General features: G+C 46.4%; 1 protein-coding gene and 1 pseudogene across 2 annotated transcripts; both read left to right on the top strand.

The window, feature by feature from the left end:
- LOC144167922 (uncharacterized) overlaps positions 1 to 7299 on the top strand; it is an 11350-nt pseudogene extending 4051 nt beyond the window's left edge.
- Positions 7300 to 47006: 39707 nt separating this feature from the next.
- LOC144167071 (uncharacterized) lies at positions 47007 to 104471 on the top strand. Of its 2 annotated transcripts, XM_077696462.1 has the most exons (5): positions 47007 to 47439; positions 51703 to 51794; positions 67722 to 67832; positions 69803 to 69856; positions 104167 to 104471. In XM_077696462.1, the coding sequence occupies exons 1-5, from the start codon at positions 47313 to 47315 to the stop codon at positions 104464 to 104466; spliced, it is 684 nt and encodes a 227-aa protein (XP_077552588.1). In that variant the 5' UTR covers positions 47007 to 47312; the 3' UTR covers positions 104467 to 104471. The 2 variants fall into 2 exon arrangements, with proteins under 2 accessions (XP_077552588.1, XP_077552589.1); XM_077696463.1 differs by lacking the exon at positions 67722 to 67832.
- The last annotated feature ends 39708 nt before the right edge of the window (positions 104472 to 144179 follow it).

The following is a 144179-nucleotide window of genomic DNA, read 5'->3' as shown; positions in this document are numbered from 1 at the left end:
GACTGCGTGACCAAGGGGTCACAGCAGTCCGGCGCATCACAATACGACGAGATAGCAAAGAGATTAAAACAAAGCACGTAATTTTGACCTTTGACAGAACCCCACTACCAGAATTCGTGACGGCAGGTTACTTGCGATGTCCCACGCGCCCGTATGTGCCAAACCCACGCCGCTGCTACAAATGCCAGCGGTATGGGCACGGTACAAACTCTTGGCGGGGGAGACCAAAATGTGCAAAGTGTGGTCAACCTGACCATCTCACAGACAACTGCGACGCAAGCAACTTCACCTGCCCTAACTGCCATGGACCTCACGCAGCATATTCACGATCGTGTGAAACATTCAAACAAGAAAAACAAATCATCTTATTGAAGGTCAATGAAAACATCAGCTTTCCGGAGGCCCGGAAGAGGTTTGCACTCTTCAGCTCTGGAAGGTACGCCGACGCTGCTCGCCGGGGGGCGGAGCGGCGCCTGGTTTCGGCGGCGACGCAATACAGCTCAGCTGACTTGCTCCCGCCTCCGCCCCCCACGAGGCTGCCTGTGGCAGCCGCCCCGGTCACCACGCCACTTGCTGGACCGGCAGTGGTTGAGGTGGCCACTCAAGCTGATGGGAGCGTAGTCGCTCCTGTTCCTGCCTCACAGGTCTCGAGCACACCCGAGAGCCCTGTGGAAATGGACACGGAGGAAACCACACCCTCTCCAAATCTCGCCCCACCACCTGTCCCGCGCGTGGCGCCCACTACGCCCTCGGCAGTGGTGGTGGAAGAGAAAACCGCCCTAAAGGGTGCTACATCCAGGTCCAGGGAGCCCAGTCTGTCGGGCACACCCAGGACATCTGGAGATGAGATGGACGTCGGGCCGTATCTGCCTGCATCGCAGCGCAAAGAACGGCCTTCGACGTCCAAGCCAACAGACAGGCCCAAAAAGCCCCTCCCAAGAGTACAAGCCCCGAGAGATAACACATGAATACACACTCATACACAACTCCAGTTGCTCTTAAATGGCTATAATGGGAAGACAAAATATCATCCAATGGAACTGTAGAGGCCTTCTTAAAAATCTTGATAATGTATACGAGTTACTGCATGCTAACCAAACAAGTGTCATGTGCATACAAGAAACACATTTAAACAGAAAACATGCCAACTTCCTCAACAATTATCTGGTTTTCAGAAAGGACAGAGTTGGGTGCCCAACCTCTTCTGGTGGTGTGGCTATAATCGCACAAAAATCCTTAGCATTTTATCCGGTCATTCTGAGCACTAACCTCGAGGCTGTTGCCATCCGAACAATAATCTTTCACAGGCTAGTAACAATATGCTCCATATACATCCCTCCTGATCATCGGCTAACAAGTTCTGATTTCGAAACTCTGATAGATCAGTTACCTGAACCTTATCTACTATTAGGTGACCTGAATGCACACAACTCACTCTGGGGCTCTTCTCGAACAGATGCGCGGGGGCGCCTCATTGAAAGGTTTTTAACATCATCAGGAGCATGCCTATTTAACAAGAAACATCCCACATGCCATAACATAGCACACAACACTTATTCACACCTAGACTTAGCTATCGGCTCAGCAGTTCTCTTCCCTTCCCTAGAATGGGAGGTGGACACCAACCCGTATGGTAGTGACCACTTCCCTACCTCCCTGTCATATATAGGCCGAAACAGTTCCGCTTCCCACAAGAAGTTCAATGAAGTGAGAGCTAATTGGAACACATTCACAGAAACATCTAAACTACACCACACATCCATAACACACCTACACATAGACGAAGCAACCCAACTGGTCACGGCGCACATTCTTTACGCCGCTGAAAAGTTCATTCCCCAGGTCTCCAGTGCCCCACGCAACCAAAGGAGGCCCTGGTGGAACCAGGACTGTAGGCAGGCACGAGAGGCCCAGAACAAGGCGTGGGGTATCCTGCGTCGATACCCTACTTCAGATAACCTGATATCTTTCAAACGAGCGAAGGCCCGGGGGAAGCGCGTGCGCCGTGAGGCTAAGTGGGAGAGTTGGCGTGACTTCCTCACATCCATAAACTCGTACACTGACACCCACAAAGTCTGGACGAGAATACGGAAACTTAAAGCGCAACAGACACACAGCCTGCCCCTGGTTAGCCCAACAGGAGACACGCTCGAAGACCAGGCTAACACACTCGCACAACATTTCCAACACGTGTCCAGTTCCGCACATTACACAAACACTTTCCTGAAACATAAAACGGCCGCTGAAAAGAAGCCATTATGTGATAACAACAGATCAGCCACTTCATATAACTCCGAGTTCTCGCTTCATGAACTAAGGGCTGCTCTGAGCGGCTGTAAGCCTTCAGCTCCGGGCCCAGACAACATAACATATACAATGATACAACACCTGCACACAGACACTCTTGTTACACTCCTTCACCTATACAACAAAATATGGCTCTCGGGGCACATCCCGAGGTCTTGGAGGGATGCTATAGTTATTGCTTTTCTGAAGGAGGGGAAGGACCCATCCTCCCCCACCAGTTATCGCCCTATCGCCCTGACAAGCTGCCTGTGTAAGCTTCTCGAGAAGATGATTAACAGAAGGCTTGTGTACTTTTTGGAGTACAACGGACTTCTCGAGAGCTGCCAGGCAGGCTTCAGGGCAGGTCGATCTACAAATGATCAACTCGTTGCCTTAGAATCCTACATCAAAGATGCATTTATTCATAAACAGTATTGTATGACAGTATTTTTCGATATTGAAAAAGCGTATGATACTGCATGGCGCTATGGAATTCTTAGCGACCTTAAGTCTTTTGGTGTGTCAGGCAACATGTTAAATACGCTTGCAAGTTACATGTCAGAAAGAACTTTTCGTGTGAGAGTGGGCAATACATATTCTCGAGCTCACGTTCAGGAAAACGGTGTGCCTCAAGGGGGTGTTTTGAGCTGCACGCTGTTTATTATAAAAATGAACTCTCTTGGGAAAGGCTTGCCACCAACCATTTCTTATTCTCTCTATGTAGATGATGTTCAAATCTCCTTCAAATCCTGTAATCTGTCGGTTTGCGAGAGACAAGTCCAGCTTGGGGTCAACAAAGTCGCTGACTGGGCAGACAGGAATGGATTTAAGCTGAATCCAGAAAAGTGTACTTCGCTTCTATTTTCAAGGAGGCGAGGGATTCATGCTGATCCTGATATTAAGCTTAAAGGTGTCTGAATCCCTCTCAAAAAGAAACACAAATTTTTAGGCGTGGTACTTGATGAAAAACTGACATTCATTCCGCATATAAAACAGCTGAAACAGAAACACCTGAAAACCATGAATATCCTGAAGGTCCTCTCGCATTGCTCCTACGGAGCGGACAAACAAATACTCCTTCGCGTTTTTACCAGCCTTATTGGCTCACGGTTGGACTACGGGAGTGTCGTCTATGGGTCCGCCTGTAAAACTGCTCTGAAAATGTTGGACCCAGTCCTGCACTTGGGTCTCCGTCTTGCATCTGGAGCGTTCCGGACGAGTCCCATTGAAAGCCTGTATGCAGAGTGTGATAGGTGGAGCCTTGAACACCAGCGTTTTTACACTTCCTTGCTGTATGCTATTAAGGCGACTTCTGTAAAAAATCACCCATGTAGCTTTATCATAAACAACGTTTCATCCGATCCGTTGTTTGCAGCACGGCCGTCGATACCCGTTCCTTTCTCTATACGAGTGAGAGCCCTCGCTCAGGAACTAGGGATTTCATTTGAGGAGAGCATAAAGTCTTCAATTGCTGACCTCGTTTCGCCTTGGGAGAGGTCAGCAATTTCGTGTGATATTTCTTTCAAACACATCGACAAACGAAATGCGCCCAGAGAACTTATACTACAGCACTTCCTACAGTTACAACACAAATGCCCGCACACCGCCTTCTACACCGATGCTGCAAAGTCTTCTGCGGCCGTCGCATGTGCTGCATATGGCCCCAACTTTACCAGTACGAAGACATTACACAGAAATAGCAGCATTTTTACGGCAGAAGCGCATGGTATCCTATTAGCAGTACAACACATTACACAAACCAGAACAGAACACTCCATTATCTTTACAGACTCTCTAAGTGTGGTAACAGCCTTGCATTGCTTCAGACCTACGAAAAACATTGTGCTCCAGCATCTAATTAAAGCTCTAACATTTCCTGATCACGCAAAACTAAAAATAATTGTTTGCTGGGTTCCAGGTCACAGTGGCATTCGGGGGAACGAAATTGCTGACCAGGGTGCCGCTGTGGCTGCTCTCCGCAGTAGCATAGATGTACCGTGTGTTCCCTACCTCGACCTGAAGCCACTGGTACGGACAGCCTTGCGCAAATCTTGGCAGGAAACATGGGACACACAAACAGACAATAAACTCTACACTATAAAGCCACACCTAGGTAGATACATAAAAGACAAACAAGACAGACACACGGAAGTAGCCTTAGCCAGGCTACGGATAGGCCACACTTATGTAACACATTCACACTTGCTCACTGGGTCTCAGAGACCCGTGTGCAGCAGGTGTGGAGAAGGCCTATCCGTAGTTCACATACTAATCACATGCAAGGCACTCCACACCACACGACGCAAACACTTTCCGGAAATCTACAGACAACAAATCCCACCCCACCCATCGTACTTCTTAGGCGATGAACCAATGTTTACAGTCAAACGTGTTTTTAAGTATCTATCAGAAGTTCAATTTCTGAAACTCATATCATATCATGCATAATCACAACCTGGCCCTCTACACCAGCCATCTCCATTGTCTTTGTTTTTACCTCTGTTGCTATTCAATTTTAGTATACACATTTATTCTGTTGTAGGAACCATCTATTTTTGGCGCTCTTTGCCCAAGCTGGCCTTGCGCCATTAAAATGCAACCATCATCAACGAATACGTGTAAATTCCTCTTTTCGCCGTTGCCGCAGCCACCTTATCTATTCTTATCAAATCAGTAACATTCCGGTGGTAAATGTCAACAGATTTAAATACTTAGGGGTCACTTTAGGTAACGATTTAACATGATGCACTCGTATTACTAACATCATATCAACAGCAAACATAGCGCTTGGTTTTTTAGAACGACAGCTACGTAACACGCCCCCGCATGTAAAACTGTTAGCCTGGAAATCTTTAATTCGCACCCAACTTGAATACGCGTCGCCTGTATGGAGCCCTCATCAAGCATAGTGAGCCGACGCTCTCGAATCGGTGCAGAATCGAGCAGCTAGATTTATTCATTTTTCATACTCTTACAACGTGCGTGTTTCATTCCTTAAGCAAAAATGTGCTCCTTTAAACCTTAATACTCGTCGGCAAATTGCCAGTCTTATTTTGTTCCATAAGTTCTATCACAGTACACTGGGCCAGCCGCCCTAAATCTTGCCTTCTGCTCGCGTATCTCGCCGCACCGCTCATTCTTTTCATGGTGGTGGTGGTGGTGGCCCGAAAAATGGCGCATACCCACTTAGGGGGATTGGCCAAGAAGAGTTATGTTTTCATTAGAATAAATCAAGCGAGGCAAAATAATGGAGCAGAAGAAAGAATTTGGTCTAGGTTAATGAAAGAGAGAGAGAGGAAACACGAGAAAAAAAAACACAGAGAGAAGAATAGGAAAACTATAGTAAAAATCCGCCTAATCGGAATGTTTTTAACACTGCAGACGTTGCACACGTCCCTATGGCATCGGCCCAGACTAGTCCCCCCAAACGACAAAAGCACAGGTACAGTTAAAGGCAGTCCAAGACGTAGCAGGGGAATCTCCAGCAGCCTTCTCCGATGGTTGGAAAATCGGCGGCAAAAAAGAAAGAAATGCTCTTCGGATTCAATTTCTTGGCAAAAGTGGCACAAAGGGGTGGTTATCAGATTTGCCCTGAATAGATACCGATTAAGTGGTGGTACACCACAACGAAAAGAAGTTATCAATACTTCACACAAGCGAGTTTGGCATAAACTTCTCTCCCAGCGGTACCTGAGGTGTTCAAGTTCAGGAGAAGTGTTCAGACCATGGTCGGAGGCATCTTGATTGAGCAGGTATTGGATTCTTTTCATGTGGCCCGGTCACGTGCTCATACCGCGACATTTGCCGCCTCATTCTTTTTTCGCGCAACCTCAGGCGGGAATGGCCTTTTCGCTGAGCTTGCTACTGTCAAGTGCCACTCTACATTCAAGCAAAATATCACGCGTTTTTTTTTCACATTGAATACTCAAGCGTTCTTTTTGAACCCATTCTGCACATGTACTACATTAGTATTTGAGTTGTATTAGTATTTGTATGTGTATTTTCTCGCTTTTCTCCTTTTTCACAGTAAGTTGTTATCCCTCTTGTATTTATACCCATCCTGCTTATGTATGTCGTTTATTGTAACTAATTCCCACCCCTTATGTAATACCCTCGGGAGGGGGTCTTTAAGTTAATAAAGTGAAGTGAAGTGAAGCAGGTACATGCCTACCCAGCGGAACTGGCCACACCGGTAAAAAGTATTGGTTTGCCTAAGCTACTCCGAGTGCAAAAGTATCGAACACCCGAAAAATCACGCAGTGACGTAACCGTGGTTAAATATATACAAAGGGAGACCAGCATACCGTACATCTATAAGCTAGGTAAATTTTGTGGCAATGTCAGCAAAAACTATCATCATTAAGACGACTTCCACATGCTCACTGATAGCGTACTTGAACGGTCAATCCGCAAATCACACGAAGCTGAAGAAAGAAGATGAGGCAATCCGCATTGTCTTGTATTCATTTTTCGTCTTCGTGTAGTTTCCACATTAATGTGCAAGTATGATATACCAACTCACAGAAACCTCTAACTTGTCACTGATAGCAAACACATACCTGCCCAGGGGGACTAACCATACCGGTAAAGATTATGGTTTGGTAAACTACTCCGAGCGCAAAAGGACCCAGCAGCATAGAACTCACGTAGTGATGTCACCCCACTTTCATACAAAAAAGGAAGACCGGTACAGCGCCTCCTTCGTTTTATTCCAGGCTACCCTGCCTAGAACACGGAAAGTAAACACGCCAGAAGAACAGCCAGAAGAAGAACATAAAGCAGTCTTGACTGTCGTTGCGCAGGAATAGAAAGCGTGGTTCTTTACATGTCACGTGTCTTGTATCCCTATTTGTAGAGCCACATGTGAGAATTCAAGTGATGGAGAATGGGTAATCGTTGTAGGTGTCGTTAACAACTTCGCAGTACAACCCCCTTCACGGCGTGTATTGGAACCGCATTTTTTTTACTGTGCCTTTTTTAGGGTGCAGCCCCCGGAGCCCGTTCCTGGCCTGAGGGGCGTCGCTGGCGGTATCATCGAGCAAATGATGGCAAGTCCGAAGAGTGAAAGAAAGCAGAGGAGGAGTCTGCCGAGAAATTGGGAGGGGAGGATGATTCGCCGTGGCGGCGCGAGACGCTTCTCCGAAGTTGTGCAGATGGGAGGGAACAGTATGCTTTGCCCGCACGAGATGCTCCACTGCGCGATGCATGGTGAAAGTGTGATGGGGGCGTGCGTGTGACGATGATGTGCGTTCGCTTCGTAAGACGCACTTTGCCGTCCTTTCCTGAGACGCACTTCGCGCCGCCGACGCAGAGACTCATAATAGCTGCCGTTGAGATAACCCACGAGTGAGCGCGCCCTCAGCGCACGGTTGCCACCAGGAGTAAGTGCTGAACTGAGAGTGATGCAACCGGTCTTGCGCGCCTGCAGCGGGCGTTGTGGAACGCGCACATGCGCTCTCATTCAGTTGTTACTGAGCAATAAGCGACGCAACTGGAGGAACTGCGGCGTCAGCCGCTGCAGCTAAGCGGGCTGCCACAGCGGAGGCTCCCCACCGCCGACGACAGAACCCAGGATGAGCACTGAACAATTATCGAGGCAACCGGTGCATATGCTGCGTCACCCACTGCAAATACAAGTTTTCTGTAACCATAAAAATTTGTCCGTGTGAAATTCTTTGCCTCACCATATTTTGCACAGTGGAAACAGCTAAACAAGTGTATTAGGGAGTATCGCAATCGCCACCAAGTTTTCTTGTTTATCTGGCGTTTTTTTTCTTTCGCGATGTAGGTATGGCAGCGCTGCGATGATAGGCCATAACTCGCCACTGCCTAGAAGCCATACAGTGGTGCCACGCGAGAGTTCTGTTCAACTGATAACGTGTTCAGCGCCTGTTTTTAGTCGCTGAATGAGCATCCTGCCTTGCGCGCACAGCTGGAGACTTTGACCGCACTGATGGTTGTAAAAAAATGACGCAGATGCCGCGCGCAGAAAAACTGAAAGCTCTAACTTCGCGATATTAAAGTAGGCAGGAAACAGTCGCTCACGTGGAACGAATGGTACGTGTGCGAGGGCAAAGCTCAACATGGCGCTGTTCCTGACATTTTCTCAGCGTTAACTCTCACTGCTAAAGAAGAAATCCAATAAGCACGGAATTATCGCTTCCACAGACAGTACATTTGCTGCGCTATAGTAACCAGCTGCTTTGAAAATATAGACGTGCCTCTTGTAGTATTGGTCCACACAATAATCGGATTATAGCCTGAAATCCCATTTCAATTGGATTTCATTAACTTTGACACGTATGCACGCGCCACAACAGATGTTCCCGATCACTATTTATAATAAATGATGCACATGTTTATTTGCCGTGCGCCAAGTGGCGCCGGACGCTTCTTTAATTTGTGGATTAGAACGGAAGCACAATTATGTCCGACAAAAGCAACCATTGTTCTTCTGTTCTGGCTCATTGTTGTAGTAATAAAAATAGTTAAGAGAAATAAAAAATATTTCGTTTGAGATGAAGGTAAATATTGAGCCTTGTAACAAAATAAACGTCTTATTCCCCAGTGTTACGTTATTAACTTTCAAAATGAACAAACCACTTTTCAAAGCCAAACCTGCTGCCTTTTTCATATCCAGAAATTGCATAACTTCACCACAGGGGTCCATTACAGGGTTATGGCCCCATATTTTTGGATTTGAAAGGCGTAGCCAGGCATGAGAAAAGTTCCGTGAATGCAAAAAAGGAGGTTGTTAACGTTCCCCGGATGGAATCAATTTTTTATGAGCCCCCCCGCCCCCTGCCCTCCCCCCAAAAAACAAGGAATGCCCTTAAAATACCTAACTACAGTATGCCGTATCTGTATAAGTTTTACATGCACCGGGAGTGTCGTTAATGATAATAAACTGAAACAGAAATAGTTCGTCTGGCCTGCAAGAATGCTTTTCTTGATTCTTTGCAAAGCATGTGCGTACGGTATTCTGTGCAGGGGCTGCTGCTTGTATGTCGTAGCTGGGCGAAGAAATTCGGTACAGCGGGCGACTAGATTAAAAAGAAAAAAAAAACTTGGAGAGAGTCCGGAATGAAAGAAACATTTTACAATGCCACCGGCATTTGTATAGCTTCCAGAGAAAATACCTTTTTCTAAAATAGGTTCCCTATACAATTTGAAAATACAGGTTCCAATTCACACGTAGCTGAGAAAACTGCTGCAGAATAACATTTTGACGTCACGGTTCCGATGCACACAAAGCAATTTCATAAAACTGGCCCCTTTTGGGCCTTCTCCCTGTCTGCCGTCCGCCCGTATTTGTGTGCAAAGAAAGGACTCACGCGCTATGCTCTATCATTCAAACAAGGTTGCACCACACGGGTTAATCGATCATCCACCGTTGGGTATCCCCTTTCCTTTAGACGAAGCTGCCTTCAATGCGTTTCTCCGGGTATTTAGAGCGGAAGCTCTACTACGCTACTCTTTTCAATGTCATTCATCGCGTCAGAAGTGACCTTCAGCGGCCGGCCGGAAAGTGCGACTTGTTGGGTTACGAGGACAAGCAAAAAAATCTTTCACGCTTTACGCAGAATCTCGAACCGCATTCGTGGAGTAAACGAATGTGAAATGCGGCAGTTTGCTCAAGCTTTTCTATCTCCCGTACCAGGTATGGACTGCAATATAAAACCATCAACCGTATGCAAATGCTCGCGCTCGATCGGCTACTTAATAAGGCCAACCGCATTCTTACGGGACTTCCAAGGTATACACGCATCGGTGCGCTCAAGAGCTGCAGCAACCTCAACAACCTGTCTGAGCTCGCCGACATGCACATCCGTACACAGGAGACGAGGCTTCGCGCGAGAAATGTGGGCGGTGCACACTCATGTTCTTCGGGTATGACATCTGACATTTCCCAATCTGTCCAACAAAACGCCGCCGTTGGACGTCACTGTAGTCACCGACGGCAAGCAACTTCCACTAATATGGACACTACTCAGCGAGTGCAGTGCCTTGCTTATGCCAAGAGGCATGCTAAGGCAACGAGCTCCTTCCCCTTTAGTGAACGCATCGTATACACGGACGCTGCACTTCCGGCCGATGATAGCAGCAATACTTTCTATGTCACTGCGTGGTACGACCAGACAAAGGGATGCCAGAACCGACGCCATCATGTATCAATAGGGTATATGTACAGCACCCCAGCCGAGTTAATGCCCATTCTAGATTATTTGGAGTGGGTCCTCTAAACTTCATATGAGACAGAGAAAGAGCCACGTGCTTTATCTGATACCTGTACGAGAGCACTCTTGCTTTCTGCATCAGTGCTGGCCTGTGAGGGTGATTGGATCGTCAGGGAGGGCGAGTGGGATGGTGGGAGTGTCTGCGGTAGTTACACAATGTGCCCTTTGGCCCCTCGTCGGCCTAGACAAATGCGACCAGAGAGGTCCATAACAAAGTGAGCGTGGTGATGTCTCGCGTTGAAGGTACCACCTAGTCCATGTACGTCGTCGGATGATTGTCATCGGGTAGCGTTTGGAGCGTGCGAGCATGGAAAAGAGCGTAATATTGACAGTCCCAGGCCAAATGTGCGGCTGTTGCAGGCACGCGACATTGCGGACAGAGTCCTTCGGCGGGGTCATTGCCGTAGAATTTTTGGTGAACCCCAGGGGAAAATGCGGTGTTGGTGGCCAGGCATCTGAAACTGACCCCGTCCACCATCGTGTACACACTGACTCCCAGGCTGCCCATCGGGCATGCTCTAATGCTCGCTACACAGAATATGTATTAAAGATAATCCGGCACAAGACCTGTCCACTCCGTGAACGCGGTCACCATGTTACCATCCTCTGGGTGCCCGTACATTGTGGGATCACCGGAAAAGGGAAGACTCATAGATAAGGGGGCGCTCATCTTTACACCGCACCAGCCGGACCCTCCGATACTCCTTTTCATCTCCTAGCTACCCCACGCGAGCTAGCAGATACGATGGCAGAGAAGCCGCTGACCAAGCCACAATGTGCGGCCTACCTCAGAGCAGTAGGCAATGCTCACGATACCGCCACTGCCTTCGAAGGTATTCACACGGCGAGAGTCTGTCCTGCCTCAGCGAATTCAGAACGGCATACTCCTTACTCCTTTTTAGCTGACACGACACCACCCGCAACTAGCACCTGCTCCATGCGCAACTGCCCTGCTGACCTCACCACCTGTGTTGTGAGTGCCCCCTCTACATACCACCTGGGCTACGTGTCCTCGTCACCATAAAAAGGAGACCCTGGCCTTCTTGTCTCCGGACATGGGCCTGTGCAAACCCCACACCTCCAGATGGAGCCACCGAGATCTGGCGAGCACTGCTTTCGCTCCTTCAAAACCCGGCTGCGCTACCCGCTCGTGATCGGTCTGCGACATCCACAAAATTCAAGTGGCCCCCGACCCCACTTAGACGCCTTTTAATTGTTCGTTAATAAAACCGAAACAGCCCTACCTTTTTCCGCTGCTATAACACTGTCTTCCTTTCAACCGCAGTGCCTTCGGCACTTTATAATGTGGAATAAACGTGGTTTCTTCCGTTCATTTCTCCATCTACTCCTTCCCGTTCAAAATTGGCCCGTCGCCATCAGAGGCCGTAGATGAAGATTTCACGCTTGATGTAATGAGGGAAGCTAATTATTTGTAGCGTTTCTCATGATTTTTACAAGAGTGTGGGGGTGACAGGGGGAGATAAATCCTTGAATACCTAATATCTAATATATCGAATATTGACGGCTAGCGTGCACTGTAAGGGTCTCTTCAATAGGCTTTTTACGCTTCTATGTACCACTAAGAAAGGCACCATCCTACCAGCCCGATCCTACATCTTCGCAAAGTGTCTTTAATTACTAAGTAGCGAGATTCTGCGCTAACGTAATATTACGGGTAACCGTTTCGAAATTGTCAGCGTAGTAGGGCTCAGAACGAACAGACAGACAGGCAAAGAACTTTACTGATGGCCCTAAGAGACTCCGATGCCCCCCTTTGAAGTGGGAGTTCACCGTTCACCGCCGCATCCTGGCTTCTCTGGACAGCTCATAACTGACGAAAAAACTGGGAGCTTCGTAGCGCAGAGCTCCACTCTTCTTCGGTGCGACTATTCGAGCCTCTCTCTAACCAGGGGCAAATTTAAAGCACATGCTCAGGAACAAAGAACAAAAGTAATCTGGCCCCTATATTACAAAATATGTCCATGAAGTAAGAAGTAATCATGTTCACTACTTTATGTTTACTTTCAGGTTCGTACGTCCCCTTTCTCAACATGGGCAAAAATGTTCCCAGGGCCAACGGTGAAGAATCTTGGGAAGACTGCAGAATCGCGCTTCTCGAGACGTCACCGATGACAGCTGAAGGCATCAGCTAGCCCTACAACGTGCTCGTGGCGCACTCGAAGAGGCCAGTCACCATCCCTTACGATTCGCATGAGCTCAGTAATAACTCCGAGCATTCTTCAAATGATATACGATGCTTTGCTTAGAACATAGTGTACACATTGTCGGGAGACGACGAACCAAAAAACACGTGGCAGGCTTTCAAATACAGTACCCCAACAATTTTTCGGACTGGAGGGGAGCGAAAGTATGTCAGAATAAAAGAGCAGTCCGAAAAATCCACGGGTTGCAAAAACAAACTTTATTTCATTTAAATGGGAGTGAAAGTCACGGATGGTACCCTACCTTAAATTTCTCGTTCGTGTAAAAACGCCTGCTTGCTCTTCTGGAAACGTCACGTTTTCTTTGTACCAGGTGACGAAGTTGCTTATAAGTCAAGGAAACCTGGTGCCTAAAAAAGTGGTGTCTAAAATAAATGGGACACGTATAACCCGTTTCCCGCTTTTGAGATTGCTTGCCACGTAGACTACACTCAATTGGGGCCTCCAAGATAAAAGTTTCTTACTTTGGCGGTAGTCAAACCAATCTCCATTCAATCCGCAGCTAGCCAGGTAGCTTAGGAGTCAAAGTGGCGTCATGCTGGAGTCGCACCGCGGCTCTGTCACAGTAAATATTGTCGTAAAACCAAACTTTTCACTTTATTTTGTCCGAAATATCCGTTTTCTTAGACATTATTCATGTCGGACATCTGGCGGTTCCACGGGACGGTTAGGAATATCCGGCAATTCCGAACTTTCTGAGTACGAAAAAAAAGGACGGCTACCGAAGGGAAGTTGTTTGGCACGTTCAAGTCAAGCTCTTTTATTTCTACAGTTTGAGTGGGTAGGACCTACGAAAAATATCAAAGTCCATTGCCTATACTCAGAAAGATGTTTGAAACGCGAAGCTTTCTCCAAAGCAACCTGAGTAACAATGAGAAATCCAAACTGCTTTACTTATGTCAAAATACAGCTAACAAATATACCTCGGCTTTGTAAAGTGAAGGACCCAGGTTCTATTTCGACCACGGATAGCGTTGTCTTTTCGACGCGGTACATGTGCCTCCGCTTCTCACTATTGTCGTTTTGTGAAACCCACTGTGAAAAGCTGGCTTCTCAAGCAGTGAGTTTTCCTGACGTCACGGTTTTCATCAGTAAGTCACACAGAGCTTCGCTTCAAAAACTGCGTTCACAGCTTGATGGGTCACTCGAATTCCCATTGCTGATTGATTGGTTGATTGTAGGGTTTAACGTGCCAACGAAGCGCAGGCGATGACGCGCGCCATAGTCGTTGGATCCAGATTAATTTGGTCAACCTAGGCATCTTTAACGCGCGCCAAAATCTCGTACACGCTGGCATTTCTGATTTTTGCCTCCATCAGAAAAGCGGCCGCCACTGCCAGGAACCTAACCTGCGTCCTCGTGCTCAGCAGCAGAACGCCTTCGCGACTGAGCCACCGCGGCGGGTGGACTTCCCGTTGCATTGCTATGCAATGGTGCATGGAAAAGTGATACTCATTCATCACATGCATGGGTACGAAAAGCAGTAATAACTATGTACAACCGAACTAGAAAAAAAGATCACAACGAGCAGCACAACAACAAAGCCTTTTGTGGAATAAAAAGGCAAAGCGAAAAGAAGATAAAGAAAACAAGCAAAATGCAATTGCAAAGCTTCGAGGTTGTTTTAAATTTTTATACGGCGGCCTGTGGTTCAGCACAACACATCGAGCGCAATCGGCGAGTCACTCAAAATAAACTACTTTGGATGAAGATAGTGATATTGATACAGACGGAAGGCAACTGACACAGATCACATTAGCAGGAAGACTGCAAAAAGTAACTAGGAATGACGCAGATTTTCCGAAGGGTCATTTAAATAAAACACGCATAATACAACTGAAACCGATGCAACCTTGCGCAATGCATGGTCGCCAGCTGTTTTATGCAAAAGGCGCAAATACTCTCAAGAATTGTGCAGCTACTGCTAGTGCTACTCACACACACATTTGCAATAAAACTTCCTTGTCCATAAACGCTGCCTTACTATCTCCTCAATTGCTGTGTATCTACCATTTACGCGGTTTTGTTTCAGCTGCCCCTAGGGTAACATTTATTTCGCAGCGAAAGCTTCTATTCGTGTTTGCTAGGTAAAAGCATCAGGCTCAATGAAGGGGTGCTATTGAGTGTCAGTAAAATTACTCAACGATTTATTGATGGATCTTAACTACGCTGAAGCGTGTCTTCCATTTTTCTGACGTACTTGAGGCTCAGGCGTTTGGCTCCGGCTTTAGACGCCCGCAACATGGCGTTTTTCGCATGCCCTCGCACACAGTCCGCAGCGTGCTTGGCATATAAACCGTTTTAGTTGTCACGCCTTAAAAACGACCGGCAGCGGCATTCGCTGCAGGTGGTTTCGTTTGTTGTTGATTTGTATCACCATTTCGTGTACCTAAGCTACCTTTCACCATCATTTTTCGTGTACTCTTTTTTGCACTCACGCAACCCCCGTTTACGATATGACGCCGAGCGTCGGGCACGTCATGGGGCGACCCGCCCCGGCTTCCTGTGCAAAGCTTGAAGCTGCGAAAAGGACACACACTTCGGCTGTTGTGGGAACAGAATTGGTGGAAATGGCGTGCTCAGTATCATCAGTAGGAAATAGAGGGGGACGCGCGTTCCACTTCCTGGTCCGGAGAAAAAGACGGTAGATGGCCGTCTGCTTGCTAAGGCGTTTGTGTGAAGAGTTTGATAAGAAGTTTGAAATAGGCAACATTATATATGTCCGGCATCTGTTCCCCCTGAAACTACGCACTATCGGCGAAGCTTGGACGCCATTTTAGCTTTGGTTTATGACGCAGTTTTGACTGCGTTTTGAAGTGAGAAAGCTTACACGCTTCTCTAAACATCGTTTAAGAAGGGTAGCAATTTTTTCTTTATTTGTGCTTCTGAAATAAACCGCGTCACTGCCTCGTCTTCACAGTGGGGCTTCCTGGAAAATCCCCGGCGTAGGTATGTACTATGATGCAAGGTTACCAAACCATTAGGTCAGTCTCGGTTCATCCAGGCAAATTGAACTATCGGTACCGATAACACACTCAGTAATGGAGAAAAGCTACAGCTAGATCATAAATGAAGAATTCTCACACCGGGAGTGACGGAAATTTAGCCTGGGAATCTGAGCGCCTGGGCAATGCTGCTTGATTTGCACATTATGTGCATGCAATGCCGCGAACAGGGAGTTGGGAATAAAGGTTGCGTATTCTTGCTGTGACTTTGTAGTATCTCAACGCGAGAAATTTTTCTGTGGCCCTGTTTTATCAATATTTCTTAAAATACAGCGGATTTTGTACACATGAATAGTAGCGCCCATGGTTAAGAGCCCCATTTGTTGTGCCCGCTAGGCAGCGCCTTAGTCTGCCGTGTTTAGGCAACCACCTGGAAACGCTCGAGTAGCTAGAGGAAGAAGAAGGGACACGAGGAAGCGCCATTTTGTTCTACAACGACCGCCAGCACCAGCAACCATGAACGCCCTTTGCTTACAGGTTATTCTCTGCCTATGCATGGTGAGTACTCCAACGTAAACATCCTTGCGTGAAATAGCGTTGTTTAGGCGCTCCTTTTAGCATCCGCACACTGCAGCAAACGCTCTGGGCGGTACATGCTGAAGGGTGACTTGAATGCACGATGTTAGCGCGATCTGTGAAAACGTTGGCCACCTTGACAGTTATCCTTAGTGCGATGTAAAGGAGGGATCTGAGGTAGACTCTCAGTGTTCCAGTCGTATTTTCGTCGGGCTCTGTGTGAGTGAGTGGTGTGTGCAGAAAAGTTTCGCAGCGTCTGCACGGCCGTCCGACGGCAATTGAGCTCAGCGCTGCAAGCATGGGTGGAGGGCCATCTGACGATGTTGGTATATTTTAAACTTTCCTTACACACCATCTAATATGGTGATGGTGGGCTTTCTCTCTTAGCTTCCTGATACAAAGGACGGTGGCTCGAGTGCGGCTGCTGCCTCATCTATTTGTTTTTTCATCCTCACTTTGAAGTATATTTTTTTCCTATTTAGAGTAGTTTTGGTTTTATAACCGCCGGGGTTGCTGAGTGGCTAAGCGTTGTGCTGCTGACCACGAAGACGCAGATTAGATTCCCTGCCGCAGTGGCCGTTTATCTGATGGGGGCGACAAGCAAAGACGCCCGTGTGTACGAGATTTCGGCGCACGTTAAAGATGCCCAGGTGGTCATAATTAATCCGGCGCGCGTCACTACGGCGGCCTCATCGCCTACGTTGCAGCGGTGTGTTAACGCATACAAAGAATCAGTTTCGGTTTTAAGTGATTGCTTTGTGTCCCTTACGCTGTGTTGGGTCAGATAGAGTTACGTTACGTTGGGTTATATAAGGGAGAGCGAATTATTGAAGTCGCGGCATTTTTTGCGACACGCCGGTTGACACTGCTCTAGTAGAGTGCTGATACTACCGTCGCACGACGCTGTAGACACGGTTCAAAATATTTTAAAGGGTGTGTGAAGCACTTGTGTTTCTACCAATGTGGGCACGGCGATATCGGTATCGGGTAGTGCGAAGGTGTAAGAATACCCGCTATAGGATCAAATGCGCGAGCAACCCATTGTCACTGTTGTTACTATTTTGTCGGCCCTGACCCCGGGTAATGAATGGCGTATTGCTACATAATATTGCCAAAATACCAGTTTCTACGTTGGTATTGACTAAGGGTGCAAGATGAGCTCGGTACTCCACATTCCTGTTCTCCATCTTCCCCCAAACATCAAGACCGCGTACAACACCGGAAGCCAGGAGTGATTTTACCGGTTTCACATGTTTAAACGAGCCATGAAGACAACATAAAACTTTGTTTCGTTCGAAAGATTTCGTGTTTTATAGTGCTTCCAGGAATTTTTTTCCCGCTAAACCTTGTGTTTTCGTGGTCTGCAATGACGTCACAGGAACCGACTTCTCTGCAGTCTAGGGTGCCGCCATCCGCGTCCGCCGTACAGGGTGGAGACACGTATACGCTGACGCCGCCATTATGCCTCGCCTACGAAGTTATTGTATCAAAACCGGTCTAAAATGATCGCGACAACGCTGTTTACTGGCGAAGTTTGAATCATCTAATCTGTTTCGCGTTGCTGGGTCCCGTCGAAAGCGAAAAGAACAACGCGTTGAGCACGTTGACCCAATTGCGGCGGCACGGGACCATTCAAAGGGTGTCTCCACCCTGTACGGCGGCACTGGCATCGAGATACCCCACGGGGGCGTTAGCGCGTTTGATTACGTTACTTGGCGGAGATGGCGCCACGATACTGTGCCAAGCCGTATTTAAGCCTGGCTTGTTCTTGTTCTGGGAGAAAATAATCGTTTCGTGAAACACAGTGCTCGCTCGGCAAATATGGTCACGTAAGACCATATTTGTCTTCAAGGCTCCTTAAATGAGCCATGAAGACAAAACACATGTTTCGTTCATTCAAAAGATTGCAACGTTAGAATCATACTGACAACAATTTTAACATAAACTCCGCTCGAATAAGCTGTATAATAGGGAAAAAGTAGAAGGCCACGCGACCCACTTGCTTGCATCCCTCAAAAGAACATATGATATCACACCAGCCAGCTCGGCGACTGGCGGACCCCGGCAAAAGCAAACGCCAATTATGGAGAGCTTATAAGCATGCCAAACGGTTCATTTGCGCTTAAATTTAGGCCACATCTTTTATAAAGCATCAAGAATGGTGGGACCGGCAGTGGAAGTTACGAAAGCAAACGTAAACATGCGCGAACTATGCTTGGTTTAGTTGTAACTGCGGGGATTTGGGGTAGTTTTAAACTGTACTGGCCGATTGATGTACGCAACCGTATCCTACATTACCATATTTGTCGAGCAAGCGCTCTTTTTAGCGAAACGACTATTTTGTCCCTGATCAAAAACAAGCCAGGTTCAAATACGGTCAAAAACAAACCAGTTCTGAAAGCCGGTTGCCACGGTATAGTGACGCCATCTAGGTTCACTAACAGTAAACAAGGCTTTCCAATCGGGTGCAGAGTGGTCGGTTCCTGCGATGTCATTACAGACCACGAAAACACACGAGTTGTTGTTGTTGTTGTTGTTTATTGTTGTTGTTTTTTATTGTTTATTGACAAAAACGAATCGAAATTTTAACGTAAATTGATTATTTCTCAGTGAATAAAACATCGTTTGCATACGGACCAGCACTGGGGACACTATAAAACACAAATCGTTCGAACAGAACAGACTGGTATTTTGTATAAATGGCTCCCTTAAGGTAGTGATTCGGTTTCTGGAAAGCAAAGCTCTATTCCATGGTTTGTTGAGTATACAATGCTCGCTGTCGGGAACACATGTGTAGTGGCCGCAGTGGTGGCCGGATAGTCGTTCCCGCTTCTTTCATTTGACGTATTTCCTAGACTGACACTGCTTCGGGCATTAAAAGAGGCCGTATACCTTGACATGATCCCGTTCACTAAACCCTGTGCAGCTTAATGAAGCCCTTTAGAGCATACGCTAGCATAACGGCCTGGTTGTGATAGCTTTCCGATTTCTTCTTGCTGTGTCCTGTAAGTGGTTCACCGGCTCTTAGCGAACAGGTTTCTCGTTGGCCTCGCTCTTAACCTCATGGCTCGGCAGGGTTTGTGTATTTTATGCCCTTATAGGTGAGGACATGAAATACTAGTTGAGCTGCAACAAACGCAACGGTAAAATTTGTTCTTTTGCTTTGTGCTTTATTTCAACCAGCCGACGAATACTGTCATCTGTGACGGTGCGACACATCAAGAAAAGAAAAATTTTATAAGCCTTTTGAGATCAAATAGTAGTGGTTGGGGAGGCACATAGGGCCGCCGTGACGGCGAGGCCTGTGGAGGTGGTCAGGACGTGACCGGAATTTTCTGAAGTAAACAAGGGTGTATGTGTCCACTGCACATTCACAGAGGTAAGGGTAGTGACCGTAAAGTGCCCGCAGGCTTGACAGGAGGGTGTAAAAACAGGTGTGGTTGAGTGCGTATCAGTTTAGTTTGGGGTAGGAGATTGTGATTTTGTAGCATTCGGAGCATGTCTACCTCCAGGTAGACATGTGGGTGCGAGAATGGGTATTGGTGGCCAAGGCGTCCATATTCCAGGGTAATCCTGTAATCATGCTTTCAAGACGGATGTAAGGATGTAACTTGATCCTTCCTTTTAGGAGTTAGTTTTCCAGTTTGTTGCCGAGATTTCTCTCACGCCCTCTTCAGATTCGGTCATTGCCATTTTTTGGTTGTCATTTAGCCGGTTTTCACTAGCTTCGTTACCCCCTTTAAGCGCGGAATTGTTTTCAAGGGTGATCATAAATTCCTGCGAGCTGGCTCTGACTGATGACATCCTAGGTTTTTTATTTTCATGACTCTTAGTTCTTCATCGCATTTTTGGCTTTCACCAGAATCTCACCAAACAGGCGATAATTGTTGTTTCCAAGAAAAACGACACCCGTGGGCCGGCTCGAACCGACGTCCTTGTAATCAGTAGCTGAAGGCCTTAGCCAGTAAGGCAAATGTTATTTATTGTTACAAAGGGAGTGCCATGTTTGTCTTTGTTGCCTCATAACAATGGGTGAGGTACGACGCTCCCGCAACCCAAGCTCTCAAAATATAACGACCAACCCCTCTCTTCCCCGGAAAAAATGAAATGGAAAGTGAACGACATATTAAACAACGTTCAGTAAAATTCGCGCTCAGTTTACTGTGACACAGGTCTACACCATCTGATATTACGCGGTGCAACTGGCATTTTTATACTATTGGTGTTATGGTACGTACGACAAACTTCAGGATAGAGGAATATCTTGTAGTGTCAAGTAAAGTAAAGCTTAGTTTGTTGTAGGGTACTTTTGAAAAGAATTGTCGGGAGCAGTGGCAAGAACCCGTGTGTTAACCTAAACCGAATCGTTCTATGTGCAGTGAATGCTACCTAATCTGACCGTTATTGCGTTTTCTTTTTCAGTTCATCAACGGCGTCATGCTGACATTTTACGTGACAATCGGAAATAGAGGACTGGAAGGTAATGTAGCCAAATCGGTGTTTTAGTCGTATGAAATGCTCATCGTTTATTAAACCTCATTGACCTTAATGCGTAAGCGTTTCCATCGTAATGTCGAAGATTTCATCTGACGAACACTAAGGTTTGAGTGTCGTAACCCTTGGCGGGTAGAGTAGGCAGCACTTCGCCTAAACGTTTGGGCACGCAGAATTAAGCGGTGTGTTTAGCGTACTTTGGAAACCTGATAACTTTTCTTTCACATCATGTCGAATGCAACTAGGTGCGATATGCCTGCCATGTGGCAACAGTGCTACAATGCTCGTATGGATGCTTGCCTGATTGGCAGCATTTAATTGTACGTGTGGAAGCGCACCATGTGTAAACTCAAGGATATGCATGCATGAGATGTGTAAGCAAGAACAGAAGGGTATTCTTCGTTTCTTGAGTGTTGCACGTCATGATTGAAAGCGGCAGTCAGCTATGGTTACCGCGTTAAACACGCCACTATCGAAACAAAAAAAGATAAACGGCCAAAATATTATTACGAAACTGACAACTAGGCATTGAATAATTGTTTGTGCGAAGGAGGCCAATTGCCTACGAGCAGGGAACCGGACTGTAACTTCATTTACGTCCATAATTTTTCATCAAATATTTGAGCTTCGTGACCATCTAAAGGATCTGTACAATCATCGTCTCAGTTTCGCGTGCATACGCAGGCTTGCTTAAACATCAGTTTAAGAACGAGGTTTATACCAGCGGCGAAGCGTAAGGATACGTGACCAGGTGTGTGGCATTTCAATTTTTCCGCATGGATAATCATAGACCCAAATATTACCCACGAACGTTGCAAGAAGGCGTTGAGTTGATATTTGTATTGCGAAGCTGGCCAATTTTTCTGCCAAGGGGAAGGTGGAGTGTAAAACCTTGTACTATGTTGCAGCCGACTATGTTGCAGCAGTGCACGGATTGAAATCTGCTCGATTATGATATCATCTCGGCTTTATACCCGAGCTTCGCTTAAACATCAGTCTGAGTAGGAACTTACGTCAGATTCGGTGCCTACGGCACTGCTGACGACGTGTGGCGAATTTCACATTTTTGAAGTGAAAATGCGCAACCGGTATAGGCGATAAATTCAAGAGAAATCCACTTTTTGAAGGTGGATTACGAAAGAAGCTAACGGGACACAAATAATTATGCACAAAGGTACGATCTCTTGGCGGAAGTAGTGCTGCAAATAACCCTCCCTCTTCGTCATTCAAACTTGGTGGATGATGTCAAATCGGAAAGTGAACGTATCTATTCGGAAGGGAGAAATAGGTTGTGTCATCTTAAAGCACACTCATTATTCTACCAGCAAACACGGAAATTTTCGACGTCCCCGGAACCTTGGAGTTTGGAATATACGCGGCCTACCCACCACAAGAACAGATGTGAAGTGCACGTTAAAATCGGAACTGAAGCTTGTCGGGTCAAAGAAAGTGCAATGCCAAAGCAGAGCACAACAGCACGCAAATAACACACAAGAATCCCTTGCATTGTGGAACACCTTGCGCTTCAACGACAGGCGCACGCTCACTAACAAGTGTATATCAAATTCATGATCAGAGTTTTTCACCCCCACATTTGTTTACGTACACCAAAAATACTGGAAAACCTAGCCACAAAGAGAGTAGCCCTAACTAACTATGAGTGGCAAGTGTTTAATGACGCAGTTGATGCATTGACTGCGTCGTTATATGGCGATTATGTATTAGTACTAGGTAGCATGTAGTTCTTTAAAGGACTCTTGAGTTACCTCTGCTTTTTGCGAAGGCAACGAAAACCTACGAATCGCCCCAAATAACACAAAAGGTAAGAAGGATATTGTTGCTCTAATAATTGTTGAGGAGCTCAAAAGACTGAGCTAGCCATTTTTGAATCATTATACTATGTAGAGGTGGATTACTAACGTAGCTTGCATCCGCACTACACGCGGCGTACCCCTTACGAAGACTGGAGGGAAGTGAAATAACGAATGGAGATCGGCAACCTGAGTTGACTTAGGGAATGCCGCCCCAAAGAGCCTGCGTAAACGAGACACACAAGCGATTGGAATGCCGAAATGAGGGTGTGCCGCAAAGCCAGACATGTCGCACGTGAGTGGCACAGCTGCGAAGCCTTGAGAAACGCTCTAAGTTATAAGCTTGGGCGTGTTGGTAAAGCATCCTTGTAGTAGCAGAAAAAGGCTCTGAAGAGACACAAGTGCCACACAGAGAATAACTACATGCGTTTTATGCAAGAAAAAAGAATGGATGCTTATCTGCTTGCTTCGGTGCAAATATCGTCGAAAATCGATGGGCTCCTGCTGCCCCTGCCAAGTAAATGACTCTTCTCTCACTCGTCCACTTCTTCCGCTCTTTTCCTCCCGTAAGCTGCCCATTCTCCGTGTCATGTCATTAGCGTCAAAAGACGATGATGAAGAAAAACTCGCAGACACAGTTGAAAAATATATTGTAGTCTTTTATATTTGCTATTTTTTCTCATTGGAACCACGTTAGCAGACTTAGGTGTCAGACGAATGTTTTGTGCTATCAGTTAGGGTTAGGAATGGCAGCGAGTATGCCAATGTGAATGCCGCGGGTGTACTCGCTGTTACCTCTACTGGTAACACCCAGCACGCGTTCAGCGCTTTGCCTGGGTCTACATTCGGTTCCGGCGGCCCCTTTCACGGGGATTAGGAACGAGAAAGTAATAACGGCCACGCTATATTTTTGTGCAGCATTCGCCAGGAGTAATTGGACCATCGGCACCAAGCCGCCGCGAAGGAAGCAGGCCGTTGAATTGCACCGGGACGTGGAGGACAAACACCTGCCCAAGAAAACGAGCGAGGTGACGATAGAGTTCACTCCGGACGCCCCACCGGAGGTCACGACAAAGGCCTTCACGAAAGTCACCACGACAGTTGCGCAGAACACCACTGTGGGATTCTCTTTAAGAGAACTTTCAGGTAAAATTCGGATGGTTTCATTGCTTGAGCACTCTAATATGACGGGCAAGCCAAACTAATTTGCACTTTGGAGCGTTCACGTTTAAAATCCTGTTTTTATGGAGCTCTTGGCCGTGCATTTCCAACGCTTTCGGTAGCAAGTGCGTTGAAAAGGAATATTTCGTTATGCTGAATATACAGGAGGCGACAGGAAAAGTCGGCCACCCTGCTAATACATGAACAAGCACAGAAAGCTCTAGATAATCGATAATTATCCACAAATATCGATACACGTTTTTTAAGTATTGATGATTGAATATGGTACACCTTTACGAGGTCCGCTAGCCATTCAATTGTACGCTGTTTAGCAATAGCCAATTATTCTCAGCTTCTTAAAAATGACACAGGCTGCGGTGGTGCTCTCATACGCTGCGTAATATTATCGCTCCGCCATTGTATGTCTACGTGGAGTTGTAAGGCATTGCCGCAGAACCAGCTGCTCTGGTATTCTCCATAGCCACATAATAATGTGGTAGGCAGTAGCGGTTACATTTCAAAAAGAAATTCTACTCCTGAATTTGAATTGGGGTGAAGTTCGAATAATTAGTATTCAGATTTACAGATAACTGAAAACATGCACTAATGAAACCTTCTGTCAAATATTTGACACAGTTTGCGACAATTCCCATGATTCTACACATTCCCGCGATCATAATCTGCGCTAGATGTAAACAAAGTTTTGCTGGTCGACTGCCTAGAGGTAATAGTTCATGTGAGCAGGCCTCAAGTAACCCGTAACATAAATGTGAACATCCTTTGATTACCATTCACGAATAAGTTCTATAATCCGGGGGGACATTCTGCAATTTGCTGGCGTATTTAGACGCATTCGTAACTGGAAAAGTGCATTAAAGAGATCCCCCACCACCTTTTGGACGTATCCTATGAGGTCACACTGGGAAATCTACAGAGCCTAATCTAGAGCAAATGTCTTTTTTTAACCTGTACAACACGTGCGCGTTCTGAATGCTTGTTCTCTGTGGCGTTTAATTCATGACTATTTCTGTTTGGAGTTCCAGTCGAAACCCCGCTACTCCAAAGAGGAAGTTGAAGTTTACTTTCACATGTTTTAAAAGTGCGTACAAGTAATAATACAGAAGGAGATCCCGTAGTTAAAAAAGCTGTTGGGGGACCTCCTGTGAGAAGTAGCGTAAAAGAACAGCATTAGAGTAGGCAGCAAGTAAAGTATACATCAAAAGAAAATCAGCGATAGCAGGCAGAAAGCAATAAACACATATATACATCCATTTGTAGCAATACAAACAAATGGATATATATATACATAATACAAGTCGGGTTCTGACAAAAACAAAGTTCCCGCTAAGCTATTAGTGGGCGTTCTGGTTCTTGCCCACCGCAGGCACACGGGCTTTCGTAAGATGATACATACGATAGGATGTCGTGGTCAGCCCGTCACAAGTGCATCCATATTCTGCTTTGATAGGTAAAGCTCTGCTTTATTAGTAGGCATGCGCTCTAGGTAGGCGGACTTCGTAACCTACTGTATGGCGAGCTTTGGTGGGGCGCTTTTGTATTTGTGTTTGTGTGGCATACCCAGTCATATTCATTATTTAAGACTACAATGGCACAATGAAGGGTAAAACGCTATTCGAAAACTCCCAGGAAAGAGAAGAACGTCTTACACGTCGTGAATATGAAACCAAAAGTTTGTAGCCACACCTCTGTCTATAGTGCTTTAGAGGTACGTGCTTGCATGGTGTGCTTTTGTGACGGGCAGTTTTTCAACATATGTATATAATGGCTAGAAGTGGGAGGTGGGTTAGCGCAATTGCGCCGCTGGTGGGAAAGCGATTCTTCGTTTCATGACACGGCAGAGGTGGCCGGGGTGACGCTCCGGTCAGCTCTTCGACGCCTGTTGAAATATAAGCGCGGGTAACGAGTGGGGTTGGCGAATGACCAGGCGCGTTCACTTCGTCTGAAATGCTCTTTACGTTCCGTTGTTGGTTTATTTGTACACACACGTGTTTCTTTTGGCCTTGTAGGCTGAGTTTGTCACTTTCTGAAAAATAATTTTCTGTCAGTACAGAAGAGGTAATCCAGAGCCGAATGAGCTCTGACGTAAAACGGAAAACGACGCCGACACACTACTTTGTGTTAAACATTCTCTCTACCGCCCTATAATTACCAGTGATGCAATCCGTACTCTTTATCCCAACGTCTATCAGTATTTCTCAGAGAAACCACCCCAGAATAGGCCGTACAAGACGTCTACGGGTTGTTTACCTGCCACTGCGGTAGCGTTTTGGCCTCTGTGCATGACGGCGATGCCAATGTTCATGGAGACGAAAGCGCTTCCAGCAACTCCCCAGCCATGCCTGATTTCACGAAACGTGAACCGCAATCACCCATTTGGCGAAGCACGAGATTGCTTGGGCTCCCAATGTTTCAGCATTTAGAGTTTGTGCACTTTATCACCAGAGCCTTGCATTCTAAAAATCGTTTTCTTCACTGCAATCGAGGGCAGTGTTGAAGTGAAAGATTTCGTTGAAGCCACACTAGCGAATAATGCAGAGGTCACTAACAGTGCACTGGCGCAACAGCTGCTTGTGGAAGCGGATTCCTAGCTGATTCCATGATAGGAATTTGGCAAAAAGGGTGAGTTTGCTTCTAACCTCAAAAGGAAAGGAAGTGGTGGGAAGACCTGTTGTGAGAAAAGACCAGTAGTGCTAAAATTAAATGCTCTGTATTTGAGAAGGGAATTAGTTTCTCTTCCTTTGAAAGGAGGAAGGGGTGCTGTAAGCAAATTCATGCGTACTGTTCACTCTTCCTACGTGTTTTTGGAAATGTTAAAAACTGATCACCGTAGTTGAAAACGTAGCCATTTGATTTTCTGTCATAGAGATTAAACACTGCAGTACTTAACCGCACACTTTTTCAATTGCGTTTAGAGGAGAGCCTTGATATTTATGTATTTTCACAACAAAATAAAGTTCCTTTACTGTTATTTCTTATAATTCCGGACTTATTCTATTTTTATTTGATTTCAGTAAAATGGTTGCAATCTAAATATGTAAAGAGATTCCCTACGTCAAAACTGAACACTTTGTTCATTGCACTAGTTGAACAGAAGCAGTCGCAGATGCAGATCATTTTAATTTATGTTTGCGTGCAGTCGTTAGTAAGTTCGGCTTGAAAAAAAAAATAAAGGGTAGTTTTTGTGCTTTGTGTGCTCATGCAAACGGGTATGGTCTCTTCTTTGTATTTGTTTTGAACTAACGTCGAGTGCAGATCGGGAAGCGTGGAGCACAAGATGGAAGTCGGAAGCAAAAGATTCATGACATTCGGGATTGAACTGGTTATGCCTATGGGAATAGAACGCTTCGAAGTTCTCAGGGAGAGTTGTGAATATATGCCTCTTCAAGCCACCTGGGTGCTTAGTAAAATTACACTTGCGAGTGCGGTGAACTTCTGCTGGTTTGCGCTTCCGCCGCCCGCCGAGTCGTACAGCGGGTGGCCAGGCGGGCATCGAACTACGGAAAGCAGCGCCAACGTGCGCCATACATGAACCGGTGCGTCGCATTTGGCTGGCTGTTGGCGTAACCTTCCCCTTCTAGCCGCCATAATTTGTAGTCGCCTCGAACAAGCAGCCACGCTATTTTACCGTCTGTTATCCACGTATTTACTATTAATCGTTTACTCATAATTATCACACACATTTCACATTAATCAGGTTGAATTATTTTATTCATTCGTACCCACCTGATTACTGCCTTAGTGTACCACCATGAACCAATGAAAGGAGAACAAGGAAATGTGAACCACGACATGCAAATAGACCGATTTCTTTCTCGGCAATTCAAAATAATGGAGTGGCTTAGTTATGAAAACAAATTTTGGAACGGTGACTTTCCAAGCACAATAAAAATACGCCACTATTACAACTAAATGAGCAAGCATTTTTCAAGTTTGTGTTTGCAGATTCAGATTTTCGTGTTGACATTTTTTTTGTCCAGAACTGAACCTTCATCTCTCTGGAATCACACTTTTAGCCTCCATCCTCTTAGTCAACCTTAATGACACGTTAGTAAACACTACTATAAATCACTTAAAAATTAAAATACTCGTTTATTTTACTCCAGCTTAGTTCATCGTTATTTATCCTACTCGACATTATTGCCACCTTAAATATAATATTGCCCATATCTTCCCTGCTTATAATTGTGGTTAGTAATCATTATTCTTACTTTACATATTGCGGGGATATTTTCGTCCACTACTGACATTTTCTGGCTTACTTTTGTTTTCGTATCATTCGTGTAGGCGCCAAAGGCAGGCGTGTTTATCTTTCCAATGAGCGATGCAAGGCTTTCCTATAAACATTGTTCAAAATAGTGGCACTGAGTGCCTATTTTTGTTTGTTCTGCTAGTGACTGTGGTTGACGAAGATGCTCTGTCTCTGTTAAGGTCTAAAAGTTAAAACAATGGTAGGAAATGTGGCTTTTCAAATATATCAAAAACGCACCATTATAATACCTCGAAGAACAGTATCTTTCAATTTCGGGTGAGGGACAGACAGACCGACAGACAGACAGACAGACCGACAGACAGACAGACAGACAGACAGACAGACAGACAGACAGAAAGACAGACAGAGTTCTGACCCTTAATAATCTCTTCTTTTATGCGACCTAACATAATCTACCCCACCGTAACCCGACCCAACCCCACCAAACATAACCAAATATAACCTAATTTAACGTAACCTAACCTAATCTAACTTACCCAACCCAAAGATATGTTTTTGAAAACACAAATGAAGAAAGTATTCCACCAGACGTCTGGGGCTTACAGCGAATGGTTCTCTGTTGTTTTCTGTTTTATAACAATTTGGCTTGGGCTTTCCATCATGAAGAAATTAGGATTTCAAAACCAACGAGAGAGAGAAAAGGTGGCTTATAGGTCTCAAAGGCTTGTGCCAGGTCAGCACCCCTTCTGTTCTGAATACGTGGTCAAACGTGTGTGGATTTAAGTTTCGTCGCATGAGTAATTGTTGTGGGGGTCGTTTACAGCTTGACTTTTTAGCACATTCACAGGGTGTATTGGCGCGCATTTTTGTCTCGCCAATCTATGAATTCGACGAACAGGATCCGGTGTACTACTTCTGTCGTTTTGTCCTTTGTTGCACGTTTCAGAGGGCGATGGAAGAAGTGGCTTATAGGCTCGATGGGTTGTGCATGGTAGGCACTCCTTCTTTTACAACACTCTATAAAACGTGTGTGTATGCAAGTGTCGTCGCGTGAGTAATCGTTGTGGGTGTAGTATACAGTTTCGCTTTTCAACCACCTTCACAGGGAGTGTTGGCGCGCATTTTTGTCTCGCCAATCTATGAACTCGACTATCAGGATCCGGTGTGCTACTTCTGTCGTTTTGTCCCTTGTTGCACCTTTCATAGGGCGATGGAAGAGGTGGCCTATAGGCTCAAAGGGTTGTGCATGGTAGGCGCTCCTTCTTTTACAACACTCTGTAAAACAAGTGCGCATGCAATTGTCGTCACGTGAGTAATCATTGTGGGTGTAGTATACAGCTTCGCTTTTCAACCACCTTCACAGGGAGTGTTGGCACGCATTTTTGTCTCGCCAATCTATGAACTCGACAAACAGGATCCGGTGTACTACTTATGTCGTTTTGTCCCTTGTTGCACGTTTCATAGGGCTATGGAAAAGGTGGCCTATAGGGTCGAAGGGTTGTGCGTGGTAGGCGCGCTTTCTTGTACAACACTCTGTAAAACGTGTGCGTATGCAAGTGTCGTCGCGTGAGTAATCATTGTGGGTGTAGTATACAGCTTCGCTTTTCAACCACCTTCACAGGGAGTGTTGGCGCGCATTTTTGTGTCGCCAATCTATGAACTCGAAAAACAGGTTCCGGTGTACTACTTATGTCGTTTTGTCCCTTGTTGCACGTTTCATAGGGCTATGGAAAAGGTGGCCTATAGGGTCGAAGGGTTGTGCGTGGTAGGCGCGCTTTCTTGTACAACACTCTGTAAAACGTGTGCGTATGCAAGTGTCGTCGCGTGAGTAATCATTGTGGGTGTAGTATACAGCTTCGCTTTTCAACCACCTTCACAGGGAGTGTCGGCCCGCATTTTTGTCTCGCCAATCTATGAACTCGACGAACAGGATCCGGTGCACTAGTTCTGTCGTTTTGTCTCTTGTTGCACGGTTCATAGGGCGATGGAAGAGGTGGCCTATTGGCTCGAAGGGTTGTGCATGGTAGCCGGTCCTTCTTTTACAACACTCTGTAAAACAAGTGCGCATGTAAGTGTCGTCGCGTAAGTAATCATTGTGGGTGTAGTATACAGCTTCGCTTTTCAACCACCTTCACAGGGAGTGCTGGCGCGCATTTTTGTCTCGCCAATCTATGAACTCGACGATCAGGATCCGGTGTACTACTTCCGTCGTTTTGTCCCTTGTTGCACGTTTCATAGGGCGATGGAAGAGGTGGCATATAGGCTCGAAGGATTGTGCATGGTAGGCGCTCCTTCTTTTACAACACTCTGCAAAACGTGTGCGTATGCAAGTGTCGTCGCGTGAGTAATCATTGTGGGTGTAGTATACAGCTTTGCTTTTCAACCGCCTTCACATTCAGTGTTGGCGCGCATTTTTGTCTCGCCAATACATGAACTCGACGATCAGGATTCGGTGTAACACTTCTGTCGTTTTGTCCTTTGTTGCACGTTTCATAGGCCGATGGAAGAGGTGGCCTATAGGATCGAAGGGTTGAGCATGGTAGGCGCTCCTTCTTTTACAACACTCTGTAAAACGTGTGCGTATGCAAGTGTCGTCGCGTGAGTAATCATTGTGGGTGTAGTATACAGCTTCGCTTTTCAACCACCTTCACAGGGAGTGTTGGCGCGCATTTTTGTCTCGCCAATTTATGAACTCGACGATCAGGATCCGGTGTACTACTTCTGTCGTTTTGTTCCTTGTTACATGTTTCATAGGCCTATAGAAGAGGTGGCCTTTAGGGTCGAAGGGTTGTGCATAGTAGGCGCTCCTTCTTTTACAACACTCTGTAAAACGTGTGCGTATGCAACTGTCGTCGCGTGAGTAATCATTGTGGGTGTAGTATACAGCTTCGCTTTTCAACCACCTTCACAGGTCGTGTTGGCGCGCATTTTTGTCTCGCCAATCTATGAACTCAACGATCAGGATTCGGTGCACTACTTCTGTCGTTTTGTCCTTTGTTGCACATTTCATAGGGCGATGGAACAGGTGGCCTATATGCTCGAAGGGTTGTGTATGGTAGGCGCTCCTTCTTTTACAACACGCCGTGTAACGTGTGCGTATGCAAGTGTCGTCGCGTGAGTAATCATTGTGGGCGTAGTATGCAGCTTCGCTTTCAAACCACATTCACAGGGAGTTCTGGCGCGCATTTTTGATTCGCCAATCTATGAACTCGACGATCAGGATCCGGTGTACTACTTCTGTCGTTTTGTCCCTTGTTGCACGTTTCATAGGGCGATGGAAGAGGTAGCCTATAGGCTCGAAGGATTGTGCATGGTAACCGCTCCTTCTTTTACAACACTCTGTAAGACAAGTGCGCATGGAAGTGTCGTCGCGTGAGTAATCATTGTGGGTGTAGTATACAGCTTCGCTTTTCAACCACCTTCACAGGGAGTGTTGACGCGCATTTTTGTCTCGACAATCTATGAACTCGACAAACAGGATCCGGTGTACTACTTCTGTTGTTTTGTCCCTTGTTGCACGTTTCATAGGGCTATGGAAGAGGTTGCCTATAGGCTCGAAGGGTTGTAACATGGTAGGCACTCCTTGTTTTACAACACTCTCCAAAATGTGTGCGTATGCAAGTGTCGTCGCGTCAGTACTCATTGTGGGTGTAGTATACAGCTTCGCTTTTCAACCACCTTCACAGGGAGTATTGGCGCGCATTTTTGTCTCACCACTCGACCAACAGGATCCGGTGTGCTAGTTCTGTCGTTTTGTCCCTTGTTGCACGTTTCATAGGGCGATAGAAGAGGTGGCCTATAGGCTCGAAGGGTTGTGCATGGAAGGCGCTCCTTCTTTAACAACACTCTGTAAAACGTGTGCGTATGCAAGTGTCGTCGCGTGAGTAATCATTGTGGGTGTAGTAGACAGGTTCCCTTTTCAACCACCTTCACAGGGAGTGTTGGCGCACATTTTTGTCTGGCCAATCTATGAACTCGACGATCAGGATCCGGTGTATTACTTCTGTCGTTTTGTCCCTTGTTGCACGTTTCATAGGGCGATGGAAGAGGTGGCCTATAGGCTCTAAGGGTTATGCATGGTAGGCGCCCCTTCTTTTACAACACTCTGTAAAACAAGTGCGCATGCAAGTGTCGTCGCGTGAGTAATAATTGTGGGTGTACTATACAGCTTCGCTTTTCAACCGCCTTCACAGGTAGTTTTGGCGCGCGTTTTGGTCTCGCCAATCTATGAACTCGACGATCAGGATTCGGTGTAACACTTCTGTCGTTTTGTCCTTTGTTGCACGTTTCATAGGCCGATTGGAAGAGGTGGCCTATAGGCTCGAAGGGTTCTGCATGGTAGGTGCTCCTTCTTTTACAACTATCTGTAAAACGTTTGCGTATGCAAGTGTCGTCGCGTGAGTAATCATTGTGGGTGTAGTATACAGCTTCGCTTTTCAACCACCTTCACAGGGAGTGTTGGCGCGCATTTTTGTCTGGCCAATCTATGAACTCGACGATCAGGATTCGGTTCACTACTTCTGTCGTTTTGTCCTTTGTTGCACATTTCATAGGGCGATGGAAGAGGTGGCCTATAGGCTCGTAGGATTGTGCATGGTAACCGCTCCTTCTTTTACAACACTCTGTAAAACAAGTGCGCATGCAAGTGTCGTCGCGTGAGTAATCATTGTGGGTGAAGTATACAGCTTCGCTTTTCAACCACCTTCACATTGAGTGTTGACACGCATTTTTGTCTCGACAATCTATGAACTCGACAAACAGGATCCGGTGTACTACTTCTGTCGTTTTGTCCCTTGTTGCACGTTTCATAGGGCTATTGAAGAGGTTGCCTATAGGCTCGAAGGGTTGTGCATGGTAGGCGCTCCTTCTTTTACAACGCTCTGCAAAATGTGTGCGTATGCAAGTGTCGTCGCGTCAGTAATCATTGTGGGTGTAGTATACAGCTTCGCTTTTCAACCACCTTCACAGGGAGTGTTGGCGCGCATTTTTGTCTCGCCAATCTATGAACTCGACGATCAGGATTCGGTGCACTACTTCTGTCGTTTTGTCCTTTTTTTCACATTTCATAGGGCGATGGAAGAGGTAGCCTATATGCTCGAAGGGTTGTGCATGGTAGGCGCTCCTTCTTTTACAACACTCTGTGTAACGTGTGCGTATGCAAGTGTCGTCGCGGGAGTAATCATTGTGGGTGTAGTATGCAGCTTCCCTTTCAAACCACATTCACAGGGAGTTTTGGCGCGCATTTTTGACTCGCCAATCTATGAACTCGACGATCAGGATCCGGTATACTACTTCTGTCGTTTTGTCCCTTGTTGCACGTTTCATAGGGCGATGGAAGAGGTGGCCTATAGGCTCGAAGGATTGTGCATGGTAACTGCTCCTTCTTTTACAACACTCTGTAAAACAAGTGCGCATGCAAGTGTCGTCGCGTGAGTAATCATTGTGGGTGTAGTATACAGCTTCGCTTTTCAACCACCTTCACATGGAGTGTTGACGCGCATTTTTGTCTCGACAATCTATGAACTCGACAAACAGGATCCGGTGTACTATTTCTGTCGTTTTGTCCCTTGTTGCACGTTTCATAGGGCTATGGAAGAGGTTGCCTCTAGGCTCGAAGGGTTGTGCATGGTAGGCGCTCCTTCTTTTACAACACTGCAAAATGTGTGCGTATGCAAGTGTCGTCGCGTCAGTAATCATTGTGGGTGTACTTTACAGCTTCGCTTTTCAACCACCTTCACCGGGAGTGTTGGCGCGCATTTTTGTCTCGCCAATCTATGAACTCGACGATCAGGATTCGGTGCACTACTTCTGTCGTTTTGTCCTTTTTTTCACATTTCATAGGGCGATGGAAGAGGTAGCCTATATGCTCGAAGGGTTGTGCATGGTAGGCGCTCCTTCTTTTACAACACTCTGTGTAACGTGTGCGTATGCAAGTGTCGTCGCGGGAGTAATCATTGTGGGTGTAGTATGCAGCTTCCCTTTCAAACCACATTCACAGGGAGTTTTGGCGCGCATTTTTGACTCGCCAATCTATGAACTCGACGATCAGGATCCGGTGTACTACTTCTGTCGTTTTGTCCTTTGTTGCACGTTTCATAGGGCGATGGAAGAGGTGGCCAATAGGCTTGAAGGGTTGTGCATGGTAGGCTCTCCTTCTTTTACAACACTTTGTAAACAAGTGCGCATGCAAGTGTCGTAGCGTGAGTAATCACTGTGGGTGTAGTATACAGCTTCGCTTTTCAACCACCTTCACAGGGAGTATTGGACCGCATTTTTGTCTCACCACTCGACCAACAGGATCCGGTGTAGTACTTCTGTCGTTTTGTCCCTTGTTGCACGTTTCATAGGGCGATGGAAAAGGTGGCGTATAGGCTCGAAGGGTTGGGCATGGTAGGCGCTGTTTCTTTTACAACAGTGTGAAACGTGTGCGTATGCAACTGTCGTCGCGTGAGTAATTATTGTGGATGTAGTATACAGCTTCGCTTTTTAACCACCTTCACAGGAGTGTTGGCGCGCATTTTTGTCTCGCCAATCTATGAACTCGACAATCAGGATCCGGTGTACTACTTCTGTCGTTTTCTCCTGTGTTGCACGTTTCATAGGGCGATAGAAGAGGTGGCCTATAGGCTCGAAGGGGTGTGCATGAAAGGCACTCCTTCTTTTACAACACTCTGTAAAACGTGTGCGTATGCAAGTGTCGTCGCGTGAGTAATCATTGTGGGTGTAGAATAAAGCTTCGCTTTTCAACCACCTTCTCAGGAAGTGTTGGCGCGCATTTTTGTCTCGCCAATCTGTGAACTCGACGATCAGGATCCGGTGTACTACTTCTGTCGTTTTGTCCCTTGTTGCACGTTTCATAGGGCGATGGAAGAGGTGGCCTATAGGCTCGAAGGGTTGTGCAAGGTAGGCTCTCCTTCTTTTACAACACTCTGTAAAACAAGTGCGCATGCAAGTGTCGTCGCGGAGTAATGATTCTGGGTGTAGTATACAGCTTCCCTTTTCAACCACCTTCACAGGGAGTGTTGGCGCGAATTTTTGTCTCATCAATCTATGAACTCGACGATCAGGATCCGGTGTACTACTTCTGTCGTTTTGTTTCGTGTTGCACGTTTCATAGGGCGATGGAAGAGGTTGTCTATAGGCTCGAAGGGTTGTGCATGGTAGATGCTCTTTCGTTTACAACAATCTGTAAAACGTTTGCGTATGCAAGTGTCGTTGCGTGAGTAATTATTGTGGGTTTAGTATACAGCTTCGCTTTCCAACCACCCTCACAGGGAGTGTTGGCGCGCGTTTTTGTCTCGCCAATCTATAAAATCGACAATCAGGATCTGGTGTACTACTTCTGTCGTTTTGCCCTTTGTTGCACGTTTCATAGGGCGATGGAAGAGGTGGCCTATAGGGTCGAAGGGTTGTGCATGGTAGGCTCTCCTTCTTTTACAACACTCTGTAAAACAAGTGCGCATGCAAGTGTCGTAACGTGAGTAATCATTGTGGGTGTAGTATACATCTTCGCTTTTCAGCCACCTTCACAGGGAGTATTGGCCCGCATTTTTGTCTCACCACTCGACCAACAGGATCCGGTGTAGTACTTCTGTCGTTTTGTCCCTTGTTGCACGTTTCATAGGGCGATGGAAGAGGTGGCCTATAGGCTCGAAGGGTTGGGCATGGTATGCGCTGTTTCTTTAACAACACTGTGAAACGTGTGCGTATGCAACTGTCGTCGCGTGAGTAATCATTGTGGGTGTATTATACAGCTTCGCTTTTCCACCACCTTCACAGGAGTGTTAGCGCGCATTTTTGTCTCGCCAATCTATGAACTCGACAATCAGGATCCGGTGTACTACTTGTGTCGTTTTGTCTTTTGTTGCACGTTTCATAGGGCGATAGAAGAGGTGGCTTATAGGCTCGACGGGTTGTGCAAGAAAGGCGCTCCTTCTTTTACGACACTCTGTAAAACGTGTGCGTATGCAAGTGTCGTCGCGTGAGTAATCATTGTGGGTGTAGTATACAGCTTCGCTTTTCAACCACCTTCACAGGGAGTGTTGGCGCGCATTTTTGTCTCGCCAATCTATGTACTCGACGATCAGGATCCGGTGTAAAACTCCTGTCGTTTTATCCCTTGTTGCACGTTTATAGGGCGATAAAAGAGGTGGCCTATAGGCTTGAAGGGTTGTGCATGGTAGGCGCTCCTTCTTTGACAACACTCTGTAAAACAAGTGCGCATGCAAGTGTCGTCGCGTGAGTAATCATTGTGGGTGTAGTATACAGCTTCGCTTTTCAACCACCTTCACAGGGAGTGTTGGCGCGCATTTTTGTCTCCCCAATCTATGAGCTCGACGATCAGGATCCGGTGTACTACTTCTGTCGTTTTGTTCTTGTTGCACGTTTCATAGGGCAATGGAAGAGGTGGCCTATAGGGTCGAAGGGTTGTGCATGGTAGGCGCTCCTTCTTCCTTCTTTTACGACACTGTAAATCGTGTGCGTATGCAAGTGTCGTCGCGTGAGTAATCATTGTAGGTGTAGTACACAGCTTTGATTTTCAACCACCTTCACAGGGAGTGTTGGCGCGCATTTTCGTCTCGCCAATCTATGAACTCGACGATCAGGATCCGGTGTACTACTTCTGTCGTTTTTTCCTTTGTTGCACGTTTCATAGGGCGATGGAAGAGGTGGCCTATAGGCTCGAAGGGTTGTGCATGGTATGTGCTCTTTCTTTTACAACACTCTGCAAAACGTGTGCGTATGCAAGTGTCGTCGCGTGAGTAATCATTGTGGGTGTAGTATACAACTTCGCTTTTCAACCACCTTCACAGGGTGTGTTGGAGCGAATTTGGCTCGCCAATCTATGAACTCGACGAACAGGATCCGGTGTACTACTACTGTGGTTTTGTCCTTTGTTGCACGTTTCAAAGGGCGATGGAAGAGGTGGCCTCTACGCTCGAATGGTTGTGCATGGTAGCCGCTGTTTCTTTTACAACACTCTGCAAAACGTGTGCGTATGCAAGTGTCGTCGCGTGAGTAATCATTGTGGTATTAGTATAAAGCTTCGCTTTTCAACCACCTGCTCAGGAGTGTTGGGGCGCATTTTTGTCTCGCCAATCTATGTACTCGACGAACAGGATCCGGTGTACTACTTGTGTCGTTTTGTTCCTCGTTGCACGTTTCATAGGGCGATGAAGAGGTGGTCTAAACGCTCGAAGGGTTGTGCATGGTAGGCGCTCCTTCTTTTACAACACTCTGCAAAACGTGTGCGTATGCAAGTGTCGTCGCGTGAATAATCATTGTGGGTGTAGTATACAGCTTCGTTTTTCAACCACCTTCACAGGGAGTAGTGGCGGGCATTTTTGTCCCGCCAATCTATGAACGCGACGAACAGGATCCAGTGTACTACTTCTGTCGTTTTGTCCCTTGTTGCATGTTTCATAAGGCGATGGAAGAGGTGTCCTATAGGCTCGAAGGGTTGCGCATGGTAGGCGCTCTTTCTTTTACAACACTCTGTAAAACAAGTGCGCATGCAACTGTCATCGCGTGAGTAATCTTTGTGGGTGTAGTATACAGCTTCGCTTTTCAACCACTTTCACAGGGAGTGTTATCGCGCATTTTTGTCTCGCCAATCTATGAACTCGACGAACAGGATCCGGTGTGCTACTTCTGTCGTTTTGCTCCTTGTGGCATGTTTCATAGGGCGATGGAAGAGGTGGCCTATTGGCTCGAAGGGTTGTGCATGGTAGGCGCTCCTTCTTTTACAACAGTCTGTAAAACGTGTGCGTATGCAAGTGTCGTCGCGTGAGTAATCATTGTGGGTGTAGTATGCAGCTTCGCTTTTCAACCACCTTCACATGGAGTGTTGGCGCGTCTTTTTGTCTCGCCAGTCTATGAACTCGACCGTGAGGATCCGGTGTACTACTTCTGTCGTTTTGTCCCTTGTTGCACGTTTCATAAGGCGATGGAAGAGGTGTCCTATAGGCTCGAAGGGTTGTGCATGGTAGGTGCTCCTTCTTTTACAACACTCTGTAAATCGTGTGCGAATGCCAGTGTCGTCGCGTGAATAATCATTGTGGGTGTAGTATACAGCTTCGCTTTTCAACCACCTTCACAGGGAGTGTTGACACGCATTTTTGTCTCGCCAATCTATGAACTCGACGAACAGGATCCGGTGTACTACTTCTGTCGTTTTGGTCTTTGTTGCGAGTTTCATAGGCCGATGGAAGAGGTGTCCTATAGGCTCGAAGGGTTGTGCATGGTAGGCGCTCCTTCTTTTACAACACTCTGTATATCGTGTGCGTATGCAAGTGTCGTTAGGTGTGTAATCATTGTGGGTGTAGTATACAGCTTCGCTTTTTAACCACCTTCACAGGGAGTATTGGCGCGCATTTTTATCTCGCCAATCTATGAACTCGACGAACAGGATCCGGTGTACTACTTCTGTAGTTTTGACCCTTGTTGCACGTTTCATAGGGCGATGGAAGAGGTGGCCTATAGGCTCGAAGGGTTGTGCATGGTAGGTGCTCTTTCTTTTACAACACTCTGCAAAACGTGTGCGTATGCAAGTGTCGTCGCGTGAGTAATCATTGTGGGTGTAGTATACAGCTGCGCTTTTCAACCACCTTCACAGGGAGTGTTGACACGCATTTTTGTCTCGCCAATCTATGAACTCGACGAACAGGATCCGGTGTACTACTTCTGTCGTTTTGGTCTTTGTTGCGAGTTTCATAGGCCGATGGAAGAGGTGTCCTATAGGCTCGAAGGGTTGTGCATGGTAGGCGCTCCTTCTTTTACAACACTCTGTAAATCGTGTGCGTATGCAAGTGTCGTTAGGTGTGTAATCATTGTGGGTGTAGTATACAGCTTCGCTTTTCAACCACCTTCACAGGGAGTATTGGCGCGCATTTTTATCTCGCCAATCTATGAACTCGACGAACAGGATCCGGTGTACTACTTCTGTAGTTTTGACCCTTGTTGCACGTTTCATAGGGCGATGGAAGAGGTGGCCTATAGGCTCGAAGGGTTGTGCATGGTAGGTGCTCTTTCTTTTACAACACTCTGCAAAACGTGTGCGTATGCAAGTGTCGTCGCGTGAGTAATCATTGTGGGTGTAGTATACAGCTGCGCTTTTCAACCACCTTCACAGGGAGTGTTGGCGCGCATTTTTGTCTCGCCAATCTATGAACTCGACCGTGAGGATCCGGTGTACTACTTCTGTCGTTTTGGTCTTTGTTGAGCGTTTCATAGGCCGATGGAAGAGGTGGCCTATAGGCTCGAAGGGTTGTGCATGGTAGGCGCTCCTTCTTTTACAACACTCTGCAAAACGTGTGCGTATGCAAGTGTCGTCGCGTCAGTAATCATCGTGGGTGTAGTACACACCTTCGCTTTTCAACCACCTTCACAGGGAGTATTGGCAGGCATTTTTGTCTCGACAATCTTTGAACTCGACGAAGAGGATCCAGTGTACTACTTCTGTCGTTTTGTCCCTTGTTGCATGTTTCATAAGGCGATGGAAGAGGTGTTCTATAGGCTCGAAGGCTTGTGCATGGTAGGCGCTCCTTTTTTTACAACACTCTGTAAAACAAGTTTGCATGCAACTGTCTTCGCGTGAGTAATCTTTGTGGGTGTAGTATACAGCTTCGCTTTTCAACCACTTTCACGGGGAGTGTTATCGCGCATTTTTGTCTCGCCAATCTATGAACGCGACGAACAGGATCCGGTGTGCTACTTCTGTCGTTTTGTTCCTTGTGGTACGTTTCATAGGGCGATGGAAGAGGTGCCCTGTAGGCTCGAAGGGTTGTGCATGGTAGGAGCTCCTTCTTTTACAACACTCTGTAAAACGTGTACGTATGCAAGTGTCGTCGCGTGAGTAATCATTGTGGGTGTAGTATACAGCTTCGCTTTTCAACCACCTTCACAGGGAGTATTGGCGCGCATTTTTGTCTCGCCAATCTATGAACTCGACGAACAGGATCCGGTGTACTACTTCTGTAGTTTGGACCCTTGTTGCACGTTTCATAGGGCGATGGAAGAGGTGGCCTATAGGCTCGAAGGGTTGTGCATGGTAGGTGCTCTTTCTTTTACAACACTCTGCAAAACGTGTGCGTATGCAAGTGTCGTCGCGTGAGTAATCATTGTGGGTGTAGTATACAGCTTCGCTTTTCAACCACCTTCACAGGGAGTGTTGGAGCGAATTTTGTCTCGCCAATCTATGAACTCGACGAACAGGATCCGGTGTACTACTACTGTGGTTTTGTCCTTTGTTGCACGTTTCATAGGGCGATGGAAGAGGTGGCGTCTACGCTCGAAGGGTTGTGCATGGTAGCCGCTCCTTCTTTTACAACACTCTGCAAAACGTGTGCGTATGCAAGTGTCGTCGCGTGAGTAATCATTGTGGTATTAGTATACAGCTTCGCATTTCAACCACCTGCACAGGAGTGTTGGGGCGTATTTTTTTCTCGCCAATCTATGAACTCGACGAACAGGTTCCGGTGTACTACGTGTGTCGTTTAGTCCCTCGTTGCACGTTTCATAGGGCGATGGAAGAGGTGGTCTAAATGCTCGAAGGGTTGTGCATGGTAGGCGCTCCTTCTTTCACAGCACTCTGCAAAACGTGTGCGTATGCACGTATCGTCGCGCGAATAATCATTGTGGGTGTAGTATACAGCTTCGCTTTTCAACCACCTTCACAGGGAGTGTTGGCGCGCATTTTTGTCTCGCCAATCTATGAACTGGACGAACAGGATCCGGTGTACTACTTCTGTCGTTTTGGTCTTTGTTGCGCGTTTCATAAGCCGATGGAAGAGGTGGCCTATAGGCTCGAAGGGTTGTGCATGGTAGGCGCTCCTTCTTTTACAACACTCTGCAAAACGTGTGCGTTTGCAAGTGTCGTCGCGTCAGTAATCATCGTGGGTGTAGTATACAGCTTCGCTTTTCAACCACCTTCACAGGGAGAATTGGCGGGCATTTTTGTCTCGCCAATCTATGAACGCGACGAACAGGATCCGGTGTGCTTCTTCTGTCGTTTTGTTCCTTGTGGTACGTTTCATAGGGCGATGGAAGAGGTGCCCTATAGGCTCGAAGGGTTGTGCATGGTAGGAGCTCCTTCTTTTACAACACTCCGTAAAACGTGTACGTATGCAAGTGTCGTCGCGTGAGTAATCATTGTGGGTGTAGTATACACCTTCGCTTTTCAACCACCTTCACATGGAGTGTTGGCGCGTCTTTTTGTCTCGCCAGTCTATGAACTCGACGAACAGGATCCGGTGTACTACTTTTGTCGTTTTTTCCCTTGTTGCACGTTTCATAAGGCGATAGAAGAGGTGGCCTATAGGCTCGAAGGGTTGTGCATGGTAGGCGCTCCTTCTTTTACAACACTCTGCAAAACGTGTGCGTATGCAAGTGTCGTCGCGTCAGTAATCATCGTGGGTGTAGTATACAGCTTCGCTTTTCAACCACCTTCACAGGGAGTGTTGGCGCGCATTTTTGTCTCGCCAATCTATGAACTGGACGAACAGGATCCGGTGTACTACTTCTGTCGTTTTGGTCTTTGTTGCGCGTTTCATAGGCCGATGGAAGAGGTGGCCTATAGGCTCGAAGGGTTGTGCATGGTAGGCGCTCCTTCTTTTACAACATTCTGCAAAACGTGTGCGTATGCAAGTGTCGTCGCGTGAGTAATCATTGTGGGTGTAGTATACACCTTCGCTTTTCAACCACCTTCACATGGAGTGTTGGCGCGTCTTTTTGTCTCGCCAGTCTATGAACGCGACGAACAGGATCCAGTGTACTACTTCTGTCGTTTTGTCCCTTGTTGCACGTTTCATAGGGCGATGGAAGAGGTGGCCTATAGACTGGAAGGGTTGTGCATGGTAGGCTCTCCTTCTTTTACAACACTTTGTAAAACAAGTGCGCATGCACGTATCGTCGCGTGAGTAATCATTGTGGGTGTAGTATACAGCTTCGCTTTTCAACCACCTTCACAGGGACTATTGGCCCGCATTTTTGTCTCACTACTCGACCAACAGGATCCGGTGTAGTACTTCTGTCGTTTTGTGCCTTGTTGCACGTTTCATAGGGCGATGGAAGAGGTGGCCTATAGGCTCGAAGGGTTGTGCATGGTAGGCGCTCCTTCTTTTACAACACTCTGTAAAACGTGTGCGTTTGCAAGTGTCGTCGCGTGAGTAATCATTGTGGGTGTAGTATACAGCTTCGCTTTTCAACCACCTTCACATGGAGTGTTGGCGCGTCTTTTTGTCTCGCCAGTCTATGAACTCGACGAACAGGATCCGGTGTACTACTTCTGTCGTTTTGTCCCTTCTTGCAGGTTTCATAGGGCGATGGAAGACGTGGCCTTTAGGCTCGAAGGGTTGTGCATGGTAGGCGCTCCGTCTTTTACAACACTCTGCAAAACGTGTGCGTATGCAAGTGTCGTCGCGTGAATAATCATTGTGGGTGCAGTTTACACCTTCGTTTTTCAACCACCTTCACATGGAGTATTGACCCGCATTTTTGTCCGCCAAGATATGACGGGTGCCTCTCGACGCACAGGATCCGGTATACTAGTTCTGACGCTTTGTCCTATGCTCACGGTTAATTAGGGAGGGACTAGGTGGGGGATAGGCTCGAAGGCATTTGCATGGTTGGTGCCACTTGTTTATTGATACTCGAGCAAAAGTGTGGGAATTTGAGTGTCGTTGCATGTGTAGTCAAGGTGGGTTGGGTTAACGGCTTCCCTGTCCAACCACCTTCACAGGATGGATTGGCGTGTATTTTTTGGTACAATCTCACTTGCGCTTGCTCATGTCCAAAATCTCACAATCCGCAGAGTGGTTACCGATTGCGTAGAAAGCTTGAATAAACTAAGCCCTTACTTAAGTTGTTCTGTAACGGACGCTTGCACTTCCAGCCAAACTGAGGGGATGGTCAAATGGAAAGCACTCGACTCATTGCTGAAATCATGTAATCACGCTTTTCCCCCTTTGGCCTTTCGCTTTTCCTAATAAAGACTTCTTGTTAACATGATCTCGCTCTCTGTGCCTGTAACGCACACGCGCACATAGAGAGAGAGGGAGAGGGAGAGAGAGAGAAGTAAATTATTTGCATGGCAGCCAGTTATCCTAACGTCGGCCATGAGCCCTTGGGCTCTGGCAGCGTCTTCGGCCAGCTGAATGGCCCAGATTTATTCCGCTGGGTCCGAGCTAAGCAATATGGTCTCCCATTGCTCTACACTAGCAATTTCGCGACCTAACGTTCACTCCTGTGGACAGGCCCAAAGCATGTGTGCTAGGTCTGCCCTCTCCTTACACCAGTGACACTTTTCAGAATATTGCCCGGGGTAGGAGTGGCTGTACGCTACCGGGTTGGGGTACGAGTTTGTTTGCAAAAGTCGCCAAGCCACGGATTGAAGTTTGATGAGTGTAGGGTGAGCTGGGGGGAAGCGGGCCTGCTCTAGCCTGTAGGGATGAGTGATGTCTCTAAAGGACACGAGCCGACCCCTGCCCGAACAGCGAAGCGAATGAGTGCTGTGGTCACCCATGAAACACAAGTTGTCTTGAAGACGTCTTGAAACAGCCTGAAACAGCTACAATCGTCTACCTCTACGTGAAGACGTCTTGCAAACGTTTACTGCTAGCAGTTTTGAGAAGTTTATTTGTAAACGTGTAAAAGATGTCTTGCTGAGAACAACACAAGCATATGCTACACCAAGAGGTTTTAAAAACGTCGCTTGAGAGAGGTTTATCCAGAGACGTGGTAAAGAGGTGTTACCCGAGCTATTTGTTTTTTACGGGTGTTGATAATTTGAAAACCACTCATGATAAATTTACTAGAAATGCTTTCCTTGACATTTGCGCTTAAATACGTCTGAACACGCCCCATCTCAAAACAAATTTAAGCACACATGCTCTACACTTCTATAGTAAAAAATCCCGATATCCATTCAGCAAGAAATCACCTCCATTTTCTATCTCTACTATGCGTTTTTAAAAACATCCAAGCCAGATTCTTTCTTTGCGATCTATTTTACCCTCTGTGGATCTTCAAATCTGCCGATTCAATGAAATCACTGCAGCTATTTTTTAGGTTTAGGCCTTGGTTGTTGTAAATTGTGCTGCTAAAACCACATTACTTTTATTTGCGCTATCTCTGGTCGTCCTCGCAATTCATGAATTGCACCGTATGCGGTACTGTGAGGGCTGGGCGTGGAGGCTGGAGCATTCAGGTGGCATGGCGAGGCGAATGGGAGTCATTTAAAGGAAAGCATTTATTTGAACATTATACAACACGATTGACCACACCGGAGGCGGACACAAATGAAGCACAGACAAGCAAGCGTGTCCCAGACCTCGAATGGGCCTAGAGCTGCGTGGCGTGATGGCACTGCAGGCATACGTGGGCGTACTTACTCGTGAGTACTCATTTGTACTCATTTGTACTCAAACTCGCGATTGAGTACGATGATGAGTGAGTACACACCCAGAAAAAAAAGTGAGTACGATGATAAATAATTACAGGGGTAAGTCCACTACTCGTAAGTACAGTACTCATGAGTACACTACTCATGAGTATCAGTTCTCATGAGCACAGTATTCATGAGTATGAGTACTCATGAGTTTGAGTACTCATGAGTATGAGCACTCGTGAGTACACAGTACTCATAAGCACAATACTCATGAATGCTGGTTTTGCGAGTGCTTGCACTCTTGAGTTAATGCACTCGTGAGTACAGTAGTGCAAACAAGTTTTATCACAAGCTCGAGTCCAGACGCGCGTGTACGAATCGCAAACATTTAGAGGGGCCGCTGTGCAGCTTAACTGTCAAGGATGGCAAAATTAGACAACGAAAACTGCACCTCCCGCCTTTCCGGTCACTGTTTGGCACGGTAAACGTTTCTTGAAGGTCACTCGCAAAGGGGTCACGGTGAAGAAGGAAAAACGAGGGGGTGAGGGCGCGGTGGGGAACGCGGCCGCAGTTGCTCTTCTCCTATAGGGACCGGGCAGCTGGACGGGTGGCGCCACCACATGGCATTCTCCTCGTTAGTGGAATGGTACTATGCAGCCTCCCGTTGTTTTTGTCGTGTGTGCTTCAGCGTTTTGAGTGTCTTGGTGGTGTTGTAAGCGGATATGGGCGGTCAAACGAAGTCTAGACAGATGTTTTGGGTTCTTAGATACTATAACGGCTGGGTAAACAAGTCGAACGCTTCTAAATTTCGGTATGGGCTACAATGACATCAGCGCTTATTGCAGGGATCTACGCTTGGCTCCACACGTTCTGAGTACGAATAAAACTACTGATAATAGTATTCATTTCTCATTAAATGGACTAACGGCTACATAAACCTATTTGACGCTTCTAAGTTTGATAATTGGCTACATTGACATGAGCGCTTTTTGCCGTGCTAAGTTCTCTATGCGCCTGGCTCCGCGCGATCTGAGTAGAAATAAAACTCGAAATATTAGTATTCATTTCTACCACTTCAAATTATCTTCACTGGTTTCAATGACTGCGGTTTCCACGCCAGCCGTAACGCTGGGATACATCGATATGTGTGTTTTGAAGAGAACGGCACTTACGTACGAGATCGGTCACCGTGTGGCCGTGGAAACGCCGTCGCAGTTTACACTTTCTATCTGTAACTGTGAGCTTTGAGCCTTCGGTTTTGGTGAGCAACACTGTGCCAGCATGGGAGCCTCAGAGCTGAAGTAGAGCTCCCACGTTTGTGGCGGTCATTTTACCAAGAGCCAAAGTTATTCAACCGCTCAACAGCCCAAGCAACAAACCATGCCTCCTCCTTATCCCATTTTACCACCTGCAGGAATAAAGGCTGGCACCGATAGTAACGAAATGTGGCAGTGTTAACTCCAGCCGGTGGTTTTTAATGCTTAAGTATTCTTTGCCGAGCACCTAAAAATCGCGAAATGCCTAGTGAAGAAACGAGAAACGCGCAGCTAGTTGCCTCAAATATGGCTACATCAAACGGAGTCCTCTAGCACAGACGCATTTCCGACACGCTGGAAGCAGTTAAGATTTATGCAGGGGTGCATGGAGGTGCAAAATTAAAGAGCAAAATCGTCCAGCCCTCCGTTTAACGAAGACGTCAGTTGAAGGCGAAGCGTTCTGCGTGTGAAATCGAATGAGAAATGGTGGAAGTCAAGGACGCTGCGATAAAAAAACCAAACTGCGTGCAGGTCAGATTCAAAGCTCAACTAGTCAAAGTTTAAACCTAGAAAGCAACCAAGGATACCCGCACGAGAGAACTTTGCGATAAACCATCATCGTCGTTAGACGGAGTATAGTGCGTGATTTTGAAAGCATAGGTGGCAGTTTGTAAAACGACGCTGCATTCAGTTGTGAAACCGAGGACAGGTTTTTAAAGCACCCTCACGTCTCTCGTCATTCAGCTTCGCAGGAAATGTTTTTTGAAAAACCATTACCTAGTATTTAGCAACCATTGTAATCCTTCTACAGTGCTGCTTTTCAACGAGAAGCAATTACGTTCTACTATCATTTGGTATGTATTCTGTAAACGAATCCCGCTGACTCTAGTAAGTGTATTTCAGTAAAATTACACTTTTCTACTCTAGTTAATGAAGTTGCGGAAGCGTCATCCATCACAGTTTTTGTTTTGAGGTAAATCTTAGAATGCACACCACGAACTTGTCTTTCGCTTGTGCACGACGCCGTTTCGTCATCGACTGACAAAAGCCAGCGCCGCAGAATTGCTGGATTGGCTGCACACACCGGCTTTGTAGCAGCATTTAGCTGCGATATATTCTTCGCTACGCCAAACTGCAAGCAAGAATGAAAAAATTGCACGGACTTGCACTTCCAGCTTGACTTCCAGCTTGGCGCATTGAGCATCGTCTACTATTTGTTATTACTAAGTACCGGCGTGTCATGTTAATCTCGCTAAACGATGATGAATATGAAGAAAAAGTCGCAGATACAATGTAAAAATAATGTAGCCTTGGATATTTACAAATGTTTCGCCTTGGAACCACGTTAGCAGACCTAAGTGCCAGCAGAATGTTTTTTTTTGTTATCTGCTAGGGTTAGCAATAACAACGAGTATGGCAGTATCAATGCGGCGGGGTACTCGCTTTTACCTTCTTATCTCACACCCAGAGCACATTGAGCGCTTTGCCTGTGGATACACTCGGCTCTGGCAGCACTTTTCACGGGCATTGAGAATTAGATAGTATTAACGGCCGCGCTATATTCTTTTGCAGCACAAGCCAAAAAAAATTGGACCATCGGCAGCGAGGCGCGGCGAAGGAACCCGGGCGTAGATTTGCTGCGGGATGTGGAGGACAAAAACAAGCCCAACAAAACGAGCGAGGAGACTCCAGAGGTCCCGCCAGAGAACATGACGGTGATCCCTCCGGAGGCCACGATGGAGGTCACGCCGAAGTCCACGACGGACGCCACAATGGAGTTCACGACGACAGTGGCGCAGAACGCCACTGCGCCGTACACTTTAGGCGAACTTCCAGGTAAAATTTGGATGCTTTCTTCACTTCAGCACTCTAATATCACGGGAAAGACAAGCTAACTTGCACTTTGGAGCGTTCACGTTTGTAATCCTGTTTGTAAAGAGCTCTTGGTCATGCATTTCCACCGCTTTCGGTACCAAGTGCGTTGGAAAGTAGTATTTCGTAATGCTGAAGATACAAGAGGCGACTGGTGATGTCCGCCAATCAGCTTAGACATAAAAAACACACAAAACTATTGATAATCGATAATTATTCATCAATAGCGATACACGTTTTTTAAAGTCTTGATGATTTAATGTTGGGTACAACAATACGAGATTCCGCTAGCGATTACATTGTACGCTGTTCAGCAAAAGCCAATTATTCTGGCCTTCTTAAAACATCACATAGGTTGCGGTGGCACTCTCATACGCTGGGTAATATTCCAACTCTGTCATCATATGTCTACCTGGAGTTGTAAAGAATTACCGCAAAACTTGCTACTGTGCTATTCTGCATAGCCACATATTAACGTGTTTGAGACGTAGTGGCTAAAATTTTAAACAGAAACAATCCTCCTGAATTCGAATTGGTGTAAGTTCGAATAATCAGTATTCGGATTTAGAGATAACTCCAAACTTGCACTAATGAAATCTTCTGTCAAATATTTGACACAGTTTCGCTGCCCTACCAATAATTCTCCGCATTCCCGCGATCACAATTTGTGCTAGATGTAAACAAAGTTTTGCTGGTTCATTGTTTAGAGGTAATAGTGCATGTAAAGATGCATCAAGTAATCCCTAATAGAGTTCTGAATATCCTACAGTGTAATTACCACTCAGGAATAAAGTCTTTAATGTTGGGGACATTATGGAATTTTCCGGCGTATTTACACGCATTCGTAACTGGAAAAGGGCATTAAGGAGAAGCCCCCCGTCCTGTGGAGTTATCTCATGGGGGCGAACTGGGGAGTCTACAGAGCTGAATTTAGAGCAAATGTCTTTTTTTTAACCTTTACAACACCTTCGTGTACTCAATGCTATCTCTGTGGCGTTTATTCTCAACTAACCTCTGGTTGGAGCTCCAGTTGGAATCCCGCTACTCGGAAGGCTGGTTTTAACAAAAACAAAGTTTCCGCTCAGTTTATAGTGGGCACTCTGGTTCTATCCGCAGCAGGCCCACCGCCACAGAAAATTAGCGGCGAGGGCTTTCGTCAGATGATACATAGAAAGGACGCCGTAGTCAGCCCGTCACTACTGTACCCATACTAAAGTTACTTCAACAAGCTGCGAGTTAATACTAGGCACGTGTTCTAGCTAGGCTGACGTCCTTACATAATGTATGGCGAGTTAGGCTCGGGCGCTTCCTTATTTGTTTTAAATGCAGAGCATTTTTATAACTCACGATGTCACCCGTTCTAGTTGTCCATCGTAGTCCGCACCCCTCCCCCTACACTATATAAAAAAAATATTACTTACCGGCGCCTGGTTTCGATCCCACGACCCTGCGGGCGGAACGCAAGGTACATGGTGCTCTACCCACTGCCCCACAAAGCCGACACAGAATTGAGGGCTACGAACGCGACTTATATCCTTGACTCATTCAAACTACGTCAAGAAGCTGCTGAAACAACGGATTCACTACCTGTGGGCGGAGCGCGAGGTACATGGTGCTCTTCCCACTGCGCCACAATAATCATACCCACCTGCTAATAAATGATGTCACGTGACCACGTAATTACGTCTCCTCATTTAATAAAAATACAACAACCAACAGCAACAAGTGCAACAACATTAACGTAACGCAAACTACTTAACGTCGTGCGCCCCCGGAAATGCTCTGTATTTGATCGTGCCCCTCGCGAGGGGGATGTTTAGTTTCCTGCCACAGCTAGAACCAGGCGGCCTCCTGCACAGTTTGTGGCGCATACCCACTTGGGGGATTTGTCAGTTTTTTTGTGTGGCGTTTCCACTCCTATTCATTGTTTAAGACTACAATGGTACAATGAAAGTTAAAACACTATTCGAAAACTCCGAGGAAACGAAGAACGCTTACACGTCGTAGATATGAAATGAAAATTTCTAGAGACACAACTGTCTATAGTGCTTTAAAGGTTCGTGCTGGCATCGTTTGCTATTCTGACGGGCAGTTTTTCAACATATGTACACGCCTCGACCAAGCAGAAGCGCTATTTTGACGTCTATTATACATCTTATTTCAGCTAAATTTATGCTATTAGTTGTTTTTTCATGTATTTTACACGCATTTCATAATATTCCTGTTTATTCATTTTAATTCACTTATATCAACCTTAATCCTTCCTTAGTGTCAAGCAATGATTAAATGAAACCCGAACAAGGAAATATGAACCACGACACACAAATAGGATGATTTCTTTCTATGCAAGCCCAAATGAAGAGTGGCTTAGTTATAAAACAAATTTTGGAAATGTTGCTTTCAAAGCATACTAATAGGATTCTATTATTCAACCTCAACGAACATGCATTTTTCAATTCACTGTTTTCACATTCATATTTTCGTGTTAGCATTTTACTTGTCAGAAACTGTATTTTCATCTATCTGTAATCACGATTCTATCTTCATTCCTCTTAATCAACCTTAATGACACATTAGTATTCACTACTACAGATCACTAAGAAATGATATTTCTAGTTTATTTTAGTCCAGCATAAATCATGCTAATTAATACTACTCCACATTCATACCACCTTGAACTTATTACTGTCCATCACCTAGTTCATATATACGATGTTTGGTATCATTTTTCTTAATTTATAGACTGTTGGGATATTTTCATCCGCTACTCACATTTTATGGTTCATTTTTGTTGTCGGATCATTCGTGTCGGCGCTAAAAGCAGTCGTGCTTATCCTTCAAATGAGCTCTTTCCCATTAGTAATGTTCCAAATAGCGCTGCTGAGTGCCTTTCTTTTTGTTTCCTGCGGGAGTCATTATGGGTGACAATCAAATGTTATATATCTCTCTTTAGTTTTAGAAGTTTAAGTGATGTTTTTGAATGCATCCGGAAAAAAAATCTTCCACAACTGCGAATGGTGCTGTTTTGTTTTCCGCTTAAGTTCGTGACGGCGTGTTCACATCACGAAAAATTTTGGTTTTTAAAAACAAACAAGCGATTTTTTGTCGAAAACAGCCGGGAGCGCAGCGCAGTATTTCCCGTCCAAGCTGAAAAACCGTGGTCTTCTACGGCGACTTTGAATTTTTATAAACGAATTTTCAAGAAACTACCCGCTTATTCATCTGATCGACTGAAACTTTCCTCGAAAAACGAAAGCTTCCTTCCGTCACAGGCCATAAATGCTATTTCTCTTCCCCCGTTCTGCCCTGACGCCCTCGCTCACTTTTCTCGCTCCTACTACGGTAGAAAGATTGGAGGTTTGCCAGTTCATACATCTGGACGCGAGCTGAACAAAATCTGTCTAAACAAGTTTTGGCTTGAACGTACACATAAGGCATTGTAAATAGAAACATCAGGTGCCATACCCAGTAAAAAATTGAGTTTGCTGGGCTATCCTGTCCATGAAGAAGTTGTGAAAAAAGACCTACGACATCATTTAGGGAAAGCACTTTTGGTTAAAAATACGAAGAACAGGCACATTTACAGTTAAAGGAGAATGATAGCATAGTGCCGGCGCAAAAAAAAGCGAAAAAAATTTACGCATCTCCAAGAAGTGAAATATGATGGGTGGGCGAAACACTGGGGATCGTTCTTACTGTATATCACCCGCGGCATTGCCCACTCGCGCATTTAAATGAGTGACAACGCGTGTATACAGTATATACAATTCCAATCCAATGCAGTCAGATACAATACAAATTATTCCAATTCAATCCAATCCACTGCTCCTCCCGCATGCGCAACACTGTGTACACGGACACCAAGCCCAGGACAGAGCGAGTTCCGAAGGTGCTTCACTCCTAAAAGTAACGGCTCTTCGAGGATCGAACCACCAACCTTGGCAATGAAAAACGAGTACATTTTGCCTGCACCATGGCGCGAACACGAACGCACTCCCCGGAAGCGGCATTGATCCGGCTACTCAAATTGGATCGCCAACAAATAAACAAATATTGTCAGTTATGTTTACTTATTTCATATAGACCATTCCGGCAGGCAGGCAGGCAGGCGGGCGGGCGGGCGGGCGGGCGGGCGAACAGGAATGCAGGTTGAAATGAAAACGTCACATTCTTCGGCTTTGCACTAACGATAATCTGCCGCTAAGTACAGTGGTTCCTTTTGCGCAGTGAGTGGGCTGGCCTTCGACCTGATCTTTGGAACCGAGACCACCCTGAACCTGGCCTCGGACGTTTGGATGCAGGTGACCTTGATGTCATGGGTACGTGGAGACATGTACTATGTGTTCCGAACTGAAACTTCTAGCACTGGAATTTATGAATAATCGATCCGCTTTTGTAAGGGAGAACCGACAGTCGTAAAACCAGCTGACAAAGAGGGTAGTGTGGTTGTCTTAAAAACTGGAAAATATTAAGATGAAGGTTATAAGCAGCTTGCCGCCTTTGCTTCTACCAGCCCTTAGATAACGATTCGAGCCTAGAGTATAGTCAAACAATCCCTCATACCCTCACCCCTCTGCTGTGTAGAGAATTGTAACGATCACTGACATAACTGCACGAAACTAAATAAGCTGGCTGGACGTTTTTACCTTTTCCGAAAAGTGCACAAAGTCTCCGTAGAATGATTGTTTACGGCCGACATTCAGGGAAGACCCTTAGGTTCGACGTACAACACCCCAACCGAAGTTTTGTCTGTGTTTCTGAATCATTATCTATCCGACATTAAGGCTCTTCTTCCTTCATTCCTTCCGGATACCCCGTTTCTCTGCATGATAGAAGAGCTAAATAAGGGTGAGCATTTTTCAGTGACATAGTCCTAGGTACTCTTGACATTACCGCCTGGTACACAAACATCCCTCTCGTCGAAGCGATCGAAGCTAGTTTAAAAGCTTTATCAGAGAAGCCCCAACAACATGTGCCAGAAGTGCACGTAAAATTAAAGCGCGAGGGTTCCGGCTAGTTTGTAATCTATGAGCCTGAAAGCGCAAAAATTGACGAGGGACGATTAAAAGAGGGATCACAAACAAGAGCTGCTGTGTAGTCCCTGTTCTTGTTGTCCCTGGTCTGTTTTCGCGCAGTGAAGCTGGCAATTTTAACTCTCGATTATATTTAATTTGACTCATCTTAACAAATGAACTGATTAGGGCTAGTTGGTGCAGGTAGGTACGACAAAACAGCGCTAACACGATACAACAGGAAGAATGACGAACACTACGCTGAAAAGCCAACTTAGTTTTATTTAGGTGAACAAGGAATATGTACAAGAATCGAAACAACGAAAGAAGAAAATCATACAAAAACAGACAAAGTTGATTGTGGAAATGATATTCGCCACGTGTAATGCTTCGATCATGATTCAAAGTATCTTATCCCCCTTTCTGGCAACTCGATAGAGGGTGCGTTCACGCCCCTATCCCTCATTGTATGGATGACGGATGCCTCAGGTATCTCTCTCGTATCACTGGCCTGCAGAGATGACGTAGCTGGCACTTTGCAGACTGTGCAGCTAAACTGCTGCCCGTGCCTGTCTGTAAAGTGCTGGCGTGCTCCCTCAGCCCATCGTTAATGAAGCAGCCCGTTTTTTCTACATAGCTTTGCCTCACGGAAGCTCGATGTCGTATACCATGCCTTCTATGTTGTCTCTAAAGCGATTGGCGTGTTGCTGCAGTTTTAAATGCAGAGCATTTTAGTAACTCACGATGTCACCCGCGTTGACGCCCGTAGTCGTAGTCCGCACGCTCACTGCGCATGCGCGTCGAGTCGAGGCGATAGCGAACACTCTCTCGCGAGGGGCATTGGATTGGATTCGATTGGATTGGCTTGGATTGGATTGGCTTGGCTTGGCTTGGACGGGATTGGATTGGAATAACGAGGATTGTGTTGGATTGTGTTGCGTCGTAGCCGCGGCACGTTGCGTCATAGCCGCGGCAGACGCGCTGGTGCCGGGGCATGTGCAGTACTCTCTGTTCCACGGTTTCCTCTCCTTCGGGCGCGCTGCGGATATAACCGGTGTGCCGTTCTCCGGCGAAGCAACATTCGCGCTTGGCTCAAACACCTAGAGTCCACGCCGCTCTACAAGTACGCCAACGTCGTCGACTGGGACCGGCTTACGCAGTCCCCTCAACGTATATAAGCGGCGGAGCGCGCGTTCGGAATTCAGTCAAGGGCGTCTTTGCTTGGCTTTCGCTTGACGTGACGCTTTGCTTGACTCGAGTAGATGCGACGCATTTACTCGAATTCCCCCCGTGGGAAGATGCGGGCGGCTTTTTTCTGTCTACTGGCTCCACATTCAACGGACCGCGCAAACCTCCCAGTTTTCTAGTCGTCCGTGTTGTCGTTTCGCCGCATAGGAAACTTGGCCGCATGAGGCGGCATCTGCTAGCGACAGGAAATACAAATAATATTATTTAATTTACGCAGTCAACTCCCTGGGACCAGGTTAAATTGATGCTTCCAGAGGCAACTTCGAATATTTGCCATGGTCAACGGAAATACCGCATCAGGCATTGACTTGCAAGTACCTTTCCCGAACAATATGTTCCCCTTTCTCTAGCTCCGAATGTGATCAGCTAATTTCTAGTCTTCTTACTTTAGTTTCCAGGTTTGTACGCAAAGCCACCCCTTCAGCCATTGCTTTGAGATTCCATTCCCTCCCTCCCGTTTTTTTGGTGCACTTTGGCTTGTGCTTCCCGCATGGTTCTAACAATTTTTTCGTTTTTTAGTTTTAGGAAACGCTCTCTCTAGAAATTTCCCTTTTTGTAACATGGACAATTTCAGTTGTATGGGTGATTTCTGTTTTTTAGTTTGTCAGTGGCTCCTTTTTTGACCACGAGCTTACAGACACCTTGTGATAACGACCTCTTCTGTCTCCTGTTTGGCTTCTTGCGTTCCCAAGAGCCGCGCTCTAGGCTGCATGGCCTGGTAATAATCACTTCCTCACCCTCTCCTTCAATGAATCAAACGAACCTTCCTTTCTTCTTACCTCCTTGTCAGCTACTAATAAACACCCTTGCTTCCTCCTCAATATCTGTCGCCTCACACTCTGCCACACTCCCAAACCATTCATTTCCCTATACTCCCATTCCCTCTCTCTCAACTACCCCTACATAATGTGTTCTTTGCAAAACCCTTTGAGGAAGGCAAGCTCTTGGCTAAAATGGTGGCAACGATCGTGGTTGCTACCTTGTTCCACGTTGTCTCATCTTGAATGAACGTATGCACGTATGTATTTACGCATGTTGGTACGTTGTATGTATGTACCTGGATTCCGCCTTTGCGAGAAAAAGGTAAAAGGATACTTTAACAAGAGGATTATACAGGCAAAAAATTTTCTATTCGCTGAATCTGGAAACAGACTTCATATCGCTAAGCATGGTCCAGGAAAAGAAAATATTAGAGGAAAGTCATAAATACATCGTGGTATTTGAAGCATTCTTGTAGGTAATATACATGGCTGCTTGATCGGTGTGGTATTAAATTAAAACCCATGCGGAAAGCAATATTTCAACCAAAAATACAGAGCCCGGCACGTTCCTAGATAACGTGACGCCGTTACAATCGGCGGCGTTGCGTGAACAGTGAAACGCAGGAACTTTGAATTGAATTTAGCTAATGTCCTGCGTGCGTATAGAGGGATGAGGGGAATGGGAGGAGGTCAGCAGGACACTCGGCCATGGCAGAGAAGACGGGCATATACAGAGAAGGGGCGGCTGAAAACTCGTCTGCCAATGAGATTTGCGGCAAAGTAAGCAGATGATGGGCCGCCAAGTTATCCAACCGGCACCGCGGCTGCCAATTTATGATAGAGGATGCAGGCCTTGCACCAGGTTGCTTCTCAAAGTTTTACTCTATTTCAACGTGTGAACCTAGTCAAACTACACAAAGGCAAAAGCTTCCATAATTTTTCTCTCTTAGTTACCAATGCGTGAGCAAGCGAAGTGGCATTTTTGCGAAAACGTTTCCGTTTATTCGTAGATAGTATCCCTACAAAAGTTATTTTACCACAACGCGCAGACCTCCGCAGGTCCTACACATTTGAAAAGAGCACTACTTTTGACCTTTAATGCGTAGCATTCTTTGCCGAGTACCGGTCCCACAGCCAGGACCGTGTAACGCCTGCATTTCCACAAAAATGCATGTATCGCGGAAATTCCACGTGTAATCACTAGATTTGCGTAAGTAGAGGTAAGTGGTCGCACGAAATTTTGAAAAAACATAACATCAAAAATAATGAAAATTATGGCAAGGGCGAACCGTGTAACTCCCGGCATTTCAACAATAACGCAGATTTCGCGTAAGTCACACCTGTAATGAGTTTTAATAACGTAAATGTAGATAAGTGGCCAAACTAGATCTCGAAAAACTAAAAAATAAGGAAAATACAAAAATAACAGATAATGTCAAATGTACAACGCATGGCATTTTTACAATTATGCAGATATCGCGGAAGTCCCAGCTACAATCGTTAAAATGCTGTAAAGGGAGATAATTTGTCGAAAAAAAAAATTGAAAAGTAAAAATTAGGAAAAGTATAGAATAGGAAAACGCCCTGCATTTAAACAAAAATGCATATTTCGGGAAAGTTCCAAAAGTAATCGTTATAAAGGCGTAAATGGAGATGATTGGTCGAACGAAAGTACAAGAAACTTAAAAATACCGACCAATAAAAAGATACCGGAAATGTCAAAACGTATGTGCCACGCCATTTCCACAATAATGCAGGCATCGGGAAAGTTCCACCTGTAATCGTTATAATAGCGTAAATGGAGAGTTGAACAAAACTTTGAAAAAAAAATTTATAGGAAAACTGGCGAACCATGTAACGCACTGCATTTCGACAATATTGCAGATTTCGGGGAAGTTCTAAATGTAATCAATATATTAACGTAAATTAGGATAATTGGTTAAAAAATTTGGAAAAACAAAACTGGTTTTAAAATATTAACAAATTACGGAATATGTCAAAACGTATACCGCATGGCATTCCCACAATAATGCAGATAAACGGAAAGTTCACCTGAAATTATCATATTAGCCTAAATGCAGACCATTGGTCGAACGAAATTATGAAAAACGAAAAAATAGGAAAATATAAAATATTCGCGAACACAGGCGAACCATGTACCGCTTTTCAATTCCACAATTATGAAGATTTCGGTCAAGTTATAAATGTAATAGTTAAAATAACGGAAATAGATACAATTGGTTGAACTAAATTTCGAAAAACTAAAACAATAAGAAAGATATTAGAAAATTTCTGAAAATGTGTAAACGCAGAACGCATGGTCATTCCACAATACCGCAGATTTCGCGACTGTTCCACTTCTAATCGTTATAATCGCGTAAATGTAGATATCTGGTTGGTCATGATTTAAAAAAACCACAAACGTTGGCTGTAAAAAGTCACACCAAAGACAAGTGACATAAGAATGCTACTCATTAGTAGATAATTATCTCAATTTCTGCGAAATATTTTTATTGTATCGATTTTCGGGCTCACCGAAGAACAAGCCCGTAATATGCCCGACATCTGTGTTGAACCGGTGCTTCCGCACAACTGTGCAACACTGCATAACATGTGCCATCTCCAACCGGTATAATAATACAGAGGGAGCAACAATGGTAGATAGTTCTGGTACAATAGGTTGGTTGCGACGATGAAACATGGGTCACTGACCAAGTCAGAAAAGTCGTTTGACGTTTCGGTACCCCTACGGGTACCATGCTCTCAATGAGCATGTGCGTGGAAAACGAAGCTATAAATTGGGCATGAGGCGTCCCAACGAGGTCGAAAAGATACGGTGCAGATTGCCGTCTGTTCTGTTGATAGTGTCGGCCGTCGTCTGAATGATAAGGGATTCGAGCAGCAATCGAGAAGACAGATTGCGCTCGGTCGTAAAAACTTTCGCCTCGTCCCAGTCGTGTCCCGTTTTCTCACAGTGCTCCGCCAGTGCACTTGTCTTTGGATGGCCCTTGTTTACGTCGTTGCGGTGCTGCGTTTTTCTTCTTGGAAGATTGCCCGTGTCACCAATGTACACTGATTTGCATTTGGCGCACGGAATCTTGTAAACAACACCTGAAAACTTGGAGCGTGAGGGGGGGTCTTTTACGTCGACGAAGTCAGAACGCAGTTTGCTAGTGGACACGTGCGCGATGTGCACACTGCGTAACTTGAAAATACGTGCGAGAGATTCACTGATGTGTGGGAAGTAGGGAATTGCAGCACGTTTTCGCGCGGTCCTTGTGGACGCTTCTGCCTCCTCATCTCTATACGGATTTCTGTGCGTTGCCCTCTTTGCCTCTTTTCGGATAAAATGCTTTGGGTAGCCATTCTGCTGCAGGTCTCTTTTGATTGTCTTAATTTCTTCTCTCGTTCTTTCCGTGTCAGAGCACGTCCGTTTGGTCTGTTGACAAGTGACGTCACCACTGAACGTTTAAAGGACATGTGGTGCACCGACTGAATGCTCAGGTACCTTTCGGAGTGCGTAGGTTTCCTGTAAACGCTGAACGACAGCCCACTCGGGGAGCGTTTTTACGCGCGTACAGAAAAGGAATACAGCCATTGGATTCCTCTTGCACGGTAAAGTTGATCGAAGCCTCTGTATCATTCAGATGCTGTAGGAGGCGCCGAACATGCTGCTTGTCCATGACGCAGAAGCAATCGTCGACGTACCGCACGAAAAGCTTCGGCTGTGGTTGGAATGATTCCAAGGCTGTTTCCTCAATCGCTTTCATCGTCAAATTTGCGGTTGTGACCGAGGTCGATGCCTCCATGGCCATCCCAAACGTCTGCTTGAAGATGTCGCCGTTATACGTAAAATAGGTATTGCTTAGGCAAAAATGGAGGAGCTTGCAAACCTGGGCGGCAACAAACGGAGTGCGATCCGAAAGCCTGTCGTCCAATTCCAAACGTTTTCAGCAGGTTTCGACTGCCAGTTCGACAGGAATGCTTGTGAACAGTGAACACAAATCGAAAAAAAAACCGGGATGTCATGATCTACCAGAACTATGCCCTACAACTTCCCAATAAAGTCTTCCGAGTTTCGTATGCTCGTACCTGTATTCCCCACCAGCGGTGCAAGGAGCTTGTGCAGGTAGCCGGACAACCGGAGGAGCAATGAACGTGCAAAATCTACAATTGGACGTAACGGGGTTCCATCCATGTGAATCTTGGGAAGTCTGTAAATTGCAGGCGCCGACCCGTTCGTGCAGAGAAGGTGATAGTGTAGTCTTTTCCTTGACGGAGGTAAGCCACTGAATATCTCGTAGAGCAATTTCTGCGATTCCTTTTGAATTCTCGAGGTGGGATCTTTTGCAACTTTAGAATACGTCGTACGGTCTTCGAGTAGTGCCGGCAACTTGTTCTCGTACGCAGAGCGGTCAAAGACAACTGTAACGTTTCTTTTGTCGGCAGGGAGCACAGCAATATCTGCGTTCGTCCGCAAAGCCTGAATGGTCATTTGTTCCGCTCTAGTAACGGCCCGTGCATCTCTTGATCCGCGCAATCTGGAGAGAACACTGATGGCGCGTGTGCGCACTTCATCTTGTACGTCTTTCTCCAGTAGTTCAACTGCACTTTCGACAACGCATATGATCTTCCAGGCATCCGGTGACTTGCCTTAGTTGAAATTCAGGCCATGCAACAAACTTCAACCGGTACGTCGACGATTGCTTCTGCGCCATGGACAAGCAGCATGTTCGGCGCTTCCTATAGCATCTGAATAATACAGAGGTTTCGATCAACTTTACTGTAGAAGAGGAATCCAATGGCTGTATTTCTTTTCTAGACACGCTTGTAAAGCGCTCTCCGAGTAGACGGTCGTTCAGCGTCTATAAAGAAAATCTACGCACTCCGGAAGGTACCTGAGCTTTCACTCGGTGCACCCCATGTCCCATAAACGTCCAGTGGTGACGTCACTTGTCAAAAGAGGAAAACGGACGTGCTCTGACCCGGAAAGGCTGAGAGAAGAAATGACGATCGAAAGAGACCTGCAACGGAAGGGCTACCCAAAGCATTTTATCCGGAAAGAGGCAAAGAGGGCGACGAACACGAACCCGGATCGAGATGAGCAGGCTGAAGTGTCGACAAGGACCGCGTCAAAACGTGCTGCGATTCCCTACGTCCCACGCATCAGTGAATCTCTCGCACGCATTTTCAAGAAACGCGGAGTGAACATCGCCCACGTGCCCACTAGCAAACTGCGTTCTGACGTCGTCAACGTAAAAGACCACCTCTCACGCTCCAAGTTTCCAGGAGGTGTTTACAAAATTCCGTGCGCCGAATGCAAATCAGTGTACATTGGCGAAACTGGCAATTTTCAAAGAAGATTAACGCAGCACCGGAACGACGTAAATAAGGGCCATGCAAAAACAAGCGCACTGGCTGAGCACTGTGAGAAAACGAGACACGTGGTCGACTGGGACGAGGTGAAAGTTCTGACAACCGAGTGCAATCTGCCTTCTCGATTGCTGCTCGAATTGCTCACCATTGAGACGACGACTGACGCCATCAACAGAACAGACGGCAATCTGCACGGTATCTATGCGACCTCGTTGAGACGCGCCAGTATGTAGCTTCGTTTTCCACGCACATGCTCATTGTGAACAAAGGACCCATAGGGGTACCGAAACGTCAAACCGCTTTTTTGACTTGGTCAGTGACCCACGTTTCACCCTCCCAATCAGGCTTTTACCTGACCAGACGGTGTTCCGTCAAACTCTGGGCTATCTTATAGTTTGCAGCAAACAGAAACTGGAAGCAAAGCGGCGCTGACCAAGAGGGCGGTCGGCTGCCGAAAGAATAGACGTACGTAACGTATTTCTTTGGGGTTCATGCAATGCTCGTTTGTAGCTCCATGTACTCTGGTGGTAAAACTTAGCCGCAAAACTGGAGCGCGTAGCATTCATATGAGGCCTCACGAAAACAGCACGCAAGCGCGTTGTGGGGGCACGGAGAGTACAGATCTCGCCGCGCGCATCGCGTCATCAAGCGGCAGCGTATCGTCTGCTACTAGCGAGCTGCCGCAGCTCAAGAAGCAGTCAACATTTCCAGTGGTCATGGACAGCGAAAATAAATCCTGCGGCGCTGAAAAAATGAGACATTTCGTTTGCATGCAGACGATGCAGCGAAGCAAGGACAAAATGCGCTCTTTTCCTACGACGCGCATCGTCCTTGTGCAACCGTGAAGAGCGCTACTACGAGCCGTCAGGGCGAGTTATGGAACGTTTTCAATTGCCGACCGGCCTGATGTTGGGTGACCACTACGTGCATTGCCTGCAGCGGACGTCGCCTTTCGCAGCCCCTTCATCTCTTTGGGCGTAAATAAACAGGAATCTCTGCTAAATAAGAACCTCATTTAAAACCAAAAAGCGAGTCTCGGCCTTGTAATTTTGCTGTTCCCTATGATTTTTTTTTGTATTTTCGTGCGTTTTGTCCAATGGTGTTACTAAACGTAGCTCCTTGTTTGCTTACTATTTCTGAATTTTCTGTCATCTTCTAGCAATGTATTGGTGCAAAACTAGCTTTTCTGCAGGTTGAAGTGGGGCTTTGTTAAACAAAAGAAGCTAGGTCACCTACAATAAGTGTTGCAGTGATGCCCTACAGCCCGGTATTATTATGAGGAAGCTAGCTTCTGGATTTAAAAGCTTTTTTTATCACGGCCTAGCACAGCTTATATTGCCGCAAACCATGCATTGGGTTTATTTAGGTTTTGTCCTTGCCGACAGTGCCGCGAACCATGCATTGCGTTTGGATATGTTTTGTTTTTGCTGACCAGCTGCGCGGGGCTGTTATCTGTGTTCTCCGTGTGCCAAGTGAAGTCCGTGTTCTATTTTTTATTTTTATGCCGCCTATCTTATCTCTTTTGTTAGGGAAAGTGTTTCGAACTAACGTCAACAGTCTAAATAATCTTCTTTGGTCTGCAGTGTTCTGGATGAAATAAACGGTTCGAGTAACACTCGCGCCCAAAGATAAATTCCTGCAGAGCCGAAGCCACGGCATTCCACTCGCCGACGCTCGCCTGCAAACGTCAACGCAGTGACGTTTGCCGGCGAGTTTGACTGTGTTGACTGTGCCGACGTTTGCAGCCGTTGACGTTGACGTTTTCCGCCTGACATTCTTTGAGTTGTTAGGGGCGCACAAGTTCGCTCCAATGAACGTGTTTTCTTTCAAGACAACTGCGTTGTCTGTGGCTTCGTGACATCTGGTAGAGGCGTGGGGTACATGCACCCTAAACCATCTTCAACTCGTCAACCAAGCCTAACTCGTGCCAGCCGCCGTCAACAAGGCCTAAAGCCGGGATTTGGGCTATTGCCAGATAAATTGAAGGCGGAAGACGTCCCGATTGGTGCCATGAGCAACGCATCCACGATCACCAACGCAGCGAGCACACCTGTAGTTCTTTTCACCATCTTGTCATGGGTCCCTTATGGAAGATCCTGAGGAATGGCTTGACCATCTCGAGAGGGTCCGAACGTTTAACCGATGGGATGACGTCGAAACTCTCGGGCAAGTGTTTTTCTACCTTGAAGACTCCGCAAGGATTTGGTTCGAGAACTACGAACGTATAATGACGACCTGGGAGTTATTCAAGACCACGCTTTCGAAAACGTTCGCGACTCTGGTACGCAAGAAACGGGCCCAGCAACTGTTACAGACAAGCACGCAGCATCCCAATAAAAGAGTGACGCTGTTTGTTAAGGAATTGAAGCGACTTTATTGCCGTGCGGACCCAGAAATACGCGAATAAAAGAAACTAAGCTTTCTGATGCGAGGGGTTAAGCAGGAACTGTTGGCATGCCATGTCCGCCACCCCTCGATTACTGTGGCTGAATTCGCGTGTGAGGCGGCCGCGTTGGAGAAGACGCTGGAAATTCGTACGATGCAGTATGACCGCCGCATCAATGTGCTTGCTTGCGAGATGACTGGTGCCGGGGCTATTAGATCCGGTACACTACGCGAAACCATCCGGGCAGTCGTCAGTGAGGAGCGTCGGGAACTTTTTCCAACGACGCCGCAATCTGTAGTGGCTTCCCTGACTGACGTCACCCGAGAAGAGGTTCAACAGGCACTGAGGACTTCTACGGCATCCGAAGCACCCAGCGAACCACAAGCTATGACCTACTCAGCAGCTGCTCGTCGACCCCGCACTGCTCAACACATCGTCAAGAGGCCACGCAGTACCGCCGCCCACTGTCGTCCGCCCAATCCCCTGTAGTCCGCAACCACACGCCGTGAAATACGGACCTATGCAGAACACCGGATAATCGTCCTCTGCGCTACCACTGCGTAGAGGCCGATCACATCTATCGTTGCTGCCCATGCAAGATATTCGGACTTCGTGGTTTCTCCATCGACGCACCTGGCCCTCTACCTGGGCAACGACCACGCCAGATCGACGACTGCGTATATAAACCAGCCTTGGCCCAGACCGTTTAAATTGTTTGACGTCGACACACCAATACCAATCACGGATGCGCCGCGGGGGACATTCTACGTGCAAATTTAGCACGTGGAAGGTCCCCCAGCCCACGTTGTAGAAAATAAGGCAACAACTACTGGCGGGAAAGTTTCACGACGGCGGAAAAATGAACACTTCAACTACGCAATGACTCGCCGAAGACTATGATTCACGACATGCTCTCAGTCCGACGAACCGATCTAACACGGTCGTGACTCCTGAACACGACGGTAACGACACGGCATGAAGCGTACCCGACATGACGCAGCCTGCCGCGGAGAAGACGATGACAACGACGACTCATAATCCGCACCGCCAACACGCACAAGCCGAAATACAATGCCCCGACGCACCCGAAACTCGAGGAAAGCTTTCTCCGACGTCCAGTTGTCCATCGATGGCTTTGATGTAGGCGCCCTCCTCGAGACGGGAGCCGACTACTCAGTAATGAGCGGGTCATTCGCCTTCAAGCTGAAGAAAGTTACGACAAGATGGTACGGTGCGCACATACGCAGAACAGGAGGCCATCTCGTAAGGCCAAGTGGAGCATGTACATCGCGCGTCAGCATAGACGGCACCACGTACCCTGCTGCGTTCGTCATTTTGCTTAACTTCTCCCGCGACGTAATTCTTGGAATGTACTTTTTCACAACGGTGCATTTATTCCCGGACAACTCCACTACTACTGATTTTTACGCGATTTCTTTTTGATAAGTTTGAACAGCCGAGAGTATATAGTGAATTATTCGGCGGGTTCTTTTGCGAATAGCATCGCAAAGGTTTCCTCCTCCTGTGTTTTTTCCTCCTGAAAAGAAAAAAACAATCCTTGCATCCCTCTGACCTCGCGTGGTTTAGTCCACCAGTCGCATCGTGTTTCCAGGTTAAAGTCAACTGCACTCAAAATGTCAACCTTCCGAAGACGTTATTTCTGTATAGGCTGCCTAAGACGACAGCAAGATACAAAATATGCCTGTCGAATTACTCGTCTGGGCGGCACCGACAACGAACGGAAATGCCAGACTTTGAAATCGAAATTGAGGAGGGTGCGGAAGTTGTGGCGAGATTGAAATTATGCTCCAGACGGCCCATCCCACGAGCGAGCGCCGGCACGGGGCAGACGGACAGGGAAAACCTGCGCGAAACCTTCTCACTCGCTGCTGCCGTAGGAGAAGCCCGCCAGGCGGAGCTCGAGCAGTTCTGCCTGGCCGTAGAAAAGAACGCCGGGCCGGCCGCAATGTCACTTCCGCTTCACAGCTGTGTGCACGAACCGCAGACATGTGCACCGTCGCCTGTGATGGATTTATTTTAAACATCCCCAACTAACAACTCATTTCACTGGGCTACCAGTCATATCCCAATTGGTTTGGTGGTATGTACTGTACCTTCAAAGTAACCTTGGGCGATAATAAATAAAACTGCAGTTGGTTAGCGTTTGAAAGCAAAACAATGACCCACCGAAAATCCCCAACATTAACCGTGCTAAAAACACCTCGGCCTTAGGAGGACTTCGTCTAAAAACTGAATCTTCGGGGTGATATTACAAGGTATAATAAAAAATAGCGCCAAAAAACGTTGGAGTTCAATTTTGCCCTTCTGTGACTCTACTAACACTGCTCTAATTACCAATGTCTGTTCTAGAAGCCCATTAACTAACGCCACTTCCTTCAATGAACACTTTCAGTCAGTATTCATTACTGGCAAGTTTGGCATACCCGATTTCCCACACGAGTCACATTACTCTATTTGCGATCTGAGCGCATCTCACGACGGGTTTCCATCTAAATTCACAAGTTAGACAGTACAAATTCAGCAGTCCTGATGCAATTAGAATGCTTTTATAGTTTGTTTGTTGGGACCAGCCGGAACGTGAATATTTTTGAGAAATCTTTGTCTGCCTCGAAAGTCCGCTTAGTTCGGAAACTTGCAAAATTTTATCCCATGTCTTAATCCACCAACAAGAAGTGACCGTTGAAATATTGGATGATTTTTATAACGTATCAATCATGTAAAACTCTTGATTTCATAAATTCTTGACCGAATTCTTCAATTCATTATTGGTATTATAGATCTTCTAAAAAGAAAACGTATTTCGTGATTCCGAGCATGGTTTCACTCGCGGATGTGGACCCATCACTCAGCTTGTGGAATTTTCTTAAAGGGGCACTGACACAAAAATTTTGCATCTTGTTTTTTTTGTTGCGATAAGTAGCTAGTGACCTACTTATAACCTGTAGAAACCTCATTTGCTTCAGCGTGCGACGGTTGTTTAATTAGAGGCATTTTCAATGCGGCCAGTCGCAGTTTCGGTTTCAGCGAGTGCCGCGAAACGATGGATTTTGTGGATTTTATGTGAACAAAGCTGACCACGTGACCGTCGGAGGGATATCACAGAGCAGAGCCGCCGTAGCACTGTCGAATCCGCATCAACGGCAGTTTCTGCGAATGCCCCCACGTACTGATCTCGTGAGGCGCTTAATTAAAAAGCGACCGTGGATGTGACGCAGGCGCTGCGAGTGCAAATGCTACCGCGGCTAAAGAACGACGCGCGACGCTCGAGACGCTGGGTGGCAAGACGCGCGCTGGGAGCTGCCGGCCGGTCTGCCTACAGGTCCGCCTACAGATGTGTTCGGCTCAGCACTGCGGCGGATATTCGAGTGCCGCTCTCGTAAGCGGTGCAGATGACAATTTTTAATGCAACCCGCCATCGCATCATTAACTCCTTTCTCATGTAAGCCACCATGGTCGGGACTTGGGGACAATTTCGTGCAGCGGTAACAAGCTATCACTCGAGCTACCTGCGCCGGCCTGGGCCACTTCGCGGCCGTGGCCGCCGCCTTCACAGCGACCGTGCGGCTAGCTCAGTGAGCTTTTCGTGCCTCCGGCGCGTTTTCGCATCCAATGGTAATAAACAGTAATAGAAACAGAGTGCCTGGAATCGCTGTAGAACTTTGGTCGCGGCCAGCTGCCGATTAGCTGACGAAATCACGGCGCCTCCGCCGCCAACGATCGGGTCGTTCGTTCTCGAGAGCAGAAGCTCCGCCCTCCGGCCCTCCGATTGGAGCGGCGAGCCGGGCGAACCGGCAAAAAACGCCGGTAGTGCGGAAGCGGCAAACACAAACTCGTGACGTGTTTGGATGTTGTTTATTTACAATTGCGCGTGGTCCTCTGCTGGCTGCTCGGTTGCGTTTCGCACACTTCAAAATTGATTTTAAATATGTTCTAGGCTGTATTCGCCGCTGATATTTTGCAGACGATGTATATGTGTTCCCACCAATCTATCTCCGAAGTTATCTCGCCTTCAAAATTTTGTGTCAGTGCCCCTTTAAGATATTGCTCCAGCCTTCGACATGCAAAAAAATCGATTCCATTTTAATAAACTCACCTAAAGCGTGCGAGTCACCGTTATTTCTGTAAACGACTTCTCAAACTTTCTTCTACGTTTAATAGCTCTTCTTTAGGTGATTTCATACCTAGCTTTTTACATACCCGCTCTCAGTACACAATGTTTATTCCTCAAACACGGTGATTGGTCCAAGGCCACCTTCGTTCTAATGGAAATGTTCAGCTGAATATTCCATCATCGATAATTTGCTTATATGCTGACGACTGGGCATTGCATGACGTAATAAACAAGAATTACGACCAGGTTTTGCTTAATGGCCTTCTACACAATTTTCGAGGTGGCGCGACAGAATAAAACTAAATATACCCTTTAAACAAAGTCACCTTTTCTTTAGCAATCGCCGTTTCATTCTTTTTGAAAAAGTGATATTTTATTGACTCTTCCCTACCCCTGGTGCCCGAATATAGGTTCCTAGACGTCACCTTGACATCTACCTTGTCGTGGACGAAGCACATTGAGTACACATGCAAATGGCAATAAAATAATTACGCTTCGTAATCCCTCCATTGGGCTAATGTCCACATAACACAGTATTACTGACACACAGTCGCTCACCTTACAGATCCTTGAATACGGCTGCGCCACGTCAAACCCCCTCAAAAATATCTGAAAGCAACACGCTCAATTCAGTTCAAGAGAAAATAGTCCGTTTCATTTACCGCCGTTTCACCGTCATTTCACCTTGCTACTCTGAAGTTACAACCTCTGTCCGAGCGCAGCGATCGCGAATGCCTCAGAAGTTTTGCATGTTCGGGCGAATTATTTGTGCTACTATTAAACAACAACTAGTCGACACCTAATACACAGAAGTTTTTTAGAAATGGGCACAAACGTAACAATGCACTATTTCAACAACAAAATAATTTGTTTACGCACAGCTTCTTCTACGCACTAAGTAAAAAATAAAACAGTACTACGTCAAACTTGGCCGTTGCTTTCAGAAGCATTTTTGAATGATTAGAATTTATTGTGTTCCGTAAATTGTACATTTTCCTGTGGTCTTGTATTTAGCCTTACCTGCTGTGTTTATTCTTCGGGAGACTTCCGTGAGATTGATTGTGTTTTGAATGATCTCTGTATTGATCTCTGAAGAAACTGTTTTTGCACTCGTGTACACAGGCAGTCTTGTGATAGCACACTGGGGCTCCAGTATGTGAAAATATTGAAAAAAATGTGCAGCCTCTACATTAAACCCGTTAGTTTAAAAATAATTCGTCTTTTTAAATTTCACAAAGCACAATCTCTGGGCTTTTTATTTCGTAAATACATAAAAGTCATGGCCAAAAACCCGTACTTATAGCGCATCGTTCTCAATATCTCTGTCACAGCAAAGCCCCGGGACCAAAAAGAAACTGGGGCTTTTCCTTGGCTGGAACGCCTTAACAACGGCAGTGTGCTACGTGGCGTCTGTGTTCCTCGCCGATTTCAGAAGCAGAGTCGTAAGAGACCAGTTTTTGTGCCTGTTTAAATACGCGGCCAACTACAAGTAGTTAACCTTTGAACTCACGTACGCGAAACTTGCTTTCGATATTGGAGAAACTGCTTCTGACTAGAATAGCGTATCTCAAAGTTATAAAGTGATAGGAAGTTCCTTAGAATACGTTCTGAGAGGTTTTGTTTATTAGGTGGATCACATTTTTTTTAATAATAACGCATAAACTCTTAGGAAGAAGGATGTACCTCTGTGTGTCTACATACAAGGACTGAACCACGCCATCAACCACCCGAACAGATAAAATCATGAAACCGTAATAATCCCATAACATTCATCGTATCAAAAGACACAATTATCAAAAGAAATTTTCACTTGCGAATTCACCGTAGAGCGAGTAATTTTGATTACCTACGCTCCTTATCCTCCCCATTGAGAAAGTTCGCTACATTAATAAATTTCCTTCCTTCCTTCCTTCCTTCCTTCCTTCCTTCCCTCCTTCCTTCCTTCCCTCCTTCCTTCCTTCATCCCTTCCTTCCTTCACTTGCTTACTTCCTTCCGTTTGCTTCCATTTTCTTTTCATCCTTCAATTCGCTCTTTCCTGCCTTTCTTTCTTGCTTCATTTCCTTCATTTCCTTCCTTTTTCCTTCCTTCCTTCCATTCTTCCTTATGCGTTTCCTTCCTTCCTTCCTTCCTTCCTTCAGTTATTTATATCCTTCCTTTTTCCTTCCTTCCTTCATTTCCTTCCTTCCTTCATTTCCTTCCGTCCTTTTTTTTTTTTGCTTTCCTTCCTTTTTCCTTCCTTCCTTCATTTCCTTCCTTCCTTCCTCCATTTCCTTCCTTCCTTCATTTCCTTACTTCCTCGTGGTATCCTTACAAATAGTTTGCACTCTGCAAAACGGGGATGTATATCCAGTCAGCAACGCGTCAATACTTTCGCTAACGGTGTGTCCGGCTGCACCCCTGGCATTTCGTTCCTTTGTAGATATAAAATTTTTCAAATAGTTTTTGAACAACGCGTCTCTATTTTAATGCGCAGCATTCTTTGTCAAGCACCGCCATAGATAGGACCATGTAACGTCCCGAATTTCTACAAAAAATGCAGTTTTTGGCGAAGCTAACACCTGTAATCGTTGTAATAGTGGAAAGGAAGGTAATTGTTTGTCTAAATTATGAAATCTCATGAAATGAGAAAGAGAAAAAGACGAATTTTCCACAAATAATCTGACAAAACCCTGGTGATCATCTTGGATAACGCCCCGATAACCGACGAATACGAAGCTTATGGCGCCCAGCATTTCAACAAAAATGCAGATATCGCTGAAGTGAACGCTTTATGTGGCATAATAGCGTGACTGGGAAAAATATACCCGACAGGATTTCAAAAAACCAAAATGTCATAAAAATAGAAAGAGAGAAATCTCGCATAGATTTGCAAGAATACAAGTATGAATCTTAAAGACCTCTCCTTCAAAATTAAACATTACACGAAGAAACTCTGCAAAGGAACGTTTTAAATGCGTATGGAAATGGCGTATATAGATTACCCCTGGGGTAAGCCTTGAATCTTCAAAACAAAATAGCGAAGTAAAGACACTTCATCGGTTGGCAAAGCGAAAAAAAGAAAACTAATAAAGAATGTAAACCGTCTAAAGTGCTTTGTCACTCTTAGCCATACTTGGACGTAAAAGAACTCGCACTGCAGACAAGCGGCATAAGTATGCTAGGCACTAGTGCGAGATTCTGTGAATTTCTGTAGATATGTATCCTGGTCACGCTTGTTGTCCCCACTAACCAACAGTTTCAACTTGTTTTCGTAGTGAACTCTGGAATTTTTCTCCGTACACAATAAGACGTTAGGTATAATCAGCCGAATCTGTGTCACATAGCAAACTCTGTATCTGTATTTCATCGAGAAGGAATGGCGAGAAAAGGTAATCAAAAGTTATGCGACTTTGATGTTTTTTTCTTGCTCAGGTCCAAATTAAACCCGAGGAAATCGAAGGATTCAAGGATGAAGCAGAATCTCGCGTAAGTTGCACTTGGTAGTCCAAACTTCGTCTAAAACTCCTCTGGCGAGGAAATACATTGCCGAGACTAAAGTGACACTCGCCCAGACCGTTAAAACAATGGGTAAAAACAAATACACGTTTCGGGGCCTTTAAGGTGCCTTGTTCAGATATGAAACTAAAAGAGGCTCGACCATATTTAAAAATGCGTTGAACGTTGCAAAGGGTATGCGTATGTTGTAGGCATGGGCCCACGTGTCCGATTAAGAGTGCGCGGGGTTGATTGGATGCAGAAGGGTTCTCGGAGTAGGCGAGTTGATAAAAAAGAAGGCAAAAAATAGCGGGAAGAAACGGCACGGAAGAGAGCCCGTGTTTGTCTCTTTCTCGTTTTTTGCGCCGTTTCTTTGCGCTGTTCTTGCCTTCGGTATGAACCAACAAGCCCGTCTTCACACTAAAGCGCTTTGATGATATTTTCTCATTGGAAATGATTCTGGCTGACTCCCAAGCGAGGACATGACCGGTTACATTGTGGTGTTCTCTTAAGGCGTTAAGCTTGGTGCGGCCATTAGCAACGGCGTTTTTGAGACCCTTTAGTCGACTCTTCAAGTTTCCAGTTTCACCCGTGTAGGCTCCGTCGCAAGCCTGGCAAGGAACTTTATAGGCCACCCCGGGATATCTTTCGCGTTCAATAGCATCTATGGCGTGTACTAGTAGCTGTCCGAGCTTACTTGTAGGCAGGTGGCAAACTTCGACGTCGTAGTTATTGAAGATTCGTGTTAGCATCTCGCTTACACCGACAGCGAAACGAATGGCGGAGGGCTTCCACTCCTTCCTCTGTGATGAGGGTGGGTTGGCCGATCTGCGTTGCTGAGCGCTCAGAATTTGCAGGGGTATCCATAGCTTACGAGGTCCTCTGATATTTTTTTCCTTCCACACTCCTTGTCTTGGTAGAAGAGCACTGACGTTACGTTTGTGTATTGAGTGCCCAGGCCACAGAGTGCTTCTGCCTGACCGGGCGCGCAGAAGCGAAGTCCAGGTATTAAACAGTATGCATGGCCTCCGGGTAGATCATCGTTACGAAGCCGGTATTCGTCTTACCTTTTTACCGGTATTTTTTTATGAAGCCGTATTGTTTTCAGGAAACGTCATTTGCTTTTATCATTTGATTTACCCTTTCTGGCAAATCTCAGTTTGGTACGGCCAAGTTACATGCGGTTTCAGATGATGGCACTCAGTTCTAACGCTCACAGATATGCATATCTTATCGTGCATACTTTGAACCTTTTCTTGAAACGTACACTACAGAATACATTAACATCACATTCGACCAGCTTTGAAATTTTGCAGCGGGGCAGTAATCTTGTGTCGCACTTCCATTCAGTGTCGGCAGCTTCTGTTCTCGGTTACTCTCGTTGAGGTGAACAAAAGTGTGCTGGTAGGTTGTCCCAGTGCACCCTGTTTTGCAACTCCTCGTCTTTATCTCGTGCGTGCAACCAACGCACCTGTTTTATTAAAAATTTATATTACCAGACGCTTGGTGCCCTGACTGTTGAACCTCACGCTGCAGAATTGCGAGCGCGGAACTGATGGATGGTCATACCATGTCCTGGGTTTATCACGCTTTATTGGCGGGCCCATGTACTGAAAGGCGACAGCGCGCACGAAGCCGAAGGATTTGGGAATGTTAATGAACTCAGATGTCCTGGGATGCTCGAACAAGAAAGTGGCCACCATTCCTCTTGCTTTACTGAAGTGACATTCTCCGATGATGTCATTTGCTAACCCCTGCCACGCAGCGCCTGCAGGCTTTCCCCCCTTTTTCTTGGCAAACTTTTCATCTCATTCAACTCGCCTCTGTCCCCTCTGCCATCTACTTTTATCCCCGCTCACTCAATGCTATCGCTCCCCTCCTTCATTCCGACGGTATCCTTGTTCTCTTTCCTAAATGCCTCTCCCGTAAGAGCCCGACTTCTAGCTTCTCGAATTCTCCTACTGTCTTGCAACTTGTCCTTTCTCAAACACCGCGATACCGCTTTTTTTCTCTCCGCTTTGATCTTTGATCTCATTGACGTCTCATCCTGCTCATGTCTCCGGCTTCTCTCCTTGCGCCCTGTTGCTCTTCCCCTCTCCCTCCTATTGTCCCCGCATATCCCCACTTCCGTTCCCCCTTTCCTTTAGTCTCCCATATCACCCCTCGGCATTATATTGTTACGGGGAAGGTATTGTATTAACCAAAGGTATTTACAAGGGGGGGAGCGAGAGCAGAGTGTCCAGATTCACGCACGAACCAAGTCGAGAGCGATCGTCGTCGACTTCCTCTTCTGGCTGCTGAGCTATGATCAGACCCTCTCTCCAGCACAGACACTGACGCATACCCGTCGGATCAGTACATAGCCGAACATCCCCGTCACATAGCCACCCGGCCGGGAAAGCACCGACTCGGTGCTGACTAAGGTGTTGCGTCCAAGCTGGGAGAATTGCGCGGCTTGAGCCGCAGTACATGCACGATGTCGGTCTTCGGCGTGGAAGATGATATGGACGCTGCAACAGGACTGATCTCATACGTCACATCGGTGACCTGCCGGAGGACCTTGTAAGGGCCATGATAAGGCGAAAGAAGCTTTTCAGAAATGCGCACGCGGCGAGAAGGAGACCATAACAATACGAGCGTTCCAGGAGGATAATAGACGTTGCGGTGCTTAAGGTCATAACGTGTTTTGTGCGAAACCTGGGAGGCCGAAAGGCGGGCGCGGGCGACCTCACGGGCTAGAGTTGCTCGAGAAATAGCGTAGAATGCATATTCGGTCGGTGAAGTTATCTATGAGGGCATCAAGGTGTCAAGCGGCAAAGTGGGCTCACGTCCGTAGAGGAGATAAAAGGGTGAAAAACCAGCCGTATCGTGGCGCGAGGAGTTGTACGCAAAAGTCACATACGGCAACGTCAAGTCCCAATCTTTGTGATCCGCGGAGACATACATAGACCGCATGTCCGTAAGGGTTCGGTTAAAACGTTCCATAAGTCCATTGGTTTGGGGTTGGTAAGAAGTAGTGAGCTTGTGTGTCGAGGAATCTCATACGAAGGAGATCAGCGACCACTTTGGATAAAAAGTATCGTCCCCGGTCGGTGAGAAGTTGACGTGGAGCACCGTGGTGTAAAATGACGTCGTGAAGGAGGAAGTCAGCGACATCAGTGGCACAACTTGTAGGTAGCGCCCGCGTAATAGCAAAACGGGTAGCATCGTCCATTGCCGCGACAATCCACTTGTTCCCGGAGGTTGAGAAAGGAAAGGGACCAAGGAGGTCCATCTCTACACGGTAGAACGGTTCGCTCGGCACTTCGAGGGACTGTAAGGGACTAGCCGGTGTCCTTGTTAACCTTTTCCGTCGCTGGCAGGCGTCACAAGCACTGACGTAGCGTCGAACCGACCTATATAGGCCAGGCCGGAAAAAGCGCCGCCTGACGCGGTCATAGGTGCGTGTCAGACCTAGATGGCCTGCAGTAGGTGCATCGTGCAGTTGATGGAGCACGGACCTTCTAAGGTGTTGCGGAACAACCAGGAGCACAGCAGGGCCGTCAGGGCGAAAGTTGTGGCAGTAAAGCACCCCATCTTGTACTAGGTACGCCTGCAGCGAAGGATCTTGTGCAGATGAGCGCAGATTGTCTATGATCGCTCGTAAGGTGTTGTCACGACGCTGTTCATCCTCAATACGAATCAAATCAGAAATAGCCAGGACACAGGCGTCGCCGTCCTGGGCAGAGGAACCAGGTGGATCGACGGGATGCCGGGACAAGCAGTCCGCATCTTGTTGTATACGACCAGATTTGAAGGAGACAGTAAAGCAGTATTCTTGTAAGGTCAAACCCCAACGCCCCAAGCGGGCCGTGGGGTCCTTTAAGGAGGAGAGCCAGCAAAGGGCGTGGTGGTCGGTGACAACTGTGAACGGCCTTCCGTAGAGGTAGGGACGGAATTTCCCTACGGCCCATACAAGAGCAAGACATTCGCGCTCCGTGATAGCGTAGTTCCGTTCTGACGACGAGAGAAGACGGCTTACGTAAGCACTGACTCGGTCGCCGTTTGCTTGTCGTTGCGCTAAAACAGCGCCAATTCCGTGTCCACTCGCATCTGTACGGACTTCAGTGGATGCCGCCGGGTCGAAATGTCCCAGAATGGGAGAAGCAGTGAGTATGTTTGTGAGCGTTTGGAAGGCTTCCTTTTGTTCTGGGCCCCACGAGAATGTAGCGTTCCCCCCCCCCGAACATCCCCGTCACAATATCACGAGACTCCTACAATTTCGTTCCCTCCCCTTCAGTCCTCTTTCCCTGTTTCCTCCACAACTGATATGCTTGATAAATTACTGTTACCTATTTGCACTAATCCATTTTCACGTTGCCACCTCTGTCGCAGACTGTTACGTTTGAATTTTTTCGCCTTATCTCCCTCTTGTTTGAGTGTCACTCCTAAACTTGCCAAACTATTACTCTCCTCGTTCCCTCCTTCCGCATCTTTCGTACCATCAAAAACACCGTCTCCACTATTTCTTCGCAATACCTCTAGAGAAGCTCGTGACAAGGTATCGCATTTGTCGTTACAGACGCGAAAAAGCGCAAGCGATGGCAGACGCCAAAAGCACTGAAGGTAACAAAATTTTCAGGTTTTTCCCGATTTTACAACGCTCTTCACTACACTCGCCGTCTAGTTAATTTCCCTTCGAGTCTTTTCCGCCATACTCTTTCTTTCACACTATCTCTCCCTTGACCACAAGCTCTTCCGCTGTAGTTTATCACCGTTCTGCATCTCTGCCTCACCATCTTTGTTTCACCCTTGCTCTTTCCCTTCCCCTGCACAGCTTTCCTGCTGACCGCGCTGTTGCTCCTTCCCTTGCGGCGTATCCTTCACGCACAACTACCATCCTCCACTTCACTATCGCCTTCGGAGGCCTCCGATCCCATTATTGTTCCATGTACACTCTTTTTGGCATCATCTTGTACATCATGCATACGGCCACCATGACGACGTAGAATAAGGGTAACGCGACGATCAGCAAAAATGATGAAGACGGAGATCACATTGATGCACACTGGGGAAACTTCCGCCAGAGCTCTTGGGTCGCGAAGTGCACATGACTGCGAGGCTGGTGGTGTTTGGCAGGAACCATCGTCTTGGTAGTGCAAGGGTCAAAACAAATTGGGTACGGCGTCGTTCCAAATGTCCCCTCACCTTGGACTATTTCTTCCAAGCAATAATGCAAGAGTAGGGACAAGTCCTTTTCGTTCTTAGTCTCTCTTCTTTATACGCATCGTGATGCCAGAAGCTCTTCATACATATATGCTCAGGTAGCCATGGACGATTCACGTGTATTCAAAGGGCAAAGTTCAGCGGAGATAACATTCGCTCTGCTAAGAGAGCAAGGAATATAGAAGCGGGAATGGAGCAGTAACAGAATAACGTGCGCAGGCGTGTTTCAAGGATGTCGCATGCCATGGTCTGTGCCCTCACAACATATATATTTCTATGTATATTACCCGCCGCGGTGGCTCAGTGGCTAAAGCGTTGCGCTCCTGAGCACGCGGTCGCGGGCTCGATGTCCGTCCCCGGCGGACGCTTTGCTGATGAAGGCGACAAGCAAAAACGCCCGTGTGTACAAGATTTCGGCGCACGTTAAAGATCCCCAGGTGGTCAAAATTATTCTGGAGCCCTCCACTACAGTCTGCCTCATCGTCTCCATTCCGTCTGTGCGTTAAACCCTACAAGCAATCACAATAAATCAATCTTTCTATGTGAATATTTGGGGCCATCGAGTTAAATCCCGAAGGTCGTCGATCGAAGACGAACACTGGAGGTCAGTGACGAAAGGCGAAACCCCCTCCCTATCAGGTAGATTAGCCTGTGTGCCATACACAGCGGATGTGAACACTGGCTTTGCTTCGAAAACCGATAAAATAGCTGGGAGCGGCTACACGCGGGCGAGAAAACCCAAAAGTAAACAAAACATAAAGCATTGTCCGCGCGAATGTGAAGGGAAGTGTCAAACCGACCAATCGACCTAATAAAATGCAGTAGAAACTGCTCGCAAATTTCGGCAATAATATCAAAAACTTGGGGATCACAAAGATGGGAGCTTTCTGGAAGGGTTCCGCTTTAGGGCGCCGCCACAAAGGGGGGAGAGATTGGTTGCATTACTCAAAGCAGAGCCAAAGGCCCAGGACAGGGACTTCGACTGCCAACGAATGAGCTGCCCTTGTGGTTTTAGTTATTGCGATAACATTCCTATGTTTTAAGTAGTAGTTCAATACTACCTCGCTTTGGAATATTGCAGCGCTGAAAAAGACTAATTCTTAAATTTGTTAGGTATTTCTTGAAAAAACATCTATACTGTGTGGAAAGCTACGGAACAATCGTGCGTAAGTTAGTCTTGCCATTTCTTACTCCTCTTTTGTCTATGGACGCTGGACATGGTAAAGCCTCAGGGAGGCATCAGTATACCGTTAAAGAAATAATTTGAAAACTTTGTTTTGAAATTTTGTAACTATCTCGCGGGCCGGTTGAACTAATAAAACAGTCTCACATGGGATGTTTACAAACGTCAGCACTATAATTTCAGGTTCTCTCTATGCCAAACCTAAGTAGACGAATTTGATTTTCCTCCAGTTTACATCTTGCTTGCTCAAATCAGTCAGTACCTGCTCTATACGAGGCAATGGTAGCACACTCAGTCATCGGGAAATAACACAACTGGTATATCAAAAAAGTGACCGTAATGCCGAAGATAATTTATTATAAATCTGGCGGAACGCAGTTTATGAGGGGAAGTTGATACGTTTGCAGTCAAAAAATTTTTTCAAACGAGGCAGTCAAAAAAGTTTTTCAAACGAGCTTCGCATTGAGGTACTTGCGGTGTCGGTGCTAACATGTGGTGATATGCTTTCCGGTGAAGTTTACTACATGCGGAAGCGGCAATGAGGGTGACGACAATGCTGATAATGACGATGATGATTACGATGCCTTTGAAGTGCTTGGCCCGTACTCACTGGATGCTTGGCCATGGAGAAAGTGTTGACCGCGCCTCCATCGACCTTATAGATTCAATGATAGACAGAAGCCCTCACACAGATTCTGACTCTCGGGGGAGCTCTCGCTCACCGCGAGAACCAATCCTCATCATCGCTCCCATCACAAATACTCTAGGTGCAGTCGTTTGCTCTCGTCGGGCATTTCACCTTCTAGGACGGCATAGGTACGCAGCGCGTTTTTCGCTCCATGGAAGAGCGGGCCGCAATAGAAGAACTTGAAGGTTCGCGTGAATAGCACAAAAATTATCTACAGTTACCGATATGTACATTTTGCATTCGCGAAAACATCGGCAAAATTAAAGGGCTTTGCTTTCGTTGATCTGTGGTTTTGCGTTTTTATTTAGATCATTGCCTCCACAAGTGTTTTCATTTTTATTTTCGGTCATTGCGTTTTGATATACGTCGTTTTCGTGTGTACTGAGGTCCGCAGAGCTTTTGTTTCCAGAGAGAATCGGTTCTATTATTTTTGAGAATCGTGAAAAGCGCTTCGGTATAGAAAGCCGGTATGAATTCCCAGTGCTGTTTCATTAGAAAACGCTTTTGACCCCTCAGTTTGTATGGGTGACCAGCCTCATATCACTCGCCCCTTTTATTTCTTTATTTGCAGAGTACATTCAAGACCGTTAAAATAATTTTGTATACTATTGTGCTTGTGGTCAAGGTAAGATCCTTTTGTTCAAAACGTACACAGAAATGCAGTTCAAAACTTTCTAAAAACACTGCTTGTAGTTCTTGTTGCTGTAATGGTTGTAAGAGTCAAAGGTGGCATCAGGATAATCAAGGTGCAAGGAAGTTGCCCTTGGAACTTGAAAGGAACTTGAACTTGGCAACGTTTAAAGCACGAACCCTGTCTGCCGACGGTAGCTTAGCTGTGCTATTGCATGAACTCAAACACATTAAATGGTATGTTCCTGGGCTAAGTGAGGTTAAAAGAACAAGAGAAGGCTGCATAGAACTTACTAGCGAACATATTCTGTCCTATCGGGGGTCTCACGAAAAGGAAGGGCACCGGGAGGATTTCTTATGTATCGGTAAATAGCAAGAGGTGTGGAAAAATTCTTCAGTGTAACGAAAGCGTCGGAGTCGTTGTGATCAATCTTAACAAGCGCTACAGGGTAAAGATAATTCAAGCCTATGCACCAACAGCTAGCTACGAGGATGAGGCCGTAGATAGTTTGTACGAAGACGTCGGATTAGCAATCAATAGGAGAACTGCAAAGTTCACAATTTTAATGGGAGACTTTAACGCAAAAGTAGGTGCAAAGAGAGTAGGAGAATAATCACTGGAAAATGTCGGAATAGGCACTCGCAACTGTCGAGGTGATGCACTGGTTTTATTTGCAGAGAGAAATAACCTATAACCACTAAACACATTCATGCGGAAACGCGAGAGTCGAAAATAAATTGGAAAAGTTCTGACGGGATTACAAAAAACGAAATTGACTTCATTGTGAGTGACAACCCCAGCATTGTGCAAGACGTGGAGGTACTTAGCAAGATTCAGTGCAGTCATCATAGGATAGACAGACAGGTGCAAAGTAAGGGCAAATCTCAAAAGGAATGCGTAGAAAGCAAGAAACCCCGCGTCAGGTCAGTCAGAGACAGGTTACAGGAGCTTAAAATAACTCTTCAGAACAAGTTCGCCCTTGTAGGCGGTCAGAACGAGGACAGTGTGGACATCGTAAATGCTAACCTAACCACAGCATTCACTGAGTCAGCAGCAGCTAATGGAGATGCAGCAGGTATAAAGCAAACTAGAAAACCAGGCCAGCAAAGGAACTCATTTGGCAGCGCTACAAAATCATATTGTCGTATACGCTGGATGAAACTAAACTAGCGAAGCTGTCGAAATTGATAAACAAAAGTAAAACAAATGACATTCGTGCGTTCAACATGGCGGCCATCGCGGAAACGTTAGAAAAGGGAGAAGGCGTGAAGGCAGCAAGACGGAAGCTGGCGTTTGGCAGAGACAGATTGCATGCACTTAGAGATGAACAGGGTAACATTACGCACAATATGGAAGAGATAATAAAAATCGCAGAATGATTCTACAGCAGGCTATACGCCAGCGACGCTGGAGTGGAAGAAAGTACCGAGACTTGAAGCGTGGCCTGCGATGTTGCACCAATGAGGAAAGACGAAGTAGAAAAGGCACTTCAAGGCATGAAAAAAAAATCTGCTGCTGACGACGGCATGACAATAGACCTTGTAGAATAGGGTAGAGATATAATACTAGAAAAGCTTGCCTAACTATTCTCAGCATGTTTAATGGCTTTAAAAGTACCAAAAGCCTGGAAAAACACCAAAACAGTTTTGATTCCCAAGAAGAGACATAACAAAGATCTCAAGAACTACAAACCCATCAGCCTTCTATCGGTTGTATAAAAGCTAGTTACCAAGATAGTGTTTAGCCGCATAACCACCAGCCTAGACTTCCAACAAGCCAGGCAACAGGCTGGTTTCAGAAAAGGACACTCTACAATGAATCACGTTCATGTCATCACCAAAGTAAATTAAAAAAGAGGAGATTATATAAAACCACTTTACATGATATTTTAGAATACAAAAAAGCGTTCAATACGGTAAGCACCGCCGCAGTGATGGACGCCGTAAAGGACCAAGGAATAGAAAAGACCTACCTGCGACTCCTAGACGACATATATGAGGAATGCACCGGCAGAATAACCCTTCACAAGCTAAGTGATAAATTTCCAATCCAAAGAGGAGTGCGACAAGAAGATAACATCTCACCAAAATTGTTCACATGTCTGGAGAGTGTATTCAGGATGCTTGACTGGGAAAACATAGGCTGACAGATAAACGGCGAATACTTGAGCCACTTAAGGTTTGCAGACGACATAGTCTTGCTTAGTGAATTTGCACAGCAATTCCCAAACACGATTGAGGAACTAAAATCAGAGAGCTTCGCTGTGGGGATAAAAATAAATATGACTAAAACTAAAGTGGCGATAAATAAACATGCTAACGCCCCTTTTTTAGACAAGAAGACGAAATACTGGTACAAGTACAAGAATAGAACTACCTTGACTAGATGGTCCGTGCGGACCGAAACTGCGAGAAAGAAATCAGGCGCAGAGCAGGACTGGAATGGGCTGCAATCTGCAAGCACTTACAAATAATGAAAAGTAGATACCTCCATCCCTAAAACGAAGGGTATTCGACCAATGCGGCCTGCCGCTGATGATACACGCCGCAGAAACTTGGCGACTTACTAAACAATTAAAAATCAAGCTTAGGTCCACTCAACCTGCCATGAAGCGAATAATGATAGGAGTAACGCTTAGGGACAGAAAATGAGCTACCCGGATAAGGGAACAAACTCGGTTAGATGATATCGTAGTTCAGGTTAAACAGAAATGGACTTGGGCTGGGTATGCGGTACGACGAACGGACGACAGGTGTCCGACCACAAGGACAACAGAATAGATGCCGAGAAACGGGACTAGAAGAAGCGGAAGGCCATCAACTCCATAGAGAGATGAAATAAGAAAATTCGGAGGCAAAGAATGGACTCGGGAAGCACAGGACAGCAACGAATAGAGGTCAAAGGGTTGAGGCCTTCATCGCGCAGTGCACCTAAATAGGCTGTCGTTGTTGTTAATGATGATGATTAGAGAATTAGGCAGAAGCATGCTTACCGGCCGCGCCCGGTTAGAATGAATATTCTTAAATCACGCAAAAATCAAACGATCTGAAAACGGCCACAAAACTTAAAAGTACCGCCTTTAATATTTCACAGGGGTTTTTGATACGGATGCGTTCAACACAGAAAAATTTGCGAATCAGCTATGACCTTCCGTAACAAGGGCTCCATTGATCGTTTGAATTTGGACGACGGGTTTGTTGTTAAAGTTTGGTACAACTAATACTGATGCCCTCACAAAGGGCTTATTTTCTCCTATCAAAAGATGCATCCAACAGTGTTACTGCAACCACATGACGGGCCAGTAACAGACATGATCGTTTGCGAGTGCTAATTGTGAAAGCCAGAAGGCTAATCAACAAATTTTCAATATTTCTTTGCCTCCCATTCACCAGGTACTATCGGTGTAACCTAGTGATGGCTACATGAAAAGGTTTTCTACTGCGAAATAACACCTCCAGGTTTCACTGTTGTTTCAATTGATCGGCCCCACGGGCGAGGAGCAGTTGTTGCGCTATTTCTGTGGTCTGAAGTTTCATTTTCAGTACTGTCTAGCCAACCTCCTTGAAGACCATTTCCCACAAGGTCATTTTGGGCAACATTTCAAAATTGTGGAGTTATCTGCTGGGTGTAGTTCAACACAGCTCAGCTTCGCGCTACGGCTACACATTGGACCACAGACTTCCATAAAATATCCCTTGGACATCCGGTGTCGGACATTTGGACGTCCATTAGACATCCGCCGAAAGCCAGCGGACCTTTTACGGATGTCCGTGGAATGGTCCGATGCAAAGGAATTGCTCATCCTACGAACGTCCGACACACGCCCCAGCCGGACTTCCCGATACCCGGCGGATGTTCAAAATCAGACATTTCCAAACCGAGGTATACAGGGGACATCCAGGGCATAACAAAATGCGTATATTGGATGTTCGCCGGACGTCCGCTTCTAGTGCTAAAATTTTTGAATCAGGGAGAACCTGTACTCGCTGTAAACCTCAGAGCTTTGTTGATAAACTGCCTTGAAGCACTCATCATCATCATCACCAGCCTATCTACGCCCACTGCACGGCAAAGGCCTCTTCAATTATTCTCCAATTATCTCGGTCCTGTGCAAACTGTGACCAATTTATCCCTGCAAACTTCTTGATCTCATCTGCCCATCTAACTTTCTGCCGCCCCCTGCAACGCTTGCCTTCTCTAGGGATACACTCTGTTACCCTTAATGACCAGCGGTTATCTTGCCTTCACATTACATGCCCTGCCCACGTCCATTTCTTCTTCTTAATTTCTACTAATATATCTTTAGCACCAGTTTGGTCCCTGACCCACTCCGCTCTCTTCTTGTCCCTTAATGTTACACCTATCATTTTCCCATCCATTGCCCTCTGAGTCGTTCTCCATTTAAGTTGAACCCTCTTAGTGAGCCTCCAAGTTTCTGCCCCGTAGGTGAGTACTAGTAAGATGCAGCTGTCATACACTTTCTTCTTCAGCGACAATGGTAGGCTGCTATTCATTATCTGATAATCTCTGCCATATGCACCCCACCCCATTCTGATCCTTCTAATTATCTCTTCCTCATGGTTGGGATCTGGGGTCACAACTTGGCCTAAGTAGATATATTCGCTTACAACTTCCACTGCCTCGCCACCTTTCTCAAACTACTGTGCTTTGCCGAGGTTATTGATAATTACTTTAGTTTTCTGCATATTAATTTTCAGGCCCACGGTTCTACACTGTTCGCCCAGTGCGGAAAGCATGCTTTGCAATTCGTCCCCCGAGTTACTTAGCAAGGCAACGTCATCAGCAAAATTGAGGTTACTTAGGTATTCTCCATTAACACTTACTCCCATCTGTTCCCAATCCAACGTTCTGAATACTTCTTGTAAGCATGCTGTGAATAACATTAGAGAGATTGTGTCTCCTTGTCTGACACCCTACCTTATATGTATTTTACTGCTCTCCCTATGGAGGATGATGGTAGCTGTAGACCCATTGTAGATATCCTCTAGTATTCTTACATAATGCTCATCTACCACCTGGTTCCGTAATGCCTTAATGACTGCTAGGGTTTCGACCGAGTCAAATGCTTTCTCATAATCTATGAAGGCTATATATAGGGGTTCAGTATATTCAGCGCACTTTTCGATCACCTGATTGATCGTGTCAATATGGTCCATTGTTGAATAACCTTTACGGAACCCTGCTTGTTCTTTAGGTTGACTGAAATCTAAGGTTGCAGAGATTCGGTTAGCGTATACCTTGGTAAATACCTTGTAGACGACTGACAGTAAGCTGATCGGCCAGTAATTTTTCAAGTCCTTCATGTCGCCTTTCTTATGGATTAGGGTGATGTTCGCATTCTTCCAAGATTCCGGTACCATTGCGGTCATTAAGCATTGCGTACACAGGTTTGCCAGTTTTTCAAGTACAATTTCTCTGCCATCCTTCAAGAGGTCTCCTGTTATCTGATCCTCACCAGGTGCTTTGCCCCCTTTTATTTCTTTCAAAGCCTTCCTTACTTCTTCGGTCGTTACTGGTGGGATGTCTATCTCCTCTGAACTATTGTCTCGTTCGGCATTATCCTGTATGTCCCGGCTACTGTAAAGATCCCTATAGAACTCCTCGGCCACTGTCACTATTTTATCCCTATTTGTGATGACATTGCCTTGCTTATCCTTAAGTGCATACATCTGATTTTTCCCCACGCCAAGACTTCTCTTCACTGCTTTCAGGCTACCTCCGTTCTTTACAGCGTATTCAATCCTCTCCATATTATACTTCCGTATGTCAGCTGTCTTCCGCTTATTGATTAACTTCGAGAGCTCGGCTAGTTCTATTCTGTCAGCTGCGGTAGAGATTCTCATGGTTTGCCGTTTCCTGATTAGATCTTTCGTCTCCTGTGAAAGTTTACCAGTATACTGTCTAGCCATAGTGCCCCCGACTTCTACTGCACACTCCGTGATAACGCGTGTAAGGTTGTCGCCGGCTTCCTGTGTCGTAAGCTCGGCTTCCTCGTTAAGGGCGGGATATCGGTTCTGCAGCGCGATTCTGAATTCCTCTACTTTACGTCTTACTCTTAGCTCATTAATCGGCTTCTTTCGTACTAGCTTGTTGCGGTCTTTCTTCAAATGTAGCCTAATTCGAGATCTAACCATACGGTGGTCACTACACCTTACCCTTGCGAGCACTTCCACATCCTGCACGACGCCAGGTTTATCGCATAATATGAAGTCTATTTCATTTTTGTGCTCCCCATTCGGGCTCCTCCAGGTCCACTTCCAACTGTCCCGTTTATAGAAGAAGGTATTCATTTTGCGTAGGTTATTCCGTTCGGCAAACTCAAATAGTAGGTCCCCCCTGCTATTTCTACAGCCCAGACTACAGTTCCCAACTGCCTTGTCTCCAGCCTGATTCTTGCTTACTTTAGCATTGAAGTCCCCAGTACCTACGGTATACTGTGTTTTTACTTTAGCCATTGCTGATTCCACATCTTCATAGAAGCGTTCCACTGCTTGGTCGTCGTGGCTGGAAGTGGGCGCGTAGCCCTGCACCACCTTGAGCTTGTACCTCTTATTGAGCCTAATTAGAAGACCTGCTGCCCTTTCATTAATGCTATAGTATTCTTCTATGTTGCCAGCTCTGCTTTTATTGACTAGAAATCCCACTCCAAGCTCTCTTCTTTCCTCTAGGCCCCAGTAACATAGGACGTGTCCATTTCTCAGCACCGTAAAGGCTTCGCCTGCCCTCCTAACCTCGCTAAGTCCTATTACATCCCATTTAATGCCCTCTTATTCCTCGAACAACACCTCGAGACTTGCTTCGCTAGATAAGGTTCGCGCGTTAAACATTGCAACGTTCAGGTTCAATTGGCGGCCTGTCCGGCGGCCTGTCTTGAAGCACTACTCCAACTTTAAGAATACTTGATACAAAAGCCTCTTCTGTAGCTTGAATTGGCACAACCTGAATTAAAAGTACTTCCCCCACGCAGTCTGTGGACAGACAACTTCACACCCTAGCTAATCGTCATAGAAGTAATCTTCATAAAAGAGCTAATCTTCATAGCTTTAGCCGAGGTTAGCTGGGAGACTTGCATGGCAACATCGGTTCGGCTTTTAACTATTACCCAAAGCTCCCACCTCGGCGCTGAGACCTCGCCACCACACCTAATCTTCGGCCCTTGCCCGACATTTCACAATGCTCTGGTGTCTGTCATGCAATAAACGGCGCACTTCGCTTTTCATACTCTGAGGCACCATCAAACGAGACCCATGCAGAAGCACACCATGACATGTCGCGACCAGTAAAGGACATGTCGCGACATGTTGCGACAGTAAAGGACATGTCGCGACATGTCGCGACCCCGTGACATGTCGTGACCCTTTACGACCAGTAAAGGCTCAGCCAAGTGCACACTTTTGCGCAACGGGGCCAGCCTGCTTACAATACCAGCGAAGTTGTTGGCACGTCTCGTCTTGTTCTTGCGCCAAATTCATTTTTTCCAGTGTGCTGGAAATTTGAGTTCGGTGATGCAGCCTCCTACGTGGCTCGACACTTAGCTGTAATCTAGCTTCCCCATCGCTAAGCTATCTTCCATGCACAGTGCCCGGGAAAGAGCGAAGGAGGTACCAATCTGCTTTGCTGGTACATAAAATACCGAAAAGAAAATCGCATGAGCCTTTGTCGGAACCTTTGTATTCCACGGTGAAACCCATCAATTGGCGGCTGTCCCAGCAGCGATACGAGCGCTTTGTGGTCTGTCTCAAATTGTAATTCCAGCCGTATCAAAAAACACTTCAGCATTCAGCGCCAATGCTTCCTGTTCTATTTGTGCGTACCGCTGCTCTGTTGCTGATCCGAGAGTGATACGCAACCGGCCGCCTTTCCCCGTCCAGCGGCACTTCAATCAGACACAGCCGAGACCGACTGACGATGCGTCGGCAGACACAATGGTGCGCAGCTTGGGGTCGAATTTCGCCACAGTTTGCGCCGAGGTGATCAACGCTTTTAAAGCCTCTAATGCTACTTGCTGAGGCGAAGCCAATGCACCTCTAGGTCCTTCAAGAGCAGGCTCTGGAGCGGTGCTGATACGTCACCAAGATTGCTCACAAACCTTGCCATATAGTTTATGCCCAAAAACATGCGTACATACGCAACACTCGATGGCATACCCATCTCTTTTACGGCGTGAACTTTTTTGGGATCAGGCCTGATACTCGAAGAGTCAACCACGCAGCCTAAACACGCTACCCGAGTGACACAAAAGGAACACTGCCCGACTGAGTGGCACGCCAGCTTCAGCGAGCCTTTCGAGGTCTGCATGCATTCATTCGTCGAGATCCTGTTTCGTTGCTCCGTAAACCAAAATGTCGTCTATTAAGTTCACCACCCCTGGGAGGCCCTACAAGTTTTCCGCCATTTGCTTTTGAAAGTATCCGGGGCCGAGCTGATACCGAATGGCAGTCTTCGAAGCAGTACCTATAGAACGGGGTGATACAAGTTGGGGCTTTCTTTTGCCAACCTAACGTGGTATAACCCCGAATTGGCACCCAATTTTAAAATGGGTATGGCCCCTTCCAGTTCCCCGAGGGCGTCGTGTATAGTTGCCACCGCAAATTCTCCACGCATATTCGCCCTTCCCCTGATGGGTTTTCTACATTGGCACCATTCCTGCACAACATTCTGTCGGGCCGTCTACCTTCCGAATGACCTCACTTTCTACCATTTTCTCCAACTCTAGTTTGATAGGGTCCTTTAACGGCAATCGTATTCATTGAGGTGTAAAAATTGCGAAGCGAACCGCACCCTCTTTCTTGCAAATGGTGTATTTGCTGGGCATCGTACCCACGCCACAAAGAGCTGCGGATACATGTGAAATTGTGCTGCTTAGCATAAAGAGCATCAACAAGTTTGATCACGCCAAGTGCTTCAATGTCTGGCAGCCCCAATAAAACCCACTGCATTGACTCTACAAGAGGCACAGCTTGTCGCACTGTTTTTACTGCAAAGCAGTATAAGTCTAACTGCCCCCCCTCCGCCAGTTTTCATTCCGGTGTTATCGATATACTCGGCGCTGCTCCGGGGCTCCTCCTCACACCCGCTGACAACTCTTTCATTACTATTTTCTCCCTCGCCTCTACAGAAGCCCCTTTGGCAAGTTGCGCAGTCGGTATCTAACGATCGTATGAGTTATCAGAAGCCCGGATGGGCGTAAAAAATGCACTGACGCTTAATAAACTCTCTAAATGAAAGTTCTGTGCAGTGCGAGCTGCAGCCGTCTTGGTCACGGCGCATTTCTGCTTTGTCTCTGGAATTGTTCGCGTGATCAGCGAACGTAGGGCGGCGTGCGTCACTCCGCTGCTACCTCGCCGTGCGCCGCCGCCGGCCAGCATGTTACAAATGGTGTTTGAACCTCCCGCACAAATTTTACGTGATTCGGTTAGCCCTGCCGAAGTGAGCAGCGAGCATGTTGCTCATCCTGTTTGGACCTCCCGCGATATTGCCACGTCGTTTGGATTAGCGGAGAATAGAACAGTGTCTGGGGAATGTGTCTGGGGTAGGGGGCTCATTGGTGACGACATGAAATGTGTGGGGGAAAGGCAGTAAAAGAGATGACGCCGTAGCCGCACTTGTCGTACTTTACCCTTCGCTAGACATTCCTCGGTGTTTTTTTTTTTCGTCGCTGCTGCGTTCGCTGATTCAGTTACGCAGACGTAAACAGGCGCCACTCCCACGAAGCCCAGGTAACGGCTGCCAAAATGACTGAAACCCGACGTCACCTTTTCCACTCAAATTCACTTCGGCAAAAAGCTGAGAATCCCCCCCGGTAGAAGGCGAACTCCCCCGGTTGGAAAGCTAGCTTGAGCCCATATTTTTTTCAGCTTGGAAAGCCTTCCTAGCGACATTTTCGCTGGTACCTTTCATGCCTAAGTATGCGCCATCACCAGTTGCTGGTCTATCCGTGCACGGTTTTTGGGGTAGAAAAAAAGGGGGGGCATGCACAAACAGCTGTGCTTCATGTCGCTACCAATGAAATGGCGGTTGTGCTGGTATTAAAATGTTCAGATTACATGGCTTAATGTTGTCAGTCGGCTGTTCTCAATCGAGTAGTGATGGTGTGCTTGATGTGTTACGCATACATCTTACACACACAGTGAGATGCACACGATGGGGAAGAAAACGGACAGCAACATGTTCATACACGAGAATTAAGCTCAAGGGCTTCCAGGTTTTAAATATTTATGGGATGCATGCCGTTTGTTTGGAGGAAGAAGAGCAAGAATCGAAGCGTTGGCTCGAACAAGCGCGAAGGGGTGCAAAAACAACGAAATGGTGCTGGCAGCGCCATCACCACCCTAACTTCAGCTCATGGAGTAGCGGCGAACCCCTCCCGGATGAGCAGCAAATTGCCCGCTTCAAACACCGGCCTGAGCCAATATCACTTCTTAAGAAAGCTTTCTGGGGATATTTTCGACGGCGTCTGTCACTTCTAAGCATGTGCACATGACCGGTGGCTGGTTTATGCGTGCACAGGTTTGTAGTGGAGAGTAGTGGAAGGGGGGAAGGCATGCACACGCAGCTTTAGGTTTTATGCCCGTACTGATGGATGGCATGTCCGTTGCGCTGTTGCGAGATTTGAACGCGGACGTTAAACGGCCCAATGGGATCTGTCCGGAGTCTTTAGTGCTGGAGCGGATTGGGATTGTGAGTTAGGCTGTTCAGATTACGGAAGCAAAACCCTATCGTGACCCATGCACGTAAAAAAATGCCATGTCACGCAGTTCGTTTGGCTGAGGCATGAAATCATTCTTTAATGTTGTTAGGACAGTTGCGGCAACAGTGTGAACCCGGTCTTACAAAAACAGGGTGTTGGTTACGACGCGGGAGGGACACAGGCAGGTCCGTGTTTATCTGCGAGAACAAAGCTTAGATCCGTCAGAGGTTCATTCAGCTAATTAGCTAGGCAATGTGCTCCGTCGCCAGTTAGAAAAAAATTTGCGCCAATCCACCCTGTGAATGCGGTTCGAAAGCAAAGTCGTAAACGGCACCCACAAGGATTACCCACGCGACGTAACAATTAACTCACGTTGCTCTACAAATAATGACACCAGAGAGAAGCGAAATGCACTTAACCACAACCTTTATTACTTAAATAAGATATTCTTGGTAAGGTTAAGTCAATGCATGATGCATGAACGTTGGTTTGTTGAGTTGCGTTGGAAACTCTGAGTTTGGTTGATTGATTGATTGATTGATTGATTGATTGATTGATTGATTGATTGATTGATTGATTGATTGATTGATTGATTGATTGATTGATTGATTGATTGATTGATTGATTGTAGGGTTTAACACGCTGACGCAGCGCAGGTGATGAGGCGCACCGGAGGGCACCGGATTATTTTGACCACCTGGCCATCTTTAACGTGCGCCGAAATCTCGTACACACGGGCGTTTTTGATTTCGCCTCCATGAGTTTGAGTTGAAACTCTTTTTTCATAAAATTAAAGGAAGCTGAAAACCGGTGTTAAATGATCTCACATCTCCATCTGTGCCACCACGGACGGAGACGGCGAGATGGGCGCAGAGACGGAAAGAGGATAAGGAGGAAAGAGGTGTAAAGGAACGAGGATAAGTAGGAGGAGAAGAAGGCGCAGGAAGAAATGCTTCAAATCTCTTAACGGCCCAGAGTTCGGCCCAAGGGAGTGGTTCCTTCTTCACTGGAGCCCATATGCAGTACGGCTCGCTTCTGCTGTGTCCACCAGCTCAAGCTGGGTAAGCAGAGAGGGGCTCGACAGCAGCATCTCCCATTGCTCTGTTTGGGTAGTTGACGGGAAGAGAGGAGGGTGCTGAGTGCTAAAACGCGCACCCAGATTATGTGGCGGAGTGTTCCAACTTCTGAGCAAAATTCACATTCAGCGTCGTAGCGATACGTGTCTGGCAAAGAACCAGATTGTATGAGCCGTAGGGTAGTTTGTTGTTCTCTGGAAAGGTCAGGGTAAGGCGAAGGTTGGGTCTCTCTCTGAAAGCGATAATGCTGGGTTATCTCTCTAAACGGGACAAGTGGGTTACTCTCCTCCATACCTCGGCAAAGTTGGCGCGGCTCACTCAAACTCAGACTGAATGCTGAGCAGCACATCTGCGCTCACTCAAACTCAAACTCACATTGAGCGCAAAACTCCGAACTCAATCCGACTCAAAACTCAAAATGTACTCACAACTCAAAATGTACTCAAACTCAAAATGGACTCAAAACTCAAAATGTATCAAAACTCAAAACGTACTCAAACTCAAAATTGACTTAAAACAAAAATGGAATCAAAACTCAAAATGTACTGAAACTCAAAACGTACTCAAAACTCAAAATGTCCTCAAACTCAAAGTGAACTCAAAACTCAAAATGTACTCAAAACTCAAAATGAACTCAGAACTCAAAATGGACTGAGAACTCAAAATGAATTAAAAACTCAAATGGCCTCACAACTCTCTCATGCTAGGAATTACTCGGGGTCAGATGGACTCTGATTTCATTAGGAATCAGTGTTTTCAATTCACGCGTGGTAAAAATATTACGGGTGCAAATTCATGAGCTCAAACTCTTGCATTCGCCACGACATGACACCGTAGCTTCTGTGACGTCGGAAACAATTTTCGTTGCAGATTTAATACAGCTATACCTGCTGCCCATGAAGAGTCGCGCTGGTTAAAAGCAATTGTACGTTAAAAATGGTTACCAAACTCTTGATGTAGGCTCCGTGTTCGTGTTCATGACAGAGGCGGTCCAGGCTCGATGGTGTGCTGGGTCCCCAGGTCGAAACAAGCAAGATTGGGTGAGGGGACGTGCGCTCACAACGGCGTTCATTTATTTCGAAGCTGTTTAGGGTTACGGTTCTATGCATTCTTGCTCTGCGTCCTGAAAAAACGCCTTGTGCCAAAGCGACCTGTCCCCGCGAATCTCTGAAGCGCGAGGCGTTTATGGCTATACATTTGCTGTTTTATTGCGTAGCATTCTTTGCCGAGTACACCCCTCCCCCTATCCCTGCCATGATCATGTAACGCCCTGCATATACACAAAAATGCAGATATCACGAAAGTTCAACTTGTAATCATTAAAAAATCGTAAATGTAGAGAATTGATAAAACTAAATGTTAAAAATCTAAAAAATAAATCGGAAAAATATCGGAAATCGCGAACCGTGTAACACGGGAGTCATAGATCGTCTCAGATTGGGTGAAAATGCAGAGGTGTGGTGCTAAAGAATGTGGGGTATCAAATTGAGGGTCTCGAGGAGGGAAATCACGTGGGACAAACAAAAAAGTACCTCGTTGTTTGCTGAGGCACTTGTATTAGTTTTTATGAGTATTTGCTAGGTGGGATGAGCTCTCGTAACTGGGAAAAACACCACGCTGTTGTTGTAAGCAATGACCGCCATTGTACCCAGCTGTTAACTTCCAGCATGCACGCGTGTGTGAGTGTGTGTGTGTGTGTGTGTTTGAGAGAGTGTCTGAGTGAGAGAGTGAGTGCGAGAGAGAGAGTGAGCTAGAGAGAGCGAGAGAGAGTGAGTGTGACAGTGTGAGAGTGAGAGTAAGAGAGTGAGAGAGTGTGAGAGTGAGAGTGTGAGAGTGAGAGAGTGTGAGAGCGAGAGAGTGTGAGTGAGAGAGAGAGAGTGAGAGAGAGTGAGAGTGAGAGAGTGAGTGAGAGCCTGAGAGTGAGTGAGAGTTTGAGTGAGAGAGTGAGAGTGAGAGATAGTGTGAGAGTGAGAGTGAGAGTTTGAGTGTGAGTGTAACAGTGTGAGAGTGAGAGTGTGAGAGTTTGAGTGTGAGTGTGAAAGTGTGAGAGTGAGAGTGTGAGAGAGTGAGAGTGTGTGAGAGTTTGTGAGATTGTGAGATTGAGAGTGTGAGAGTGAGAGTGAGAGATTGAGACAGTGAGAGAGTGAGAGTGAGAGAGTGAGAGTGTGAGAATGAGAGTGAGAGTGACAGTGAGTGTGAGAGTGTGAGTGTGAATTTGGGAGTGAGAGTGAGTGAGAGTGTGAGTGAAAGTGAGAGTGTGAGTGTGAGTGTGAGTGAGAGTAAGTGTGTGAGTGTGAGTGTGAGTGAGAGTGAGAGGGAGAGTGAAAGTGAGAGTGAGACTGTGAGTGAGAGTGAGAGTGTGACTGAGAGTGTGAGTGAGAGTGAGAGTGAGTGAGAGTGTGAGTGAGAGTGTGAGTGTGAGTGTGAGTAAGAGTGAGAGTGTGAGTGAGGTTGAGAGTGTGTGTGAGTGTGAGTGAGAGTGTGAGGGTGAGTGAGAGTGAGCGTGTGAGTGTGAGTGAGAGTTAGAGTGTGAGTGAGAGTGAGTGAGAGTGAGAGCGAGAGTGTGAGTGTGACTGAGAGTGTGGTTGAGAGTGTGAGTGTGAGTGAGAGTGAGAGTGAGAGTGAGGGTGAGAGTGCGAGTGAGAGTGCGAATGCGAGTGAGAGTGAGAGTGAGGGTGAGAGTGCGAGTGAGAGTGCGAATGCGAGTGCGAATGCGAGTGCGAGTGCGAGTGCGAGTGAGAGTGTGAGTGTGAGTGTGAGTGGGAGTGTGAAGGAGAGTGAGAGTGAGAGAGTGAGTGTGAGTGTGAATGTGAGTGAGAGTGAGAGTGAGAGTGTGAGTGAGAGTGTGAGTGTGAGTGTGAGTGTGAGGTTGAGTGAGAGCGTGAGTTTGAGTGTGAGTCTGAGTGTGAGTGAGAGTGAGAGTGTGAGTGTGAGTGTGATGTGAGTGAGAGTGAGAGTGAGATTGAGAGTGTGAGTGTGAGTGTGACAGTGTGAGAGTGAGAATGTGAGAGAGTGAGAATGTGAGAGAGTGAAAGAGTGAGAGTGTGTGAGAGTGTGAGATTGAGAGCGTGAGAGTGAGAGTGTGAGTGTGAGTGAGAGTAAGTGTGTGAGTGTGAGTGTGATTGAGAGTGAGAGTGTGAGTGAGAGTGAGAGTGTGAGTGCGAGTGAGAGTGAGAGTAAGACTGTGAGTGAGAGTGAGAGTGTGACTGAGAGTGTGACTGAGAGTAAGAGTGAATTAGATTGTGAGTGAAAGTGTGAGTGTGAGTAAGAGTGTGAGTGAGAGTGAGAGTGAGAGTGTGTGTGAGTGTGAGTGAGAGTGTGAGTGTGAGGGTGAGTGAGAGTGAGCGTGTGAGTGTGAGTGTGAGTGAGAGTAAGTGAGAGTGAGTTTGTGAGTGAGAGTGAGAGTGAGTGAGAGTGAGAGCGAGAGTGTGAGTGTCACTGAGAGTGTGGCTGAGAGTGTGAGTGTGAATGAGAGTGAGAGTGTGAGTGAGAGTTAGAGTGAGAGTGCGAGTGCGAGTGAGAGTGTGAATGTGAGTGTGAGTGTGAGTGTGAGTGAGAGTGAGAGTGAGAGTGAGAATGGGAGTGTGAGTGTGAGTGTGAGTGAGAGTGACACTGTGAGTGAGAGTCAGAGTGAGAGTGTGAGTGTGAGCGTGAGCGTGGGTGTGAGCGTGAGTGTGAGTAGAGTGTTAGATTGAGAGTGTGAGTGAGAATGTGAGTGAGAGTGAGGGTGTGAGTGAGTGTGAGTGAGACTGAGAGTGAGAGTGTGAGCGTGATTGAGAGTGAGTTTGAGTGGGAGTGTGAAGGAGAGTGAGAGTGAGAGAGTGAGTGTGAGTGTGAATGTGAGTGAGAGTGAGAGTGTGAGTGAGAGTGTTCGTGTGAGTGTGAGTTTGAGTGAGAGCGTGAGTTTGAGTGTGAGTCTGAGTGTGAGTGAGAGTGAGAGTAGAGTGCGAGTGTGAGTGTGAGGAGAGTGAGAGTGAGAGTGAGATTGAGAGTGTGAGTGTGAGTGTGAGAGTGTGAGAGTGTGTGAGTGAGTGTGACAGTGTGAGTGTGAGTGTGAGCGAGAGTTTGAGTGTTAGTGTGAGTGTGAGCGTGAGTGTGTGTGGGTGAGTGGGTGAGTGAGCGTGTGAGTGTGAATGTGTAGCTTTTGCTATATACATTTTGCTATATCCTCATAATTATAACCAGAAAGCGTTTTTATATTTGTCCCACGTGATTCCCCTCGACGAGACCTTTATTTGATACCCCACACACCCTAGCAGGGTCATATGGAATTCATACCAGACAAACTAACCATGACTTTCATGACTGTAACCAGGACGCATTATTTAAGTTTCTGACGTGATTCCCCTTACTGGAACCTTCAATTTCACACCCCACATGCTTCAGCGGCCTCACGTTGAATTTAACCAAATCTATGACTCATAATGACTATCTCATGATTCGAACTACGAATCCTTTTTTATTTGTACCTCGTGATTCCCCTCGTCAAGACCGTAAATTTGATACACTACACGCCCTAGCGGGGTCACTTCGAATTTTACCCCAATATAAGACTCGCCATGACAATCTCATCGTTATAACCAGGAAGCATTTTTGATTTCTCCCACGTGATTCCGCTAATCAAGACCATTAATTTGATACCCATCACATCCTAGTGGGAGCAATTGGAATGTTAAACCAATCAATGAATATCCTTGACTATCTCATGATATAGCCCTACCACATTTTTTCCAACGTGATTTCCCTTATCAGAACCTTCAATTTGATGCCCCGGACACCCAGTGGTATCATTTTGAATTTTAACCTAATTTATGACCCATTTTGACTATGTCATGATAATAATCAGGAAGCACGTGATTACCCTCATCGAGACCATTAATTTATACAACACACGCCCTAGCGTCATGAACATGAATTTTTACCGAATCTATGACTTAGCATGACTACGTCATGATATATCCATAACGCATTTTCATCCCGAATGATTCCCCACATCGAGAGACCTTGAATTTGATTCCCCACATGCCCTCGCAGCGTCATTTTGAAGTTTAACCCAATCTATGACTCATTATGACTGCCTGACGACTACAATCAGGAAGCATTTTTTATTTACCCCGCGTGATTCCGTTAATCTGGACCCTTCATTTGATACCTTACACGCCTTAGCCTCATCAGTTTTACTTTTTACCCAATCTAATGTTGTCATTATTCTGTCTTAAGGGGTGCTGCCCCGTCAATTCAGCTAATTCATTTGAAACAGCAGAAAGGACAGCCCCCGCCCCCTTTCCCCCCGGCTCTCACCTCTTCTTTTGTGACCCCTAGTATATCAAGCCGTTAACAGCAGCAGGCAAACAACCAGCACGCCAGCGCCGCCATGTGCTTTCCCACCACCCTTTCCCACGCTCTTAGTGGATCCGTCAGTAGGAAAAGTTAAGACAACCCTTCTTTATGACCTCACCAGTCAATTATCACTCACGAGCCCAGCCGCGAAAATTAGGTATACACCAAGTGCTTATGGCCATGAAAATTCAACAAGAAACTAAAAAAATCAGACACCCCCTCCCTCCCAACTGATCATGCAGATCGCGATTGGTGCCGTACCCGCAGGTAACCTGAATTCCGAGCCCACAGTGACGCATGAAACTTAACAGCCAACCATAGCTGCCTGCTAGGCTACTCATATGTACTCAAACTCAAAATGGACCCAAAACTCATTATGTACTCAAACTCAAAATATACTCAGAACTCAAAATGGACTGAAACTCAAAATGTATTCAGAACTCAAAATGGACTCAAACTCAAAATGGACTCAGAACTCAAAATGGACTCAAACTCAAAGTGTACTCGGAACTCAAAATGGACTCAGACTCAAAATGTACTCATAACTCAAAATGGATTCGAACTCAAAATGGACTCAGAACTCAAAATGGACTCAAACTCAAAATGTACTCAGAACTCCAAATGGACTCAAATTCAAAATGCACTCAGAACTCAAAATGGACTCAGAATTCACTAGGTCTCAGGCGTACTCAAACTCAATCGTACTCAAACTCAGTCGGGATCATTCGGCTCAAACTCACTCAAGCTCAAACTCACCATGCCACACTAGCCTCGCGCTCACTTAAACTGAAACTCACGCGTGAGTTTCCAAATGAGTCCAAATGAGTCTGACTGAGTGGACTCATGAGTGATTTCGCCGACCTCTGCTCTCCTCATGCAGCTCCGTAGCACGGGGGGTAAAAGCGCAGGCTTGTTGGCGGGCGCATTCGTTGGCCCAGAAAGAAGCGCGAGCGGTTGTCCAGATGAGCTGAATGGAACCGTTTCGGGAGTGGTTTTTTAGCACACGCAGTTGAGGTCGAGACACCCACCCCGACTGGTAATTACGGGAGGCTTGTTGGGAATCGGTGACTACCGGTGAGAGGCAGCCAAAGCGATGGCTTCCTCTTCTGTTGCCGTCATGTCTTGGGTCTTGAGTAAGCACACGCAAGGAGGTTGTTTCTGGAGGCCGCCATGATGATGGCATTCTGCTTCCCTCGATGTTGGAAGGGGTATGTGTAGATAACTGCATGATCCCGACCGAGGGTGGTGTTGAGCGCTTGAGCCCGTGCTGGTCGGTGACCCTCGTCGTGTGGAGGGTTCATTTTCTATGAAAAGGACCATCTTTAGTTCTTGTCACCAAAAGTCCGGGAGTACATCAAGCGGGCTTCACCGGGAGTACATCAAGCCCAGCCAATCTGGTGAAAGATGCGCCGATGCGCCGCAGTTCTTCTCAATCGGAGCTTCTGGTCAGAAATATGGCCCTCTATCAGCTGTTCTACTGTGTTGCGGAGCCCCGTTGTAAACCGCCTCCTTGTGGACGCACTCATGGCAAGAGAAATGGCAGGATCAGCCGCCTTTTTAATCATTATATAAAGCATCTCGATGCCCTGCTTGCCGAGAAGACAGGGGGTTGATGTAAGTGATTTTCGAGAAGATGAAGGCTTGAAATTATCGAAACGCATTGTATTCCTTGACGCTTCGCTTCTTGGTTGCAACTCGCCTGATAATGTGTATGATTTGATTGAGGCTGCTTTTGAGGCGCTGCATAGATACGTCACACTTAGGGTTGCCCTGGAGATGTAGGCCCAGGATCTTGATGCTGGGGCTGCGAGTGATAGCCTGGCCATCAAGGCGTATTTGAGTGTTTCTTGATGTGTCGTGTGGGGTGATGGCGGACGACAAGGAGCTGTGATTTTTACGTGAACACTGTAGATAACAGGCTTTAGCGCGTTCGCTTAATGAAAGTGAGATGCCATGCGTTGGTGTGAGTTTTCCTAATTTTTATAATATCTCCCAGCGCATGCGTAAGGCGCGCACACGGCCGCTACACGTGCCGTGGGCATAGCACACGGTGGCGCGAGAAGTCGCGTGACGCTATCACGTGGCATTCAGCGATAATGCAGGGGGTAAAGCCGCAGATGTGCTTGGTGAATGCACCACCTGTCTTTTCAGTCTCCGCGTAGGCTCGTAGCTAAATCGGTAAGACAAAGGGCTCTCCATTTGTTATTGTACTAGTTCCAGGATTGATTCCTGGCGGTGCCAGTATATTCTCTTATTTGTTCGCGGCAGTTTTCTGATGACACCAATGGTCGCGAAAAAACCCTTAGGGGGTAGAGGTAAAAAGCTTTGCTTTAAAACGTGTTTTGTTTCTTGCAGTCTGTGCACTGCGTTCAGCTTTCCAGGACATCCTTCTTCACGGAGTGGAAGGGCACTATTTTTTCATTTCAAAACGATATCAGTAGAAAAGGAACCCTTAACATCGATGCACTAATTTGCGGCGCTTCTCAGAACAGCTTGTGATATGTCTATGGGAGACGGCACACCGGAGAAATCGGGGGAATGACAGTCACGTCGGCTCCCGAAACAATTTTTATGCATATTCGTACACCAGCCCCATTTTTTACCAATATCACGGGAGCATCGACCATCCGGGCGATGACAACCGTTTGATGGTGCGATACCGCTAACACGGTGAGAGTAGCCGCATGCGCACTAAGCAAAGGCTGTGCTGCCATGGTCTACTAGGCTGCTCGAAGAGCACAGAGCCGCCCCCCCTTTCCTTTATTCGCCAATCACACTGCCCTCCAACCCGCCGTTAACGGTGGGAAGAGGACAAGTGAAAGCGACAGATAAATAGGGACCCTTTGACGGCATTGGTGGGTCCATGTGCACATTGTATATGTACCTGTTAGTTTTTGGTTTAAACAATACTTCAAATTCAACTCTCCCTCTTGCGTGTTTTTTTGCGATTTCCAAAGGTGACAAAGCGAAATCTCAGGGCAGCAGATAGGTGCTATCTCCTAAACGAAGCTATGCAATTTGAAGCGTGGTTTCTCAAAGTGTCCACTTTGATACGTCTTTTTATGTGAAAGGCACAATGAAAAAATGGAACTTACACCAACACTTTGTTCACAGTTTATTGCGGGATTCATTGACAGAAATATCTTCCTAAGAGCTTTTGAAAAATTAGCACTTAAACTTACCCTGGTCTTGGCTAATGCTCTCGTCATCAATTTGAGACTTATTATTTCACCCCCAGAGTCCACAACAGCATTGACGTGACGGGGGAGAGATCCATAAGGGCCGCTACAAGTTCTGAGTTCATGTTTCTTCTCTCTCATTCAGCTTGCTTTTTTTTTCAGAGTACCTCACAAATCTCGTGATGCAGAGCCATTTTCGAAACGTTGGTTTAAAATGCCCCACGTATTATGAGGAATGTTCAACACGGCCCCTGACGCGGCCATTCTTAGGTAATAACGTCAAAATCTTGATGAGTTTTCACGGAAGGTGGTGTGCGCACTGGGGCAAAGTTGCGCTTCAGAATGAAGCATCCGTCCGGAAACGGTCCAACGTATGACACTGAGCGAGATCTTTCTTCAATCCTGTGTAGTGGTCCCAGGCAGTCTGTAGTAATTAGGCCCCAATATTCACCGATTTTCGGCCAATCGATCTGACGCGGTTGACGTAGTCTGGCTCGTACCTTTAAAATAAAAAATCACAGCAGGGGTTGGTTAAGAACTAAGTAAGGAAAAAAAATGAAGCAGGAAGAACAGAAAGCTTGTAACACCAGCAAGAACCAAATATACAAACGCCTGGTGATAACAACATCCTAAAAAATACTAAGACTAGCCATATCAAAAGAGGAAAGCCTTGTGCCTTACACACGGTAGAGTCTGCGGGCTTGGTTCCACTCAGTGCACACTGAATATTCTCCGTGAAAGCACCATCCTGCTAGTATTCTGCTGACCAGCAAGCATGGTATTGGCCAAAAGCAAGCCGTTTTGCTTCAGCAGTTGTTGAAACCAGGAGTTTTTGGGCACCGGTCCTGCTGCTTAACCCAGCTTCACGAAGTCTCTTACGCACCAGGTCGTCGCAGACATCGATGCCGGCACTGTCCCTTATTTCTTCTGTGGCAATAAACGGGTCCCCAAATGCGGCAGCCATCATGGCGCAATCCTCGTCTTCAGTAGTTTTGGGCACAAATTTTCTTGCTGTGTCGCAAATACGCCCTTCCTCTCAAAATGCCAAAATTATTCTTTTGACAGGACACTGTGTAGTACCAACGAAGGTGGCTATTTTCCTCTATGCTGCAAACCTCATCCCCGTTTTCACAACGTTTTGTCTGGTTTCTTCGAGCACTTGACTAGACATTCTTACAAATATGCAACACCTAGTAAAAACAAAGGAAGCCACAGTTGTTTTCCTATCGGTATAGCAGCTAGGAGGAACGCGATTATCTGTCGCCGTAAGCATAATATTCCGAAGTGGCTGGAATCTCTCGATTTCTACAATGAACACTTGCATTACTTCGTGTTTACACCTACAGGTATGCGTGCAGGCAAACCAACTAAACCAAGCGCAGTTGTAATATAAGCCTGAGTGAAAGATCACCTGAACTATTGAGCGGAATTCACTTTGACATTTTTTCTTTGCGTTTTCTTGTATTGATCGAAACCGTGGGCGATATACCTGTTTGGACAGAAACTGGGAAGCAGAATATGGACGAACGATACATTGATCGCAAGGTTCATTTCGCAACGCTGAGTACGCTGTTTTAGGTTGAGACCACGTGACTTGTCTTGAATAAACTGGCGAGTATGACAGGCAGTGTGATAAGCGAACAAAGAAAGTGTGGGAGCTGTATTCTCTTAGTAAAGCCTAGCAGGCGGCCTTTGCTTGGTGTGGATGCGGCCACTCTGGTCGAGTTTGACATATCACTTCATCATACGTCGCGATCGACCGATTGGTCAAAACTCCCGTGATACTGGTGAAAAATTCGGTGGGTGTACACTGTTAATAGACTTCCGCATACCTGGCATTGCAGCTGCCGAGTGTCAAAACAAAAAGATGTTTTGTCCTTTGCTTTCTAGCACAGACACGCCCGCCTGGTTGTTTTCCACGGTGAAGTGTGCTTTGATTCAACAAAGGTTGCACCCTGATGAACGTGCGGGGCACTGGCCTCACGCATGACTGTCACGTCCACAGAACCGAAAACCTGGAAGTCCGCGGTGTTCCTGCGACCATGGCTGTTGAGACTATCGTTGCTGTTCGGTGGTGCGCCCCTGCCAGTTAATGAATGCCTCCCTCGGAATCCGTTGCAGCGTGCCCACTTCGCCAGCCATTGCCTCGTTGCTGTGGGTCCGAAGGTCCAGTTGCAGTCGGGGAACTGGCTTGTTGAGTATGGCCCTCGCTAGAGCGTCGCTAGCGTAAGAGTGGCATCCATCTCGGGAGCTTCTGACAGCTGTGTGGCTCGGAGGCCTACGACAAATCTGTCCCTGAACATACGCGCGCGGAATTCCGCAAATTCGGAGAGGTAAGCTAGTTCATGCTTCGCTGTCCCAAACTTGTCCACGTCTTCATTGGGCTCTTGTTTCCGGCGATGAAAATTCGCGCTTTTATAGACTATGTACTTGGCGGCCACGAAATGGGTGTCAAACTTTGTCTTTACTACCGAAGAGCTTTGGACTTTTGCTCCGTCAATCCGAACGTCTGAAACATTCCTGGCCTGCCTACCCACGGTGTTCAACACTGTCATCACCTGCGCTTGGACCGTTCTGTGAAGGAGCACCGAGGCGTAGCGATAGTCATCGAAGGACATAATCGATTCTGACCACTCGCAAGTCCTGTCGAAGTTGAACGGCGCAGGCAGTTACAGGGCGTCGGATGGTGGGCTCGTTGCCACTGTCGGGCCATCATCGTATGACCAAGTGCAGGGAGAGTGCTGCAATGCCGCCGAGGAAAAGAATGCTCTGTCATGCCCGCTCATTGGGGAGCGGTGATGCAAGCAAAAGACTGACGCAACTGTGATGTAGCCGCACCCAAGAAAAGACACGTGTTTTTTTGACAGTCCCGTTTATGCAGTTCAGAAAGTTATGTCACCTAGGCCCGCGCACCCCGGCGCTCGGCCACAACAGTGATAACAGGTAACATGACCAAAACCGCCTTCCCCCTCTCCAGACATTGAATCGAAACCTTCGTCTGTCTCTCCGTCTCCGCATGTGGATGTAGCTCAGTCGGCAAGACAACCGGCTCTCTCTCACTCCGCTTCTCTTCGGGCCAGGTTCAATCCCTGCCGGTGCAGTGGTTTGTATAGCCTCTGGGTAGCCAGAAACCAGTAGTAACCTAAGATGTTTCTTTGTGTAGCCAGTAGTAGCCTGGGAGTTTTCTGCTGACGCAGACACGCAAGTTCTTTGACCGGTTATAGGTGTACTGCTTTGTAGTAAAAAACACGTTAACGATTATAAATGTGGCTCGGAACGCAGATGCTCAGTCTGCACCCTGAGAGACCTACACAAATCATGCATAAAGCATCCTCAGGGGCACCACTCTCTGAATCCTTGGGCGATACATCTCGCTGCGAAAGTCGTTGAAGCAGTCTATTTTAACGGCAGAATTTCAGCGTAGTGCGATGCACAACCACAACTGTGGCCGGATAGAATGGCAGTTCGCAACTTCAAAACTATGTAATAAATCATAAGTAGGTTACCGATCGCAGACATACATGGTTACCGCATTTCGACGATTAGATAACAAATAAATAAAACTTGGTTCAGTAAATCTTACAAACAAGCAAGAATGCCTAAGTACAAGTAAAAACTAAGGATACAGTCAGAAAATTATGTTACCAAACCTATTACCTAATGCATAATATAAAAAGGCAAAAAATGGTCACATCCGCAGCTTTACATGCCAGCTCGGGAAATATTTGTATGGATTAACAAAGCTTGATCACCTGATTTGAGGGTTTGTAAACATCACCGGAAGCTCTAAGTGTTATTTTGCGATTTGCACATCCGCGCGCATTGCATTAATATCGGCGCATGTGCGATTTTGCCGTCGACTGTATGCGCCCTTAGCCAGTCTCAACATGTCACCCACCGCGGTGGCTCAGTGGGTAAGGCATTTTGCTGCTGGGAAAAGTACGTGGGTTTGATTCTCTGCCGCCACGGCCGCTTTTGTGATGGAGGTAAAAAGCAAAGACGCCCGTGTGTACGAGATTTCGGCGCACGTTGAGGATCCCCAGGTGGTCAAACGAATCCAGAGCCCTCCACTACAACGCGCCCAATCGCCAGCGTTGCGTTGGTGCATTGGACCCTACAATAAATCAATCAGTTTACCATATGTGTTTCCATAGCCACAAGTGAGCACGTGCCAAACTTACAACAGCTGATAATGCGGAATAAGTAAACAATGCAGGCCGCATCAGCTGTACGTGAGCTGAATATTACAACGCTTTTTCACCGAACGTCGAAACAAGGAGAAGCGGTAAAGAGTAACATAGAACTTTGCTCTACATCTGTTCATATTCATTATATAGTGCGTCCACAGACAACCATTTTAACGTTCCTTAGAAAGGAAAGATATCAATGCAAGCTTCAGTACATTATTAATACATGCTGAATTGTGTTTCATTAGTCGATTTTAGAGCCTTTAGGATATTCCTTTATTACCTTGTGAAATACGTCGAAATAAAAAAACGTACTAAAGCTATCATACAGCGTTACTTGGACGCAACGCGCGACAGGGAAACTAGGCGAGGAACCCAAATCAAACAGCGCTTAAAAGGGCCTTGCAGACGAAATACAAGTTCGTTTTATTCGAAAGATTTCGTGTTTTTTTGTGTCCCCAGCACTTGTCTGGCAACAAATGCTGCCGTATTCACTGAGAAATTAATCATGTTAGGTTAGAAGCTTTTATGAAGGTGGCTGAGAGTCCTGCTTGTTACTGCCGTTAGACGTACGGTGGTTGCTATGCGCCTAATTCGGGATTTGCCACGTGGAAATCATCTGGGGATGCTTAAACAGGAATGGCTTCATTAACGGTGACCACAATGAAATATTGCAGTGTCTGCAATTAATGATGTGCAGCTTTATCATCTACCAGTTTATTCTTTCACTTTGTAATGTGTGAAGATTTGGACAGATTATTTACCATTGCAGCAGTGCGCTATATCTTTGTTTTCCATCTTTGTTTTTATTTGCATGGTCATGTGGTTCTTGTGTCGATTATAATCTCTTCCAATTTAAACGGTGTAGCAATTTGAGTCAAGACATTTGGTGCCTACGCTGGGCTGAAGGTATTTGTTGAAATATTTTAGGTCCTCTTGATGCTCTTGGATTTAGTAGAGAAGGTTCGCATGTACTACATTATTACGCATAAGTGGAATGTTCTGGAAGGTTTCGTAGAATTACGGGGGGGGGGGGGGGGCTGTAATTTTATCGCAGCGACTTTAAAAGCAATAAAGTTTAGCGAATGGTGTTTTTTTTTCTCCTGTCTTCCATAGTATTCTTTCGAAGGTGAGGCTGGGGCCTCAATTAGTTACCGTGATTGTAGAACGTGCAAAGGGCTCCCGCTTTGTTAAACAGTTGTCAGGGGTCCTTTAGTGGTTGCGGATATCGGTGAGGTCTATGGCGTCCTATTTCATTGAACACAATGGCGGACACTGCCGAGTAGGCGATAAGGGGTTCATTTCAAAGCTTCTTGGAACAATGATATACAAAAAGCCGACAAGAAACGCCTCGTACTTGCACGGCGGCCATAATTTCTATTTACTTAACAGTTGGGATAATATTACCATGTACGGAAATTAGAGGACTTGTTTGACAACACTTGGTTGTCACAGAACAGCCGCAGGCCGTTATCGCTGCTATAAGAAAACACGCTCTCAGCGGTATAACAAAAGTTGAACAAGAGGGGACCGTGTGTCTGACAACGAAGGCACGAGAGTTGTGCCGGCGCACGGGTGGTGCGCGAAACTCTGCTCCCGAGGGAAGGTGTGGGTGTGTCCCGAGTTTGCATGCTACAGTGTTTTGTGTCAAAACACAAAGAAGCAAAAGCAAAACAAAAAGGTGCAACCAGGGGGCAACAGTAAAGAGGACCGTCGAAATAATTAACATCAAATGACAGAAAAACAAAACCGGAGAGAAGACGCCACTACGATGGTCAACTAGGTCAATAACATTAGGTATCGCCAGGTTTTTTGCCTCCAAAGACGCAAGGACAATAAAGTGGACATAGAGATAATTGTTTTTGTGAATTATTTTTGTGAAGCTATCTTTAAGGCCATGCAAATTTAGTTTGCAACTACAAGTTAAAACGAATCAGTGCATGAATGAATGAATGAATGAATGAATGAATGTTCGCTTCTAGAACAAGGCTTCCTCATTAAACGACCCATCCATGAATCGCATGATACCCTCATTCACTTCTTGTGGCTTGTACAGCGGGCGTAGGTTTGATATTACGTCTTATTTATTTCCCTTGCGCAGGTCTGTGTCCTTGGCTGCATACTGAAGTTTTTCGTCGACTGGAAGTGCCTGGCAGAAGAGTCTGGATTCCAAGAAGGTCGAGCATACCCATCTGGAAATGCTGCAGCATGGCCCGGAGCTTATCCAGCGCAGCCTGGAACATATCCTGTTCTGCCCGGAACATATCCAGCACCACCCGGAGGTTTCCCTGCACCAGGACAGATGGCCTACCCTGCCCCATACTATGTCAACCCTCCCCAAGGTGCCGGCGTTGCTCCGCCTGAAGGGTACCCGCAGCCCAAAGCGGTGTTGTCTGAATAAACGGTTTTCTGAGCGTTGGAAAGGTGCCTTTGCGTGTGTTCAAATTACCCGGGTAAGCGTGATTCGAAATCGTCATCGCAGAATCACACTCTAAAAATCGCCTGTCATAATTTGTGCAAAGTGAATCCCACCTCAGTTTCGTTTCACTCCTCTTGAACCTGGGAAAATAATCATACGTTGCAATGGCAGAACACGTAGCGGCGCGTCTCGCCATGATACCCTAGACGACGTCCTGTAACATGTTGTGTCGCAACGGGATACTCGGGTGTCGTAGGGGAGTATATACCTGCGCATGTCACTGCAGCACGCCTAAACCTGAAACTTCAAACCTACTCACAATTCTACGTCAATGAGTGGTGCTGAAAATTTCCCGGTATTTTTTTCTTTTCTGCGTCTGTCTAAAATGAGCTCTGGATTGTTTTGTGTTGTCTGTAGTGCCTCCTGCGGCGGAGATTGGTGTAGTGTGATTGCAGAAGAACATAGGAGCAGCAAATCACCTGTGGAGAAAACGAAGTGGAAACTTCTGATAATGCCTAAGTACGCTACGCTCAGCGGTAGGAGCTGGCTTTTCCAATTTTGATACACTAATAAAAACATGTGAATTTGAGAAGTCCTTTCCACGGGGTTATTGTGAGCAGTGCGATATTAAAGTAAGCCGAACTGATGACCTCTCATAGCTACCCTGACCCCCAGCCACTAAATTGAAATGGGGTGCACTGTTCCCCGTCGAAGTTACACTTTCTTTGTTCCTTCCTTTCTTCCTTTCCTACTTTCTTTATTTCTTTCTTTCCTTCCTTCCTTCCTTCCATCCTTCGTTTCTTCCTTCCTTCCTTCCTTCCTTCCTTCCTTCCTTCCTTCCTTCCTTCCTTCCTTCCTTCCTTCCTTCCTTCCTTCCTTTCTTCCTTCCTTCCTTGCGTTCCTTCCTTCCTTCTAATTTTTTATGGAACCCTGAGCGGAGGCCAAAAACTGGATGCCTTATTTGTTTTCTGGCTCCTGGTAAGAGTGGCATCCGGTCAGAAATATAAAAGAAACACTAGTGTAGAATGCAAACATGTGACAAGCAGAAGTGTGACAACCAAACCAGAGTAGAAGACCAAAAATGCCTTCGCCGTAATGCGCTTAGGAAGCGGATTGCGCGAACACTGTGCACAAAATGCTTACATTAGAAAGGAAATTGGGCACATTTTATAGCTTCACAACAATGCTAAGTTTTTCAGTGCGGTACAATGAATGAACAAAGTATTGCATGCACATTGCAATGGCTTACTTATTATTATATAATACTATTTCACTGCATTTTTTTATTTTTCGTATAATTTAAGCCGTATACAAAAAGGTACTGTAACTTGGCATCGTTAGTACATATGTTTTGAGAAAGAAAGAGAACATTTTAATTTGCCTAAATTTAAGAGTGGAACCCAAGTCCGGGAATCCATGCTTTGCCCTAGCCGTCTTGGCCCGTGTTGGCAGAAGAGTGGGGTACTCCGGTTTACAGCGTTTTACAGCAAAGGAACTGGTGAAGAGGGGACCTAGGCTGTGTTGCGAGCGCATTCCACAATTATATGCTTGAGGGTACGTAGCTGTGGATAAAATTTAGAAAGAGTGGTGTACTGTGTGGAAAACAATTCATTCGAGCCGGGTGTACGTTCGTCCGTTATTGTAATTGCCGGAGTGTTTTTTTTCTGAGTTGTGCTGAGCAACGGAGAACCATGGCAGGCTTAATTAAGGACATTTATCACAAGGTGAACCTCGAAACAAATAAAGCACAGCAAATAAACCCCTTTCACACGCGAAAATTGAAGAGTTATTAAAAAAGTAGAATTACGTTTCGAGGTCGACTGAATAGTCTCTTACTATATCTATAAGGTCTTACACAAAGTCCGAAAACAGGCCTACCCAATGACCCACGCTTAAGAATTAAGGTTGCGTGGCAGTGCAGCCTTCATGAAGAGGTAGTGCCTCCGTGTTGTCATTCTGATTGTGCGAATCTGTTTGGCAGCGTCGCCGTTACCGCGGTCGTCGTAGCGCAAGACGACGGTGCGATCCGGCTGACTGCAAACATGCGCCCGTCGCTGCTTGAGCCTCCAAGGCGTGGATTGGCGGAGCGTCGGAATTCAAGAGCTGATGCGTCGTCGGCCCACTCTCGCCAAGGCTTGTGTCGGGGCGTCGATGCCTTGGGTCGCGTGACTAGAGGCTTCACTTTTCAGGACCCCGGTGTGGTGGTGGTGGTGGTGCCAAAAGATGTGGCTCATACACACTCAGGTGGATTGGCCAGGAAAGGGGCGCTCACAGAGGGAAATTCCAAAGTAATTAAAGGAACGCATTTAACGAATGAAATAAAATATTAGAGAAATATAAACAGAAAAAGACTGCCCAAACACCAGACGTAGCGCCCGAAAGTGTTGAAACTAACATAAAATAAAAAATGAAAAAATAAAAAATAAAGGAAAAAACATGGCAAGTATGTAGAGAAATAAAACAAGAAGGGAAGTTGTTGAAGGACAGGCAGTGGGCAGGAAGGCACTGATAGGGGTGATCATACACGCATGGATGTTTTTGAGGGAAGCCCGGCATGGCCTGGGGCTAGCACGGGAGGCGGCCAGATTCTGAGATGAATAAGTGCACGGCGGAGCAAAGATCTACGCGGCTAAAACCCGGTGCCTTCGCCCCGAACGATAAGATTACAGGAGCACACAGTGGGAAGGCCATTATTAATTACAGATCCATTTCAATTATCCCTGCTCTAAGCATTATAATGAAAAAACTTGTCGATAAAAGCATGATGTCTTCCTCTGATAGCTTTTTAATATAAGTCCAACACAATACGGCTTCAGGAGTTGACTTAGTACTATTGGTATGTTAGAAGAATGCAGCAACTATATAAAGAAGCATATAACATAGACCAAACCAAAATAGTAGCTTGATTTCTTTATTATTTAACTAAAGCATTCGATACCTTAGACCAAAACATAATGCTACACAAACTAGAGAATATGGGTTTCCGCAGTTCATACCAAAATTTTTTAATCAGTTATTTTGCTGATCGCATTCAAGGGGTGGGTGCTAAAAATGTGAATAGCGACTTCATGAATGTCGAATTCGGAGTGCCACATGGATCCGCGCCGGGGCCTCTTTTATTTAACATCTATGATAATGATTTTTCCTAGTTCAATTGAATGCGCAACTCCTTCAGTTCGCAGATGACGCGGCACTAATCTTGTCGCGGTGATGTTTCAATGAGGCTATTCAAAATGAGCTACTTCAAAATGATGCAACCAAAGTAGTAACATGGCTGGATAAAAATCACATATTTCTAAACAAGAACAAAACCATGTTATTTGCCTTAGAAACTCGCATACGAAAACACCGTAACGGATCTGTTGTGTTGCATCCTGATTATTGTAAAGATGGTTCGTGCGTATCGCTACAGCTTTCACCCACAGTGAAATACCAGGGTCTTCATTTTAACGAGCATATGTCCGGGGCTCTTAACGTTGAAGGCATTATTAAAAGCCTCAGAAGCGTGTCCGCCCCGTTTTATGATCTAAAATTTAGTGGCGCCGTCAACCTGCGCCAGCTGGTTTTTAGGGCCTTAGGAAAGTCTATTCTGCGTTTTGGAATTTCAGTCTATGGTTCCTGCCCACAAACCAGAATACACAGGATCAAAAAGTTATTGGATGGAATATCTAGTAACATGCTATAAGGTGCTGATCTCGAAACAATGAACACAGGGGTAAAAACGTACGTTGCCGGCATGGATTCTTTTGTGGATCTGTATAATCAAGTAGTACTTTATCGAAACTTATGTTGTACTCGATATAAAAAGTAGTAGAAAAGCCGAAGGTGCTACGCAAAACAGACTGTTACGAATTGCCTAGAATATATACCAACTATGGTAAACGGTGCCGAGAATACTACGTTCCATTTTATTTCACTCACTTGGCCGAGGACACAGAAATGCTATGCTCAATTAATGAGGCGAAATCTCAAACTAAACATTGGATAAATTTTGTAAACTAATAGAGTGTCGTTGACAGTGTGCTAGCCGGTAGAACCAGTGTGATTTATTTCGAACAGCTCCTTCTGTCCGTTCAATAGTTTCATTTTTTTCATTAGCTTTACTGCCTTATTTGTTTATATTCTGTACTCTTATCAATATGTCTGTAAACTTCAAAAATCGAAGATTTTGTGAACTTTCATAAGTTGATTGATTGATTTGATTGATTGTAGGGTTTAACGCGCCGACGCAACGCAGGCGATGAGGCGCGCCGTAGTGGAGGACTCCGGATTAATTTTGACCACCTGGGGATCTTTAACGTGTGCCGAAATCTCGTACACACGGGCGTTTTTGATTTTCGCCTCCATCAGAAAAGCGGCCGCCGCAGCCGGGAATCGAACCCGCGACCTCGTGCTCAGCAGCGCAACGCCTTAGCCACTGAGCCACCACGGCGGGTTTGTTTGTACAGTGTTGTGTATATGGAGTTGTTTATTTTTGTCTTCGGCAAAAAAATTGCCGCTTGTATTGTTTGCCCTCAACGAGCGTCCTGAGTCTGCTGTGATCTGCCCACAAGCGATTTGCGCTTCTGCGGGCCCAAAATATACAGTGAGATCTATCGTATATTAAAGTTTTATGTATGTATGTATGTACCTTTTGACCGGCGTAAAGGATACCAAGTCAATGTTACTTAGGCGGGTATCGGAAAAATACTTTGTAAATACTGGTTCTCGAACCCAGTGTGCTCACTCCAAAAGGTAAGATTTCACCCAGAGGTTGTTTGAGCCGCACAACGAAGTTCGTTTGGCAGATGCTGAAAACAATAAAACGAGGGTTCCAAGAGAACCAGTAGATGGCGCTGGGAGCGCACAGTATGTGGTCGAAAAAATACTATGGCACGATCGCGCCTACGAGGCAATCCGCAGACTGAACGCGCTTATGCCTACTCTAGCGCAAGTGAATAAAACCACTGCGACCAGAGAACAAGCAAAGGCCAACGACGTCGTCGTAAAAGTTCTTTGAGCGTGCCTTCATTTTAGTCGACGCGACGTACCAGCCAAGTGGTCGTTTTTGGGCGACGGAGAAGAGACTTACGGCGCTGCGCTGCTGCAGGCAGCGGTAGCAGCCACGACAGCCGATGCGGAGCCCAGGGACAACGAAAATACCGCGAGGCACTAAACGTCGACAAACCACGAGCCCTACATGGTTGACAACGCTTACCGATAGAGCGCTAGCACCAAAGACAACGCCAGACACGCTCGAAATGGAGTGTCAGGAAGGCGAAAAAACGCCCAATGCAGGAATGGCGTGAAAGACCCTCGACCAACGATTGGTCCACCCTGTGGCGACTAGCCTCCCAGATACTAATTCTGAGCTCCACAAATGCTGAAACAGCAGATACTTTGCGCAAACTGCAAAAAGGAACGTTACGTGGCACGGAAAATCCGATAACTGCCTACGTGGCGTTCTCTGACTACGAAGTGAAAGGAGTCGCACGCAGATTCCTCCGCAACCCTTGACCCTAACAACCTCTGAAAGGTATTCGAAGGAATACATGCTTTTCATGGCTAGTGTAAGGAAATGTCCGGCCCTTCTCCTTACCCAACAAGTACCTCTTGGGCCACTGCAAAAGGCATGCGCGAAATAAAACAGGTTGGAGGGAAGTTGCAAGCCAGGAATAAGTTACCCAGAGTGTGGATGAATTTGCCTCTGTGGCTGCGGAGCGGGCGCGCAGAGGCATTCTGCGTCAAGAACAGATGAAGTTATAATTGCCGGCAGGGGCGGCTGGCGGTGTTGACGGATCCTCGTCACGGGCCGAGGCCAAACACCAGCTGCGCATTGCATCGAAATGAGAAGGCCACGCGTCATAGGCGCAGCCGTATGCAAAATAAAGCGGACCAAGCGAGCGGTGCGCCAAAACTACTGTCGCCACACCTTTAGGCGCAGCGACTGCTGTCGATATGGCTGATTGTGCTTGCGTGCCATTTACTGGTCGATGCAGATCAGTTGTCATAATTTCGGCGGCAGCATTTCGCTTCTCTCGAACATCGCACCTGACAGCGCTTTCAGCAGCACGACGACAGAGCGGCCTGATTCCTGGCAACGGCCGGCAGGCTGCAGCATGGGCGAGTTACATGCTACGAGGTTCGTTAAGGTTCGAGATATTTTTTTCAGGAGCTTCTATATTTGTTGATTTATTTTCAGGGTACTGTCAGCTTCAATTAGGAACCTCTAGACAGGAGCGGACAAACTATCGATACAAAAACAGGGAAACAGGAGTAGTTTCAGATAACTGCGAGGAATAACGCGCATAAAACAAACAAAGGAAAACATTTTGTTCGCGTGGTAAAATAAAACAGCAATAAAGAACGCCTGAACGGGTAACTTCAAAGGCGACAACTTTGTCGCTCGTTTAACATCAAATGAACACGCAGATCACCGAGGGAAGCAAACAAGTGGAAAACAAAATTCAAATCATTTAGAATGAACCACTGAACAAGAAAATCATTTAAGCAGGCGCAGCCAAACACTACAAAGATACAGGGGCAATGTAGGACTGCCCGTGGCTGTTCATTACGGACATAAATAATTCTACATTATCGCGCTTAAAAACTTCTAGAGGCAGTCTATTCCATTCTCGGTTGGTACGTGGGTAGAATAAATATTTAAAAGACTCTGTTCGACAAGAGAATTCACTAATCTTTTTCGAATGTTGCGCACGCGTGAATCGCCGAGTAACATGTTCATTATACTCGTTTTTGCTTGCCTGTAATTTGCAATGGTACAACAAATGCATGTCCTTATGCCACTCACGATATCGCCTGAGTTGAAGACTGTGTAAGTTATCACTTCGCAAAAGGGTACCAGGCGATATTTTCCTGCTGTAACTGTTATGAATAAATCGTGCTGCTTTACGTTGGACATTTTCAAGTTTGGTGATGTTAAGTTTTGTATACGCGTCCCAAACGATAGAAGCGTATTTGAGGGCCGGACTGAGTAACTAATTAATTAATTTTTTATTTATTTATTTATTTAGAAATTCTGCCAATCTCGTGAGAGATTAGAGCAGGTGGGCAAAAGTACGTTGAAGGGTAAAACCAATGCGTCACAGAGTGTGGTAGTGAGTACTAAATGCATAGCAATACTGCGCACAATAATAATGTATAATAACAGAACCGTTTCAGTGATCATGCTGTGCATATTACTGGCAATAATACACTCTGACATCACTAAAAGCGAACTCACACAGTTTTATGTCTGAAAAGGTTTGCATTTGGTTGATGCTTTCAGCAAAACATACAGGCATTAAAGCAATCGAACTGTAAAAGACTCAGAGTAACACACACAAACAGACGTTGACGACAGTTTATAATACGGGTAGCGCCGGATGGTTAAAGCTAAAAACAAATTAAGTTTGCACCAGTTGCACCATTACATTTGCACCACAAGTTATAAAAATGTTGTAATTGAAGTGGCACTCGTGATGGGTGGGCTTAATTTGTTCCATCCTCTTATCGCTAGAGAGAAAAAGGAGTTCCTGAGACAGTTAGTGCGGCAAGGCAATTCAGTGAGTGTAACTGAGTGCTTATTACGCGCCCGTCGTGTCTGTACGAGCGAGATGAGGTTTGTGGTACTAATGTTCATCTGATTATGAAGCAATTGGAACAAAAATTTTAAACGCGCTAATTTCACCCTATTTTGCATGGTCAACAACTCATCTTTTTTTAATAACTCGGAAGGTGACTGTGTTATTTTGTATATGGTGAATATGAACCTAACGGCTTTCCGTTGTATTGCTTTGACTTTTTTAATATCCACTCTTTCGGAAGGAAACCAGACGATGTTTGCGTACTCTAAGATTCTTCCGTCGAATGTGTTTTTCGCAAGCAACCTTGTCTCAGGTGGCGTGAGGCGCAGGCGGCGCCTGAGAAAAAATAGCCGTTTCAGAGCGGATGATGTAATCTTGTTGATATGGGATGGCCACCTAAGAGCATGCGCTATGGTGAGCCCTAAGTATTTATGCTCTGTCACCTTGGTAAGAGGCGTGTCGTTTATCGTGTACGAAAATTCAGAAATACATTTTTTCCCCGTTACGTTAAAAAAAGCGGATTTGAGTACGTTTTTTTTATCTGCCAATCATCACACCACCTGGAAATGGATTTCAAAGTCTCATTTAGAATTATGTGATCATCAGGTGAATTAATCTCTTGGTAAATAATGCAGTCATCTGCGAAGAGCCTGATTTTGGTTTGGATTGGGCAGATAGGTCGTTTATGTAAATGAGGAAGAGAATGGAATCCAGGACACTACGCTCTGCAACGCCAGACGTGACCGGAACAATTTCGAACGCTTCTTTTTGGATTAGAACAAACTCCTGCCGATCAGTTAAGTAGTCAATGAGCCAGTTAACAAAGACCCCATCGCCTAACGTGGATTCAACTTTCTTAATTAATTTTTTCATGTGGTACACAATCAAACGCTTTGGACAGGTCTAAAAAATTAAATCTATTTGCTTCTGACCGTCAGTGCTTAGTTATAAATCATAGGTAAGCTGTAACAGTTGAGTGGTCGTCGAGAGACCTTTCTGAAAACCATGTTGGCAAAGGAAGAGGAAAGTCTCACGTTCAAGATGTGTTATTATGTGTTTAAGGATTACATTTTCACGAACCTTACACACCTTACAAGTTAGAAAAATAAGCCTAAAATTAGACACATCAATTTTGTTTCCAGATTTATGTACCGAAATTATTTTGGCCAGTTTCCATTCTTACGGCCATCTACCCAGAGTCAATGACTTATAAAAAGAGCGCATAAACATTTTGATGCCCATTAAGAGTCTCTTTTAAGAAAAATATATTGTACGTTATCAAGCAAGGTGGATTTCTTTGCATCCATGGCTAATAAAAGATTCCATACTCCGGCGTTGGACCGTAAGAGGTCCTATAGTACCGTGATTAAACAGGCCTAAGGATGGTAAGTTACCATCATCGACTCTAAAGACAGACTGGAAATAGTTATTAAGTTTGCTGTTTTTCGTTGTCTTTAGGTGATGTGTGTTGATCATTACGTTTCTTGGAGTTTAAGTAATTCGAAAATTTTGTAGGAGCGGCCTTCATAAAATTAGACAAGGTGTTAGTGAAGTAATTAGAATTTGCAACCTTTATTTCATATTTAGGAGTGGTAATGGCTGTGGAAAGTTGGCTTAGGCTTGATTGTATAGAGTTTGCTATTCGTGCCATTGTAAGCCGTGTTACCTTTCGTTTGGCGTGGATGATATCGCGCGTAATCCATGGGTTTTCTTTATTAGGCCTCTTCCGTTTGGTTGGCACGTAATTATTCATATAAAAGAAGATTATATCTTTAAACCTGTGCCACAGTCTGTCTATATTTGCTGAATGTTCCGCCGCAAGCTTTTCGAAGCCGTCGTATTCGTGAATCAAATGGTCAAGTATGCTTGTATCGTCAGCATTCATAAAATCGTGAAACGTTGTCGGTGGTGACAAGGAAACCAGTCGGCCTTCTTCCGGTATAGAGCAATACGTCAGCTGGTGGTTTGATATGCCTGCAAATATACATATTTTACTTTTTTCGGGTGAGTAGTGATCGCTTATAAATATTACATCGAGAACATTAGACGTTGTTCTTTGCGTGCGCGTGGGTTGCTTGATTAGTTGGTGGAGGTTAAAATCTAGCAGGATATAGCAGACGATATCGCAGTTTGGAGAATGAAACGTCATGGCTTGCCAATTGATATCGGGGACGTTGAAATCGCAAAGAAAGATCAGTCTGGCGCCTTTTATGTGTGTAGCTATACAGTGATACAAGGAGCGGCCTTCATTCCAATCAGGATCGCTCAAACGACTACGATAAAGGCACCCAACAGCGACACTCTGATTGCCAATTTTTATTTTGCAGAAGATTGCCTCCACGTTTTCCACATCTGTGAGAGCAGTCAGAGGAATAGTGTTTTTTATTAATATGGCCACGCCCCCGATACGACTAGGTCTATCTTTTCTTGCGACTGAGTACTTGGGCGTTGATATCTCGTCATCCGTGATATCAGCTGTTACCCAAGTGTCTCTTATGGCTAAGAGATCAGGTTTCAGGCCCAACAGTAATGATTCCGTCTAATCTGATTTATTGACGATTCTGCGGGCATTTACGTTAATGAAGCTTATTTCGGAAGCTGGTTTGCTCGTCTGGGTCGTTGTGTTGGTGTCAGGGGGGTAGCACTGGTGTCGTCTTCTCGCTGGTTTTTTGTTTGCGCCGCAATGTTCGGCACAGCTTTTTAAGGGGCGACTTGATTGCTCACATCATCCCAATAAAAGGCCTCATTGTTTATTCAAAGTTTGTCATAAGCCAGTGCCACTTTATCTCCAGCTTCTTTTTTTTTGCTTTTCCGTAATTCCAGAGCTTCTTTCTGATATCCCGAACTCTGGGTGAGAAATCTTCGCTAATCGAGTAATTCGCCCTTTTCAATTTTGAAGAGCTTTTGAGAACGGTGGTTTTCTCGCGAGAGTCAACTAATTTCAGAATTATCGGTCTTCGTTTGTTGGGTCTAGGCTTCCCTAGTCTGTGGGTTCTTTCGATGGAACCAGGGGAACATTTAAGAATATCTGTAATAATGGTTCCATAATTAGCTGATCAAGGCTAGCATTGTTTTCTTTTTCACTCTTAGGGACGCCAAATACGAGCAGATTTGACCTTCTTGACTGATTTTCGAGGTCATCAATCTTAACTTGTAATATACGCACAGTAGTTTGCAGGTGAGCGACTTAGTCTACACAGGAGGATACTTTCTTGTCAAGAAAAGCAAGGCTTTCAAGCTTAGTTTTGATAAACTTTAGTCGTTCCTTAATATCTTTCAGATCCAGAGGAATTAGCTCGAGTTGCTTCGAAAGGGGCTCGAAGTACGGGCCGGGATTTGTCTCTATATCGCCTCGAAGTAACAACAGTTTTTTAGTGCAGAAAGCCAAGTCCCAAAATAACGAACAAAGCAGCCATGGGCACGGCAGCACTACCAGGCACACATTATTTGATCGGATGCATTTGCATTCCACCTGAATGGCAAATTGCCACCTGAATGAAAAACAAGAGGGGGTTATGCATCCGAATTCCAGCGATGCTGATGAACGTTTTGTGGGTGATCAATTTTATATCAAATTTATTTTTATTGCCATTTCGTTGGCTGTAACACAGATTTGAGTTGAAGCAAGCGGACGATTAAGCAGACGAATAAATGAGATCAGGGGCGCTATACCAGAAGGCCTGAGATAGCTCGGTCCAGAGTTCCATGCTGCTCGAGTTAACAAAGTAGTGATCGTACAGCATCCGATAAACCTCAAGTGACGCCGTCGCAATCGCGCGGAGCACGCTTGGCATTATCAGCGCGCCCCGTTGAGGCCACTCACGTTGAAAAAGCACGGCTTATACGAACATCCGCGTGTAGCGCCGTCTATAATAGAGTTGCAATAAGCACTCTATTATGTAAAGTAGAAAGGCACGCTATTCCTTTTAAAACTGTGGCCTGAGATGCTATTCCAGAAGGCCCGAGTTTGAGCAAAACTCGGACAAGGCGTAGCTCTGGCGAGACGCTCATGGTAATATTTTGGGGCAGGGTTAAAACGCTTTAAAAATGCGACTTATGCTATTTGCTAATTATTGAGGTGACGTAATCGGTCCAGGGCAGCGCGCTCCAAGGATGCGCGACTACGGCTTGGCACACCTTTCAGCGCGTTCTCTCGTCCCACTGCTGCACTGGGGACTACTGGGGGCAAGCTAATCCAACTACTTAACTTTATTGAAATGTTACTTTATTAATCTGTATTTTACTACGAAGTTATTTTATTTATTATTCCAGGCGTTCATATGAGCTTTTTGTTTGAAATTTTTTGTCCTAAAAAGTAGTTTCTGCCGTTGGTGGCAGACAGTGCAATCACGTGACTACGGCCCACTGGCGAAAAACGAAAGCGGGTGATAGAAGCCTGCCACATTCAAAACAGTTCCTGTTCGTATTACGTTATCGAAACCCCCCGCTTTGTGACACGAAATTTTCGCGGCGCGGTCCAGTCTGCCTACGTGCTTTGAAGGTGACAGCCTGGCGATACGTATTGGCTCCTTCTTTTCTAATACATTGTACTTGCGCATTTTTCTTTGCCTTTGTTTCTTTCTCTTTTCGCACGAATTAATTTAAACCTGTTCTACTCCGGTGACACCACGTTCAGGCTTCACTCTGCACGCACTATTCTACAGCAGTTACTTTTACATTTCTCAGTGTTATAAATTTTGCGAACCGGGCACGTTAGTTCGTCAAACCTCCCAATAGCGGGCCAATCCCCCAAGTGACCTTGTGTTAAGAAGGAAGGAATAGCAACATGGTCAACAACTTCTCATATTTGTTTGCTTTATTTTGTTTAGCTCTTCACCTCTTTTCTTCGAAGAAGCTCTCCACAGTCGTTTTGTTTTTTCATTGAGTTCAATCCCCTCAAAACCTCTCTTGTTTAGCGCCCTTCCCACTTCCGCTTACCCTCCTTCTGGCGTCACGCGGTTACTTTAATTCTGAGCTCTCCCCTTTACTCGCTCTACATGCTCTTCCTGCCATACGAAGGTGACGCTGAACAAAACCCGTTTAAATGTGCAAAAATCGCCTCTGACAATATAGGCATGCGCCATTGATTGTATTGTAGGGAGGATAATGAACAGATGCAACATATAATCAAGCTAGCGGGGTAGGCGACGTACCAGCAACAACCATGGGGAACAGGAACGTAGGATTATGTCCTACCCATACGCGAGGATATGCGCCAAAGACGTGTCAGGGAAAGATGAACCCCATAAGTCTCATGTCCGAGAACTGAGCTGGGTTATCTTTTTTTTAATGCAAAATTATACCCGAAGGCATAAATAATATGTTACAAGTACAGGTGAATTCCGGTTTCGCGAAGAAACGCAAGGAGGGAGCGGTGGTGGGGTCCCTATATCCACCGATGAAGGTTAGGTGGCCTGCCAGAGTTGAGGCCTGCTCCTCGAAGGTGACGTGTTCTGGCCGCTTCTAATGAATGGCACGTCCACAGCAAATGTTCTGTGTCCGCATCTTCGGCAGGAGCCATGCAAAAGGGGCAGTTCATTGCGAACGGGGCATGGTAGCATGGTGGCCCAATGCTTGGACCTTCATTCCTATCGGCTTCACCCTGCGAATAAACCACCTCAACCGGCTATCGGTGCGTAGACTGTTTCTTTCACAGTATATGTGATACGCATACGCTGTCCTCCCAGTAACCTTTTCACAAGAAATGCGCGTCACGCAACCCCTCGAGGGAGCCTGTCTGCCGCTCTGATGATAAACAAAATGCACAGTTATGCAACGCTTTGTTCGAAACTGCTTTGCGAGCAGACGACTACTGAAGCGCACGCTCCGGCTGCAGACGGATAGACGCGCGGTAGGAACCTGTGGAAACCATGTCCGCCAAATCACCTGAAAGAAAGGCGAGGTCTTGTAAAAACGTCTCCACTGAACGTATTGCCCAACTTCCCGGTTGACGGTCGACTGGTGGTGGTCGATGGTGCGGGCGCCACCAACGCTTCTGTAGAAGCTGCCCATCGCGTAAAACCGCAACGAACACTACGCTTGCTCCTCGACGGTCATGGAGCAAAAGCCGCCTTTAGGTCGTAGCAAACGGGGTTCTGTCGCCAGAGGACTGCACAACCAATGCACACCAGCTTTCCAGAGCTGAAACCACGCTCGAAATTCCTGCTTCGTTTAAAAAACATGTCGGACTAGAAATATGCCTGCTACGGTAACCATAAAAATAAACCATGCTGCAGCAGCGGCCACCACGGGCGTACCGAGTTCAACTCGGCCGTGAAAAACCATGCCCGAGTTTCTTCCGAGTTCGATAGTCAGTCAAACACGCCCAGCCCATTCGTGTGCGCGGCGTAACTACCGAAGCCACACCCACCCATGGCGTCCACTTTGTGTGGGCGTAGCGTCGTAACCATGAAGTATTCATTTGATGCCCGCTAGCAGCGACAAGAACCTAGCATCAAACAAAAATGAAGTCCCCAGGCCACCGTCAGCCAATGGAACCACAGTCGCGGGAGTGTTCTGTCCGAACTGGAGTTCACTATTGTAGGAACCGATAGGAGAGGCCAAGACAGGGTTTTACCACGGGAGCCTTCTTCATAAACCGTGAAAACACAGTCGATCACAAATGAAAAAACTTCAACGTAAAAAATGCCTTCGCCAATGCTCAAACACGCTGTTTACACGGGGCAATTTCTGATAAGTGCCCGCCATGCACACTCAAGCAAGCCATAAATAAAATCAATATTTGATGGTCGGGAACAGGGCGCATTCCGATCGCTACAGTGGACCCCTTTGATTACTAGGCTTGTGCTTCCGCAGAGGACTACCCTCAAGAGAAGTAGCAAAAATATTCCAGTGGGAAAAGAGAACACCGAGAGAAACGGACCGCCCAGCGCCTGCCGTGGCCAGCAGCCAGGCTGGAGATTTCAAAGTAGCAGTGGGGTTATCTAGTTTATGCTTGGGAATGAGTATTGCAGATTCATTTCAGACGATGCTGCATGCGGAAGATAGCGCAAGCTGTACTTTATCAACGTAAGCGGCCCCAATACAGCGCGCTGAATATGTCAGGCGTGCGGCGCGCGATTCCGGCGGTTTCGCTCGAGGTGTATCGAATGCTCCACTATCTCTGCTTTCACAACCCAAGCAGCTGGAAACTCGGGAGTAGGCAGAACTCGGGCCCTCTGGAATAGCGCCCCTGGCACCAGCCTTCGTTTAAACATCAACCCCCTAACAGGGGGCGCGGGGCGGCTCCCATTTTCTCGGTGTTCTGTTCTTCCACTGAAATGGGATTGCTACGTGGTTTGAGGGTGGCTCCAGTGCAGCTCAGCATAATTCCAAACTAAGTAAGCGAAGCAGTTCACTGTAGCGAAAGAAACACGCCCTTCTCCTGACTGTCAAACCTGACCGACTTTGTTTATGTCAAGACGGCGGGCGTTGTATCAGACATCGCCCCAATTTCGCATGTCATGAGCGTGTTTTAACTTTTTGACGAGTGCGTTTTAGTCGGTGAAGGTGTGTCGTCTGTTATCGATTGTGTTTTTGCTGTGTATGTATTCGGTTGCCGTGGGAAAATCTTGTGCTCTTAGCCGCTGTTGTCGTTCGGACAAGAGTGACCTTTTCGTTCAGACCGAACACACCCCCCCCTCACCCCCTTGTGACCATGGCAGCATTTGACTGACGGTAACCTGGGGACTTCATTCGTTCATTGTTTTCTGCTCAGCTTTGCTACTGTAGCATCAAATGCAAGTGACTTCGTGGCTACAACACTACCCCAGCGGCGATGTGGACGCCATGGCAGCCATAGTTGGGTGGTGCTTCGGTCTCTGCACCGCGCCCACAAATGAGCTGGGTGTGTGTGATTGACACGAGAACTCGGAGGAAACTCGGGAGAGATATTGTACGGTCGAGTTTAACTCGTGACGCTCGTGTAGAGGCTGCTGCGGCGTGGTTCATTGTTCACGGTGGCCGTAGCAGACATATATCTATCCTGACAGAGTTTTCTCTTTAGCGGAGGAGGAAGTTCAAGACTTTTTCGTCTCTCGAAGGTACTATGCATTGGCTGTGCAACCATCTGGCTCCCGAACCCCTTTGCCGCGACTTTGAGGCGGCTTTTGCGAAGTGACTGCCGAAGATTAGGTGTGTCGTGCGCTGCGCTTTTACGCGACGGACACGTTCCACCGAAGCGTGGGTAGCGAACGTACCAGCGACCGCCCTCAGTCGACAGTCAGCTGGGGTGTGCGCAATAGGATTACTGCAGACAAGTTTTTCGCCTTTTTCGGGTGGTTAGCCGGGCATGGCTTCCGCAGGGTCTACCATGTGTTTATCCGTCTGCCGCCAGAGCGTGCGCTTCAGTTGCAAACCGCCCGATGGAAAGAAGGTTCTAATCGAGTGGTCGTGCTTCAGTTGTCGTCTACTAGCAAAACTTTCCAATGTGGCGTTGCATCACCGTGCGCTTCATTTGTCGTCAGCGGGGCAAACGGTTTTTCTTGAGGCGTTTCGTGTCACGCCATTCTTGCTGAAACTTTACTCGCTGGATAGTATATACTCAACAGCCTGTGTCTATTATCGGAGGCGATATTTAAGCATTTCAACGGGTTTCGCCCAGCGTCTTTGTCGCCTGGCAGGAAGCGGATCATGCTAAGTTTGTGAAGGGAATATTGAGACCGAAAAAGAGAGGGCGACGCCAGAAGGAAGGTGAAGGTATTGAGTCCATAAAAAAAGCCAGCGACTGTGGAGAGCTTCGTTGAACAAGAGCTTGGAAGAGCAAAGTAAAATAAAGAAAACAAACTTGAAAAGCTGCGGTTGTTGCTATTCCTTTCTTCTCAGCACAAGCCCGATTCGGCGACTTGACCGCATTTGAGACCTTTGAGGTGAGGATGGGCTGGGTTTTGAAAATTCACAAAACTGTGAATTGGAAAAGTTAAAGTTGTAGAATAATGCGCGACACGTGAACGTCATGGCACAAGAGAAGGACAGGTGAACGCCCGCCGCGGAAAAGCCCGATTATAGGGAGGCTGTGCTGTGTGCCAGTCGTCTTGTCGACGAGTTCACTACAAAATGAAAGACTAAACTGACGCAAACGCGGTATAGCAGAAAAAAAGCTTGTCGAAGTAATGCCAAAATTCATGCCGAAAGACAAAGAAATAAGAGCGAGGAAAAATACGGAAGTGCAATACATCAGTTAAGAATTATCGCAAGTACAATCATCAGTTGTTAATAGTATCGGACAATGTATCAGATGTTATTAGGAATCGCCAAGATTTCGCCTTCAAACCACGTAAGCAGACCTAAGTGTCCCTAGGGTATTTTGAATCTGAAAGCTGACGGAGGGTTTCGATAACACCGAGAAGCAATTGCATTGATTGTGAAGCGTTTCCACCACCGGTTTTCTTTTTAGATGCGACGCTGAGAGGAGCATCTCTTGCCGGCGGCTTTATCCTGCGTGCGTCGGCGTCCGCGTCCGCACAGCTGCGTCTCTCCTCCGCTCCCCCCTCTGCTCTCTCCGATAGCGAACACTCTCTCTCTCAACTTCTGCGGGCGCGTGACGCAGCGCACTCTCACTTTGCCGGTGGGCGGCGCTGCGCGCTGTGCGCATGTGCAGTACTCTCTCGCAATCTCCTCTCCTTGGGGTGCGCTGCGCATATACGCAGAGTGCCACGCTCCGGCCGGTCTCTCAGTCGACGGTCGTCCGCGCTACGTTTTCTTTCTCTCTCTCTCTCTCGCATTACCCGACGATTGCTCACGCAATTCGAGTAATCGACCCAACGGAAACTCACAATGGAACCCCCTTCAGCGTCGCATCACACCAGGGTTCCCGCGAGGGGAGGTGGGCGTACAATTTTTTTTGCCAGTCGGTCTTAGTCACGTGATTGCATTGTATGACACTGACGGCAGAAATAGGCAGAAACTGCTTCTTAGGACGGCATATTTCAAACAAAGAGCTCATAAGAATGCCTCATATTTAAAATTATGAACTTTGGAGCTAAATATAGAGTAATAAAATAAAAGTGCGATAAAGTAATGTAGTTAGATTTGTTTGCCCCCCCTTGCCACCCCGTGTGGGACAAGAGACAGCAGTGAAAAACGCGCCGTGCCCTAGTCGCGCCTTCTTGGAACGTGCTTGTCTGGACCGGTAACGTCATCCCAATAATGGGCAAATAGCATGAATTGCATTTTTTATGCGCTTCAATTCCGCCTCCAAATATTATCATTATTTTCGTGGGCGTAGCTAGAGCTCGTGTTTCCCGAGTTTCGCTCAATCTCGGGCATTCTGGAATAGCACCGCAGGAACGAAAACGAAAGAAGATACTAGGAAAAGGAAAAGACTGTAGTCAACCAGAAGTAGACACATCAGCGTAACTGCACTAAAACAAACTTTGTCACTTGCGTCGCTCGCTCCAAGTCGCAAAACATCTCGCGTCCGTCTACTTCACACTTTCTTTTACTTCAACAGATCGGGACACCCTCACCCAGAAGGGCCATTAGGAACAACATCTTGCCTGTCTCATACGCACCGCTTGAAGACCATAAAATGCCGGACTACGGCGATGAGCAGCTCATTTTTGCCCCATGCCTAAACACTTTGGAATGCACTGCCAGATATTATTGTTTCTTGAAGAGACCGCAAAATATTTCGCGATAAACTAACTCGTTTCCAAAACACAAATAATACGTCCAAACAGCACATTCACCTCTTGCTTTTATATTCGTGTTCTTACTGTACTCGCAGATTTTATCGCCTGTCATGTATTTTTATGTTTTGTTACGCGTGTTTTTTCGTTTTTTTTTTCTTATTTCTTGTAATTAGTGTGTACCTTCATATTGTTACATTGCTCTGAAACTTCCCACTTCGATGCCATGCCTTTTGTAATGCCTTTGCGTCCTTAGGATGAATAAATGAAATGAAGTAGTAAGACATCGTACCCCGCACGGGGCACCTTGAGTATTCATGGTGACGGTGAGCAGCGACACCGCGGACCCCGAGCTCCCAACATAAGCCGTGCCCAACCGTGGCGAGGTGTTTAAAGGTGAAGGGTAGAAGCCGTAAACGGTGGCCGTCGGAGCCTTGGTCAAGCTCCGGCCGATGGGCTCCCTGCCTGTCTACCAGGCAGGGAGCTCCGGGACCTCTTTGACTACCAGGGTAAGGTCAAAGGAGAAAGTACCCCCGTCTCCCTGCTTTTCAATGTATCATATGGCATTTTCCAACCCCCCCCCCCCCCAGACGTGGTCGGCCCCCGAAAAGGGGCCGCACCGAAGTTTCCTTTCCACCACTTCCAGACTTGAGTCCTCCGAAACCGAACAACTATCCTCGCTTCATCGTGATGGAATCTGTAGACCAATCCAAACCTCTTGCTTCACAGTCCGTATTTCTCATTTCAAAGTTTCTTGACGGTATTGTTGGAGGGTCGTATAAGGCCAAAAAACATCGAACCGGTGAAATTCTTGTCGAGGTCAGTAGCCAGGATCAGGCCAAAAAACTTCTTGCGCAAACCAGCATCGCCGATCTGCCAATCCGAGTCACGCCCCACCGCAGCCTAAACAGCTCCCAGGGCGTGATTTCTGACTATGACCTACTGAATGAAACTGAAGCCGACTTGCTGGAGGGCCTTCGCTGCCAGGGCGTAACAGCGGTCAGGCGAATAACAATACCAAGAGATGATAAACACATACCAACAAAGCACCTCATCCTAACCTTTGACAGGTCGAGCCTTCCGGAATACATCAATGCAGGTTTCGTGCGATGTCCAGTCCGGCCTTACATCCCGAACCCGCGGCGCTGTTTCAAGTGCCAACGGTTCGGGCACGGCACGAACTCCTGTCGCGGCCGACTTACCTGCGCGAAATGCGCCCAGCACGACCACGCGTCCGAAAATTGTAACATGCAACAACCTCTTTGCACAAACTGCCAGGGTCCACACGCGGCCTACTCCAGGAAATGTGAAAAATTCCAACTTGAAAAGAAAATCATAAACATCAAGGTAACCGAAAACATCACCTTCTCAGAGGCGCGGAAGAGGTTCGCCTCCTTCCCTCTGGGCAGGTACGCCGACGCAGCTCGCCGGGGGGCGGAGCGGCGTATGGTTTCGGCGGGGACCCAGTACCGCGAGTCGGACTTGGTCCCGCCCCCGCCCCCCCCCCCCCCTGGGTTGCCTCTGGCAGCCCAACCCGCCTCCGCACCGCTCGCTGAGCCAGCAGCGGTTGTGGTGGCAACCTCTTCCGTCGGGACCGGTGCCGCTCCCGTCCGTGCCTCCCCATCGTCCAGTGCGTTGGAGGGTGCCATGGACACCACAAGCCCCGCACCGGCTCCCACCGCCACCACACCGCCCGTGCCACTTCTGGTGCCTTCAACACCACCGGCGGTGGCGGCTCAAACGAAGGGCCCCCGAAGGGGGGCCAAGTCCGGGGTGCCCGGTTCGACGGGCACACCCAGGACATCGGACGACGAGATGGACGTCGTGCCGTTATTGCCTGCAACGCAGCGCAAGGAGCGGCCTCCGACGTCCAAGCCTTCAGATAGGCCGCCCAAAAAGCCAAATCCAAGAGCCACAGCCCCGAAAGACGGCACATAAACATACACACTCCAGTAGCTCTCACACTAAATAATGGGAAGAGAAAATATTGTTCAATGGAACTGCAGAGGCCTTCTGAATAATCTTGACGACGTTTATGAGATTCTGCATACCAATCAGCCAAGTGTAATGTGTGTTCAGGAAACACATTTGAATTCTAAACACAAAAATTTCTTGAATAGTTACCTGGTATACAGGAAAGACAGGGATAGCTGCACACACTCTTCTGGCGGTGTGGCCATAATCGTCCGGAAATCCTTAGCATGCCACCCTGTCACCTTGAACACTATCCTTGAGGCTGTAGCAATACGCTTAATAATATTGAATAGGTTGATAACGGTATGCTCCATATACATTCCTCCTGATGTGTCACTTACGAGCTCCGACTTCGAGGCGCTGGTTGACCAGCTGCCCGAACCATACATCCTTACAGGCGACCTTAATGCTCACAACTCTCTTTGGGGCTCTTCCAGAACGGATGCCCGAGGTCGCCTGATAGAAAAATTCCTTACATCTTCTGGAGCATGCCTTTTCAACAGTAAACAGCCTACATACCATAACATAGGACACAACACATACTCATGTCTTGACTTGGCGATTGGCTCCGCAGTTCTCCTTCCTCTTCTCGAGTGGGGTGTGGGAACTGACCCATATGGCAGTGACCACTTCCCCACCTCACTTACATATATAGGTAAAGGCCCAAGCAGTTCATCTTCCCATAACAGGTTCAATGAAGCACGAGCTAACTGGAATACATTTACAGAGACATCCAAACTACACCACACATCCATGGGACACCTACACGTTGAAGAAGCTACCCAACTAATCACGGCGCACATCCTCGACGCCGCCGAAAAGTCCATTCCCCACGTCTCTGGTGCCCCGCGCAACCAGCGGAGGCCGTGGTGGAATGAGGACTGTAGGCGGGCGCGAGAGGCCCAGAACAAGGCGTGGGGTATCCTTCGTCGGTACCCCACGTCGGGAAACCTCCTCTTGTTCAAACGGGCTAAGGCCTTAGGAAAACGCGTGCGCCGTGAGGCAAAACGAGACAGTTGGCGTACATTCATAACATCAATAAACTCCTTCACAGACGCACGGAAAGTATGGACACGTATACGCAAACTCAAAGGACAACAGACACACAGCCTGCCCCTGGTCAGTACAACAGGGGACACTCTGGAAGACCAGGCTGACACACTCGCACAACACTTCCAACACGTGTCCGGTTCAGCACACTACACGAACACTTTCCTGAAACATAAAGCCTCTTGTGAAAAGAAGTCCCTACACGACAACAACAAATCACAGACTTCGTACAACTCCCTGTTTTCACTATATGAGCTGAGGGCTGCTCTGAGCACGTGTAAACCCTCAGCTCCAGGCCCAGACAACATTACATATACAATGATACAGAACTTACACACAGACACTCTTGTAACACTTCTTCACCTTTTCAACAAGATATGGCTTTCGGGGCACATTCCAAAGTCTTGGAGGGATGCCATAGTTGTAGCATTCTTGAAAGAAGGGAAGGACCCTTCTTCTCCCGCTAGCTATCGACCCATTGCCCTGACCAGCTGCCTGTGCAAGCTTCTCGAGAAGATGATAAACCGGAGGCTCGTGTACTTTTTGGAGTATAACGGCCTTCTCGAGAGCTGCCAGGCAGGCTTCAGGGCGGGACGATCCACGAATGATCAACTTGTGGCACTAGAGTCGTATATTAAGGATGCCTTCGTGCTTAAACAGTTCTGTTTAACTGTGTTTTTCGACCTAGAAAAGGCCTATGACACCGCTTGGCGTTATGGGATCCTTACAGACCTGAAGTCAGTCGGTGTTTCTGGTAATATGTTTAACACCCTTGCTAGCTATTTGTCGGAGAGAACCTTTCGCGTCAGAGTTGGTTCTGCACTGTCAAAGGTACACGTGCAAGAAAATGGCGTGCCGCAAGGCGGGGTTCTAAGCTGCACTCTCTTCATAGTAAAAATGAACTCCCTTGGGAAGGCACTGCCGCCTACAATTTCTTACTCCATGTATGTAGATGACGTGCAGATATCTTTTAAATCATGTAATATGTCCATCTGCGAACGGCAAGTCCAGCTCGGCGTCAAGAAGCTTGCCGGCTGGGCTGACAAGAATGGCTTTAATCTTAATCCCGCGAAGAGCTCTTGTGTTCTGTTCTCCAGGAGGCGTGGCGTCCACCCGGACCCAGACATCACTCTTGCGAATGTGCCAATTCCTGTGAACAAGGAGCACAAGTTTTTAGGTATTATATTCGACGAAAAACTTACATTCATCCCACATATCCGACAGCTCAAATGCAAATGCTTAAAAACAATGAATATTCTTAAGGTCCTCTCACATCAATCTTATGGGGCCGACAAACAACTCCTGCTGCGCCTGTACACAGCGTTGGTGGGGTCTCGGCTCGACTACGGCAGTGTCGTGTATGGGTCGGCGACAAAGACCGCACTGAGAATGCTCGACCCAGTGCTGCATCTTGGGCTTCGCCTCTCATGTGGTGCATTCCGCACTAGCCCCGTTGAAAGTCTTTATGTCGAGTGCGACAAATGGTGCCTAGGGCATCAGCGGGAGTATGTTGACCTGTTGTATGCATCCAATATCGTGTCACTGACCAACCATCCTTTTAATCCCATCATGAACGATACATCAAATTTACAACTCTTTTTAAACAGGGCATCTATTCCCCTACCGTTCTCTCTCAGAGTTAGGGAGGAGGCTTGTGCTTCTGCACTCAATGTCCCCCTTTCAGACACGCACAAGACACCCATTCATAATTTTATCGCACCATGGCATCTTCGTCCTGTAACATGCGACCTGTCATTCATTCGTGTAGAAAAGAATAGGGTACCCAGGAATGCAATTCTGCAGCACTTCCTGTTCCTGCAGGACAAGTACAGGTGCGGAGAATTCTATAGCGACGCGTCCAAAACTAATTCTACTGTCTCTTGTGCAGCGCACGGACCAAATTTTAGAGTTATCAAAACAATGAATTTTCACAGCAGTATTTACACGGCAGAAGCGTATGGCATTTTACTCGTGTCAAATCACATCCTCGAACATAAGATTCCAAAGTCCATCGTCTACACAGATTCTCTAAGCGTTGTGCAGGCATTGTCATCAGGAAGGTCGTCAAAAAACTATGTAATCAATGTTCTTTTAAAGGTCATAATGACTGCATATGCTTCAGATTTAGAAATAACCATATGCTGGGTACCAGGTCACTGTGGGATCCCTGGCAATGAGACCGCTGATCAAATGGCTAGTGCTGTGCTCTCATGACCACAGTTGACATAACAACAGTACCTTACACCGACCTAAAGACACACATCAGACGACAGCTTCGTAACACATGGCAACTACATTGGAGTCAACAGACAGACAACAAACTACACGTAATAAAACCACAACTGGGACGCTACATAACTGACTCACACAACAGATACACTGAAGTTGCCCTGGCTAGGCTGCGGATAGGCCACACACATGCGACGCACTCCCACCTGCTCACTGGAACTTCGGGACCCACGTGTAGCAGGTGTGGAAAGGGCCTATCCGTAGTCCATATACTAATCACATGCAGAGCACTTGACACAACACGACACAAACATTTCCCTGAATTATACAGACGACACATTCCTTTGCACCCATCATATTTTTTAGCCGACGAACCAATGTTTTCTAGTCAACGTGTTTTTAAGTTTTAAGCTGAGGTAAACTTCCTGCAGCTCTTGTCATATCATGTGTAATCACCCTGGCCCTATACACCAGCCATCTCCATTGTCTTTTGTTTTGCATCACCTTTACTTTTAGTTACATGTTTTAGTACTTACGGTGTGATGAAAACTCAATAACTTCTTCTTTGGCGCTCTTTGCCCTCGTTGGCCTTGTGCCATAAAACACCAACCATCATCAGTAAGACATCGTACAGTCTTTGTCAAAATTTTGTGGGCCACGGCGACCGCGGCCGGAGCAGGGTCGCGGCCAGACAGGGGCGCTGCGCTTGCCGCTGTCGGCTGGTTGCGCGGCTAAAGAGAGCGAGGGGAACTTTTGTTCTCGCTTTTGTATTGTGTCCGGTGCGACAAGAGCTGCGCAAAGTGCCTGCGCTGAAGCGAAGTGCGCCTGCTCTGAGAAACCGGCCTCGCTGCACTTATCGTTATCGCGCTTCCAAGGGAAGCGAGAAATTTCCCCTTACTCTCTTTAGCCGCGTAACCAGCCGGCAGTGGCAAGCGCAGCGCCCCTGCTCGGCTGCGCGCCTGCTCCGGCCACGGTCGCCGTGGCCCACAAAATTTTGACAAAGACTGTACATACCAGCGGAAGGTTTCAGCTCCGCTTGTTAACCATGTGCACGGAGTGCATGGGGTCATTGTTTATTCTGAACGGATCATTTGTTCGTAGAATTTGGGTTGGTGTTAGCACATTTTTCCTCTTTTTGATGCTTCTCTTCGCACATTTTATTAGCGGGGGTGTTTAAAGGGACTATTAAACACTCGCGGTAAGCACTTCCTTCGCGTCCGGAGCACTGCGGAAGCTGTAGATATTGCTGTAAAGAAGCGGCACTGCGTCATTTTCTCGTCGCAGCAGATACGCGTTTCTTTTATGCTTTGCTTTTGTGACTTTATTTTTAAAGTGGCTACGAAATGCTTTCATTGCTTCAATTAAAAGAAAGCCGACCAATAGCAGCTACACCGCTTAATGCCGTAATTCCAGCGGTCGCAGAGCGCCAAGACAGGGAAAAAGAGAAAAATGTTTTCAGCCAGTTTCTAAGATATGTGACGGGCATAGAGCAGTAATTTTTTGATAAGGTATTTCGTGGTACTAAAATCAGGTACTGGATGTGTTGGGTGGCCCCGTTCGGCAAGCGTTCCACTTCTAGGAAACCTGCAACACTTCTTTTTTCTTGCGTTCGTCAAGTTGACAGAAGCGTTGCAGGCTTCCTCTAAGCTTCCTTGTCTCCATACAGATTGCTAGCAGATAATTCCGCTTTATTAAGTCGAGAGGGAGGAACGCTTGGCCAACAAGTGTCCGCGAAACTGGCGAAGAAACAATGAGCGCACGAGCAGATCTGCGGAGTGCGCGCCATAAGGAAAAATTTGCAGCGCTCCGGATAACGACGACGATAGTTGAACGCGAAACTTTCTCGTGACGGATTCTTTGGTTGTCGTCTTTGTCTGGACATACTTTGGACCACGTCAAAATGGAGCCATCAGATAGAGCCCGGCTTCATAACGCGAAGGACCCAGGCTAGATACCGGCTTCTAAGTCGTTTTTCTTTTTCACTTCACCCACAATTGTTCATCATGATCATCACAAAATGTTAGCTTCCTTGCCGGGCATTTTCATTATACAGACGCCATCAGTGAGAACACTAAAGGTTCTCTTTAAATAAGTTCACCGTGGTCAGAATCTAAACTGTGTGCCTCGCATTATGGAACCATCGTCTATCCTACTGCACTGTCATCGAATGTTTTGCGCACATTATCATCAAATGGGTTCGTAGCGTGGGCGTTGCTTTTGACTTTGGCTGAGTTGAAGTAGGCTTTGGCTTTTAACTTTGGCAGTTTCCATTTTGGACTTTAGGAGTGTCGATTGTGGACTTTGATTTGACTCAGTTTTCATGGAGAAAGCTTCGTGTTTTAACCACCTTTCTCTCAAGAAAGGAGTACACCTAAGAAAAGCCAAGTTAAAGCTGATGAAGACAACCAGCTCCGCTGTTACCTCAGTCTTCGCATCTGGATTGCGAATACGGCCGAATTTTCTTTTTGAAGGTAAGTCCGCCGACCCCCTTCCCACGAAACAAAATTTGCGGGCGCCGTGGTGGTGTGGTGCTTTCTGCTTGCGTAATACAGCGAAATCGTCTGCAAGCCGAGATAAAACTTTCATGCCATTTTTCACAAACTATGCGACTTTGAGCGCTTGCTTTAGTTATGATATACTGCCGCCCTTCCTAGTGAACCGCTTTTCCCATGTGACAGGTTTAGAGGTTGTAAAAACATCTTGCTCCAGTATATCATTACAATTAAGCCGCTACGAGGACAATTGCACATATCTGCGCCACTGAAATATTTGATCCGCCAGGCCTGGACGATGATACAAAACGAGATGAACTCGAGATAAAAATGCTTCACGCACATGCAGAAAATGATATCGCGAAGTCAAGGTGCCGAGAAATTGGTGGGTATACGGACGGCCGCTTCGTTGGGTTGGGCTAAATCAACTTTGCCAGTTTTCCTTCGCCAGTAAGGCCTATGCGACTGTCGGTATAACACATGGATGCCCTCATAATGAACGCTGTCCGTACTGATTTCAATATATAATACCGTTGAGTACCTGGAACCTAATGAATAATACCGATAGCGTATTTTTGATGTGTAAGTGTCAACTCAACAAAGTAACAAAAGCATCTGCTTGCTCGAATAGCAAATTTTTTTTACCAGTTCCGGTAGCTGAAAATATCAGAGCCTTTGTCTATATTGACTTTCTATTAAAGACATCTTTGTGTAACGCTCTGCGAGTCCAAGTGCAAAGTTTTACAGGAAGGCCTGTAACCTCCGAAAGGATCGTAACCTGCTGCAGCTGCAACCGGACGATTTTGTGCGTGGCAGCGCAATTAGTTTGACAAAGAACCGATGGAATTACCTCAACAGCGTCAACTATTTTTCAAGGACATGAGCCGAGATTGCCGCAGCTTTTCGGAGGTGGCTTAGAAGTGCAACAGATGGTAAATGTCAGTTTGGTAGCCCACTTCGGTCAATGCCTGCCACTTGAAGCAAGAAGGCTCGTGAGACAAAACTCCCTTTGGCGTGCAGCTTGTTGGCTTTGCCCAGCGGTACGAAACTTCAAATTATCGAGTACGATAGCATACTGACTGAAGTGTACTACAAGAATGTCATTGTGTAAATACACTGTAGCCCACAGGGAGCGTCCACTCCCCATGAAAAGTTGGCAAGTGCAAATTGCAAGCGCCCCCCAAAAGACTCAGAAATAGCATAGACGGACGATGAGGAAATGCGCACATAGCCGGTGAATTCAGATAAACATTTCAACTTAGGATCGAATGTAGCACAAGCCGATGCAGTGGCACCGGAAGGAACTTACAAAAGCGAAATAGGAGCAAACGAATATGATACATGACATCGCCGAGCATGAACAGGTTCTTGTAATCCCTTATGGGGTCGTGTCCAGAGAAACACATGACCGCTTTCCAAAAAGTCCATCTGCTTATTGCACTCCTCTACCTCTGAGCGGGCATCCTGGATCAGAGCCTACCTTAAGAACGTAAAAGTAAGAGGCTGTTCTCTTTGCTCAGCTGCGTATATAGCGAACGATAAAGATTAGAAGCCGAGGCTGTTCCACTAAGAGCACGCAACAGCATTAATGGTGTTTCACAACGTTTCTGAGTCAATGGCTGCATCCTGGCAAACCTCAGACCCTATACTTTTATCCTCGAACAGAAGTGCGACTACAAGTGGAGGATCGAGGCATTGTCGCGGGAAACAAACGTTGATCCGGGTGGCCTTACCATTGAGAGCAAGATTGTAAAAACTAGAAAACGACATCTATTTACATCCTGAACCTGACAGAGGACACTGGGAATGCACAATTTTCTCTAATAAAGTCGCCTCCATCGCGCCCTATGGCACCTACAAATCAGGTTAAATTTCACCAGCCATGATCACACAGTGCCTGGTTGTGGCCGCCACAATGAATGTATGGGTGCCTTCGTACCTTTTAATTGTCTACAGCCTGATAGTTCGGGGACAATATCAACAAATAAGGTCTTTTCATCTGCACCACAACTGCTTGTTCGTCTCAGCATTTGTTATCACGATGTTGCCCTAGATGTCTTTTTTGTATGGGTGCCCGTGCTTGATTCGTGATAATCCCGGCTGTTGGTATGTCGGGATGTCGCCGACACTTACGTAAGTTGAATGCTGTAAAAAGAGGCCGTTATGAGCGTGGCATCTTTCACAACATAAACGACTCCCCGAACCATCACGATGTGCAAAACGGAGCTGCTGCTTTGAGACACACAATCGCAACGTGCATATTGGAGTGCCAGAGAACCAGGGCATCTGCTTCGTGACATGCCTGTTACTTTTGTGGGCATTTCAAATTCAACAAACAATGATTTCAAAACCCTGGTAACAGAACAGCGACACACGTACGTGTCCGTTTGGCACGACGTATACAATGGCCTATTGGGTCATTTCCCGCATTCGTATATAAATGGTTTAGGTCTCATTTACAACTTATTCACGCAGCAGCGACAGAGATTCTCGGCATTTCTTGCACCTTGTTTTTTTATGCGGTCACTGTATTCATTAACATTTTGGTGCTGCGACAGAAACAAATATTCGCCACCATTCGTCAGCCAGTCGTGCGCAGAATTTTAATTATCGCGTCTGGAATTTACGCTTTGTCGCTAGTAAATGTTATGCGCAGTCTGTAGACTATTTTAAGACCTATGCTTCAAGGTGTTTATACCCCATTGAGAAATGTTTGAGCTACACTAAGAATGTTTTAGGGCACCTTCGGTTGGGTGAGGCTTGATCAGGTCGATTTTTTCGCTTACGCGAAAACGTCGACCTGATCGATCAGCTACCATGAACGTAACTTTTTCCTCACCTTGTTCACGTGCGAAGAGTGTTGTAGTACCATCAATAGTTTAAAACAGAAGCAGGAAGTCAAAGCAGGAACTTCATACATACCCAGCAAACCACGTTACGTGGTGAAGATATCCCGGAGACGTCAGGAATCGACATTGCAGATGTCTAGGAGACGTACCGTTGGGGTCAGAGTTACATATATTCAACGTTCCTACAACTGCAAAAAACCCATCCAAATCACACGAAGGAATACGTACAATAGACGTCTCATGGTACTTTTATACGCTGTTTACGGGACGTTACTTTAGTGGTACGTCTTGTGGATATTGTCGTGGTACGCATGCAAGACGTATATAGATGTCTGTTCTACGTTGGTTTTCTGTCTTTGGCACAAGCATTAGTTTTTTTTTTTATATTCATGACTTGTGTACGTTAGTATGATATTGTTGAGATGAACCTGTATGCCTGAAATTTAAATTCTTTATACATTATTTGGAAGTTTGGCCAACCACCTTTCCAAGGTTGCCTATGTGGTGTTGGCATTTATACCTCAAATACATGTCTTACTAGCTATTCAGCATTGTTTGCTGTTACATGTCACCTGGTTTTTATATTTATGTATTTCCACTTTTGAAGTGCTGCATACTGCATGAAGTCTCATATGTGAAGTGCCAAGCTGACCACACACTCTCGCAGAAGCACACGAAGCACAGCTCTAAACAAGAAATGTCGCATCGAAAACAAGAGGCAGTAAGTAACAGCAAACCAGTACTGATCAGCACAAGCGCCCTGGACACTAAGGCAACCACAGTAGCGTCATCGAATTGTACCATACAGCACGGCTGTACAGGCCTTGTGAAAATAAACTATTACAGAAACAATACAAAAATTAAAATAATTAAAATGATAGTCTCCCATCCTATCTATAAGTACCTGCATCTGGGTAGTAAGAACGCTTTCAAAGTACACATAAAACACAAAAGAGTTCAGGTAAAACAGTTTATATTGACTTCCAAATTAGGTAATATGCTTTCGCAACACAACCACTTTAATTTTCATTCCTAATGCTTTGGCCAACAGGGTACACATTGTACACTTACAAGAATAGTACAGATATTCATAACTATAAATAAGTCACACACAGCAAAAAGGTTGACAAAAAAATAGAAAGAAAAGCAAACATGTAAACCCAGGGTACAAGTACAAGATAGTTATGCAACTTGAAATATCGCACATTAAAATAATTGGGTGAAAAACAACGCAAGAAAAGTGTAAAAACAAAGAAATGATTGAATGGTGGGTATAAAAACACAGCAACTTTACGGAACTAAATAGTTTACATGTAGTGAAAAGTTTGTGGAACAATAAAACAAAAGCACCGAGGAAACACAGAAGTGGTGTTGAGCGGTGGTTGTGAGGGCCATACAAATTTAAGCTACTTTAAACAAACCAACATCTAGGGAAATGGTAACGATCTATAGAAAAGGTGTGTATAAAGAAATGACTGTACGGCGGTTACAAGAGCAGTAGAAATTTACGTGATGAAATGATTTACACTTAGTGAAATGGCACAACAATAAAACAACAAAAACTTTAGAAACAACTTATTGAATTTTGGTTAGGGAAACAAACAGTTACACTATTTCAGTATTTCACACAAAGTGATATGATTTGGGAACAAACGAAAAAACAGGGAACACGGAAATGATTGAATATTAGTTACAAGAAGACAGATTTACTTGAATACGTGATTCACACCAAGTGATACGCTCAAAGAACAATCACACAAAAGAAAAACGCATGGAAGCAGGGAAATGATTCATTGGTGGTTCAATGGTGCATGCCTTCATTATCAGTTATGGTAGGGAGTCTTGAACAGTTTGCGTTATTTGTTGTGGTGCCAGAAACTGCCAAAATAGTTGCAGACCGGATTGGTTTCAAAGTGACTAAAAATGTCATGGTCCAAAGGCTGAAAGAAATTTAATACCGCTTCTAGCAATAAAAACTAAGAAGCCGCATGTTGTCGACAAAGCTGATATTTGCGCAGGATGTGACTGACAATAAAAATCTAGGCCCTATACATTGTCTCGTGAAAGCATTTGATGTCTGTAGCAACACGAAGATATCTAGGTACACACAATGCAGGATGCCACTCGCAGGTGGAAAAAAGCGTATTCCCTGTTTCCCAAACCAGGAGAAGTCCTGCGCCAAGTTGACCGTCAACAGTAGCTTGAGCAGGCGCCTTGTGCAGACTGCAGTAGCACCTCCTTTGCAAGCCAGTTCATCAATCTAGGCATGGGTACAGGAAAATCTGTGTTGTTAATACAGCTTTTTAGAACTGGTATAATACAGAATGGCCGCCTACCATTGTCCCTGAAAAAGACAGTGTATGACAGCTGCATCCTACCGGTACTCGCCTACGGGGCAGAAATTTCCTGGTTAACTTAAAGGGTCTAACTTAAATTAAGGACGACTTATCAGGCAACAGAACGCTAGAAGATGGGTGTAACATTAAGGGACAGGAAGAGAGCGGAGTGGATATACTTTAATGTCAGCATTGGCACTACTAAAGCAACATTAACACTAACTATGACAGCTAATGTGAGGTACCACTAACTATAAGAGCTATATTTTGTGAATGGGGACTCTGAGGACATTTTAGCCCAGCTACAAGTCCCATCTGAACTTCCAAAATATTTTTCTGTGTCTATCCTAACCGCCTGGTGGATAGAAGTGACAATATATACACGGATGAAGCCATGTCCACAAAATGTGGCAAAAGGAAACATGCACAAACCCGGACAGCATCACTGCCATGGACGTATACTTCGTGCAGCAGAATGGCGAGGTGGGGTAGTTGGTATATATGCATAACTAAACCTTCAAAAATCACATCACTGAAACACTCGTCATGTTGTCCTGTTCGCTTGTCCTGCTAGGCCTACATTTTTAGTTGAAGTATACGTTCTACAGCGGGAAGCATCAAAGTAGTGCAAGAAATTCTTACAGCACAATCACATTCACACATAGTCTAAGTTGCACCAGTCAGCAGCCTGCAACATGTAAGTTATTAGCAAACGAAAGGCAGACACCAGAATCATACTCTGCCTTAAACCTGCGAAATCCCAAATGCTGTGTTACTCTGATCACCAAGGTGTGTTACACACTAAATTCATTAAGCTGAAATTCCATAAGTGACAGAAATTTAGCAGCCATTTTTGAATATTTTTACTAGGTTTTGAAAGGTTAATTTACGTTTGCAATGCTAGTACGAAGCACAACCAGCGCTGCTAATACTATTGTACCAGTTACGACATGCGTGTAGTCCTGACGTTACAAATAAATTCGGGTTGCATACACGTTGTTCATTCCAACATTTCACGACCAAACTGAGCGTTTTAAAAGATTGAACACTCAATGGAAACGCGAAAAAAGCAGCCAGATGGCATTTTAATCTAATGCTGAACTCTCGGAATTCACTGGATTAATATTTTATTTTAATGCTACACGAACGGCAATCATTCAATTTATTGTGCACGTTTTTTAACCGAAAACTATTATGACGAAAAAAAACTCATCTGCAAAACGAAACAAAAACCAATATCACGCTAAAAGTACACGATGTGCGTGTAACGCATACACGCTTATATTCCCACACGGACTTATATTCGCACTCTCCAGCTTCCTCAGCTTCCCTTATTTCATTTCATATCAAAACATTCGCCTAGCAAAACAGGACAGAACACAAACACTTCAGCACACACAGGGCTAGAAATTGCGCGAGAATTGATTATGTTTACAAACGCACCAGCCAGGTGCAAAGGTCTACCGACAAATCTTCGCAACGCACAAAGCGAGCCCCTCAAATCGTTAGGGCTAACCGCTTACACGTACCGAAGTTCGAGAGCAACTCTGCTACGTTAAATACATATGACAAGAAAACAAGGTTCACTAGTACTCACTTATCTCCACTACTTGTCAGTATTTCTTCGTCCGGTAGATAAATCCATGGTAGCCAAATACCGAAATAACAAAAGTTGAAGGCGTGCACACCTGTGCCCTCACCCAAAGAACAATTCAGTTTCACAGCTCCGCTCCCGAGGCGGCCGTGGTGGCGGTCACGCGAACTAGTGGCGCTGCAGTCACGCTTTTCTTCACCTGCTCCTGCATGGGCGCGCGGACAGGCGCGCGCTTTGGCGGGCGCGCGTCGTTCGAAGCGATTTCGTTCCCCACTCGTGCGCCTGAATTATCCGGTTTCCGAATGTTTGCTTTTGTGTAGTGGAAATGCCTTCGTGTTTTGCGCCGGGATGTACGAGTGGCTACAGAATTGACGCCGCAAATCATCATTTTTTTACCCCACCACGTAAGGCCACGGAGTTTAAACAATGGGAACAATTGATTGATTGATTGATTGATTGTAGGGTTTAACGCGCCGACGCAACGCAGGCGATGAGGCGCGCCGTAGTGGAGGGCTCCGGATTAATTTTGACCACCTGGGGATCTTTATCGTGCGCCGAAATCTCGTACACACGGGCGTTTTTGCTTTTCCCCTCCATCAGAACAGCTGCCGCCGCGGCCGGGAATCGAACCCGAAACAATGGGAACAAATGCTGCACCGCAAGGACAGGCGCCTTACTCAAAAATCCAAGGTATGTGAGAGACATTTCGAAGAGCAAGACACTGTAAAGTATTTCAAGCATGTTGTAAAGGGCCAGGAGGTTTTAATTCCCCGTGGTAACTGGAAGTTAGTGCCAGGAGCGTTGCCGCGTCTCTTTCCTGGCTTGCCGGAGCGCATATCTAAGCCAAGAACGACGACATGCACGCGAAAATCACCGAAAAACCGGCACGAAATCGGCTTTGAAGCATCGGCGGAAAGTGCGTCTTGTTCGAGTGGCTCGTGTGGAGAGGCCTCTTTGTCCTTAGGCGATGCGCTCGGAGCAGAGGGCATCACGCCACCACCTAGCACCTCAGCAACTAACTCCTCCGGTGTTTGTCTGAATGAACTGGTGACAGTGCCGTTACCTAGTAGGGACTGGAAGCTTGAACTCATCGTCGATGAATGTTCTGGGCAAACTTGCGGTGTTTTTTTCGACAGGCGACTTGTGGCAGGGGAGCTTAAAGTGAGCAAGACCGTTATTGTGAAAAATGATGGTAGCTGTGTTGTGAACTGCTACAACAAGATGCACAAGCAACTGCATAAGACTGTAGACAGCACTGCTAGCGTCGAGCACCTGCTCAATGAGACAGACAGCTTGAAAATCTGTTCAGGCATTCAGGTAGCTCACACTGGTGTGACAGGAAAATTAGAAAATGTCCATCACAAGCAGTGTTCTGTCCTCACAACCCGACCTGTGTGTGCTCGGTGCCTACGCCTTCAAAGGCAAATGCGAGCAAGAAAGCCAATGAAGGCAGCGGTGAACAAAAGCAAAAAAATGCGAAACTTGACCAAAAAAGTTTTCCGAGCTGCAGCTGCAAGGGAGAAGGGGAAGCAAGAAATCACACTGCTCAAACAGGAGCTCGCGAAGGCTTCTTACCAAGGAATAGAAGAAGCTTTAAGTAGTCGTCCTCACTTGCAACGCCTGGCATTCCTGACAGCACTGAAGTCACTCAAAGCAAAAGCTCCGTGTGGCATGCGGTATAATTCTGAGTGGATTTTGAACTGCTTGATCCTGAGAATTACAAGTCCACGGGCATACAAGCTGATTAGCGAGATGAAAATGTTGCCCCTTCCTTCTCTTAGCTGCTTGACACAAATTTTGAAAGGCTTGCCGTGCAAGTACGGCTTCAACCCCATTTGTCTGGAAGCCATACAGAAGCAGTTCCATAGAAAAGCAGATGAGCAAAGGTTGGGGTCTTTGACCTTAGACGAGATCAAGTTGCGCCAGGCATATGACTTCAACAAACGCAGCTACAAGATGGATGGATTTGTTGGTTATGGAGGCGTCACGAATGAAGGAACCAATCAGCTAGCCGACCATGCACTAGTATTGATGTTTGATCCTCTGTTTGAATCCTGGGTCCAGCCAATTGCAACGTTCGCGACAAAAGGTGCTGCTCCTGGCAAAATTCTGGCGGAACTAGTCCTGGAAGCAGTGGTGCGCCTTCACAAGCATAATGCTACAGTCATTTCCATTGTGAGTGATGGTTCGGGAAACAACCGCTCCCGATCAGTTCAACTCCGAGGAAACACAGCTCAACCAGAGGCCCTGACTGAGTTGAGGTCATTCAAGCCAGAATGCCTTCGAGAGGCCTCATTTCGGCTGTACGCATTAATTAAGGAAGTAGAAGAGGTTGTGCACGATACGCTTGAAAAGTCGGCAGTGTTCGGGGATATTTTCTGGGTGGTATTAGACAGGCTTCATGCGACTGCCCTGCCTGTAATTGGTTGTAATGAGCACCATGAATTCCTCACCGCAAAGATAATCAAATGCTACTGTTTGATGCGCATGCACTTCTCTCGAAAGAAGAACCGTGAACTGCTTGTTACAGAAAAAGTTCAAAATGCAGGAAAAAAAAACTAAGCTGCTTTGAGCTGCCTTTCTTGCCCAGGGAACGATGCAATACTATTCTGGATGTGCAAGAAAATATATGTTCCTTCTGTATTTGCCATTTTTACTTTCTCAGTATTATTATTCTCACCATGTTATCTTCAAATAAGATTCACGGGAATGGTAAAGGAAAAAAACACCGAAATCGGATTGACGAGTCTGTTCGGTAAACGGCGCAAGACTATGCGGCATCAGAAAGGAGCACTGTGCTTTTAAAAAGTTTCACTGTAGCTACGTTTTCTTTGAAGGGTTTTTTTTACAGTTATGCTCGCGCGAGGCCGCCTATGCCCACATAACAATGTACTGGCGACGGTAGCTATAGATGTAGCCCAGACACGTAATTCCACCAGATGAAAACGGGCGCAGCAACAATGAAATGCATGTATACGAAGAAACTGCTGCTTTGGCACGAACTGTTCCGCTAGCAAAGCGAAACGCTTTGAAATGCGAGCGGTAACACGGTCGCGCCGCACCGCGTTTCCTCCGGTGTAGCAGACGACGCGCGGAGTGCGGAGCAAAGCATGCCTACAGCGCCCCTAGCGCCCGCGACACGCTATGCGGCCGCGCCGGATAGTGGGCGCCTATGGGAAGCTGTGAAACTGAATTGTTCTAAAAACGTTGCCCTCACCGGCCTGTAGCACGCATATCGATACGGAGTGCAGTTAATACACTGTAGGACGATCGGACTCGCCGCGCAGCGACTTCCTGTTTCGTGTTCATCCGAGGGAAAAACTAGTTCCTGAAAGCCACCCACCTTGATAAAAACGCGTTGTGAAATATATGCCCAAGTTATTGGTAAATACAGATATTAGTTGCCAATTATATACAAGAAAACCTAGAGCGTGGGTATTTTTTAAAGAAAACAGTAATTGTACCGACAATCTAGATTACGGCATTCAAGGCAATTTCAGGGCCTGCGGGGGAAATACAGCTGCTGTGGGGTTGTGGGCGCCGTAATTTTACGGTTTGTTCTGCGACCGCAACCACTTGCAGCGTATTTTCCGAGATTTCGCGCGTCGACATCGCCCCGCGTTGACGGCGTCGGCAAAATGCACGGCGACGTGAGCTGACGCGGGAGGAGCAGGAAGAGGAGAAAACTTTATTGAACAGGTGGATCGAGCTTCGAAGTGGGCGGGGTCCTCAGTCCAAAACTCCGTTGGTGCGGCCTGCCGTCTTCGCCCTTTCAGCGAGCCAAAGCTGCTAACTTAGGTCCGAGCTGGCAAGCTCACTCGCCCACTGCTCCTATGTAGCTACGCCGATGTCTATGCTGCTCGCCAGATATCAGCGTCGACGGAGCGCCAGAAAGCATCCGAAAGCAGGCGACATCGTCCGGATTCCATGTTCATCTCCTGGTTTGGGGTCATTACGTTCGCAGAAAACAATCGTTTTTTAACGTGCGGTAATTTGGTGCCTTCAGGCAAATTATAAGCTATTTCTGTTCGAAAGTGCGCAATCCTCCGTGGCTAGCTTGGCTTTCATCGGGGAGATCGGGGGTCTGGGAGAGCTTTTTTCGAGTTAAATACGTGAGCTCCGGCTACATCGCTTGTAGTGTTAGCATGAAGAACTTGTCTGCAAGATGGGTGCGTAACGAACAAGTTTCTCAACGCCAGAAATCTAGCGGTGCATACAATTTCATTCGCGCCTACCGTAGGTTGCATAGGGGGAAGGATGAAGCGTGATAGCTTTTCTTTGCTTAAATAAGGGAGCTTTGGTTACATCACTTGCAGTATTAACATAATTGACCTCGCCTCCAAGATCTGTGCGGAAGACACAAGCGTTAGCACTGCCGAAATTTGTCAAATACGACCAAAACGAATCACCCGACAATATTCGTTGGCAGCCTCTGTTAGGGCAAATTCTTGGGTACACGCATTGTTTTCCTTCGTTGTCGAGTGGATTGGAGCTTAGGTGCTGGTGTTGTGTTTTGAAAGTCTATGGTTCGAATCTTAGTGAAATCTCACGAATTTTTTTAGTTTTTGGTTTGCAATGAGGGTGTCATCGACTTTTTTGTCAAGGCAAAAAAAGTCAGAGTACCTTGCCGTTTAACCTACAAGTGACGTTTGACGGTAACCTCAGTATCAAGGCAGCCCCGAAATTTGCTTTGCTCACACTTCGAACTCATGAAGCTGCAGTCGGTACGTAACATCAAGGTTAAATCAAGTAGCAAGTAAAGTTGGTCTAATTGCGTCTTCGTTCATCATCCTATCATTTGTTAAGATTTGACGGCAATGACCCCCGCCCTCCCCCCACCCCCCTTACCGAAAAAAACCTTACAAGGCTCGTTGGCAACGTCGCTTGTAAACGAATTATGCACTAAGTCCCTGCCTCTCTCCGTAAGGTTCGTTATTGGGCTAATGTTTTGAAGGTCAAAGGTACAACGCAATAGTGGTGGATTACAATACTTGCACAAAACCCCTCGGTACAAAACCCTCACAAAACAAATACAAAATCCGTCGGTAACTTCAGTATTACGCCTGCGGAGAGTTTGAAACTAAAGTATAGCAGAAATAGCTAAAATAATTGTAACTGCGATGGACATGTTAGAAGTAAAAAACGGACATACCAGCCACATCTGAACAACGTCAGTAAAATATGTCTAAATACCGTCCCCAAATGAAGCAGCAGCAACATCGAGAGTACGTCTTTAACAAAGTTGAAAGAACGTTCGACATTAAGGTACCAGCAACGTTATCTCAACATCCAAAAATTTTCATTCAAATATTGCACGTTGTACGGATGTCTAATAGAGATACTGCTGGGACATAGACGTTCGGATCTTTCTGGGACGACTCAGAGATGTTAGTGGTTTCCTCGGTAGTGTTTGGTGGTAGCAAGAGTTTCGCCACCTACTTCAGAATACTTCTAGAATTGCATGGTACGGAGCGAGGTTTGCGGGGTAAATTTAATACGAAAAAATTTATTACGATCGATGTTTTGGGAATTTTATTTAGGGAGATCTACAAAAATACCCTGCTGAATGGGAGTCATCGTTGTGTAAGCATTCCCGTCTTCAGCAGAGGAAGCGACGAGAATTCGCTGGCAGTTGTAGCTACTGCATCATAAAACAGTAGATTTACCGAAAGAGGCGGCCTTTGCTTTGCCAGCGTCTCCTACCGAATGAAAAACAATTCCCCTCCTCTGGGATACTTTAGAGCGAAGAAAGCACCAGGATCAAACAGCAAAGCTACACCGACCAACCCGTCTCAATAGCGCACTGGAGCTCTTTTCTAGAATTTGTAACAGGTCGTGTGTGAAGGGGCCTATTTAAATATTCCAAAGGTGGAGCCGGGAAAAGAGCCTGGCGAATTCTTTATTGCCCGCCCATTTCACGCCATATGTGTTCGTTCGCTGTTTTAGTGCGATGCAGTATACGTCGACCATTCAAGCAAATTTTCGTGGCCATGTGTCCAGAAAACTATCATCCTTAAGAAGGCAGGCACATACCTAGTCAGTGGAACTGGCCATACCGGCAAAGATTATAGGTTTGCGTAAGCTCTTACGAGTGCAAACGTATCTAACAGCACAGAAATCACACAGTGACGTCACCATGCTTTTATAAATAAAGATGGGGAACGGTATAGTACACATCTACCAGCCAAACAAAATTTAAGAGCGATGTCAGCAGAAAACTATGGCCTTTAAGGCGACGTCCACGTACTCACTGATAGCAGACACATACCTAATCGGAGGGACTGACCATAGCGGTAAAGATTATAGTTGTTTAAGCTACCCCGAGTTAAAAGTACCCAAGAGCATAGAACTAGCGTAGTGACGTCACCACGCTATCATATTGCCGCGAACCATACATTGGGTTTGTTTATTTGTGTTTTGCTTTTACCGCCCGGCTGCGCCGGTCTGTGTTATCTCTGCGCCAAGGGAAGCGCGTGTTCCATTCTTTCTTTCTGTGCCGCATGTGTTATCTGTTGTGATAGGGAGAGCATTCCGATCTAACGTGAACAGCCCAGAATAATCTTCTTGGATCTACTATGTTCTCGATGCGAATCGACGTTTCGAGAACCACGCGCGCCAAAAGATAAAAAGCCTGCAGTGCGGACGCCGGGGCATTCGATTCGACGACACTCGCCTGTGCAAGTCACTTTGTTGACCGCTGCTTCGCCGCCTCTGTATTCTTTTGAGTTGTTAGGGGAGCACAAGTTCGCTCCAATAAACGTGTTTCTCATTCAACACCACTGCATCGTCCTTGTCTTCGTGACATCTGGTGGAGGTGCTGGGTACGCACCCTTCATGCCCACTACAACCTCGAAAAGCCGCCAAGCCAGTCCAACAAGAGCCAGCCCCCGCCTGCAAGATTTACCGCCCGAGTTCGGTCTTCTGCCAGAAGGGCCCAAGAGAAGGAACGCTGCAACCAACACCATGGTGCAAGAAACA

This window comes from Haemaphysalis longicornis, unplaced genomic scaffold (assembly GCF_048455015.1).
Source record: "Haemaphysalis longicornis isolate Haplotype H1 unplaced genomic scaffold, Haemaphysalis longicornis Haplotype H1 scaffold_2, whole genome shotgun sequence".
Classification (NCBI taxonomy): Eukaryota; Metazoa; Arthropoda; class Arachnida; order Ixodida; family Ixodidae; genus Haemaphysalis; species Haemaphysalis longicornis.
The sequence above is the reverse complement of the archived record's forward strand: the minus strand, read 5'-3'. Positions and strand labels throughout refer to the sequence as shown.

What these genes read in the sequence shown, in the direction of transcription:
- LOC144167071 (XM_077696462.1), top strand. Translation starts at nt 47,313, where the DNA reads ATGACGGTGATCCCTCCGGAGGCCACGATGGAGGTCACGCCGAAGTCC. An exon ending in CACTTTAGGCGAACTTCCAG is followed by an intron (nt 47,440 to 51,702) that starts GTAAAATTTGGA and finishes CCTTTTGCGCAG; the next exon opens with TGAGTGGGCTGGCCTTCGAC. An exon ending in CCGATTTCAGAAGCAGAGTC is followed by an intron (nt 67,833 to 69,802) that starts GTAAGAGACCAG and finishes TTTCTTGCTCAG; the next exon opens with GTCCAAATTAAACCCGAGGA.